Source organism: Vanellus vanellus (assembly GCF_965231255.1).
Source record: "Vanellus vanellus genome assembly, chromosome: 13".
Classification (NCBI taxonomy): domain Eukaryota; kingdom Metazoa; phylum Chordata; class Aves; order Charadriiformes; family Charadriidae; genus Vanellus; species Vanellus vanellus.
Genome location: NC_138918.1, coordinates 21,432,187 through 21,550,508, shown reverse-complemented (window position 1 = coordinate 21,550,508; position 118,322 = coordinate 21,432,187). Strand labels below are relative to the sequence as shown.

The window sequence follows — 118,322 nt, the reverse complement described above, 5'->3', positions numbered from 1 at the left end:
TGGGACTGGACGCTTGCCCCTCTGTCTTGGGCTTGTGGTGGCCGGTGCCTTGTGCACCCTTCCAAGTTGGCAACCCTGCCACCGAGTCGAGTAAGAAAAATGCCAAGAATATTTTTAATCAGGGTTGGAAATCAAGAATTTCCAAGAAGGCATCAGGTTTTGTTCCTTTACAGGCACTCGTAGGAAAGCCTAGTTTCCTATGGATTTCTCTGTTGTGTAACTAATATTTTTAGTGAATTATACTACAATTTTTTGTTACTGCCTGTCTTCTCCTCACCTAGTATTGCAACAGGGTCGTTCATTTCAATCCCACACTTCCTGTCCATCTCTTGGCAGAGAGGGAGGAAAGGCTTAAACAGGAGACTTTAGAGTTAAGTAAAATACTCAACTCCAAGCAGCAAGAAGCAGCTCTGGGCTTGGAGCTCCAAAACATCCCCTGGGGTCAGACTGTCCCTTTGCTAAAGCCCCTTTCTGCCAGCCAGTCCCCTTAGCTGGCAGAGCTACCCGCGGGACTAGTTTGCTTGCTGCTTTTGAATGGGCAAGGTATGGAAACCCCACACTACTTCTGATGTCGTGCTGGTGATGATGAACTCGTGCCTGCCTGCTCCTGCCTGCCTGGCTGCTGCTCGCTGTTGTCGAGGTGGAGGTGAGGATCTCCGGCAGCGCTCTCCCTGCACTCTCTGGAGCTGGGGGACTGCTGCCTCTCGGCTATACTTGTGGTCTCTTCTCTTGCTGACTTTTGCTGCCAGCATTTCTGCAACAATTCGAGATATGTTTTTTGGTGGCTTTAGCATAGGGTGTGTTTTGAATGCATTTCTTTTTCCTCCACATTTCATGTGGAGAAAATAAATCACAGATCCATAAAAATGTTTTTTTCTGGTAGGTTTGTTGGGTTTTTTTCCAACTACTTTGGTTCAATTTGTGGCTTCTTGCTCTTTCCCCTCTTTGCCTTTTGGGTTGCTGGACACCCCTTGATTGTAGAAAAGCAGATGACAACTCTGCCCCAGCTCATTGCTCTGCGACCCCCAGCCCAAGGAGGCCTGCTGTCCTTCTTTGCCAGACCGGTCTCCACCAGCACAGGGAGCTGGAAATTCTCAAATGCTAATCCCAAGTAGTCCTGGCCCTTAAGGCTCCCCCCAGTCCTGGGGCAGAGGCAAAACTGCTTTTCTTCTAATGTTTTCCGCTTTCCTATTTTACTGCCCAGCCAACGTCTGATCCCGGCCAGAAGGCCTGGTCTTCCTTACTAGAAGTGACATCGCAAATTCCTCTTTATGAGGAGATGCTGCCTCGGTCCCCCAGAGCGGTACAGCCACAATAGCTTTGCTGCTTATTCAGATTTGGCCCATCTCTCGGCAGGGCAAACATCATGCCTGGAACTGCAGTCCTGCTGGTGACTGCTGGGGACACAAAGGGCTCCCTTCTCCTCTGGCATCTCTCCGGAAGCACCGTTCTCCTGTTTCCGGGGCAGTTTTCAAAATACCTTCAAGTCACAGCCTTTGAGGGCTTCACTTCTCAGATGTCTGCACATCAGCCAAGGTTAAAGTCATCTTTTTTTCCAGTATTCTCAGGAAAAGTGTTGGATTTTGTCCCCAAACTGGAAAATTACTTTTGGCTTACAGTAGCAACAGAAACAGTCTGGCTTGCTACTTTTTCCCTCGTCGAGCTTTGAAAAGTCCTCTCTGAGTAATAAAGCATCGGAAAACTGAATTCAGAGAATAAACAATTTTGAAAATAAAAAGAGATGGGAAAATAGTTTTGTTGGGGTTTTAGGACCAGGGATAACTACAATTTGCTCTTTCTTACCAGGTGGACGTGGACTTCTCTAAGAGATCAGAAACGGAAGTAGAAAAGTCATTGTCATTGTCACTGTTCACAGGGTCGGTCCCCTGGGATTTGCTGAAAGTTGCAGCTTCTGAGATTTGGCCTGGAGATGTCAACTTGCTGCAGGGAACTGAGGACAGGGCCATGTCTTATCCAGAAGGTGTCTTCCTCAACATTCGGGGGTAGATCTTTGTCTGATGTGGCAAGAGATTAAATGCTTTCCACTGGAGCTTGCACATCTCTAAAAATGCCGTGAGATGCAAGAAAGATCCCGCACAACTAAACATTAACCTAAGATCACAGCAAGCAGAGCCAAGGAATACCTGACCCTGTTGAGGTCAAGGTCAGGATTTCCCCTCCTGGCTTTTCGCCCCACTGCACTATGATCTTTGTGTCTTTTGCATTCTCTTCTCCTTTCCTTTCTCCCTTTGCTGAGGTTTCATCTCCCTGATGTCTCTTGATTTCTACTTTCTTTTGTTAGGACTTCTGTATCCCACCTGCTGCCTTTCTCCCTTGCTGTTCTTCCACCTCACCTGCCACTTTTTTTGCAGGTGTCCTCCTGCAGGTTTCAGTCTCTTCCCACTCCTGCCCGAACATGAAGACAGTGGGATTGACCCATATACACTTTTCTGTATCCCACAAGAGATCATATCCTGGTCCTCTTCTCCAGGAGGATGAGTTCCACTCACCAGCACCAAAGAAGATGCTTTGCGCTGCATCTGCTGTGGAAATTCACAGCTGGTCCCCATCCGTAGCAGCCCCTGCTGCAGAGAAAACGTTCCTTGTTAGGCAGATGCTGTCTCCCCACGCAAGTTGCTGCTGGACCCTCATGCAGCACCCCACCATGGCATTTTAGGAAGTGTTCCACCTGCAGCGGTCTGCCATCTCTCTCCCAGGGGGAGAGCTGGTCCTGCAGACGCAGGGCACTGCAGGGTACTGTGGTCTCTCGTCCTGGGGACGTCGCTGTGCTCTTAGCTTCTGTTCCAAAGAGAAGCGCTGAGTGATCTGCTGCCAACATCACCCCATGCCTACATCATCCCATGCGAAACAGCAGAGCATCACTGGAGGAGGTAGCTGAGCCCTGCCTTGTCCTCAGATGACTCCTGCCTCCGTGTGCCTTTCCTTCACCATCTTCCTCTGATCAGCTCTGCTGAACAGGCTCAGGCTGCAGTGCTGTATTAGGGGGAAAAAAATGACACATCCTTCAGCAAAGGCACAAAAATCTAAAGGAGTACAAACTTCCCAGCCAAGCTGGCTAAATCTGATCTTTGTAGGCTTCAGTAACCAGTGAGGCCTTTCTTAGAAGGTGAAAAAAAGATAACTCTAAAGGAGGTGTCCTGGTTTTGGCTGGGATAGAGTTAATTTTCTTCCTAGCAGCTGGTATAGTGCTGTTTTGTATCTAGGATGAGAATAATGTTGATAACACACTGATGTTTTAGTTGTTGCTGAGCAGTGTTTACACTAAGTCAAGGACTTTTCAGCTTCTTATGCTAGTGAGAAGGCTGGAGGTGCCCAAGAAGCTGAGAGGGGGCAGAGCCAGCACAGCTGACCCAAACTGGCCAAAGGGATATTCCATACCATACGATGTCATGCAACAATAAAACTGGAGGGGAGTTGGCCGGGGGGGTGGTGGCCCCTGCTTGGAGACTGGCTGGGCATCGGCCAGTGGGTGGTGAGCAATTCCATTGTGCATCACTTATTTTGATGATGATGATGATGATGATTAGTAGTAGTAGTAGTAGTAGTAGTAGTGAGATTATTATTATTACTAAGATGATTATTATTATTATTACTAAGATGATGATGATGATAATAATAATAATAATTATTATTATTATTATTATTGTTTTCCCTTCCTTTTCTCTCTCATTAAACTGTCTTTACCTCAACCCACAAGTTTTTACCTTTTTTTTTTCGATTCTTTCCCCCATCCCACTGAGGGGCAAGCGAGCGTACGGCTGTGTGGTGTTTAGCTGGCTGCAGGTTAAACCACAACAGAAGGTATGACACAACTGGAAAATAAAAAAAAATCCATCCTTTACCAATGTTGGGCAGACACTAGTGGGCAAGCTCCAAAGAAAAAAAACTTCCAGAAAAATGGACCTGAAGGAGTGGAGAAAGTGGAGTGAAGGGTTGAGGAGAAGGCAGCTCTGCCTCTGCCCCTTGGCAAACAGCAAAGAACCTTTCTGCAGCTGTGAACTAAGGAGAATTACTTGTCTCCGTAGCTGCTAAACCCCTCGTATCTTTGAAAAACAGATCCTGAGGCCACTTTTTCCCCTTGCTGGTCAGCGTTTCCCCCAGGAGCAGCTGAAGCCCTGTCTGCTGACCTGCAGGCAGAAGAGCTGGTGTAGTGAAGGCTCTTCTCAGTGCAGCTCCTGTCCCAAAGGCCCTCTGTCCAGCACTACCACCCTGATGTACAATTTCATACAAAATTCCTCCCTCTGTTACACCCTGCCTAGTCATTTACCAACAGGAGAGTGAGCCGACATCCAGTCTGGTTCATCCACAGAAGCAGGAACAATTCCTGTGCAGAGGCTTGCAGATCCTGGGGAGAGTTGGCCAGGCTCGCAGCTAAAAGCCTTTCAGGCTCCAAGGGGATCCGGTGGCACCTCAGTTCAAAGCATTTCTAAAAAAAAAAAAAAACAAAAAAAACAAAACCAAAAACTCCTGGACTGAACTTACATATATAAGTCTCCAGACATACATGACAATGTATGGTGGAGACTGCCACCACATAAAACATACTTTTTCCCTTCCTTCCTTGCTTCCTTCCTTGCTTCCTTCCTTCCTTCCTTCCTTCCTTCCTTCCTTCCTTCCTTCCTTCCTTCCTTCCTCTCTCCTTTCCTTCCTTCCTTCCTTCCTTCCTTCCTTCCTTCCTTCCTTCCTTCCTTCCTTCCTTCCTTCCTTCCTTCCTTCCTTCCTTCCTTCCTTCCTTCCTTCCTTCCTTCCTTCCTTCCTTCCTTCCTTCCCTCCCTCCCTCCAAAACAATTTGGAGGGTCTTTAACAAACCCTGTGGTGTCACATGCCCCTGCTCCAAAGTGATTTTCCATTTCCATTTCTAGAGTCCTTTGCCATGTGCTGAATGAATCAAATCCATGACTGTCACAATTTTAAAACCTAACAGAAGTAGCTTTTAGGGTGACTTGTTCTTGTTCTCATAAATGTGTTCAAAACTAAGTTAGTCCAGAAACTGTGAATTTTTTTTTTTCTTTAAATAAAGCAGGGATTGGGAGGGTGGCTTTTTGTTTTTAAACTTAATGGATATTTCTACAAGAAAAAAAGCGCAAAAAGGTCCAAACCTGAAAAAGTATTGCTTGGTTTTAAAGATTCAAAAGGCTCATATTGCTGTTTTGCTGACGTGGCTTTTGTTTTTGATATTTATCACCCTGTGTTCTCCCAAACTCCAATTTTACTTTATGTTTTTGCAGGCTTTTGCTGGTTTTGGCGCAAACATGGATGTAGCTCAGGGCACAGCCCCACAAAACTGTGAGCATGGGGAGGGGGGCACAGTGGGCACCTCAGCTTGCCACTGCCACCATATGGGATGCAGGAGACAACCGAGACTTCGCTTGAGATGGTCAAAAGCTTCCCCATCACTCAAGACCAGACTCATCCTCTCCCACTCCCCTCCTCCAGGCACACGTTTCTGGAGAAAACGATGGAAGAGTCCAGCCCCACTTTGAGCTCGCAGCCGTGCCAGTCTCAGCAGGAGGCTGGGGGATTGGCACCAGAGGCAGAAAATAAAAGAAGAGAGGTAGACCTAGAGCTTCTCCCTCAGTCCCAGGCTCAGCCAGCGTTGCAGAGATCTCCATGGCATATCGAGGACAACGACATGGAATGGTTAAATGTAGTCAAAAAGAAACAACGGGAGCTTTTGGGGCAGAAATCCAGGCAGCACTGACAGCTATAGGCAGGCCCTGTATTGTTTATTCCTCTGTTCTCAGCTTGCTAAAAACTTCCTGGGCAGTTTGGGCTTGCATGAGTATCTGCGTGAGCGTTCCAGCCAGGCTGGGCAGCCTGGTTTGTACCTCCAGCGTTTGCCACCGCAAATCAGAGACTTCCATGTTGCGTCCTGGGTTTACCTGCCTGTGCTGCGGGGACAGGCTCCTATAAATCTCTCCTCTCTGGCCATGAAAGCACCAATAAATCTCCCTTGGATGCGTGTCCTGACCAAGAAGGCAACGGTAAATTTCCTGTAAGTCGTTGACAAAGGAGGAACAAGGAAAGAAATAGGATATTTACACATGTCATTGCACCGTCATGCATGGAAAAAGAAAGCTTGGCTGGCAGGTTCTGGCTTCATCTTCCACCCAGCCATTGCCCCATGGGCTGCCCCGCTCAGCCCCACTGCCCTCCCAGCGCTGCCCAGACCCACTGCTGGGCTAGAGGTCCCCACTCACAGATGCTACCTACCTCCTCTACTCCAGGTAGCATCTCCTCACCGGGGCTGCCTCCTTCCACTTGGCAGCTCCCAGAGGGGATCTCCAGGAGCTGCAAGCATACTTCCCGTGCTGCTCCCTGACACTTTCAATTCCCAGAAGTACTTTTTTTCAGAGGGACAACCTCCCTCCATACCATGTGCTCACCTCCTCCTCTCTTCATCCCCAAGCTGTCTTATCCCCCTTTCATCCTCCTTTGGCTGTATGAATGGCAGTCTTCCAGGGTCCACTGCCAGTTCTTCTTCTGTGCCTTTATAGCACTGCCACAGTGGTATCTGGCGTCGCTTGGCATTTCTGTGCTGTCCTGTTGCACAGGACAACTCCAGCCAAGCTGCGAGCCTGCCGCTGCAGGGGGAAGGGGGAACAGCGGCACTGAAAAGTGTGTTCAGACAAGGACCACTGTTTCACTCAAGGTCTCACACCCAGTTCAGAAGATGCTCTATTGGCTCCTGTGGCTCCCCAGTCAGGGGGATCCTGTCTGCAAAGACTGTCCCCTCCTTTGCCACAGAAGTGGGATGAGGATGCATTGGGGCGAGAGCAGCTTGCCAGGGGTCCCTGGGAATGCCATCAGCCAGCAAGCTTTTGGTGGCTCCATCCCCAAAGGCAGCTTTGCTTGTCCCGCAGGCTGGAAGACACCTGTAAATGAAAAAAAAAATCACAGTGACCAAAAGGCGTGCATGTACACAGTCATTTATTTCATTGTAGTTTCACTTGTTCTAAGCTCAGCCCAGTCGGGTCCCCAGGGGACACGTGGTGGGAGGCCAGAGGAGACAGAGCCAGCCACTTCCCTTTCCGCAGTCTCAGTGCCAGGGGGACTGGTGACAAAGGGCAGGAAAGTACGTGACTGTTGGAGGACAGAGAGCAAGAGTACACGTATATGTGAGTGGAGGGGTCCCAGCAGGAGCCCCCCCAGGGATCTGTGCTGAGACCTGGGCAGCTTAACACATGCGACCTGGCAGAGTCAGACCGGGAAGAGACCTGAAGGAGCTATTCAAAACACTTTGACCAGCACAATCAAGTAGAAAACAGCTTCTTTTTGAAGAATAACTTGAGTATCTGAGATGCTCCAGCCTTGGGAGAGAGATGGCTGAGGTCTGATGCCATCAGAGATCTGGGGAGGAGGAAAGAGCGGGTTGACCATGTCTCTCCCAGCACAAGAGCGGTTGCACCCCAAAGAGCGCTAGCCTGTGACAGCTTCAAAACAAGCAAAAATTACTTCTCCATCCAATGTGTAATAGGGGCCTCAGTGCCACAGGATACCATGGTTGCTGACAGTTTCCAGGGGATCAAAAGAAGACTGCATAAATTACAGGCTGATCCACTGATGTTTACTAAATGGATAAAAACTCTCTCTTAGGCAGGAAGTTCTGGTGCCACAAAAGGAAGGAAGAACCTTAATGGAGAATGGAGAAGGGGCATGCAGTGCTCAGAGCAGCCCCACGACCCGGGAATGGAGGGATGGTCCGTGCTGCTGTCAGGATTTTAAACTCATCATTGCTGAGGGGTCACAGCTTGGTGTCGCAGTGAGGCAAAGGCTCTTCCAAGCTGGGCACATTGCTGGAAAGGTGTCTGATTTTTTGTAAGCAAAGATCAGGACCCGGCATAATCTGAAGACAGAGGGGGCAATTACCAAATCCTTTGGCCAGGATGGCCTCCCTGGCTCCCTGGACTGTCACCTCTTTTGCCCCGCAACGAAACTGCTTTGATGAATGAGTGAGAGACCACTTGTGCTTGGGAGCTGGAGGAAGCACCTCACCTGCTTCTGCAAGATTTTCCCCAGCACATGGATGGCTCCTCACCGCATCAGAGAGAGGGATCCAGCTCACACAGCCCAGAGCAACACAGAATCACAGACTGGTCAGGGTTGGAAGGGACCTCTGGAGCTCAACTGGTCCAACCCCCCAGCCAGAGCAGGGTCACCTACAGCAGTTGCACAGTACGGCATCCAGGCAGGTTTGGAATGTCTCCAGAGTCGGAGACTACACCACCTCTCTGGGCAGCTTGTGCCAGTGCTCTGCCACCCTCACAGGAAAGAAGTCCCTCATATTTAGATGGAACTTCCTATGCTCAAGTTTGTGCCCGTTACCTCTTGTCCTGTAACTGGGCACCACTAAAAAAAGACTGTTCCCATCCCTCTGGCACCCTCCCTTTAAGTATTGATAAGATCCCCCCATCAGTCTTCTCAGAATATTGCAGAGCATTTGATTTTCGCTAAGGTGGGCAATAAAGCAAGCCCTGTCAGTGTGCAGGACCTCTGAGGGTACACGGGTGGTGCAACTGCAGCACTGAAAACACCAACTGCAGCACTTCTTTAGCCAAAGGACTGAAGCCACTTTTAACACCAGGCTGGCATCCGAACCCCGTCCCCACAGGCGTCTCCGGTGTAAAGCTGTCACTGGGCAGCTCGCCTTTTGGCTGAAGCCAGCAGCTCTGCCGGCTTTTGCAGGGCAACAGCACGTGATGCGAAAAAAAAACAAGGAGCAAGCACTGCTGCAGTGCCCATCTTGCAGCAGAAGCAGGCTCTGTTACACCTGCTGCCTGCCTGATGGCCAGGAGCCGTCCTTTACCCAGGAGATACCAGGGAAAGCACCATGTTCCTGGCCTGGCTCTTCGCTGGGGACATGCCACATGCCTCCAGTACCTGCTTCTAAGTGCCTTCAGCTCCTGGGTTAATCCACTTTATACAGAAGGCACCTCATACAGGGCAGCCAGTAGGTCTCCAGTGGGGGAGACTTCAAGAAAATTCACAGCATCTGCCTACCTGCCAGGGATCTCACCTCCTACCACTGCATGATCTTTATGTTCTTTTCCCAGTTTATTACAAATTCTTGGGCATTTCACCAAAACCCATCCCTGTCTAGACCAAGTCCTGGCTACAGCTGTCCACTCCGCCCATGGCCATTGGCCTGATTGCTTCCCCAGTCCCAAGCAGTACCCCAAGGCCCTTCTAGAAACCAGCCTATGTTGTGTTACAGGCCAGCTCAGCTCTTCTGGATGCTCCCAAGGGATGGAAATTGTCACGCTGTATGTTAAGGAGAACCTTGAATGTATAGAAGTCAACTACAGTGACCGTGGAAGCACTATTGAATGCCTCTGAGTCAAGATCAGAGGGATCAGAGGGGTCATCTCCGAGGGGAATCTTACAGTAGGCATCTCCTACCAACCCCCAAACCAATACCATAAGGCCAACGAAGCAATACTGGGGTAACTTAAGCTTTGGGTCAACAGAACCTGTTTCTTATGGGTGACTTCAACTACCCAGACATTTGTTAGAAGAACAAATTCCAGCTCTGGAGTTCCCAACATAAGAAGGACATGGACCTGCTGGAGCGTGTCCAGATGAGGGCCATGAGGATGATCCGAGGGCTGGAGCACCTCTCCTATGAGGAGAGGCTGAAAGAGTTGGGGCTGTTCAGCCTAGAGAAGAGAAGGTTCTGGGGAGATCTTATTGCAGCCTTCCAGCACCTAAAGGGGGCCTACAGGAGAGCTGGGGAAGGAGTTTTTACTAGGGCATGTAGTGATAGGACTAGGGGGAATGGCTTTAAACTGGAAGAGGGCAGGTTTAGATTAAACATTAGGAAGAAATTTTTCACTTTGAGAGTGGTGAGGCACTGGAACAGGTTGCCCAGAGAGGTTGTTGAGGCCCCATCCCTGGAGGTGTTCAAGGCCAGGCTGGACGTGGCCTTGGGCAACCTGGTCTAGTAGGAGGTGTCCCTGCCTATGGCAGGGGGGTTGGAACTCTATGACCCTCAAGGTCCTTTCCAACCTAAACCATTCTATGATTCTATGAACAATACAGTTACTGAAATGCATGGAGGGCTGCGTCCTCATACAAATGTTAGATGTGCCAACCAGGAATGAGGCACCACTGGACTTGCTACTCACAAACCAAGAAAACCTGCTTTGTCATATCTCGGTTAGTGATCGCCTTGGCTGCAGTGATCACAATATTGTGGAGTTTGGGATCCTGCTGAGCACGCTGAAGGTTAGTACTAAGACAAAGGTTTTAGATTTTAGAAGACAAAACTTCAGCTCACTCAGAGCCCAGTTGAGAGAGATTCCATGGGAAGCTTCCATGGACGATAAAGGAGCTAGTGAGTGCTGGGAGATTTTCAAGAACACTCTCCTGGAAGCACAAAAACAGTTCACTCCCTTTAAAGGTAAGGGAGGTAGGCAGAGCAAAAGATCCTTTTGGCTTAACTGCAAGCTTCTCAGTCTGCTCAAAACCAAAAAAGAAGCGTACCAGAGATGGAAAAGCGGACGAATACCCATTGAGAACTACAAGGGCATTGCCAGGGCGTGCAGAGATGCAGTTAGAAAAGCAAAAGCTCAGCTCAAATTGAAATTGGCCAGAGATATCAAAAACTACAAGAAAGGGTTCTTCAGGTACATAAACAACCAGAAACAACAGGAAAATATTGGCCCGCTGTTAAACAGGAGAGGTAAATTAGTCACCAACAAATGCTGAGAAGGCAGAGGTTCTCAACACTTTCTCCACCTCTGTCTTTACCAGTACTGTTGGGCCCCAGGCCTTGGGAACAACAATCTAGGTCGATGCAAGGCACAGACAGGAGCTTAGCAAGTTACAGGAGCTTGACCCCTACAAATCGATAGGCCCTGACAATATCCACCCAAGGGTGTTAAGACAGCTGGCTGATATAATTGTGAGGCCGCTTTCCATAGTCTTTGAGAAATTGTGGAGATCAGGTGATGTCCCAGAAGACTGGAAGAAAGCTAATGTCACCCCCATCTACAAGAAGGGCTTAAAGGAGGATCCAGGAAATTATAGGCCCATCAATCTTACTCCAGTCCCTGGGAAAGTTATGGAATGAATCCTCCTGGGGGCTATCACAAGTCAAATGAAGCACTTGATTAGGAAAAGCCAGCACAGATTCACCAAGGGCAAATCATGCTTGACAAACGTGATCTCCTTCTACAACAAAGTAACGTGCTTGGTTGATGTGGGGCAAGCAGTGGACGTTGTCTACCTGGATTTCTCCAAAACTTTCACAGAATCTGTCCTGGTTCCGGCAAGGATGGGGTTAATTTCCCCAAGGAGCCGGCAGGGGAGGCAAGTATTCCATACCACGTGACCCATGCCCAGCTATAAAAGGAGCTAGCCGGGGAGAGGGAGTCAGTTGCCACTCGGGGGTGGGCTGTGGTGGTGAGAGTCCGGTTGGTGTGCTTTGTGGTGGTACTGTAATCGCGTTCTTATATTCTTTTACCGGTGTTATTGTTTTTCTTTCTCCTTCCCTTTGTCTGTTCTGTTAAATTATAATATTTCAACCCATGAGTTTTGCCCTTTTCTGCTGATTTTTCCCACGGCTGTGGGAGTCGAGCGAGCGGCTGCGTGGTTCTTTGTTGCTGGCAGAATCATAGAGGTTTGAAGGGACCTTCAGAGATCATCTAGTCCAACTGCCCTGCCAGAGCAGGATCACCTACAGCCAGTTGCACAGGAATGCATCCAGGTGGGCTTAGAATATCTTCAGAGAAGGAGACTCCACAACCTCTCTGGGCAGCTTGTTCCAGTGCTCTGCCACCCTCAAAGTAAAGAAGTTTTTCCTCATGTTCAGATGGGATTTCCCATGTTCCAGTTTGTGCGTGTTGCCCCTTGTCCTGTTGCTGGGCAACACTGAAAAGAGTTTGGCCCTGTCCTCTTGCCACTTGCCCTTTAGATATTGATAAGCATTGATGAGATCCCCTCTCAGTCTTCTCCAGGCTGAACAGCCCCAGGGCTCTCAGCCCTTCCTCATCACAGAGGTGTTCCAGTCCCTTGATCATCTTTGTAGCCTCTGCTGGACCCTCTCCAGTAGTTCCCTGTCTTTCTTGAACTGGGGAGCCCAGAACTGGACACAGTACTCCAGATGTAGCCTCACTAGGGCAGAGTAGAAGGGGAAGATAACCTCCCTTGACCTGCTGGCCACGCTCTTCTTAATGCACCCCAGGATACCATTGGCTTTCTTGGCCACAAGGGCACGTTGCTGGCTCACGGTCAACTTTTTGTCCACCAGGACTCCCAGGTCCCTCTCTGCAGAGCTGCTTTCCAGCAGGCCAACCCCTAACCTGTAATGGTGCATGGGGTTATTCCTCCCCAGGTGCAGGACCCTACACTTCCCCTTCTTGAACTTCATTAGTTTCCTCACTGCCCAACTCTCCAACAGGTCTTGCTGAATGGCAGCACAGCCTTCTGGTGTGTCAGCCACTCTTCCCAGTTTTGTGTCATCAGCAAACTTGTCAAGGGTACACTCTGTCCCCTCATCCAGGTTGTTGATTAATATAGGACTGGACCCAGTACTGACTCCTGGGAACACCGCTAGTTACAGGCTTCGAACTAGACTCAGCACCACTGATCACAACCCTCTGAGCTCTGCCAGTCATCCGGTTCTCTATCCACCTCACTGTCCACTCATCTAACCCATACTTCCTAAGCTTGCCTAAGAGGATGTTATGGGAGACAGTGTCAAAAGCCTTGCTAAAGTCAAGGTAGACAACATCGACTGCTCTTCCCTCATCCACCCAGCCAGTCATGCCATCATAGAAAGCTATCAGATTGGTCAAGTGTGATTTCCCCTTGGTGAATCCATGTTGACCACTCCCAGTAACCTTCTTTTCCTCTACATGCTTAGACGTGACATCCAGGATGAGCTGTTCCATCATATTTCCAGGGATAGACATGAGGCTGATCAGCCTGTAGTTTCCCAGGCCCTCCTTCTTGCCGTTTTTGAAGACTGGAGTGACATTGTCTTTCCTCCAGTCCTCAGGCACCTCTCCTGTACTCCATGACCTTTCAAAGATGATGGAGAGTGGCTTAGCAATAACATCTGCCAGCTCCCTCAGCACTTGTGGGTATAGCCCTTTGGGGCCCATGGATTTGTGTATGTCGAGTTTGCCTAAATGATCTCTAACCCAATCCTCCTTGACCAAGGGAATGTCTTCCTTTCTCCAGACTTTTTCTCTTACCTCCAGGGTCTGGGGTTCCTGAGGGCCAGCCTTAGCAGTAAAGACTGAAGCAGAGAAGGCATTCAGTAACTCCACCTTTTCTGTATTCTCCGTCACCAGGACACCCACCTCATTCGGCAACGGGCCCACATTTTCCCTAGTCTTCCTTTTGCTACTGATGTACTTGAAGATGCCTTTCTTATTGTCCTTGACAGCCCTTGCCAGGTTTAATTCCAAGTGGGCCTTAGCCTTCCTCATTGCATCCCTGCATACTCCTTTCCACTCCATTCCTATATTCCTCCCAAGTGGCCAGTCCCTTTTTCCACATTCTGTAAACTTCCTTCTACCATCTGAGTTTTTCCAGAAGCTCTTTGCTCATCCCTGCAGGTCTCCTGACTCCTTTGCCTGATTTCTTACTCATAGTGATGCACTGATCTTGAGCTTGGAGGAAGTGATGCTTGAGTATTAAACAGCTCTCTTGCACCCCCCTTCCTTCTAAAGCTTTAACCCACAGGATTCCTCCAAGTAGGTCTTTGAAGAGGCCAAAGTTAGCTCTCCTTCAGAAGTTGTAATCCTACTTACTGTCTTGCTTCTTCCAAGCCAGATCCTGAACTTCACCATCTCATGGTCACCACAGCCAAGGCTGCCCACAGCCTTCACATCCCCAACCAGTACTTGTTTGTTTGTCAGCACAAGGTCCAGCAGCACACCTCTCCTTGTTGGCTCCTCCACCACCTGTGTCAAAAAGTTATCATCAGTGCTCTGCAGAAACCCCCGGGACTGTGTGCCTGGCTGCGTTGCCTTTCCAGCAAATATCAGGGTGGTTAAAGCCCCCTATGAGAACCAGGGCCTGGGATTGTGAGGCTATTTCCAGCTGTCTGTAGAAGGCCTCATCAACTTCCTCTTCCTAATCTGGTGGTCTGTAGTAAACACCTCCAACAGTGTCTCCCATATTACCCTGCCCCTTCTTACCCATAAGCTCTCGACTCATTCTTCATCCACCCCTGGGCAGAGCTTAATACATTCCAGTTGCTCTCTCACATAAAGAGCAGCTCCACCACCTTGCCCCGCTGGCCTGTCTTTCCTAAAAAGCCATCCATGACAGCATTCCGGTCACACAAGCTATCCCACCATTGCAATGAGATCATGGCCTTGACCGCACACAGATCTCTACTTCTTCCTACACGTTCCCCACTCTGCATGCATTGGTGTATGGGCATTTCAGAGAGGTAATTGAGCATGCCGGTGTCCGTGGAGCAGTGCACCCAGCCTGTATCTACCCAGTCTGGCGACAGAGAGGCCATGGGAGACCATGCCGAAAGCTTTGCTAAAGCGAAAGTTCTCCCCTCATCCACACAGCCAGTTATGTCACCTCATAAGGCACTCAGGTGGGTCAGGAGTGATGTGCCCTTTGTAAATCCCTGCTGGCTGTTCCCTTCTCATCCTTCAGGTGCTTGGCAGTGATTGCCGGGAGGATTTGCTTCATCACCTTCCCAGGGACAGAGGTGACGTTGGGCAGGCTGTAGTTCACCAAGCTCTTCTTTCTCGCCCTGCTCAAAGTCGTGTGTCATGTTTGCCTTCTCCCACTCATCAGGAACCTCCCGATTGCTATGATCTTCCAAAGAGATCAGAGAAGAGCCTCGCCATGGCATCAGCCAACTCCCTCAGCATCCTCGAGTGCTTCCCACCTGGTCCTATGGGCTTGTGTATGTGTGCCATAAGTCAATCTTCCCCTAGGATAGGTAATGCCTCACTGCTGCAGACTCTGCCGCTAGGACTTGGTGGACTTGAGGGCAAACCTCAGCAATAACAACCGAGTCAAAGGCGGCCTTGAGAACCTCAGCTGCTCTGGGTCTGTTGTCACTAGGACCTGAGAGGCTTGAGGGCAAAAGCCCGGCTGCAGGAAGCCCCTGCTGTGTCACCAGTTCCGGTGTGCACTGCCTCCTGAGCCAGCATCTCCTGGAGCTGTGTGGGGTGGGGGAATCCAGGGCGCTGTGAGTCACCCTCTCTGCTAGAATGAATTTGCTTCTGGTTAGCCCCTGTAAACCTGCTGCACTTCATACATTCAATCTCAATAAATTCTGGTTTCCTTCCTCATTCCAGCTCGCCTCAGCCCCACTGACCCGACAGATACGGTGCGGCTTTCCAGAGGTCTGAGCTCACGGATATCGAAACCTGCCACATCCACCCAGCGCTGCCCAGTGCCTGGATTTCCTGTGGTCTGCAAGACCTCACAGGTACCCTGCGTGGGAGGGCTCTGGTACTTTCTGCAAGCTGCCTGCGGCCACGATAGCTGCTTTCATTTTCATTTTTCTCAGTGCTGGGAACTGTGCAGCTCCACTTGTGGCACCAGAAGCCTGTACGGTGCAGAGGCTCCGAGTCTCCATCTGTGGTGGCAGCCTCCAAACAGAGCCACAGCTGCCCAGGCTGGAGCGCAGAGCAAATTAACAGCAGCGCAGGAAACCCAGGTACTGTCCGCTTTCTCAGCTGGTAACTGCTCCGGTGAGTGCGGCAAGAGGAGTGATGGCCCCGTGGCTGTGGAGCAGGGAGGGCTGGTGTAGGGTTGGCATCCATTTGGGAGCGGGGTGGCCAGCCAGGCTCTGTCTTCCCATCTCATTTGGGCACAGGGGGCAGCCACGAGGTGGCCTGGGCAGCATACAAGGGAACCTCTCCCCAGAAGCAGCTGCATTTCAGCAGCTTGCAAAGGAAGTGATGGCTCTGCTGCATGCTTTGGGGTGCTCAGTGAGCGCTGGATGTGCATGTGCATCCCCCTTCTCCACTCCCTGGGCACCAGGGACAACAGCGGCTGCTGACCCCCCCCCCCTTCTGCCCCAGATGTCTCAGGAATTGTGGCAGCCAAGCCACCCCACCGCTTTGCTCATCCCCAAGGCCCGGGGAGGGCGAGCGCAGCGTGCCACGTACCTGCTCCTGGCTCTGTGCGCCGCAGTGCTGTACCTCGCCGGGGAGCCCCTCATGCCCACCGCCCGCAGCCTCACCTTCCACTTTGTGGTCCTGGAGATCAGGGCGCTGCTCAAGGGCATCTGCTACCTGGCCGAGGAGATCTTCCACCTCCAATCCAGGTGAGCCAGCATGGGGGTGGCTGTCTCCCGGGCTCCTGGGACCACCCTGGGGACCAGGGCACAGCAGCCTCCGGATGTTGTGGGGGGATCTGCTCATTGTCTCTACCCCTACTCTGTGGCAATGGTCTGCTGCGCCCCGGCAGCACACGCTGCTCTCCATCAGCCTCCCATCTCTCTCATCTCCTCCTCCCTCTCCTCCTCTCCCCCTCTCCTGCCTGTCCACCTCCCCTGTATGTCCATGGACCTCACCATCTCCTCTCCATGGTAGCTCCCTTGTGTTCCCTTTCCCTGGGGAACAGATCTCGGCCCCCAGCCATTCCCCACCAGTGCCAGAAGGTGTGGGGCTGTTGGAGACAGCCCCCCCTTTCTGTTCAGGGTGACATTTTATCTGCTCCCCTCAGACCCACGGGTGCTGCAAGAGATCCAAGCCCCCTCCCAGCTGGGGGTGCACCCGGAGTGCGCTGGGCAGGGTCCTGTGGGGCTCCCTGGCTCTGTCCTGCTCTAGAAGGTCAGTGGCACTGGCAAGGAGGTGGGAGCATCCCCTGGCCAGTGCCCCGTGGGCTGCAGATGGGGATGGTGGGCAGGTGGCCACCAGCCTGACTCCTGTCTCCCTCTCCCACCCAGGCACCACGGCAGCTTCTGGAGGGCCCTGAGCGCCTGCTTCTCCCTACACTGGCACGGGCCCATGCTGCTCATCTGTGGCTCAGCCTACATGGCACTTCTCGATGGAGATGGGCAGCCGCTCGGCCTCCACCTCGGCCTGGCCAGCTTGTGCGAGCTCCTCATCCTCGCGCTGGGGCTCCACGTAAGGCACCAACACCTCTAGCCTGGGCAGCTTCCCTGGCAGCACTGAAGCCCTGAGCACTGGTGGGGGCACGTGGCCCAGCTCTGCGTGGCCCCTGCACATACAGCCCACCCGCAGGCAGCCCCACAGCAGGAGAAACACTCTCGTTAGCTCAGCCCTGAAGAGCTGATCTCCTCGGCCCCACACTGCCAGGCGTGCTGGCAGGAGGGCCAGGCTGCCTTTTAATGAGCACAGCCGCCCCAGGGCACGGGCAGCAGCCCTGCTGCAGCCAGAGCCCCGCTGACACAAAAAACAGGGGTATTTTTAAATCTGTCAGTCAAGCTAGCGCTTGAGGGGGAAGGGTAGCCTGTGTGGTCTCCAACGGGTTAATTATCAAGCATGCTGTGGGCGGCAGAGCCTAGCTCCAGGTACCTCTGCAGCATTGGGAGGGCTCTGCTTTACCCCAGCAAAGCTGGAAGGGTAGAGGGGTCACGAAGGCTATGGAAAGGTGCTTTGGGGAGGGCAGCTGTGAGGTGCCTGCAGGGACTGAACACCTATTTCCACCTAAATGAACACACAGAGCTGGCAGGGCTCACTGGTGGCCCTGGAAATCCCACCATCAGGCATTGGGATGTCTCCTCCCACATGCTGGAAGCACTGGGCAGATGCATGAGTTGCACTGGGACACATGACCCCAGTGGAGGGTGCAGCCAAAAACAGTGCCCAGCTTGCCCCAGCATCAGCTTCCTCATCTGCAGGGGCTGTGCGGGCTATCAAGGGCTCTTGTCCCTGTGGCCCGATGTGGTGGTGGAAGGGGGCAGCAGGGTTGCTTACTCTCCAGATCTCTTTGGAGAGGGCGGCTGCTCTCCAATCCCTGTAGAGAACCCACTGTTGAAGAAGAGCCCAGGTGGCTGCTTTCATCACCATTGCTCTGTCTTTCCTTCCCTCCACAGAAGCCCTCAGCAGTGGAAATGTCTGAGATGTCTGAGAGGTCCAAGCAGAATGTCGCTCATGGGCTTGCCTGGTCTTATTACGTTGGGTACCTAAAAATAGTCCTGCCACGTACGTAGCTGTTTCCCTGCATTATCATGCCTACAGATAGAAATAGCTCCTAATAACAATCCTCCCACTTCCACAGTGTTAGCAAGGAAATGGGGAGCAAAGCAGAAAGCAGCTGTCCTCATGCCAGGCACCTCTGCCCGATGCTCTCTTCCACCAGGGGTGAAAAAGTCGATGGAAGAATTCAGCAGAGCAAACCCCAATGTGCTGGCATGCAGGGAGACCTGGAAGCTCCATATCTTGGTCCCTCTGAGCTGTGACATCTATGATGACCTGGAGAAAGCTGACAGCAATATCCAGTACCTGACAGACCTCACTGAAACCACCCTGACTCGAGCTGGCACCAAAAAAAGGGTCTACAAGCACAGCCTCTATGCAATCAAGGATGAAAACAACAAGGTAAACTGAGTGCAGTGTCGGGAGAGCAGTCGGCATGCATCAGCCCAAAGGTCTTCCTCGCCTCAGATCCCAGCCCAGAAGTGGCCATAAGGGCAGGACAGTGTCCCCTCTCCTATTAGATACTCCTAGCTTTCAGCAGGCTTCCATGAGATGGAGGGGTCCTGTCTGTGCTGGCCACCTGCACCCCTTCCTCCTGGCTGCCTCCTCCCAGGCTCAGCCCTTGCAGGGATGTTGGGCTCACTTAACCCCTCCCGGAACTGATTTAAGTCCAGAAAACAGCAGAAAATTGAGAAAAAAAAAAAAAAAAGCAGCAGATGTGGGGTCCAGAGCATCACTTCCCATGGGATGAATGAATATTTCCTTTTGTTGTGAAGAGGTGCTTGAAAATGTCTGTGTGAGTCATCATATAATTTGACTCTCTCCCCTTCCCCCAGTCACCTCTCTTCCAGGCTGACGAGCCCTAAACCCCTCCGTCTGACATCGCATTCATCTCTATCCACATCTCCAGGCAGATGGGCCTCTGCCCCTGCACCCTTGGAGGAGGGAACACATTGGTCCTGCTGACATGGCTGTGGATGGAGGCGTCAGCAGAGCGATGCTTCTCACCTGGGTCTCCCTACCTTGCCCTTTGATGGTGGCTGAGCACTGTGCTGCTGCTTTTAAAGCCCTGCCTGCACGGACTCCAGAGCTTCTTTCCTGGCCTTGCTCCTGGGGAAGTACAGTCAGCGTTGGGTGTTTCCTGCTACGATGCATGCACTGATGCTGTGTTTCATCTGCCAGTCTCCTGCTGAGTCACTCGGCACCAAGAGAGCTCCAGCAGCTCTGCAGCCTGGACCTCTCCTGACCCCGCTGCCTGTTGTCAGTGAAATCTGTGCCTCAGCTTGTTGCCCAGTCGCTGGTGAATGCGTGCACAGCAGCGATGCTAGCTCCCATCCTTGGCACCTGCCCTCCGAGCCTGGCAGCTCTTCCTGCTACGCTGCATTCACCCAGGGATCCCGTCCCTCTTCTTTTTAATACACTTCACTATACTTTCCAGTTTGCCCAGTATAAGACTTACTGGTAACCTCCTTGAAATTTTTATGGCTTTAACATCTCTCCTTGTTTGTTTGCTCAGCCTCTTTCTAGCTGTGTGTTATGGTTTGAGAAACTCTTAACAATTTATTGTCATTTAAACAGTCATTCTATCACCCGATGACCCCTCCCCACCCAGGAAGGGGAATTGGGAAAAAACAAGGAAACCTGAGGGCTGAAATATAAACAGATTTAAGAGAATAGACTACATAATTAACCTTAATAATACTAAAGAACCAATATGGATCCTGATACCAATACAGAATATGCAAAGATCATACTCAGCCCATTCTATCAGTAGGAAGCTGTGCACTCCCAGCAGTGGACAGTAAATATCAGACACTGCGAGCACTGCGGCTTCGGGAGGAAGGGAAGGGCTCAGGGCTCTGGCACCAGGGCAGGAGGCTCTCAGGATGGCAGCCATCAAGGCAGAGAAAACTCCTCAGCAAACTTTCTAATTTATACGGAATGTGACGTTCATGGTATGAACTAACCCTGTTGGCCAGCTTGGGTCAAGTGCCCGGGTCTCGCTCCTCCTCATCCCCACACCCGGCGAGCTCGGAAACACCGAGACCTTGAAACCCACACACCATCGCTGGCTATGAAGTAAATATTTTCACAAATTCGGACACTGGAGTCTTCTAAAAGTGCAGTTTTCCCAGGGATTAGAAGAGAAATTAGTGCTGTGCTGCTCAAACCAGGACACTGTGCATTCACCTTGCCATCCTCTTCTCAGTTCTCCTACCCTCCATTGGGATGCTCAGACTTTCCCTTCTCTAGTGCAAAAGCCACCAAGTTGGTGTTATCGCACACAGGCAAGGGGCGTCTCTGTGATGGACCAAACTCCATGGGGAAAATCACTCCCCAGGCCGCAGCTTGCGAGTGCTGCCAAAGCCAGTGGCTGCACGCTGGTCAGAACCAGTGTCCCTGTCCCAGGGGTCCAGCACACAGCACCAGTGCAGGGCAGGCTATGGAGCTGCAGAGGAGGTCCTAAGGGCTCTGCCCAGCACCAGGGTCCTGTGGCAGCCCTCTGCCAGGCATTTGGGCCTCCTGCCCCCATTCCTTTTTCTCCCATCACTGCAGCTCTGGCACTGCGCAGTGGAGTACGCCACCCCGCTGCAGTCCCTCTACGCCATGTCCCAGGATGAGTGTGCTGCCTTCAGCCGGGAGGACCGCCTGGAGCAGGCCAAGCTTTTCTACAGGACATTGGAGGAGATTCTGAAAGGCTCCAAGGAGTGCGCGGGTACCTACCGGCTCATTGTGTACCAGGGTGAGTGAGGAGGGGCAGGGGCCCCTGGAGTGACTCTGATCAGGGCAAACAAGGGGAAGTAGGCAGGATCCACATAGCGCTTGGCCGATATCCCCACTCACATGGGCATGGTGGGAGGAAGGGGCTGCTTCCCAACACAGAAAGACTTCTTGCCTTGGGTCTCAGAGGAGTGGGGAGGATGCTGGCAGAGCTGGTCCCTGTTGAAGTCCCCAGAGGCACCTGAGACAAGCAGTCTTCTGCTGTGGCAGCAAGAACACTCCCTCCAGGATTAAATATAACAGCAGGCTTCCAGGGGAAGGAGCAGCTCCCTTCACTGCTGATGTTCCTGGGAAAAAGAGCTGGGGCTGTCAAACCCTCCCCAGAGTTGGGATGGGTGTTGGTGTGTGTGCCGGCTCAGTGGCATTACTCCTGACAGCGGACAAGGAGTGAAGCTATGCCTTCTTCCTCTCAGTTTCCCTCCTCCTCACCTCTGCCAGAGCAGCAGGGCTTGAAAACAGCTTGCTGCTTCTTGCTGAAATGACTCGCATTGTTTTTCAGAGGAAATTCAGTGTTCTCCCTGATGGGGAGAAGCATTTCTATCCGGCGAGGTAGTTCCCATCACAACAAGCACTGCTGGGAAACCTGCCACACAGTGCCTATATTTTACTCTCCTTCCTGCACTTCATCTTTTATTTTCTTTCTCCTGGCATGCTGAAAGGGGGAAGTAAGGACCATATTTTGACTTCTCAGGAAATTCTGCATATTTTGGGGCATCTCCCAGAGACTGGTCTGCCCAGACCCCTGCCTCAGGCCAGACCAGCGAAGGTGGGTTTTGTCTTTCTTCTGTTCCAGAGTCAGGTGAAGCAGAGACCCACTTCTTGTCCAGAGAGATCCTCTGGCACCTCCAGCAGCAGCGTCATGAGGAGTATACCATGCACGAGGGGACCCAGCTGAACAACCCATCCACGACCCTCAGCTCAACAGAGCTCAACCTCCAGATAAGCGAGTCAGACCTGCCACAGCCCCTGCGAAGCGACTGCTTCTGAAGCACCGGCGCTGCCCAGCCCCGCGCCACTGCCTCGGGGCTCCAGTCCACCTTCCCCAAGCCCCTTCCTCTTGCAGCAATTGCTGCCCATGGCAGCGATCCCCAGCCTCCTGCAGGAACTGCTCACCAAAACCTCCTGTGCATCATGTTTATTGGAAACAGCTGACTCAAACCACAGTCCTGTGACATACTTCCCATTTTCTTTGTTATATGTATCTCATATATGAATCCATGGGTGGGGTTTTTTTTCATCTGCTTTAGTTCATATCATTTAAAGCATTTTCCTCAGGAGTGAGTTGCATTATCCTGAATCTTGGGCATGATGTCTGCCCTTGGACATCCTGTGGTGTTGGATGGGGCTTTGGAAATCCCAGCCACGAGTGTGTATGTGTGTGCTGGGTCCAAGACACCCAGCTAGCGTGGCCTGGCTAGTCTGATGGCTTCTGCAGGCACAAGGAGTATGCCCAGGACTTCCAGGGTACCCTCCAGCCTGATGGACCTGCTGTGCAGTCACACATGAACATCCTCACTTTGCACCCACCTGGGATGTGGAGGTGGAATAAGAAGAGGTCAGGCCTGGGGAACGCTGACATTCAGTGGTCCCCACAGTGCGGGAAAGTCCCTGCCTTTTCTCCATCCAGTAATTTCACTCAGAGAGCCATCTGCGGTGCCTGCTGATGCCCTTCATGCCCACATTCCTCCCAAGCACTCTGCAGAAGTGTTTCTCCAGCCCCAACGGATCTGCCAGACCCTCTGGAGCTCTGAGAAAAGGGCAGAGCGCAGTCCTGGGACAACTTGCATGGGGTTTTTGGTGCAAGACATCACACATTGGGCTGCTCAGCCCTCCATGCCTGGGACTGAGGTACCCCTGTCAAGCCCAGGAGGCTGGGCCCTCCCTGCCTACTTGGGCCCCACATGGTCAGGTAGAAGCAGGGTGAAGGACATGCAGCAGGTCTGCTCAGCGTGGCTCTGAGACAGACGATTTCTTGGCTCTGCCCGTCTAGATGCTCCTCCAGGATCTGCCTGGAGATGCCTAGGCTAAAAAAGGGGCTGTACCCGTGCCAGCCCCAGTGCCTGGGCACCTCACAGAAGGTCACACTTGCTGGAGTCACCCAGCTTGTGAGGGACAGTGCCTACTCCCTAGGGACTGCCAGGGCCAAGCAAGCAGCTGACAAATACAGTCCCCATGGTGGGCAGCTGGGAAGACAGCAAAATCCCAAAGGTGCCCCACATGACCTGGGCTGGCCATGGGGCAGGGGAGCCAGCCAGTCCCTCAGGCAACCAAGCATGAGTGATGCAGCATGGCCAGAGCTGTGCGCCATTTGGCAGAATGGTTGCCCAGGGCTTGTTGCTTGCCAGAGATCATGGCAGAGCTTTGCTGTGGTGCAGCTTGGCAAGGCCACAGAGCAGGGGCCAGAGCTGTGCGTCCACTGTGCTGTGCCTCAGTTTCCCCTTTTGCCAAGAGCTGAAGGAAGATCTACCCAGCCAGCTGTGCCCAGGGAGGGAAGGGGAGGCAGGAGGCAGCTCAGTTGGCTTGTTATCCTCTGACATTGCAGCACCCCTATGCGGATGTGATCCCTTTGGTCCTTCCTAACTCTCAGGATTTTGGGTAAGGTCCCTTGAGAGCTCCCATTTGCCCTCAGGCTGAACTTCCAGCACTTGGGCCCAGCCACAGCAGCTGTGGCCAACCTCTGGGCTTGACATGGAGACCCCAAGGGGACTGTGGAGTCCAGAGGCCCAGAGGAGGTGACCTGGTCACGTGCCTGAGGATGGCAACAGGACTGCTGTGTCTGGTTCCCTCCTGGCTCCACTCACAGCTGCCTGGGTGACCATGCCTGAATCCAGATAGACAAAAGTCCAGGGATGCTACCGCCTCTGTGGACACTGGTGAGTCTCCAGCTAAGCCAGCCTCCTCGCCACTTTTTTTTCCCCAAGTCCCTCAAGTCCTGTCTGGACCTGGTGACCAATGGCCCAGTGCCAGGTATGCAACCTCTCTAACAGCAGGCTCAGGCTTCTCACTGGAGCCATGGCTGCCTGGCTTCTCCATGTTCTTGTCACACGGCTCCTGCCAGCAGCACCCAGCAAGCTGCTCCTTCCAGGAGCCCGGCTTCCACGGGTCTGAGTGTGCACAGCCTGTGCAAGAGCCATGATGCACCGCAAGGACAACAAACCCAGCCAAGAGGACAGAGCCAACCACAGCTGTCAGGATCATAGCAGGGCACTGGGTTTCTTTGTCACTCCCAGGCCAAGGTGAAAGTATTTGTGGCTCAGCAGGCTCTCCCAGGACAGAGAGGCACTGATGGAAAGGGCTAGGTGGGCGCAGGCTGGGGCTAAGCCCATGCCCCCACTCCTGCCCGTGGCTGCCCAGCTCCTTTTACCCTGATACCTAACTGTGCTTGCAGCACCCATCCCAAAAATGCTGAATGCAATTTCCTCTGCCCACAGCTCCCAAGGGAATTGTCTGGGTTTGAGCGACACTGGACTAATTTTTCTACTAATCCCTGGGAAAACTGGACTTAAAAAAAAAAATACTGTAGTGTCTGAATTTGTGAAAATATTTACTTCATAGCCAGCAATGGTGTGTGGGTTTCAAGGTCTCGGTGTTACTGAGCTCACCAGATGTGGGGACGAGGAAGAGAGAGACGCAGGCACTTGACCCAAGCTGGCCAACAGGATTATTTCATACCATGAACAGCACATTCAATATAAATTAGAAAGTTTGCTGAGGAGTTTCTCCTCTTCCGTGATGGCTGGCATCCTGAGAACTTCTTGCCCCGGTGCCAGAGCCCTGAGCCCTTCCCTTCCTCCTGAAGCCGCAGCACTCGCAGTGTCCCACATTTGCCGTCCCTTGCTGGGAGTGCATGGCTTCTACTGATAGAATGGGCTGAGTATAATTTTTTTCATATTCTGTATTGGTATCAGGATCCATATTGGTTCTTTAGTATTATTAAAGTTAATTATGTAGTCTATTCTCTTAAATCTGTTTATATTTCAACCCTCAGGTTTCCTTGTTTTTTCCCAATTCCCCTTCCCGGGTGGGGAGGGGTCATCGGGTGACAGAATAATTGTCTAAAAGGCAATAAATTGTTGTGGGTTCCTCAAACCATAACAGGAATGGTCATGCTTGGATAGTCTTAGACAACTTGCACCTCCCTGAGGTGGGAATAGCCACAGGCCAGTGCTTCACCCTTCAGCAGGAAGATGGGTGCCCCAGCCAGAGTCCCAGCCTGGGAGGCAGAGGTGCCTGGGGGGCAATCCTGAGACAAACTAAATAGCTGGACATTTATATTACCACTTCTTTGCATACCTGGTACAACAGATTTGGTGCTGGTGGGGGTTGTGTGCATGGGGCTCCCAGCAGATGAAAAGGCAGCTCCAGTGGGAAACATGGCACAGCAGCAGATGCTGCTGGGAGCCTGGTTTAAGAGCAGCCTGCCAGTGCTGCCTCCAAGGGCAGCTCAAAGGGATCTGACGTGACAGTGCTGCTTCCGCGCTGTTTGCTCCATAAAGAGCTCATTGGTCTCATCTCAGAAGTGTAGCCACACCACCCAGGGTTACCCTCTGAGTGGAAGGAGAAAAACCTGGGCATACTATTTTGAACAGATGGATGAAAGCCTGGATGATTGCAATTTCTGTTGGGAAGAAGGCAGCCTAGAAAACCCTTATGCTGCAGTTAGCCACCACCGGCCACCAGCAGCTCAGCCACATGAAGCCTGCAGAGCTGAGCGCTTCACAGCCACCCAAAGAGACGCAGAAGCAATGTTAAACCCAGCTGGCAAACCAAGGCACAGAGAGCCTGTAACGCAGCTCCTTAACCACCTTTTGAAGCCTCCCAATTCAAAAGGCCCCTGGGACCTGCTCAGGCTCCCAGGCAATAAGCCCAGGGCCAGTGAGCGCCTGGATGTCCTTCCCCTCATGCAGCGCCAGTGTGGCAAGGCTCCAGGGATGCCTGCGAGCCCTCTGAGCCCTGTAGGACAGCATTTACTGGCCCTTGCAGGCTGGTACCACTCTCCTGACATGGAAGTGTGCTCAGTGCTGATATCTGCCCCCAGTGTGAACCCGAGTAAAGAGGGATCGGCTACAGCTTATTCCTCTTTCATCTGAACAGCTCCAGTTCCTTCTGTCTCTCCCTAGCTTTCCTTCCCAGGAAAAAACTGCTCTTACCTGGCAGCTGCCTCTCAGCAAAGCACCCCGGGTGAATATCAGGGCTCCGTCTTTCACGCACATTGGAGAACGTGGTGGGAGATGCCTCTGCCCAGCTTCAGACCAGCAAGCTTACAGAGATTCGTCTGCACGTTGGTCCTGCTGGGACTGGGAATTGAAACCCATTTCAGGATTCAGTAAAACCTTAATCTGCAGCCTAATCTCTGGGTACTGCATCTGTGCAAAAGACAAAAACAACAGATGAAAGGGCTGTTAAGGGAGGGCTTGTGACAGCAAAGGCCACTGCAAAGAGCCAGTTTCTCTTGGCCTGCTGGTTTGCAGAGGTCGGGGATCTTTGTCAAGGCCTCCAGGATGTGCCAAGTGCCTTGTGTTGCACTGGCCAGAGAGCTGAGAGCTGTGCTGCTGCAGCCAAGGGACCTCCTGCTCGTGGTAGATGAGTACCCCCGGGTGCATTGAGCAGAGGGGTCTGGCCCTGGGGTGTGGGCAGTTGGATGTGGGTCCTGATCACTCACCTCCTGTTTTGGAGCAGCATTCCCCAGGGTGGAGAGCAAATGCTGTGAGCACCCACTGAGATTCAAGGTAAATGCATGGCATCAGGGCTGAGCTCAGCAACGTGGGAACAGCCAAAAGCAGCGGCGAGAGCAGCGAAGCCAGCGCCACTGCAGTCCCTGAGAGTTTACACCTTCAAACCCCCGGCGACCCTTGTGGGGCATAAACACTGTCTCCTTCCCGACTCCCTGCTCCCTTCCCATATGAGCGCTTCTTATCTTGCCCATCATCGCCTTCAGTCAGGTTGGAAGGTGGCTGACTAGTTCAGCCCATATTAGCAGGGGACAGGTAGAAAGACAGGCATAAGTCCAGAGGAAACCTGACAGTGCAACCTTGCTCCGGCAGAAACCGTGCTGCCAGCCAAAGGCTCAGCTCCTGCCACTGCTCAAGGGCAAAGCCAGGGCCAAGCAAACAGCAAGGTGAAAGCCTTTACTAGCAGAGTGAATCTCAGGCAGGAAAATCAAACCTCAGAAGAAGGGGAAGCTTGCTGCCCAAGCTGGCAAACAGAGGATAACCAGTTTCCCCTCGAGCTCCCTAACAGCAAAGATCAGCTCAGATTTTGCACTAATTGCAGCATTCCACAACAGACCTGACTCAGGACTCCTCAGCTTCTGCAGCGGATGAAGGTGCCGCAGGCCATCAGCAGCACAGACGCATCCTGGCCCGCTGCTGGCATGCACCAGCAGGGCAGTGACATCCCACCACAGCCCCATGCCCTCATGGCCACTGTGCCCACCGCCATGAGGGGGCCAAAAGTCCCAGATGTCCCCGGTCATCAAACAATGCTCAGGCATGACCTTGCTTCAACGATGCCCCATGCTCCAGTGCCATGGCTGCCAGCAGCCATGAGGGGTGATGAGCAGATTTAGGGGCCATCTTCAACCTGAGCCCCCCGAGCTCAAGCTGTGGGGGACAGGAACATGGCCCCAGGCCATGTCACAGAGAGGTGCCTGACACAGGGCTATAAGCCTCAGCTATTGCTTATCCCTGGAGCAAGCACAGAGCCACGGGTATGACTCATGGATGGGCTGGGTGCAGCAGTGAGAGGTGGCTGGCCCTCCTCTTGCCCTACTTTTTCCTCTCACCGCTGCTTCTCCACTTGGTGAGGATGTGTGGGACGAGGAGCTGAGCCTTCCAGCCAGCTCTGCAGGGGGACTGCTGGGTACCATGGATCCAGGCCTCAAAGAGCTAAAGACCAAGCCGGTCATAGACCACCAGCCCCACCAGCAGCAGGGTGGTCTTGCTGAACATTTTTGCCCAACACATGGACTGCTCCATAGCCTGAGAAGACCTTCTCTGCCTTCAGGATGAAGGAGAGGCGTTAGGGAGCAGCAGACCCATACCTGAGCCACAGGGAGCAGCAATGCCACCATATACCTCAGCAAGGTGAGCTGAGCAGGCCCCAGGTCCACCACCATCCAGTAACAACAAGGCAGGTCCAAAGTCGAGCAGGGTGGTGGGTTCACAGTCAGGGTTCGGGTGAGCAAGGCACAGAGCCAGGTACAGCACGACTGCACCCTCCCTCTAGCCAGGGCTGGGGCCAGGGCTGAGCTGGGATGCAGCAAGGACAAGGCTTCTCACAGTTCTTCCTCACATCTTAACTGTTTTCCCATCAGGTTTCGCTTGTGCCGTTTGGATGTAAATAAGCCCAGCTCCTGTCCATTTGCAACCATGGAGTTAGTCAGGTCGGCAGTCCTTTCTGAGGCATACTTCGGTCTTTTCTCTTTGTGGGTGACCAGAAATCACTATTAGCTGCCTGTAATGATCCACCCACATCCATCCTGCTCCCTACAGCAAGGAGAATTATTTTTTAACCTCAGGGTGGCTGATATGTGACTCGTCTCAAAGACCCATTGCAGAGCAGGTGCTCAGGCTTTTACCATGAACTTAGAAAAACCAATCCTCATTTTTTCTGCAAGAGATGCGTGTGCCTATTACAAGAATGTCTTTACTCCTGCTCTTGTACACCCTCTCATTTACCTCAGATGAAAAGCCATCAGTGCAGACTGGCCTGCCATTTGCATGAACACAGCCCTCAAACATGTCTAGGTATCAATTCCTTTGCATCCAGCAACACTTACAGGTTGGGGGTACATCACTGTTTGCCATGGGGAAATGACCCTTTTTGTCTCCAGATTTAAGCCTTTGCACAGTTCCTCTAGACCCAAGACTGTGCAGAAGTCACATTTCTGAAGTTTGCTCAAAATCAGAAAAAAATCCTGAGTCATTTAAATTCATTCAGTTTGTGGTGGGAACTAGAGTTGATCAAGCACTGTACAAAATGCTTATGTACTCACTTATCATTATCAGCAGCTTAAGGAAAGACATGAGGCTTAAAAGAACAACACAGAGAAAAGATGCAGCATTCCTTGCTCATAGCTATACTCTCACGTACGTATGTGTGAATCTGAGCAGCTGATCCGGATGCTGGTTTTCTCCCTCTTGCTCTTGCTGGCTGTGCTTGTGGGACTTTGTCCCCACACAGGCTGGTAAAGAGAGTATTCTCATAATGCTGCTGGTAAGTGACCAGATCGTGGAAAACGTGTTGAGACTTCTCATTTTCATTTACATTCCTGGTAACTACTGTCTGCTGAAGTTTTATGCCAAGTATACACCTCAGCTGTAATGTTTCTTTGTAATGGAAAAGCCAGAGTCAATTTTGACTCTTTAAAAATTTTATGCAGGGGCTTGAATATAAATGTTGGCATTAACAAAACAGACCTTCCAGAAGACCCCCAGACGTGATTCACTGTAAGGCCCTCTCTGGTGCCGAGAGACAGGAATTGTTCTCAGCTTTGTTTGTGCTCCTACCCCTCCACTCCTGGGAGCTACAAACTCATCCTGAAACTTGGGCCCTGAAGCCTTTGGGCAGAAACTTTCTTCTTGTTTGATAAGGTCAAATTATGGAGCCTTGCAAACACAGGATGCTTCTGTATCTGGGGCAGGATGGGAGAAGAAACCAAAGGTAACTATTTCTGAAGTTTGACAATAGCTAAAAAGATTGCCCAGGACCTACTTTTATTTGTATCCTTAAATCTTATATCCATATAATTTCTAAAGAGCAGGTAAGTTGGGTTGATAACTGCGCAGCTCTAGAGCAAATAACACTTTGTGCATGATGATGCTTTACAACCAGCTTGTGCAGCGGCAGTCACCTCATGAGGCTGAAATACAAAAAGTTATTGGCAGAGAGGTGTGCACGCCAGCCAGGGAGGCTCCTGTGCTTCGATGGAGAAAAACACACCCGTCGCCTTCTGCAGAAAAGCGCTTGTGAGGTTGGCGATAGGTACACCTTTCATGAAGAAAAAGCTGCAACAGGTGAGCAGCAATGGCTGTTCAGAAGTCCTGTGCTGCCCTCAAGTGTTGCTTTTTAGCAATAGCCAAATTTTCAAAGCCTGCACAAAGGCACTTTTCAAGTTTTGTGGTTGTGCATCAAAAAAGGCCCTTGCAATCACACTGATATTTTTTTTTTTTTACCTTTCACGTAGCAAAATACTGCTTGAAAAGTGGGCTCATTTGAAGTGGCTGAGGAAAAGGCAGGTTCAATACGTTCATGCCTGTCTGCGCTTAACGCCAGGCGTCCTGCAAAGCAAAGAAAACAGCAGCTCAGCACTTCAGCTGTGGGCCATGGTTGGACTCTCTCATCTCTCGGACTTAAACTGGCTATTAATTAACCACCTCTGCTTCATGCTAATGACTCCACAGTCCCTTTCATTTCCTCTTCCTAGTGGCTCAGTGGAAGCAGTATAATATATATAGCGGGTGCATATAAATAGAGAGCCAGCAACCTGACAATCCAGAAGCCTTCACAGGCCTGTCCTGATGCTCTTGCGTGCTGCCTGTTTTAGCACACAGCTGTGCCTGCAAATTCACACCTTTAAATCCCTAAGCCTTTAAATCCTAGCGTAGCATCCCTGGGGGTAACATAGACGTAAAACCCAACATCCCAATTTTTAATTGAAATTGTAAGCCAAGCACCGGAAACGTGCATTTTTCACAATTCCTCAGTCTTGCCTGTAGTTCTGTAGTGCCTGTTACCCAAGCTGAAAGTGCTGCAATTTGTATTTCGCTGGCACCTTCAATCGATATGTTAGACGGAGTATGGTCCCCAGCACAACTGCTTAGGTCTCACAGAAAGGCAAACAGACAGAGAAACAGAAAAACAACTTAAAGCCCCAAGCAGGGAAGAAGGGTTATTTCTGGGGGCCAGTCTGGGGTCACTGGTGGCTCGGGGAGCCCACACAGGGTCCCTTTTTGTGGCAGCTCTTTACTAAGCCAAGCTTTTTACAGCAAAAGAGAGAAGCGCCAGCTCTAGCCTTTATGCTGTAATTTCAAGGTGTTAGTTTTAGGGAGTCATTTTTGTTCTCGCCTCATCAATTTTGTGCTGGTCTCTGGTGCTGGCGTTCACAGTAAGCGCAGGAGCCAGCCAGTGCAGCCAGCCTGCTGCTCCCATTGCAGCTGAGCATCCCCCCGGACCTGGCTGTTTCGGCACAAAGCTGTTCAGGGCAGGAGTGACCTGGCAGCTAACCATGACAGACATGGATACAGAGAGGACGCCCTGAGTCACCCTTAGCAAAACAGCACTGATATCTGAGCTGCTTCAACCATTGAGGAAAGAGCCCATAGTCCGGTCTGCACAAACACATCCTGCTCATGAAAGGGAGAGGAAGAGGGGTTAATTAGGCTGGGACATGTTTTGTCTCTTTTTCCTGCATCTGGTACTGCCCCTGGGCTGGACACAGCCTCCTGAGGCCAGAGACCGTTATCTCTGTCCTGAAATCAGCAGGAGAGAGAGCCGAGGGGGATCGCCTCCACCCCTCGCTATTGGGAAAAGGATGGCTGTCTTGGTAGTATGGCCTAGGGCCAGGAAGAGGACGGGAGGGATCTGGAGCCACAGGATGAGGCACCACACTTAGCACCAAACACGTCCTGCCACTTATGGCTGACACCAGCCACAGCACTGCTCACTGGAGCCTCCAGTATAGCTCCCCAGGCCCACACCATCACCCTAAGGCGAGCACTTGCCCCCAGAGCAGGAGAAGAGATGGGATGAGACACAGACCTAAGCACTTAATATTTTGGTCGGGATCCCTATGCAGGAAGCTGCTTTCTACCTTTCTGTGCTCTACACCTCTCCACGCTGGAGCTGCACTAGCACACATTCACACACACACAGAGCTTTTCACTAACAAACATGTTGCAGATAGTGATCCCCAGGGCTCAGCTCCCTTCCACGTGCCAGGGACAGCACACCCTCACTCAAGGGCTGCCGCATCTCCTGCGTGGGCTGAGGGGACAGCATGCCCTTCGTGACAAGCCCTGTGAGGTGAATCCCTCCCTCACCTGCCTCCGGTGGTATGAGGATTGCACACACATCAACTACTGTCTGCTAACCTTTGGGAGGTCACCTTTGGCGGCCCTTGGCTTTTCTCTGCTGGCCTAGAGTGCCTGGAGGCACTGCAGCACACACAGATGGCAAGGGGTCCCCAGATCTGTAGCTTCCTGGTGCTCTGCCTCTGAGGAGGACATGGAAGGGGTGCTCCAGTGGTGTAAACCCCCTTTTACCTGAGAGGGGATCAAGTCAGAGCTGGTATTGATTAGAATATCCTTAAGAAGGTCCATTAGAAGACCATTAAGAATTTGCTATTAACAGACTCAAGCTGGTAGCAAGTGCAGACAACCAGCTGCCCAGTACAATCACTGACTCCCAAGGGTCACTCACACCCGCTCGGGCAGCAACAGCTGGAAGCTGACCCCAGCTGCTCCCTGGAGTGTTGCACTGACACACCAGAGCCCACAAGGAAGGTGCTCTTGATGCCCCTCAGAGGGGCTCTTCTCCCATCAGACGCTTGTATAAAATCCTGCTGTGTGCAATGGACCCGGCCCAAGCTACATGACCCCAGCTGACGCTCGCCTGTGCCGGGAGCCTCGTGGTGGATTCAAAACAGCTCCTGTGGATTCAAAACCATTGCCAGCCTCCAGTCTCTCATCAGTTCTTGAGGGACTTTCACAGGCTGCCTCTCAGCATGTACTTCTCCTCTCTGGCCTGCTGTTCTGTGGTAGCTATTTCTCCACCCACACCCACAACATCTGGTCACACAAACGTACACAGCAGGGCCCTTTGGGACACAAGAGCTGGCCCATGTCAGCCTGAAGGCACAGTACCCTGTGACAGACACCACGTGCTGTCCAGGTGCCACCCAGGTGACATTTTCTCCGTCTTGGGCTGGCAAGGGAGAAATGGTCATCCGTTCCTAAAATATGGAAACCAAGCTCTGTGTCACTGCTCATGAGCAAGGCAAGGCACCAGTGTGCTCAGGGCAAACCAAAGTGCCAGCTGGGACAGAGACAAGGGAGCTCCTGAACACTGAGCTCCAACAAATGCTCTGCCAACCCCTGGGATTTCTCCCAGGTGGGCCAGGGAGGGGAATGCCCGTGTTGCCCACGGTGGATGCTGAGCTGATCCTCAGACATTCACAACTGCAACTGCCATGCAAAAGGATCCCTCTGAGAATGTAGAATCATAGAATCATCTAGGTTGGAAGAGACCTTTAAGATCACCGAGTCCAACCATCAACCTAACACTGCCAAAAACACCACTAAACCCTGTCCCATATCTGATTTGTCCTGTGCCTGTACCTGCGACAGCCATTTCAAGGAAGCACACTTTGCTGTTGGGACACACACGTGTGCACCCATCCCTTGCTGAAGGACCCTGTGCCCCAGCCGTGCCAGAGCACTGATCACACACACACACCCAGCAGTTCCCACCCGTTCAGGGCACAGCAGGGCCACGGGCATTGCTGTCACAGCCCTCAGCTCCCAAGCCCTGCTCCAGGCCCGCTGAGGCCCTTCCACACGCACAGCCTCCTCTCAGGGTCCCCTTCCCCAGCACCAGCCACTTCTTCCCCAGGCCCCGGGGCCCCGCCAGCAGCTGCCAGAGCTCCACTACAGCAGCCTCCACCCCCACAGACGGGGCAAGGCAGGGCCAGCCCTCAGGAGGGAGGCGACGTCCTCGCCATCATGGCGGCGCCCAGCCAGCCCGCCCCCGCGCCCGCCTCAAGATGGCGCCGGCCGCGCCGGCCGCGGAGAAGCGGAGGGGGGGAGGGCACTTGAGGCGTCACGTGCACCGCCGCGGCCCAATCAGCGGCGAGCGGCGCATGCGCGGTGGGCGGTGCCTGCGCTAAGATGGCGGACGATAAGGTGAGTGAGGCGGAGCGGCAGGCAGGGTTGGGCCGGGTCTGGCGGGGTGGTTCTGACGCTGAGGGAGCTTCGGGAGGGTTCCCTGTCCCTTGGCGCCGGACATGAGCCTACGCCTCTCTCCCAGGACTCGCTGCCCAAGCTGAAGGACCTCGCCTTCCTGAAGGACCAGCTGGAGAGCCTGCAGCGCCGGGTGGAGGACGAGGTGCACGCCGGCGTGGGGCAGGTAACGCGCTTCCCCGACCTGTGCCGTGGCCTGCGGGCCTCAGCGTGGGCCGGGCACCCGTCCTGAGGGGGTTTTGTTAAAAAATTCCCTGGGGAATGTGCCCGCGCTGCGTTCCCCACACAAGCCCACCCTGCCTGGTGGCCTCACTCTTGGTTCTTCTCCACAGGATGGCTCTCTGCTGGCCTCGCCCTTTCTCAAAGGCTTCCTGGCGGGCTACCTGGTAGCCAAACTTCGCTTCTCAGCAGTCCTGGGATTCGTGGCTGGCACCTGCACAGGGATATATGCTGCTCAGAACTATGCTGTCCCCAATGTCGAAAAGACAATCCGGGACTATTTGAGTTCGCTGAAAAAAGGTCGGGACTAGCAAGGAGTCCTTTGGCAGCGGTGACTGTAGGAACGGTACTCCTTAGTTAGCAGGCACAGAAGATTCCTAGGGCTTTCAGAGGCACGTCACCATCACCATTATTTTCCACTGGAAAAGGGCTTTACGCTGCATCATTGCAAGGCATCAGTGGGTCTGGTTATGGGGTATTTATTAGAGCTCTGTGACAGCAGCAATCACTCCACTAACCCACAGTAGCTTGGAAGCATTGGCGGCCAACGGTTTGCCAGCTGCTTTTTCCCCTCACCTCTCTCCCCATGCCCCTGCGGACTGAAAGGCTGCCTGTGACATGTCATCACGCTCACCACCTGTACACCCTTCCACTGAGCACACGCTTTGCCCTAGGAAAATGCATTGTGTGGCTTCCTGGGGAGGCTTGTAGTTCTTTTCCTAACAAAAGACAAAACCCTTCTCTTCCACCGCATCAGAAATGTAGCAGGTAACATCCTGTTTTAATCAGGCTCATTAAATTAATGGTATTTGGTCTCTTCTTGAATGTTCTAGGGTGCGAGTCTGTCTGGCCTGTCTGCACTGATAGCAGCTCGCCCTTGCTGGCTACAGCCTGAAAATGGTGATATTTGGTAATGCTGCTGGCTCTGCAAACCGGGTGCTCCGGAGGGGGCTGTGGGGACTGATGCTGGTCTTGTCTGTAGCCATATATGGCTCTCACGCTCCCCTCCTGACACTGTGCAAGGTGGACGGGACGATTCCCTTCAGCTCCTCATCCGTCGTGGTTCTTGTTGAGCTGACAAAACTGGTGTTCTCCCTCCTGTTCCTGCTGACCTGGGACCGGGAGCTGCTGGGAGTCGCCGTGTCGTGGCGCCACGTTGTCCCCTTCGCCCTCTCTGCCCTGCTCTATGCTGCCAACAACAACCTGGTGGTTCACATGCAGCTCTTCATGGATCCCAGCACCTACCAGGTCTTGAGTAACTTAAAGATCGTCAGCACTGCGCTCCTCTACAGCCTCTTCCTGCGCCAAAGACTCAGCGCACGCAAATGGCTGGCTCTTTTCCTGCTGGTGGCTGCTGGGGTGAGCTACAGCTGCGGCGGCCTGCAGGACCCTGGCAGCCCCTCCGTGATGCAGCTGCACATCACGCTGGTGGGCTTGTTGCTGATCTCGGTGTACTGCCTGATATCGGGCTTGTCTGCTGTCTACACAGAAGCCATCCTGAAAACCCAGGCGTTGCCTCTCAGCCTTCAGAACCTCTTCCTTTACTTCTTTGGGGTCCTGCTCAACTTGATCGCCTACTTCTGGAGCAGCGCAGAGGGTGGTTTCTTGGAGGGCTTCTCCTCCTGGGTGCTAGTGATTGTGGTCAGCCAGGCCATGAACGGCTTGATCATGTCAGTGGTCATGAAGCACAGCACTAACATCACCAGGCTCTTCGTGATCTCCTGCTCTATCCTGGTCAACGCCCTCCTATCCGTCACCCTCTTCAACCTGCAGCTCACCCTCCTCTTCTTCGTTGCCGTCTCGTGCATTGGCCTCGCTGTTCACTTGTACTACGGGGTCACGTAGCTGCTGCCTTCCTGCCCTGCGTGCACCAGGGCAGTTTTTAGTCGTTCCTCAGGGGTGTTTAGCGCTTGTGTTGGGGCTGGTGGTAGAAGCACAGCGGTGCTCTACTCCCTGCCCTTCTGGTTGCAGGGAGTTGTTACTGGTGGGTGCATGCAAGACTAGTGAGGAGGAAGAGTGCTGAAGGGGAAAGTGCTCTGTCCTTGTTTCCAGGGGGGAAGCCGTGCCCTGCTCCAGCCCGGCCAGGCTGCGTGCCATGGGGTTCCTGTGCGATCAGGTGCCCCCAGCCTTGAGGGTGGGTCCTGAGTGCCTCATTCATGTGGTGATCACCTTGTCAAGCTGCTTCCCCCATCTTCCCCGCACCAAAGAGCACCCACATTTCTTGTGCCTGTAAATGCTCCTGCAGTGGTAGCTCCACTGTGCTGCAGGCTCTGTGCGCAGGCAGCCCTGCTGCATGATGGCTGCCAGGGCAGCATTATTCTGAAGCTTTTTCAGCTCCTGTGGATGGTGTTTCCCGTGGCAGCGGGTCACATCCATCTGATGTGCCCAGCTGATCCCCAGCCTTTGGCTTCAGGGGAGCCTCAGCACTGCGGAGGTGACTCCGGCTGGCCTGTGACCCCTCTGAGCCCCTGGTGAGGTGTGGGGAAGAGGGTTTCTCCTGTGGGGTCTGTAGAGGTACCAGCCCTCTGCATGGGGCTGGGTGTTGCTGCCTGGAGCCTGGAGGCGTTTCTCGCACCTCTCTCTGTGGCTTTTCAGCCCACCACTTGCCCCAGCCCCTGGCTGTAGGGCTGCTGTCCTTAGGCCCCATTTCCCCCTCTCAGGCGTGGTGTTGCTGCTCTGTGCGGAGTAGGTGGGGAACAGAGGGATGTGGGAACAGTTTCATCTGGTCCCCAAAAGGGAGCCAGCCCCCAAATCTGTATCAATGCTGTGGCTAGTGAGTTCCTGGCAGGCAGAAGTCACTGCTGGCTCTGGCTGGGGTTATTAAAGTTGCGGTTGAACAACAGGTGTGTGTCTGTCCTCCCTGCAGGAAGGCATCTGTTTTGCTTGGCAGAGGTTTGGGGGCCAGGGGCACGTCCGAGCCTGACCACACTCATCAGTGGAGGGGCACCTGCTTTATTCCACATGGCAGCAGTCTGGGGACCACCAGCCCTCCCACCGTGCCCACTGTGTGCGGAGCCCGTGCACCCACAGTCCAGCAGCAGAGCAGAGTTTTGCAGGGGGGGCAGAGGGGTGAAGCGCTCCCCTCCTGCCAGCAAGCACCTGCTATGGGGCCAGGTTTCTGCGGGGAGCAGCTCCCAGGCAGGGCAGGAGGCCCTGCCCTCCGTAGCTGTCATAGTTGGGGCTGGCTGGTCACCTGGCATTAGGGCTGGTGGCTCGCTTCAGGGAGAGGGGGGTGTTTGAGGTGGCAGGGGTCCCCAGGCACCCCATCCTGCCTGCCAGGGCAGCAGTGCCTGCCACCCCAGCGTGTTGGCTCAGGGCGTCTGCGTGGTGGCATCGGCTGAGCTCAGCTGTCTGGCTTCCCGCAGCCGCTGGTTGTGTGCGGCGAGCTCCACGGCATCCCGCAGCACCTCCTGCAGCAGCACCCGGTACCGGCGATCCAGTGCCTCCCTCTGCTCCTCTGCCTGGTGCTGTTGGTCCCGGAGTACCTGTGGGGACACTGGGGGCTGCCTGGCATGGCTCTGGCAGCCCGGAGGTGTGTCCCAAGGCCTCCCTGCCCACCTGCAGCAGGTGCTGCCTGCATGCCTGCTTTTCCTGCCGGTGGCTCTGCAGCAAGGCCTCCAGGTCCCACTCGGCTGCCTCCCGCTCCCTCCGTGCTGCCTCCAGGCTCAGGCCGAGTGTGGCCACCTCCTGTTGCCAGCGAGCTGTGTCCCACTGCAGGCGACAGGGATGAGGATGAGGCAGCTTTGGGGCTGCCCTGCCCTGGGAGAGCAGAGCCAGGGAAGGAGGAGAGCCTGGAGCCCACGGGGATGGACTCTCTCCCCATACCCACCTCCCTGGTCACCTCCTGGCCTGGCGCTGCCCCATTCCTGAGCTCTCGCTGGAGGAGCAGGCAGTGCTGAGCCCGCAGCCGCTGCCTCTGAGCCTTGGCCAGGGCGTACTGGGCCTCCAGCGATGGGTACAGCTGGCAGAGAGCAGAGCCGTCTCGGACAGCCTGGGGACCCAGTGCTGCCGGTGCAGGGGAACTGCAGGCCCTGGGTGCTGCCCATAGCCAGGAGCAGCGGCCAGGGACCCGGTGGGCTCCCACTCACCGTGTCATCCCCAGTCAGTGGCCACGGCTGTGGCGCTTCGCTCGGTGAGGGCTCCTCCAGCGAGCCCTGCACTGCGCTCTCCGGGGTTCGGCTGTCCCCTCCCTGGCTGCTCTCACTGGCACCCGCTCCTGTGTGGGGAGAGGGAAGGAGAATGAGGGTGGCGTGGTGGGGCTGAAGAAAGCAGTTTAAACGACACACCAAGGCCTCTTCCAGCCCCACCAAAGTCGTTCCCCACCATGTAACGCGATGCTCCGTGCCCACATATCGGCCACCCAGCCATGGGACGCGTGCCTGTCCCCACGCTCTGGACCTGCTGGTTCCAAGCTGGCACCGGTCATGGGCATTTGGGTTCTGGGCTGCTGGCCCAGCAATGTGTTCCCTGTGGAGACCTGGTCCTGTGGGAGCAGGAGGAGATGTTATGGGGACATACCGGGAACAGGATTCAGGGTTTCTCCTGCCACTGGGTTGTCCCCGGATGAGGGCACTGTGGCTTGACCTGTGCCCACCTTGGCACTGAGCTGATGCATCTGGCTTGTCCCGAGCTCCTCGGCTGCTGCCTGCTTCTTCTCCCACCTTTGGCTCTTCAGCACCTGCAAAAAGAGGCTGGGGGTCCTTGCTGGGGTGCTAAAGATCTCCAGGCATGGCATAGCTCCAGAGACACATCCCACCCTGCCACTGTCTCAGTCCCCAAGCAGACAGCACCCAGCACCTGCCCTCAGTGCTGCACGAGGGTCTTGACACCGGGATGGAGCCCGGACCTCATCCAGCCAGGGGAATCGGTGCCATCCTGGTCCCATCCGGTGGCCAGGGACATTTCCCCACCTGCAGCTCCCGCAGGGCTCTCCGCAGCCGGGCGATGGCCACCTTCTGCTCGGGGAGGCCAGCCCTGGCCAGCAGCTCCATCCGCAGCCCACGGATCTCCCTCCGACGTGCTGCGACCTCTTGCGTGGGGTCCCAGAGGGTGGCTGAGATCGTCTTGGCCAGCCCCTTCACCCGCTTGGCCAGCCCCAGGGCCGCCAGGGTCTCTTCTCTGGAGGTGTCTGGGAGAGCAGCAAGCCCTGGGCAGGGGCCGTGGGGGTCCACCAGCACAGGGACATAAGCGGAGCCGGTGTCCGGCTTCCAACAGCTGCAGGTGTCCCCGGGCAGTGGCTGGGGTCCGAGTGCCAGGCGTGGGGCAGGGGAAGGGGGAAACCTCAGGGAGGGGGCACCCCCAAAGCAGTGTCCCAGTCCCAGGGGCTACCTGGCAGCGTCACGCAGAGCAGCAGGAACATCAGGCTGTTCCCCTCCAGCAGCCGCTCCACAATCCAGGGCAGGCAGCTGGTGTCAGGCGGGGGGTGGCCAGTGGCCAGTGCCCTGCGCATGGGATGAGAGACATGCCAGGAGAGGGATGGGGATGGGACCCACACGGCTGAGCAGGCTGAGCCCCGACCCACAAGAGCTTGAGGATGGGGTTAGCCAAGTTAGGAGCTGGGAGCCACCTGAGGGGTGGTAGCAACCCCATGGCTCCCAACCATGGGCTCCTGTTGGGGTGTCCGGGTCCCTCCTGATTCACCTCCAGGTACCAAATTCCCCCCCGGCCACAGGGGTGCCGGAGAGGGGACCTGGCTCAGCCCCAGTGCAGAGCCACAGCTCTGGTACGTACGGCTCGGGGCAGGGCCCGACAGTGCCAGGGGATGCCAGGATCCTGAGAGCCGAGCGCTGGCGCCTGCTGCCTTCCAGCTCCCGCTCCACGGTGAGAGTGAAGAGGCTGCCTGCGCTGGGGAGAGGCCGGAGCGTGAGCGGGGCTGCAGCAGTGCCTGGAGCCAGCCCCGCACCCCGTCCTTCCCGACCCTGTGGGATATAGGCTGAGTCCCTCACCCCTGCATGGCTGAGCACCCATCTGCGGGGGGCTGCAGCGCCGGCACGGCACCCAGCCCCCAGGCGTAGATGCTGATGGCAGTTTGGGCATCGGGCACAGCGATTTCCATTGCCTCCTCCACCACCCTGGAAGCAGAGGGAGACAAAAGCCAGCGAGGAGGGTCAATCCACCCACCTCCTGCATGCCCGGGCACCCTGAGGGACACCCCTGGCTGTCTTCTGGCTGGGCGCCGTGCTCCCTGCCCAGCCACATGCTTGGTGTTGGAGTACCAGCCCCCCGAGGGGTAGCTGCCCGACCACGGGGCATCAGGTACCTACAGGCCCAGGGGCGCCACATCCATCACTTGCAGGGCTCGGCCGTCAGGACGGAGCAGGTCCCAGGCTTTGTCATGGGCGCTGACCTGAAATGGGGCTCTGTTAGGTCGGGGGCGCAGAAAGAGGGTGGCTGCTGGCATCCCACACCCCCCCAGGTTGCTTGTGGCCATGCAGAGGCAGGGGCTGGGAAAGGGGAGATCTCGGGGTCACTTCCAGCTTTTCCAGCCCCGGGACCAGCAAAAGGCCGAGCCCTGGGAACGTCCGAGCCTTGCATGGAGCATGGCAGGTCCCTGGCAGCATCCCAGAGCCAAAGAGCAGGGCTCAGCCTGGTGGAAGGAGCTGGTATCCCTCCTGTGCCAACCAGGCACATGCTGGAGGGAACCCCAGGCGACAGGGAGTGGTGGCCAGCAGGAAAAGCCCAGCCACAGTGTGGGCAGGAAGGTGTTAGAGAGCTCCACCTTCCCACCATGCTGCTGGAGCCTGGAAGATGCCCCATGGACAGCCCAGGCTTCCGACACCCAAGAATTCCTGTGAAGAGGTGAGAAAACCTGGGATCTGAAGGTATCCGGCTCCCAGTCAACCTCCAGCGTAGGGGACTGGATGCCAGTACTGGGGCAACATGCGCCCCTTGGAGCAGCAGGGTCGGGTCAGTGGCAGAGGGGGAACAAGACCCCCCACCCCAGCTTTTCCTGCCCTACCTGGACCAGGCTGACAGTTTGCAGGCTCTGTGCATCACCCCCCGCAGCCTCCAGTTCTTGGAAGACGGTGTCAATCACCTGCAGACAAGCCAGTCAAGCTGGGAGTGGTTGGTTTTTGGCACCCGTGGCTGGGTCTCGCACCAGTACCAGCAGGACTGGGGTCAGTCGGATGACCCAGGAGCCCAGCACTGTGCAGTTGCAATGTCCCTTCTCCCTGTCACCTCTCTCCTGCCATGCCCTCTGCCCTCACCTGCCAGACGATGCTCTGGAATGGCAGTTGGGTCCCAGGGCCATGGGGGGCCCACAGCAGCAAGGACACGCTGTAGCCAAGGGGAATCAGGGCCAGCTGGGGTCTTGCCAACTCCAGGACCTTCTCCTGGTAGGAGAGACGTAGCCAGCAGAGCAGGGATGGCATGGCACAGCCAGCATGGCATGGATGGACAGCACGATGCATGTGGCCCAGCACAGAGGGCATTGGCATGGATCGGCCGCAGATGGTACGGCACAGGTAGCACAGCATGGATGGCATGGTGTAGGTGCACAGCATGCATGGCATGGGTGGCATGGATGGCATGCCATGGCATGGATGGCATGGCATGGATGGCATGGGACAGCACACCGGAGAGAGCACGGCGTGGGCAGTGAGGCACAGGCAGCATGGCAGCCATGTCCCAGCACCCAAGAAGAAACGGGGAAGGGGTGAGAAACACCAGCAGAGCCACACACAGAACCAAGCCCTGGGTCTCCGGCACGGCCTGTGACACCTGAGGAGCTGCCAGTGGTGCCCAGTGCCTCTGGGACCACAGCAGCGTGCCCCAGCCCACAGCTTGGGCCAGCATGTCCCTGGGTCCTCTGGCTGGGGACAGGAGTGCAGAAGAAGAACTCAGGGCCCACAATACCTGTCCTGCGTCCAAACGGAAGATGCCATCAACAGTCAAGCGGCTGTCCTGGCACGAGGGAGGGAGCATGATAACATTCAGGTTTCCCCCATCCCGGTACAACCATTTCAGGCTAAAGGAGGGACTGGGCACACTGGGACGGAGATGGCAGGGGTGGCATGGAGGGCCTTGGTGCAGGCGGGGGTGGAAGGAGACCCCCACCCTTCCCCTGCTATCTGGTAACCCTCAAGAGAGCGGCCCATGGGGGTGTAGGGCAGGATCAGCCCAAGACCTCAGCACCCATCTGGGTCCCGAGCGTGGCCAGTGGCTGGAACTGGGACCCCTGCTCCTGTCTGGTTCGCTGGGGACACCCTCGTCCCCTCCGTGCCCACGTCCCCACCACTCTCACCTGGACCTCCTTCCCAGCGAAGAGAAGCTGCAGAGGGTCTTCGCTGCTGATCACCCAGCTTTCCCCTGGCCCTGAAAACACTGAGCGTGGGGTGGTGCGGGGGGAGGTCATCCCCACCTGCCCCAGCTCTGTCCCCCTCTGCAGCCCAGGGCCAGGTCCCAGGGCTTCCCACCATCCCTGAGCCCTCTCACTATGACCACGCTGCTCAGAGCCACCAGGGTGGGGAGGACATCCCTTCCCCATCACCACCACCCAGGCCAGCCCCACCAGCGTGGCCAGTGGTCCCAGTGCCACCACGGCTGTGGCTGCCACCATTAGCCCAGTTCCCTGGCATGGGGGTTCAGGCTGAAGGTGGGTGTCCCCAGCCCCAGCTCTACCTGCTGCCTGGTGGAGTCCCACAGCTGCTCGTACGGAGACATCCCGCTCAGCCTGCCGGGACATGGGGCAGACGGGCAATGAGATAGGTCCTGCCCCACGTAGGCAGCGCCTGCCAGGAGCTGGGTCAGCCCCTGGGGAGGTGGGCAGCGTCTGGCCGTGCTGCCCCCAAGGCAAGGGACAGATCCCTCCAAACCACCATGTGACGCCCCCTACAACAGCACTCACCTCCATAGCGTCCATGCCCAGCTCCGTACCGGCAGCCCTTGAGCTGCTGTTTCGGATGGGGCAGGGGATGGGGTTACACGGGGGGATCGTGTTCCCCTGCATTATTAATGGGTGTCGGGCGCAGTCACGTGGGCAGAGCCAGGCAGGGACCGAGTCCAACCTGGGGACACCATGTTCCGGAGGCTGAGCCCCGTTGGCCGAGGAGTCAGTGGGGCTGTGGGAGACAGGCGGGAGCTGGGACCCACTCACATCGTTGGCGTGCTCCTGGCTCCAAGCAAGAGGGACATCTTTGCAAGCAGAAGACAGGAGATGATGGACCTTATGAAGATTTTTCTAGAGACCAGAAGCAACCACAAACCACAGAATCGCATTTATTGGAGATCAATCATACCAAGAAAGCACAAAAGGAAATGGTGAAGCTGAGTCTCTGTATTTCTGTGGAAATACAGGCTGTGGGAGAGAGGTCCCAGGACAGCCCCTGCCCCTTGCGTTTGGGAAGGACCAGGTACAATGAGGAGACACACGTGTCCCTCCACCTGCCACCGCTCCCCCTACAGAATGAGACTACAACAAGACCTGCCTCCCCACACCCCTGCCTGCCCAAATGTCCTCAGGCGTGAGGGTGATGCCAGGCTGAACGCAATCCACCATTGTGCCTGGGGCTCCATCAGGAGCAGGGTGGGGTTGTGCCTCACGTGGGTGCTGCTAAGGGAAAGGAAATCTTCGGACGCTGAGACACAGGGATTCCTCCTTCCCCATCCATTAGACAGCGGCTGCCGCTCCGTGTCGGTCCAGGAGCAAGGCTGAGCACCAGTCCTCAAGGTGAAAATGCAGCCACCTGGTGTACACGCGTCCCCGTGGGTCAACACAAGCAGAGCACCCATCTAACCACCAACGATGCTCCCACGGACACAAGCACATGGGCGGCGCGGCCCCATCCCTCCCCTCCAGCCGCTCAGGGTGGACGTGGGATGGTGGGACAATCCCACACCCCCACCCTCGACCCACGGGCAGGCGCACACCCGTGTGCCCTCCAACGCGCAGCAGACCCCAAGCCCACCACGGACCCACGGCTGGACCCTGGGCCCTGTTTAGCCCCTCTGCAGCTCCAGCCTCGGGTCTTTCCACGCTCCGGTTTCCCACCCACCAGCTAGTCCCACCTGTGTTTGCTCACAGGACACAGAATAGAGTGAGGTGACACAGACAACAAATACGCAGGAAGAGATTTTAATGCGAAGGCAGGACAGACCATGGGGACAAAGCACTGGCCAGGCGAGCACTGCCTACCTACGACCAGCCCCCTTCTTCCTCATCTCCATCTTCCCATGCTTGTTCCTTCCCCACCCACCATGATCCTCCCTTTGGTCCTTCCCATAAGCGCTCCCTTGCTGTCCCTCAGCATCCCATAACCAATTTTCTCTTTACTATGAAACATTTTCTGAATGACCCAGAATAAACCCCGTTTCTTCTTATCAATTAAAAAGTTTCCGGTTGAACCTCTTCAACATCCCACTTGAGGGGTTCGTCCACCAGTGCTATGAGAGCTCACGTCTCGGTTGCTGTCTCTGTTACCTCCCGCTCATTAGCGTTTGTGTATAGGTTGTTTAATTTACTCATTTTCCTACCTTTTGTGGGTTTTCTCTTACGCTGAATAGCAGTTAAGCAGACAGACATCCTCACAGCCACAGCCCAGCCATGGCCTCAGGTGAGGAGAGGTGGAGGATCAGCAGAGGGGCTGCAAGGAGGGCTGGGCTGGGGGGCACAGGGCCACCGGGTGGTGGAGGGGCTCTGGGTGGGGACCACCGGACCGCAGTGAGGTTTGGGGCATCTGAGCACCACTGGCAGCCGTGCAAAGATGCTGGAGCTGAACCCCTCTTCTTCGGGGCGGGTGATATCACAGGGGCGATGGGTGCAGTGTCAGGGCTTGGGGCAGCCGGAGTTGGCCATAAGGAAAACCCCTCTGGGAGGGCGCAGCCCTGGGGCAGAGCGCGGCCAGGGGCTTTGCTGGGGGGTTCCCCCGAAATTTGGATAGGCAAAGCCACAGCCACTGTGGGATAAATGCTGGGGACGGTCCCGCTCCACTGGGGACCCTGGACTGGGAACACCCAGAGAGCCCCTCACCAGCATTTTGGGGGTCCTGTGAGTCTTCCCACGGAGCTCCTGGCCTTGCAGCCCCTGGGGCTGAGCCCCTGCAGGGAAGCACTGGTGGGAACAGTCACACGTCCCCTTCACGCTCTGCGGCAGGGCCGGAGGAGCCCAGGCCTGGACCTGACCAGGCAGACAGCCCCGGCCACCCCGAGCAGGGCGAGGGCAACGCAGATGGGGGCAATCACCGCAGCACTGTTACACTGCAGCACCGAGACTGGCACGTCCTTCACCAGCCTGCCCTGGTAGCCAGGTGGGGAGCGACACGTGTAGTCCTGGGGCCACCCCTGCCCAAGGTGCCCCGTGCCCGCCAGTGCCTGCAGCGCCCCGGCCCCAGGGCAGGAGCAGTTGTAGGGGTTGCCAGCTGCAGTCACATCCCGCAGGTGCCCCAGGAGCTTCACCTCATCCCATGGCAACTCCGTAATCGAGTTGTTGTCTAGGTGGAGGGTGTCCAACATGGGGTAATTCCTGATGGAGGGGGCAGCCTGCAGCATGTTTTGGCTCAGGAAGAGCTTCTTCAGGGAGCTGAGGGAGATGTCTATAGCACGCAGGTGGTTGCAGCTCATGTCCAGCACTTCTAGACCGGGAGGCAGGGGTGTGAGGACTTCACCCAAGCCAGTGTCGGACAAGTTAAATATTCGGAGGGACACTGGCCACTGGCAGGATGAGGATGGGTCTGCCATGAGCTGGTTCTGGCTGAGATCTAGATGCTGAAGCTCGTGCAGCAGCTGCACGCCTTCGCACACGCTGTGGTAGGACGTCAGGTTGTTGCGTTGCAGACTCAGTACCTGGAGCTGAGGGAAAGCCCCGTCGCAGAAGGCGGGCATCAAGCTCTCATCCCCAAGGCTGTTTTGGGCCACGTCCAGGGAGCGCAGAGCTCGGAACACCCTTCCAATGTCACAGGGCAGGCTGGTGACATGGGACCCAGTGACAGCCAGCTCCTGCAGGGTCTCCAGCCAGCTGCTCAGACTAGAGAAGTCCTGCTCGCGGCCCGTCAGCGGGGCAGACGTCACGTTGTGGAAGCGCAGGGACAATATGGGCAAGTGCTGGTCGGCCATTTCATCCCAGTTGCCTCTCCCTTCGAAAACGCAGCTCTCAAACGCCAGCTCCTGCACCTGAGTGTAGGAGAAGAACCTCAGGACTCGGGCAAGGAGTATCTCAGGCACCAGGAGATCACCAAAAATTATTTTTCTGATGACGAGGGAGCCCAGCATCTCAATGGTGGAGGGGTCCAGGTCGCTGATGGGGAAGGCTACGTATCTTTCCAGCTCTCCCCCCCGGAACTCCACAACAGAGGCTGCAAGGCACTGGATGGCGCTGCTTACGCTTTCCTGGGACAGGTTGTAGCACACACAGTACTCCTCAATGCGATTGAAGAAGCACCTGCCTTCTGCCTCCGACAGCCCCAGCCCCAGGAGGAGGAGGAGGACGGCCACATTCATGGCGCACAACCTAGAAACCAGGAGAGCAACAGTGAGAGGCGGCAGCACTCTTGTGGCAGCTGAAGGGACTGTTCAGCTCCAGCTGGCTTTGGGCAGGGAAAGCCCCAGAGAGCCACCCCGCATGGACACAGCAGTGTCCTCATCCCTCCTGCCCAACTGGGCCCATCGCACCCCCTCAGCAGCCGCCTGGCCGCTCAGCCGTGGCTCTGGGCAAAGCTCAAGTGACCAGCCAAACACCCAAGAGCTCCCAGGCAGGGTGTTGGTGGCACTGGTCTCACCCCACCCCAAAAGCAAGGCAGGGTGGCTCCTCCTGAGCTGAGCTCCGCGCTTTCCCGCCTAGGCTGCCTCGCCGCAGACTCCCCCTGCCTAAGTGACCAGGAAACCCTACAGATCACGAGAAACTAGAAAAGTAGTGTTTACGGACAGGGAAGCCAGACAGATCCGTCTGACCGCAGAATGGGAGAGCCACAGCTCTGTTTGCTCTTCTGCATGGCACGCGCGGCAATCTGGGGCAGGAAATTGCAACAGAGGGCTTCATATTTTCCTTTCTCAGCAACCTGTTTCATTACCAGCCTCCACGGGGAGAGCAGAAAATAATTCCTGGGGGTCTGTACGCATCCCTGTCAGCATCAAGCATTGCTTTGCTGCCCAGCTGGCGGGCGAGTCTTATCAAGATTGCACAAAAAAAAGAGCAACAAGCAAAGATTAAAGGCTCCTAAGAATGTGCTGACTCAGCTCCGTCCGAACACCCCAGGCGGGGCGGTGGCGAGGAGTCTCTGGTGGTCTCCAGTCCAGCCTCCTGCTTCGAGCAGGTCTGTTGCCGGCACTAGCCCCCATCAGCCAGAACTTTTTCTGGCCACGTCTCAAAAACCTCCGAGGATGGAGCTCTCCGTACCTTTCCATGTCCACCCTCCCGGGGAGCAGGTCTCCTCCAGCACTTGCACGAAGTCCTCCTCTCTGCGAGGGTAGCACGAAGCCGGGGTAAGTTTGTCCAGTGACTCACCCGCCAGCTCACACCGAAACGTTACCCTACCCCGCCGCCGCTTCCTCCACCCGCTGCCAAATCCAGGGCTTCGCTGTCAAAGGCGCTGTGAGCTCTCTCCTGCACTTGATCCTGCCCTGCCTCCAGCCGGATGAGACCTCGGTGCCTGCAGGTGTCTTCTCGCTGCCGTTGGGGCTTCCGCCACCGGTCCTGCCTGCCTTTAGACCCCCGGGGCTGGAGGGCACCTGGTGGCAGTGCTCCCGGGCGCTGCCCTTGCTCCGGCTGCGTGACTTCCTGAGCGGGATGGGGACGGCTGCGCCACTGGAAGCCACGTGCCACGCAGCAACCGCCCCGGTCACTTCTGCTTCACCTCCCTGCAGCAAAGGGATCTTGCAACCGCCCGCTGGGACCTGGGGAGGTCTGAGCGCCACTGCTGCTCGCTCTCCCAGGAAGGATGAGGGAAGAGCGTGCAGTCCAGATGCCCTAAATGCACTCTGGGGACCAGCCCAAACACACCTTTGCTTCCAGATGCTCTGGGCTTGCTGTGGCCACCGGGTGCTGAGTACCCTGCGGGAGGCAATGCAGAAGGTCACAGGGCTGTCATACCCTGTATCCAAACCATCCCCACATGCCTGTGTCCCATGTCGGATGGGGACGGGACAAATCCCCATCTGCTGTGTGCGCAGCCCAGTGCTGTGAAGGGCACTTCTTCACCTCAAGGTGGGCTTCCTTGGCAAGCTGGCTACTTGGCTTGGCCCGAGGAACTCACATCACTTGCCCCGTGCTGCTCTGGCAGCTGGTGGCTGTGCCTACACCAAGATGTTAACGTTCTCTATCAGTGAGCAGAGACCACCAGGCATTTGGAAAGATATGCCAGGGATTTTTAATTCGCCAGGCATTTCTCTACTTATGTCGGGTTTCAGAAAGTGCTTCAGAAAGGTAACAAAACCGCACAGCTAGAAGATACAATTCTCAGTCTGTTGTTAATGTGGCATTAGAAAGAGACGCTATCACTGCGACAACAGCCGGGGCAGGAGCCACCTGTCCCACACACTCTTGGCGCTCTGCCGGTGGGATGTGTGAAAGGAAATTTGCCTTTTGGTCATTACATCTACCGCAGCTCCTTTTCTTGGTCCTGGTGTCCCAGGCAGAGCGCTGCACTGCTTTGCTGCCTTTCCTTGAGCAATTTCCTGTGCAGAGGGGTTCAGCAATTCCATCATTCTCCTTCCCCATCCTCAGCTTACGCAAAACTGCTGCTTGTGTGCATCGTGGAAAAATCGTAGTGGCCCTTCTAAGTTCTCCTCGCTACTCCTTTGGGTGAGGTCAGCAGCTCTGTCTGGGCCTGGTAACTTTTAATTGCTCATTCCTGGCCACCAGCGGCAACTTCTCTCAAATGTTTTTTTGGGGAAGAGTGAGCCCTTCTGTCGCCTCAGTGGCCAGCCACACCCTGCTTCAAAAACATGGGCTTTTGGAGCCACCTTTTGGGTGATTACTTCCTTCTTCTCGTCACCACCAGGGAAGATGCCAAGATGCCAAGACCTTGTTGTCTTACGTTTCTGGTGAGTCTCTGGGCTTTTTTGGCTTCAACAAACATGCAATCCAGCCCCGTGCGTGTGGGCAGAAACCTCACCTGAGCCTGGAGGCTGCCTGGTTTCAGCCCTGCAGAGCCGTTATGGTTTGAGGAACCCACGATTTATTGTTGTTTAGACAATTATTCCATCACCAGATCACCCCTCCCCACCCGGGAAGGGGAATCGGGAAAACCAAGGAAACCTGAGGGTTGAAATATAAACAGATTTAAGAGAATAGACTACATAATTAACCTTAATAATACTAAAGAACCAATATGGATCCTGATACCAATACAGAATATGCAAAGATCATACTCAGCCCATTCTATCAGTAGGAAGCTGTGCACTCCCAGCAGTGGACAGTAAATATCAGACACTGCGAGCACTGCGGCTTTGGGAGGAAGGGAAGGGCTCAGGGCTCTGGCACCAGGGCAGGAGGCTCTCAGGATGGCAGCCATCAAGGCAGAGAAAACTCCTCAGCAAACTTTCTAATTTATACGGAATGTGACGTTCATGGTATGAACTAACCCTGTTGGCCAGCTTGGGTCAAGTGCCCGGGTCTCGCTCCTCCTCATCCCCACACCCGGCGAGCTCGGAAACACCGAGACCTTGAAACCCACACACCATCGCTGGCTATGAAGTAAATATTTTCACAAATTCGGACACTGGAGTCTTCTAAAAGTGCAGTTTTCCCAGGGATTAGAAGAGAAATCAGCCCTGTGTCGCCCCAACCGGGACACAGGCCGGAGGAGGGCTGGTTTCCCCCCGTGCCCGTGTCGATGTCCCCCTCTGCGGTCCCCGAGCCCCCTCCCGCCGCCGGGACGAGCGGGCGCGGTGGAGAGGACCGCCCTCCCCGGGGCTGCGGCAGCGCTGGACCCGCCCTCCTCTGCCACCGCCTCCTCCTCCTCCTCCTCCTCCTCCTCCTCCTCCTCCTCCTCCTCCTCCTCCTCCTCCTCCTCCTCCTCCTCCTCCCGCCGCCATGTGGGGCCGGCGGCGGCGCGGGGTCGGGCCCGGCGGCGGCAGCGGCGGCGGTGCGGAGGAGCTGCGGAGCCGGCGGCGGGAGCGGGAGGCAGGTCCGCCATGGGGCAGTACGGGGCCGGGCGGGTTTGGGGGGCCGGGGCCGGGTCCCCTCCCCATCACCCGTGGGGGTCGGTGCCGCCGGTGGGACCCTCCGCGGCGGGACCCCGACACAGCCCCTGCCCCATCCGGCCGCGCGTCCCGGGGGTGGGTGGCACCTGCGGGCTCCCTGCCCCCTCAGGGGAGCGTTTTACAGCCGTATTTTGGGTTTTTTTTGTTTGTTTGTTTGTTTGTTTTTAAATCCACGTGGTTTTTTCTGCCCTGGGTGCCCCAATTGTCCACGGTTTGGGTTTTCCAAGGTCTTTGCCTACGTGCACCGAGCCGTGGGTGCCTCCCAGCACAGCCACTGTGGTCCTCACGCCTCCGTCGTGCCTTTCCGCCCGTTTGCCCACCCATGCCTTCGCACACCCACGCATGCCCGGCCCCACAGCCCCGCAGCATGCGAGGTCTCGATGCAGTCACTGTCCTCCTGTGTCCTCACAAGGAGGTACAGGAGGTTTCTCCCCATTAAAAGGCTCTTTGGTGGGATGGAAAAGCATCTTGACCCAGGTAGGTGGTGACGGGGACCGATTCGATCGCAGCTCTCAGGAAAGCCCGGCGGCAGGAGCAGCTGGTGAGCAAGCGGCTTCTGCGGGAGGACACCGGGGCAGAGGAGGGTGGACAGGATGGAGCAGAGAGCGTGCCGGACCCTCTCTCGGAGGATGAGGTGAAGAGCATGATGTTCTCCATGGTGATGGGGGTCCCAGGGGTCTTCCCAGCATGTGGAGAAGCCTGGGGGGAGGTGGGTTTGGGAGTGTTTTGAGCTGCTGCCACACATGGTAAGAAACAATAAGGTTCTTCGCGACCATCTGAACTTGTGCCCTGGGGTTTCTTTGCCTCCAGGATTAACAGACTGAAATTCTAACCCTGGTGCTGCTTGAAATTCACCCATCTTTTAATTTTGGGATAGGTCCTTCAGCTGCTCAGGGGAGTGCAGAGGGGTTCGGAGGACAGGAAACAATCACTCAGCCACCTCCGCTGGGCTCTGCAGAACAAGGAGACTCAGCAGAAGTTTGTCAGGTCAGCCCAGGTTTGGCACTGCACAGCTGCCATCAAGGGCATGTCCAGAGTGGCCCTTTCTCCCAGTCATTGTGTGGGTGAGCTGGTGTGTGGCCGAGGGTGGGAAGGCAGGAGGTGACAGCACCCTTTGGGTTCCACCAGGCTGGACGGCAGCATCCGGACGCTCATCGGGCTCTTCACCAGCAACCTGGCCGACATGCAGATGGAGGCAGCCCGCTGTCTCCACGAGCTCTCCCACTCCAGTGACCCTGCTGTGGCTGAGGCGTGTCTGCCAGTGACCTCCTATCTCCTCACCTACCTCTCAGGACACAGCGTAGAGTTCACAGTAAGATCCGTGTTTATGTTTGCCAGGGCTCTGGCGCCTGATAATCCTTCGGTAGCAGTTGGGTGTTGGCCTCTTTTGGCGAGCCTTAGCCTACCTAACATGGGCCGCACAGGAGTGCTGGTGGCAAGGGGCCCACTGGAAGTCTCTAGTCCAGCCTTCTCCTTGGAGCAGGACGGTGCTAGCCCAGTGCAGCAAGGCTTTGTCTGGCCAAGTCTTGGAAATCTGGAGACCCCCTTCACTGTGCCCCATCCCAACAGCAGGAGGAGTTTGGTTCCATGGTGTTTGCACCTCCTTCCGGGTAGCTGCAGGCTGCTCTGAAATGCTCCCAAGCCTCATCTTGGACAGGCAAATCCTCCTGCCGCAGCCCAGGACGTGGGGCTTTTCCCCATTTGCAGTGGGTTCCTCCTCTTCAGCTCCAAGCTCCGTTTGGGGAAGCAGGGACTGCAGGCTGTGGCAGTTGGGCTCCATCATCAGACATGCGGTGGGGCCTCTTGACACAGGCAGGGCCTGGACGGGAGGTACCTTGGTGCCTGTGTGGGTGGGTAGAGCAGAAATAAAACATGCAGCTCAATCTAGATGTTTTAAAAGATCTCGGAAAAGCGAAAGAAATGAGCAGCTGCAGGCTGGTGGGATGCGGGGACAGCTACTTTGTCAGCTTACCTTCACGCAAGACGCAGGGAGGCTTTTGTCAAGGTAGAGCAGAGCAGCTGCGGCTCCAAGCCATGCAAGTTGATGTGGGCGAAGGAGTGAACAGTCGGAGTAGCTCCGGGACACCCGTGTGTTTTGCCAGCTGCCGAGCAGCGCCCCTTGCGCGGCGCGCTGTGCTCCTTTGAGAAGCAGGTGGGATCGGAGCGAAGGCATGAGACGGGGAGCCAACCCCAAGGTGACCGGTCACGTTTTGGCGCAGCACGTGGGCAGCCACCAGGAGAATACTGTGGAATTGGAGGGGTCTCAGGGAAATGTCGTAGCAATAATTAGAAGCTGAAGTAGCAGCAATTTGATCCCAACCTGAGCCAGATAGAAAAAGGATAAATTGAAGCTGATACAACTGGGAACGGGGTAGCTGGAGAGTATATCTATGTTTACCCCTCTGAAAACACCTCCTGCCCCGCTTGGGGGAAGCGTGTGCCTCAGTCACGGGGTGCAGGGACCTGGGGGCCTTGCCAGAGGAGGTGACCTGCTCTCTTGGGCGTGTTTCAGGAGCTGTGTTTGTACACGCTGGGGAACCTGGTGGTGGAAAGCGAAGCTGTGAGGAAACAGCTTCTGCCTCAGGGCATCATCCCAGTGCTGGCATCCTGCATCCAGGTGGGTGAAACAGCTCAGCCGCACTCTTCCCCTGCCCTGCCCTGGAACGACGCCTTTTCTTGTGCCTGCTAGACACCGGCTGGCAGTACAGAGTTCCCAGCCCTCCTTCCAGCTATGGCCATGGGCAGAGACCCCCTTGTGGGTGAGGGTCTCTCCTGGGCTTTCCTGCACTCTGTTTTTGGAGCTCAGCTCACCACCTTGTGGCCTCCTCCAGCTGAATCTCTCACATCCATAACTGCGGCTTGCCAATAAACAGTCTCTAACACAGGGAGCTGCAGGCTCCTCCCCGCTGCCCGCGTTGGGTCCAGCAGGCATACGAGGCCAGCACGGCGAGCAGGTCTACCCTGTGCAGCTCTGCGTGCCGTGTTTGGGCTCCTGGATCCCGATAGCTGCAGCCCATGTGAGTCTGGGGAGTAGGGGGGGGGGATGCAGATCAGCTTTGGTGTGGCCACAGCTTGCCCTTATCCCTCCCGGTCCCCTGCTGTGCCCCCCCCCCCCCCCCCCTCTTCCCCTGGCGCGGAGAGACTGCGCTACTCCGCTGCTTGGTTTGGCGTTCCAAAGAGGTACAGCCCTCTCGGCACCCCAGCATCCCCCCGGCGCTGTCATACACGATAAGCTCCATTCTGTTTTGATTGCAGTCCCCCCACGAGGCTGTGCTGGAAGGTCTGGGCTACGTCCTCTCGCAGCTCCTCCAAGCCAAGGAAGCCCCCACAGAGATCATACCGTGAGTCCGACCCTCTTAACCCTGCATCAGGATGGGCCCTGGGGACCGGCGTGGTATTTACGTGCCAGGCACAACGACACCTTCCCCGTCCCAGTGATATTAATAGTTCAGAGCAGAATTCCTACCAGAACTGTGGAGGTTTTGTTGCAGATTGGGGCACGGGACCTGACTCTTCTCCCTCAGCCTCATCGGAGCAGACAGCTCTGGTATTTTGGTAAAGGGCAGTGTTGGGCAGGGTAGGCTCGCAGGGAAATTCTGGTTTTATTCCTCTCATGAAGGAAAAAGATCAGCTTGACAGCTTCTCCCCAGTGCCAAAAATGTTCTGTCAGGCTCGGCCACAGCCAGTGGGAGCTTGTGCTGGGCCTGAGGGATGCCTGAGGCTGCAGCCATTAGGTAAAAGTCTCTTCCAGGTGTGTTTTCGGAGCATGTGGCCCCCAGTACAGGGGAGAGCAGCCCCCTGCTCGGTGGCCTGGGCTAGTGTCTCCCTGTCTGTCCTGCTTGTGCTCTGGCCTGTGCCTCCGTTAACTCTGCTGTTCTGACCCCAGCTTGGTTCTGGACTCTGTTCTCCCCCAGCACATGCTTCGACTGGTTTGCTCCGGCCTCAAGGCTGGGACAGGAGCAGCCGTGGAGTTCGCATGGTGTCTCCACTACATCATCTGTAGGTAAACACGCTTTTCTCCTAATTTTGAGTTCCCAGGGGACAACCAACCAGAGGGGCATGAAAGCTCAGTGTCCTGCAAGGGGACCAGCATTGCCTCCCCATGGAAAAGCAATTTCCCTGCCATCCTGGGCATTCCCGCTCTCGTATGTGAGCACCCACATGCTGATCGCAGCATCCCTGATTTCCTTCACAGGGTGGTAACAGGTGGTAAACCTGAGGAGAGTGCTCCTCATCCTCTGAACGCCCCCCAATAGCCTCTCCATGTCTGGAGTTGTCCCCTGCGCTCCAGCTGGCCAGGCTGGCCACTGCCAACAATTTTTGCCTGCCTTGGCAGGGCTGCTCCGGTGCCACCCCCTTCAGCAGCCCCAACAGAAAGGAATATGTGGGTACTCAAAGAAGGATTGAGGCTGTTGTTTCCTGACCCACACAGATAATTCCAGTGGATCCGCGTTCCATGGGCTTTTCAGCTTTCTCATAAGCTCAGGAACAAGCTGCTATTCAAACACAAAATGGGCACTTATAGCGGTTCGGGAGAGCGCTCCACGTTTCCAGACTCCATTGTTTGGCTGTAGCAGTTTTCCCCTGCCTGAGCGCCGAGAGCAACCACGCTGTCCCTTCAATTTGCAGCCATACAGCCAATGGGGCACTGCTGTCGCTGGGGGCCTTGCCTGCCCTCACCTCACTCTTGCTCGACCTGGCTTCTGAAATCCCCCAAGATGCTCCCGAGGGCCTGGAGCTGGTGAGACTCGGGCAGGGTGCTGGCTGTTCTCGGCATTGCTGGTGGGGATGCAGACCAGCTAATGGGCTTTGTGTTTCCCACGGTCGCAGCTCGTCTGCCCGGTGCTGCGGTGTCTTGGCAACTTGCTGGCGGAGGAGACGGGCTGCGAAGTCCAGATCCAGGATGAGCGCCTGCTCATCGCTCTCTTCCTCATCCTGCAGTGCTTCCTCCAGCAGCACCCGTTCATCGTCCAGGAATGTCTCTGGCTGCTGAACAACCTCACGGGTGAGTGTCCCAGGGGGTTGTCACCAGAGCCAGAGCTGCTGCCAGGACCTGCCTCCATTGCTGGCAGACTCGTGGTGTCTTGTCTACAGAGACCTCTCTCAGAAACCATGATCTTATTGACACATTCCTTCCCCAGCGGACAAGCCCTTCTTCTGCTCTGCTCTGCTCTCCCTGGACTTGCTCCCGGCCCTGCTGCAGCTCCTGCCGTGTTCCCAGATGGCCTGTGTGTTGGTAAGACCTCACCTCGTGCCCCAGGTCTGGGGGGGAGGGGAAACAATGGACTTCCAGGAATGTAGATGACCACACACGTGGTGCTCAGGTTGGAGGATGGCTCGGGGCAGTAGCTTGACAAAAGTCTCATGTGGTGGTAGCATCACCATCCTCCTCCCCTGAAGTCACTAAGTCTGTATTTACCCTTGATGGAGTCTGCTTGGCATGGGGATGAACAATGCCTTGGGGTGGGGATGGAGAAGGCTTTTAAAGAGCACTCAAAATCCAGGTGGTTGGTGGACACATGGCTTTGGGGAAGCACCTGGCAGAACCTCCAGGACCTCCCAGGTCCTTCCCAGAACATAGGAAGTTCTCTGGAGCTCTCCTAAGCCTGTCAGGAATCCTCTGCCCACTAACAAAACCTTCATTGCTCGCTCCCTCTCACGGCTTCTCCGCTCAGGTCCTGACAGTCCTGTGCAATATAGCTGAGAAGGGACCAGCCTACTGCCAGCAGCTGCACCAGCAGTCTGCCCTGCCCCTGCTGCTGCCCACCCTTGCACTGCCCGACCATGAGGTGGTGGGACAGTGCCTGGAGCTGCTGCACCTCCTCTTCCTGCACTGGCCGGAGGTAAGAGCTGTGGGGGGGTGCCTGCCCCAGAATCAAGCACAAGATCGTAAAGCCAGGGATGGGGATTATTATCACAATTTAAGTAATACTACCTTCAGTCCTTGCCACGCTAGCCCCCTACTCCTCCGCACCCAGAGACATGCCCGAAGGGGGGGGGACACTTGTGTGATGCAGTGGGTGGAAGCCCTTCTTGTGTCTCTGAGGAGTTCCTTTTCATTGACAAAGATCATTTTTGGGGCAGGTTGTTTGTACCCTTTGAGGTTCAAGCTCTGCACACATCCAGCCAGCAACCAGCATTGCTGGATATACCTGGCTTGGGGCTTTAGTGTTTGGTAGGGCTCTGGGGAATTCCTTTAACCCCAGGCCATACATTAGTGGCTCTGGGCAGACAGGATGAGCTGAAGCAGCTACTCGGGTGGCAGCTAGCCAGCTCTCACCCCCCTCCTCTCACACAGGCTGCTGCTGATTTCGTCAGGCAAGGCGGGCACCGGGCCCTTGAGCAGCACCAGAGCACCCCAGAACTGCAGGAGCGGGTGCAAGCACTGTTAGACATGGTCGGGCAGCCCCTGGGAGCTGCCGCCTTCGGTCCCTGCCACACCACGTTGTCTGCCTTCTCCTAGGCCACTCCACCTCCCTTCCCTCCCTCTGCACTCCGGGGAGGAGTAAACTGTTTGTTCACCCTGTGCCCTGCTTCCCCGAGGGTGGTCAGGGGTCAAACCGCCAGCTGTAAGCACTGGGTGCTGGCTGCATGGGGACGCTGGTCCTTGGCAAGATACGTCCATTCCCGTCCTCATCACCACCTCGTTGCCACCCATGCCTCCCCAGAGCTTGGTCCAGGGGCAGAGCCTGGCTGCAAGCCAGACAGACGGGCTCTTGATGCCAGGGAGGTGGTGAATAAACCCTGCTGGATCAGCTCTTCCCTCCAGCATCTCTTTTTGGCTTTAAACCCAACATGTGAAGCTCAGGGTAAGCACGTTGCATTTATGAGATTTGATAAGTTAAAGATACACATGTTTTACATTAAAGATCATCAGTCAAGTCTTCAGCACATGCATGTTTACTGTCTGTCTGTCTTCACACCTTGCTTTTCACAATGTTCTCCAAGGCCTTGGCCACTTCATCCACGGTAAGGTTGTTCAGCGGCACGCTTTTCTCCTTCCCAAATTCTGCAGGAAAGACAGGGTGAGAGGGGAGGCAGGTGTCTTTGTCCTTTTCTAGTTCAAGGGCAACCCAAAGCCCCGCTTTAGGTTTCCCAAGCGCCACTGGCATCACAGCCCAGGCTCCCATCACCACCCTTTTGCACCCACCACTCCCCCGTGTGCCTCCCTGTACCCAAGTTATCGCTTCCACCTTCTCTTTGTTCTCACCCTTTCCCTTGCAGAGAAGCCAATGCAGCCTAACACACTTCTTTGCCTCTTTTTGTTAACTTTTGCTAGGCAGCAGCTGGGCAGAGGCCACCACCACCACATCCCAAAGCAGCCTGGTGGCTTTTGGCCTGCTCACATCAAGATGCTCACCAACACTTCAGTAAAACAGCGCTGAAAAACTTGCTGTTCCTACACCAGCCCTACCCGGGAGTGTATTTCCCTGAAAGTCACATACAGAGGAGAGACAGGCACTATACAGGCTCTGCTGGCCCCTGTGTTCACACTGGGAAACTTGCGCTTAAAGAATCTGAAAGGAAGTTTCTGAATTATTTTTGTCCAGCCCAGATGGCTGTAGGAATCATAGAATGGTTTAGGTTGGAAGGGACCTTAAAGATCATCTAGTCCTAACTCCCTGCCACGGGGAGGGACACCTTCCACTAAACCAGGTTGCTTAAAGGCCCCTCCAACCTGACCTTGAACACCTCCAGGGATAGGGCAGCCACAACTTCCCTAAGCAATTTGCTCCAGTGCCTCACCACCTTTATAATGAAGAATTTCTTCCTAATATATAATCTAAATCTCTCCACTTCCAGTTTGAAGCCATCACCCCTCATCCTATCACTACAGGCCTGTGTAAAAGGTCTCTCTCCAGCTTCCTTGTAGATGCCCTTCAGATACTGGAACGCTGCTATAAGGTCTCCCTGGAGCCTTCTCTCCTCCACGCTGAACACCCCCAACTCTCTCAGCCTGTCCTCCCAGCGGAGGGGCTCCAGCCCTTTGGAGCATCTCTGTGGCCTCCTCTGGCCCCGCTCCACCAGGTCCGTATTTTTCAAAAAGAAAATAAAGCCTTTACAGAGTATCTTTTCTGCTCCCTCCTTGGCATTTCACTGAGAATGCAGTTAAAACAAAGAAAAAACAGAAACATTTTTCTCCCACACCCTACAGGAGTGGGAGTTCACAGCCACAAGCTGGCAAACCACCTTCTGAGCCACAGGTTCCTTTTTTTGTCCTTTACCTTAACTCTAGCCCCTAACCCTACTGTAAGGGACAAAACGTCCCTCGCTATTATCACTGAACCACGCCCTTGCTGCAGACCGCGGGGCTCGGGCGCTGCCTTCCACCTGTCCCCAGGCAGTGGCTCCCGGCGGACACCCCCGCACTTACCGTACCGAGCCCAGAGCTTGGGCTGCACGCCGGAGCACTCGCGGATCAGGATGGGGAAGTCGGGATTTGCCTTCTTCAGGGTCACGTAGTGCTGCTCGATGAAGTCTCTGGGGAGGGAAGGAGGAACGGTGGATCCCCGCGGCTGAGCTCGCTGGGGCTGGAGAGGCCAGTGCCTCACTGCCTCCCGGCCGAGCCCACCCACTGTCAGGGCCCGCGGGGCAGTCCCCGAGCCCCCGCCCTGCTCCGCGGCTCCCGGCTCCGGCTCACCTGACGCCGCGGCTGCCCGCGGAGCGCTGGCACAGGTGGATGCGGAGCTCCCGCAGGCTGTGGCCCAACCCGCCCCCAATGCCCCTCACAGCAGCCGCCGCCGCCATCTTCTCGCTGCTCCAGACAACAACACGGGGGCGAGGCTTCGGCGCCCGCCAATCGCAGCGCCAGCCGGTCTCGACGCCCGCCAATAGCGGCGCCCGTCGGCCAGCAGCCGGCCAATGCGAGCGGGGGGCGGGCCGACCGGCCGCGGGGGCTGCTGGGAAGGGGAGCGGCAGTGCCAAGGGGCTGCGGAGCGGAGCGCGATGCCGGAACGCGACAGTGAGTGGGGCGGCGGCGGCGGGGGGGGGGGGGACGTGAGGCATGGTGGGCGGCTCCGGGGGCAGCCCTCGGGATGGGGTATCCGACCTTCGGGCGGGGTTGGCACGGCTCTCAGGGGAGCTGGGGAGCGGCCTGGTGGTGGGGGGTGGGTGTAGGCCCACCCCGTGTTCGGGGCAGCGGGCTGCGGCGGGGCGAGCGGGGGGACCCCCGCGGCCCTTGCTGGGGAAGGTGGCAGCCTCTAGGAGTTCGGGGGGCTTCCTGGGATGGGGCCCTGGGGCAGCCCAGGGGGGCGAGTAGGTGGGGGGGGCGTACGTGGGGACAAAGTGGGAGGGGGACGACCCCAGAGCGGGGGCGGTACCCGCGGGTGCGCTCTGGGGATGGGGCCGTCGGGCTTTTCTGGGGGTGAGGGGAGGTACGGGCAGTCCTGGGAGGTGGCAGGGGACCCGGGCTGTGGGGACACCCTTGGGATGGCACAGGGGCACTCGGGTTGTGGGGGCTGCAAGGTCTCATAGTGGGTGGTGATTCCGGGATCTCTCCGTCCCCCGCACCCCGTTGATGCCATCCCCGGGTGTCAGCAGCAGAGGAGCGGGGTGGTGGGTGAGCGCTGCCCCTTTCCCTGCTCCGGAGCGGGGACAGGGCTGGGTGGCTCATGGTGGCCGGAGCGGGGCCGGAGCTGTGCAGGCAGACTTTGAGCGATCTCTGTCCTCCTCTCCCCCAGATGAACCGTTCTCCAACCCTCTGGCCCCTGATGGCCACGATGTGGACGATTCGCACTCCTTCCACCAGTGAGTACAGTACTGGGGCACTGGGGCGGGACTGGGCCAGGACTATGGGACCCAAAGCTGATTCCCACACCTAGAGCGTGGGAGTGATGAGTTTAGCTGATGGGAAGCTCAACACAACCCAGCAATGTGCGCTGGCAGCCCAGAAAGCCACCGACATCCTGAGCTTCATCCCCAGCAGCGTGGCCTGCAGGGCGAGGGAGGGGATTCTGCCCCTCTGCTCCGCTCTGCGGAGACCCCCCTGCAGTGCTGCCTCTAGCTCGGGGGGGTTCTAACAGCAGAAGGACATGGACCTGTTGGAGCGGGGCCAGAGGAGGCCATGGAGATGCTGCGAGGGCTGGAGCCCCTCCGCTGGGAGGACAGGCTGAGAGAGTTGGGGCTGTTCAGCCTGGAGAACAGAAGGCTTCAGGAAGACCTTAGAGCCTCTTTGAGTATCTGAAGGGGCTATAGGAAGGCTGGGGAGGGGCTTTTTACAAGGGCATGTAGTGATAAGATGAGGGGTGATGGCTTCACACTCGGCAAGGGGAGATTTAGATTAGATATTAGGAGGAAATTCTTGACTCTGAGGGTGGTGAGCCCCTGGCCCAGATTGCCCAGAGAAGCTGTGGCTGTGCCATCCCTGGAGGTGTTCAAGGCCAGGTTGGACGGGGCTTGGAGCAACCTGGGCTGGTGGGAGGTGTCCCTACCCAGAGCAGGGGGGTGGAACTGGATGATCTTTAAGGTCCCGTCCAACCTAAACCATTCTGTGATTCCATGTCTGGTGCAGCACAGCCTTTGGGCTTCCTCAGCAGGGACTCCATCGCACAGGACATGTTGACCAACCCTCTGTCTCCTTGGAAGCCATCAGGCTGCCAAAGTTCCTTGGCACGATTTCAGTTTCCCCTCTTCCTTGCAGGTCCAAGCTGACCAATGAAGACTTCAGAAAGCTTCTCATGACCCCGCGGGCTGCGCCAACATCTGCGCCACCCTCCAAATCTCGCCACCATGAGTGAGTAGGACTCTGGTTCAGAGGGCTGTGGGACAAAGCGTGGCTACCTCCCCTTTGGGGCCCCGTTCCTGCCTGACTTTTTCCCCCCGTGCTCTGCAGAGGAGTATTCAAAGGGGCTTTTGCTAATGAGGGGGCAGATAGGGTATGAGGAGCAGACCTCGGCCGTGCTTTGTCCTGGGGTCTGTGCACGCTGTACATGTGTGTGTGTGTTAAGTGGAGAAACAGGCGGGTCAGGCCTGTTTTAAATAACAGAGCGAGTCTTGTACGGCTGTTAAGATGCTTCATGCAAGAGGGAGGTTTAGGTTTTGTTCTGTGAAAATTGGTGCTTTCCCCTCCTCTTGCTTCTGACAGAGTGGAGTTAGGGAGAAACGGGACTGTGCTGTTCCCATCTTCGAGCATCTCTGTGCCAGGCTGTGTCTGAGGGGCTGTTCTGCTCAGCTGCCCCTGTTTGTGTGGCTCTGCAGACTCTACATGTGGTTTCTCGCCCTTTTCCAGGATGCCCCGGGAGTACAATGAAGATGAAGATCCAGCTGCCCGCAGAAGGAAGAAGAAAAGGTAAATTGGGAAAGCAATGTGTCAGGACTTGTCTTCGTACACATCATGTCACTCCAGTGGAAGCAGCTTCTGAGCTCTTGGGCTACCAAAGAGGATGCTGAGTGGCCTGGGTTATTCTGGGGCTTTGGTGGAGCGAGAAGAGCTCAGACTGAGTGACTGTCACTGCTTGTGGGAACAGACGTGAGAGGGCAGCAGCAGGATGAGGGTGAAGCTTCACCTCTGGAAGAAGCAGGGGAGGCTCTGGCAGAGCAGGGCAGTGGTGGGACATCTACGCTAGTGACTGTCTGTTGGGGCACGTCGAGGCATCAGGACTGCACTTGACCTTTTCCCTTTGGAAGGAAAGATTGAGCTCTTCTTCGGAGAGCATTTGTACAGCAGTTTCATCTTGTCTGGTGTCCTCCAGGCATGTTATGTCCCATGGTGCTTTAGTATGTTTTTTGGGGAAGGGGTCAGGAGCAGAATGGGCATGCATGGGGCCTTGGGGACTCTTACCTGACTGGTACCTCAAAAGTGTGAACATGTCACTCTAACACCGAGCTGTTTTTCCAACCCCAGCTACTACGCAAAGCTGCGCCAGCAGGAGATAGAGCGCGAGAGGGAGTTGGCTGAGAAGTACAGGGATCGAGCCAAGGAGAGGAGAGATGGCGTGAACAAGGACTATGAGGAAACGGAGCTGATCAGCACAACTGCCAACTACAGAGCTGTGGGGCCGACAGCAGAGGCGTACGTGAGCCTGTGGCATGGCCGTGTCTTGCCGGTCTGCTCCAGAGGGGCTGTGTTGTAACTGGCCCCATTTTTTTTGCACAGGGATAAATCTGCTGCGGAGAAGAGGAGACAGTTGATCCAGGAGTCCAAGTTCTTGGGTGGTGACATGGAGCACACTCACTTGGTGAAGGGTCTGGACTTTGCGCTGTTGCAGAAGGTGAGCAGAGATATCACTATGCTGCTCTGTCTGCTCCCACAGGCAGAGAGGGTGGGCAGAGGGTAGTAGTTGCCATCTACAGGTGCTTCAGTCTTGTCAGTGTGGGTTCGTCTTTCTGGGTGAGATTTATGAAGGGTTGGGGAGCTGGTGGAAGTGGGCTTGCTGGTTTTGATGGACAGCAGTGGCACGGATTGTTCTGTATTGCATGGATTTACTCTGTGGCCAGGTACGAGCTGAGATTGCCAGCAAGGAGAAGGAAGAGGAGGAAATGATGGAGAAGCCCCAGAAAGAAACTAAGTGAGTGGTTGAGGATTTTGCATTCCTGAGTGCAGCTACCTCCCGGAGAGGAGGATGCAGAGGAGGCATACGCTTAGCATAATGCTTCTGTTTCTTTTCTGTTTCTGTTCAGGAAAGATGAAGATCCTGAGAACAAAATTGAATTTAAAACCCGGCTGGGTAAGGCTGTGTGGATGTGGCTGCAGCTGTTCCCCCCAACATTGCGTTGTGCCGTGAATGTGGGAGAAATTCTGGAGAGTGAATGGAGGAAGGAAAACCTTTAGTCATTGGAGGGGGGAGAGTCTGAGGTGTAGGCATCCTGACTTTGAGGGCTGGAGGAAGCATGTCTCTTGGGAATCAATTCTGATGTTTCTGATAAACCAAATATGCTTCGCTATGGGCTTGTCCATTGCCCTTGTAAGAGCAGCTCTCCCATGTGTTTCCTTCCCCTCCAGGTCGCAACATCTACCGCATTCTGTTCAAGAATAAGGCTTATGAGCGAAATGAGCTGTTCCTGCCAGGGAGGATGGCCTACGTGGTAGATCTGGATGATGAGTATGCCGACACCGATATCCCAACCACGCTGATCCGGAGCAAGGCTGACTGCCCTACCATGGAGGTATCCAGCAAGCATCCAGGTTGCCTGACCACGTTGGTCTGAGTTGGCCAGAGCAGGTCTTACCAGGAGGGGTTCTCTGACAAGGGAGTCATCTGCATCCTTGGGGATTTCTCTTTCAGGCACAGACCACGCTGACCACCAATGACATTGTCATCAGCAAACTGACACAGATCCTCTCCTATCTCAGGCAAGGGACCCGCAACAAGAAGCTCAAGAAGAAAGACAAAGGTAGGACCTGAAGGGAATCAAGTGGAAGGACTTAGTGCTGGAAGCATATCCCAAGAGAAGGAGACGTAGCTTGGTTTGCTGCGTTCTCCTGTGCTGTGAGGCAGTGGACTTGGAGGACCATGATTCCTTTAACTCCGTGAGCCCTCCATCCTGAAGGCAGGCTGTCTGTGGTGGGACCGCAAGGGTCTGGCTGCTGAGAAATTACAGCTGTGAGGGTGGCTCATGCTGCTCTACTCTTCCTGCTTAAGGCTCAGTCCCTTGGGGAAATGTCCCCTGTTGGGGAGGGACATAGCGTCTTCCTGAGGGGGCCAGATATGATCTGGTAACTGTAGAGAAAGTCAGGAGGACACCCTCCGGTTCTTAGAATCCATACTGGGGACAGGGAAACAGTGCAGGTGACAGTGGGTGATGTGCCTCTCACTGCTCTTGTGTCCTTGCAGGGAAGCTGGATGAGAAGAAGCCCCCTGAAGCTGATATGAAGTAAGTGCCTCCCTGCCCACAGACTGCGGGGTCAAAGCTCTCTGCCTTAAGGAATGTCTTTTTTTTGTCCCGCTGGGTTTGGAGAGGGCTGGGTTTAGCGCTTCTGGAGTGAGCTGTGGTTTGTAGGACAAGGCTGGAGGCAAGCTCTGGGGCTTTTTTGTTTTGTTTTGTTTTTTGTTTGTTTGTTTCAAGCTTGAGGCAGGCAAAGGCTCTCGGTTGTCCTGGTCTACCAGAAGCAGGTCCAGGCAGCAGAGGGGAGCAGAAATGCAGTGATACCTCTGACATAGAAGCCAGTTCTAGTTCCTTAGCTCTTGGTGTTGGTGCTGTGTGTTCCTTTATTAGATTGTAGTTCCAAGGGGGGTGGTTGTTGCTTCTTCTCTTGCACCACCCGTAACCGCAGGCTCTTTTCCACTTCTAGCATCTTTGAAGACATTGGGGATTATGTGCCCTCCACTGCGAAGATGCCACGGGAGAAGGAGCGGGAGAGGTACCGTGAGAGAGAGCGTGACCGGGAGCGTGACAGGGACCGAGAACGTGACAGGGACCGGGAGCGTGAGCGGGACAGGGACCGTGACCGGGAGCGGGAGGAGGAAAAGAAGAGGCACAGCTACTTTGAGAAGCCCAAGGCTGATGATGAGGTGAGCCTCTGCTCATGAAGATTGGACTGTTCCTCCTGATCTCTGCCTTTGGGCAGTGCAGCTGTGGGGGTGGTGTGGTCACCCTGGTGAATTCGGGTGTTTCTGGCCATGCTCCCACATGTGCCAGTGTCCAGCTCTTGCTGAGCTGTGTCTCTCCAGCCAGGGGCTGAGTGCTTTGTCCTCTCCTTCAGCAAGTAAGGCAGGGCTAGCACAAGCCAGTAGATCTTATGGTTCAGCTCTGTGCTTGCCACAAACAGTCTTAAAGTGGAGCTGCAAGTCATGCAGCATTGTAGTTTGCCTGCTTTCAGTCATCCTGGGTGACACAGTATCTCTCTTTCTTCTTTGCAGCCCACAGACATCGACAAAGGTGAGTCAAGTGGTGTGGACATTTGAATGCGACTGGATGTTTGAGTGAGGCTGTACGGGGTTGCAGACTGCAGACCTGCTTGGCTTGCTGGCCTGCGGGAGCGCCCTGCTCTTCTGGAGACTGCTGTGATGGGGCGAATTGCTTGCCATGAGGGTTTTGAGGTGGAGAGTCTTGTGCCTACAGGCCAGTGCATGCCAGCCCGGGTTGAGTGTCTGTGCAGATCCTTCCCTGGCAGCAGACCAGCTCAACCAACCTTATGTTGGCTGTAAGCTGAGGAGGGTTCAGGGTCTCCTGAGATCAGCCTGCCCCTGTCTGTGGGTTGCTGCTCCTCAGAGTTCTCTTGGCTTCTCCTTTTCTACCTCATGTGCACCTGGTCCTTCTGCCTGTTACCCTATTCCAATGAATTGGTTGTGCAGATGGGGGCTCTGCCCAGCCCCACATGTATTGCAGTGAGCAGTTCCTCCCCCAAAAGTCAGCCTGCTGCTCTCTCTCTGCCCCAGGACCCGGATCAGCCAAGGAGCTCATCAAATCCATCAACGAGAAGTTTGCTGGAGCCGCTGGCTGGGAAGGAGCAGAATCATATCCTTTACTGTCTGGGCTAGCCTGGCCGACTGCGGGGCCAGGTTTCCCTTGCAGGAGAGCCTTGCCTGAGTTTGGCTGTGTGACTGTCCTTCCTCACTTGGGAATGCTCTTCCTCCTGTAGTGGAGAAATTCTGCCCAAACTTTGCTGCTCGTATGCCAAATATAAGCTCTGCAGCCTCTGATTCGGTTGTGTTAGGACAGGAGATGGCTCTTTGGCTGGCTGTGCTCAGCCATTAATTGTAAGGCTTTCCTTGTTGCTTTCCTTGACTGTTGTCACATTGAAGAAGCCAGAAGACAAGAAGCAGCTGGGGGACTTCTTCGGCATGTCAAACAGCTACGCCGAGTGCTACCCTGCTACGTAAGGAAGCAGCAAGAAGCTGCGGGTTGGGAGCAGGGTGTGCTGAGGGCTGCTGTTCTCCAGCAGCAAGAGCTTGAACATCAGCCCCACTGCTTGTTGGGTGGAGCAGGCTTGGCTTTGTCTGGGATTGCAACCTACTGTTAAAACGCTCCCCAAGTCCTTGGTTCTGGCAGACCTGGCCTTTTGTTACCTGGTCTCTGCTATAAATGGCTGCCTGGAGTCTGCTGCCCCTGGGCAGAAGAGGAACAGCTTTCAGTGTGCAGAATCATCTTGGGAGCATTAGCAATCTTGGATGCCTTTGTGGTACAGCTCACCTGTGGGGCCTGCAGGTGGAGGAACTTCTCCCTGGTCCAGGAACCAAGTGTATTCAGTCTGAGGCCACAAGAGATGGCTCCCACCAGCTTGCTGCCTCGTGAGCTTTGGAGCCTGGCTCCAAGGTCCTGATCCATGTCCCAGGGACCCACGCTGAGCTCTTTCCTTGCTTTTCTATTACAGAATGGATGATATGGCTGTGGATAGTGATGAAGAGGTGGACTATAGCAAAATGGATCAGGTACGCCACCACCAGCTTTTAGGACCAGTGAATTAGGCATCAGTGCAGGCTGAGAGGATCCCTCTGGAGAGAAGCAGCCTTGTGCTGAAGGCTTGAATGTCCTGGAGCTGGGTGCTGAACATGTTTTGGGGTTTGCTGAACTGCTGTGTGCCTGGATCTGGGTGGGATCTATCATTACAGGGAGCAAATGTGCAACTCAAGGTGATGGGGAGGTCTGCTAGTCCATCTTGACTTCCTCTTCCACAGAACCTCCTGTTTGGGGCTTCACAGGGAGGGGATCTCAGAGCCAAGGCCAGACTGGGTGCACAAGCCCATTGAACTGGGGCTGATGGGAGACTGAGATCTTGCCTGGGCGCGTGGGGCTGCGTGAGAAGCCCTGGCCAGCACCAACTCCTTAGTTGCTCTGAGTTGTTCTTTTGCTGCAGGGTAACAAGAAAGGGCCTCTGGGCCGCTGGGACTTCGACACCCAGGAGGAGTACAGCGAATACATGAACAACAAAGAGGCTCTGCCCAAGTGAGTGCAGCCCTTGTGAAGGGCTGAGCAAGGATTCTGGGTGGGGGTGGCAGTGCTGGCCAAACCCAGGTCCTGGGGGAGCTTAAATTGAGAAGGGGGTTCCCCCGGTGAGGATCTGAGGAGGAGCTGTGGGTTCTGGGTCTGGTGGCTTGTCTTTGCTCTTGGTGTTGCTCTTGAGGACTCCTGCCCAGCTGCTGCTTCCAGGGGCTCAAGCCGGCTCTGGAGTATGGCTCACGGCTGGGGCAGACGTCCCCAGTGAGTGTTGAGCTCTGTCTCACTCCTTCCTCAGGGCAGCTTTCCAGTACGGGATCAAGATGTCTGAGGGACGCAAAACCCGTCGCTTCAAGGAGACGAATGACAAGGCAGAGCTGGACCGGCAGTGGAAGAAGATCAGTGCGGTGAGTGCCCAGTGCTGGGGTATCATCTGTGTAAGCCACAAGCTGCCAGTGTAGCCCAGGAGAGCTTCCACCTCCTCCCGCCCTCCCTGTCCTAGGCATGGCTTTTTGGTCCAGCCCATGTCCTGGCGGCCAGGCACTGCTGGTGTGCACATGCTACAGGCCTGACTCTCTTTAGAAGCTGAGTTTACTCCTTGCAAGAGAGTCAGCCAAATATGTGGGGCTTCAGAACTGCAGAAGCATTTGGAGCTGTGTCCCTAGGAGCAGTCCTGATTGGGGGGCTTTTTGCTCCACGCTCTGCAGCAGATGAACGTGTCCAAAACCAGCAGTTCTGAGCTATCCAAAGAGGCTTGGAGGGGACAAGGTATGCTTAGCAGCTCCCTGTTTTCTAACTGGCAGAGCTGGGGGTTGTCCTGGCCATGAGCACCCCAACAGTACAGGGTTGCTAGGGGAAGGTGAGAACAAGTGGCTCTTTGGCCAAAATGGAGCAAAGGGGGAACAGGCCAAGCTTCTCCAGACTTTGGGCAGCTTGTAAACAACTTTAGCCCACCTCTGCTTGCTCTGGCTTGGCTCCAGCTCTCCCCAGGTGTACCTTGCACCCATTCTGCTGCAGCTGTGAGCAGTCAGCTATTGTGAGGGTGACGTGATTTTGTGCTTTCTCTGCAGATCATCGAGAAGAGGAAGAAGTTGGAGGCTGATGGGTTAGTAAAGTTGTCTCTGCTCTGGGCTTGGCCATGGGGCAGTGCTGGAGCCTGGCTGTCTCCTGTCACCTCTCCTAGGGGCTGCAGCAGGCAGAGACCTCCCTTGCCAGCTCTCAGTGGTGGGGCTGGAAGGAGAGTGGAGAATGCTTACCCCCCGTCAGGGTGCTTCTTCCCCACTCAGCTCAGCAGAGCCTGCAGGGCACCTCTCCTCCCCTGGGCCATGGGTGGGTGTTGAGCAGACCCTGGGGCTGTGTTGGGACTCCTCCTTGACCAGACATTTCTGGCCCATCCAGCTGGTGCCCTGAGGAGCTGTTGGGCCCCCACACTGTTCTGTGGGGTGAAACTGTGGACCTCGGTGCTGAACTCTGGATGGGAGGGGGATGGAGCTGTCTGCCCTGCATCCTCACCTCCATCCTGCCCCTCTGTCTCTTCCAGGGTTGAGGTGAAACGGCCCAAGTACTGAGGCCTCCAGTATCTTCTCCTCCAGCTCCTGGAACCCTGGCCTGCTGGACGCTGCCTTCCTGGAGCTTGCTGGTGTGCTCTCCTTGCCCCCTGAGCCATCCACTTTCTGCTCTGGGCTGGGCAGCTCATGTACCCCTGCAGCCTTGTGCTGTGGGCCTGTGCTGAGACTCTCTCCCCTTCAGTGTTTGATGTATAGCCTGTGATGTGTAAATGTTGTAGCTTTGATAAAACTGCATTAAATTTGCAAGAATGTCTCTTTGTGTGGGCAGAAAGAAGGTGTCTGGGCTGGGCTGCTTCTCCCACCCACCAGGCCCGCGTGGGTCTCCCTGGATGAGTCCTAGCTAAGGATGTGGGAGCCTTTTGGGGTCAGGGGCAGCAGCCCCTGTCAAACCCCAAGTAAAATTAGCAAATAAGCCTATTTGGGGGAAATAATCCCTGTTCAGTAACCTGTGCCTCAGGAGCCAGGGAAGAAATGGGACCCTTGTGTGGGGTACCTGATGTTCCAGAGCATAGGAATGGCACTGCTTCCCTGCATGAGCTCTGCCCAAGCTGCTGTGATGGCTCGCGTGGCACAGGTGGGGCTATTACCCTGGGCCTGCACTAGGCAAAGCTCGTCACTGTGATGCAGGGGCAGCAGGGAGCTGGAATAGCCCCTCTGGGCAAGGACAGGGACTTTGTGGGTGGCCCCTGGGTGGGCTGGGACCCTGGGCAGGACCTTGGAGTGCTCTGTCAGCCCCAACCCTTGAAATGGGCCAACATGATGCGTGGTCACTGGCCACCACCTCCCCTGGGAGGTGGGGAAAGAGGCCATGGTACTCCCCGTGGTGCAAATCAGGGAGCCCGTGGGACATCCTACTGCCGAACAGTTGAAAAGCAGGAAAAAAATGAAGCGGCCGGAGAAGGCATTACCGGCAAAATGGACCAGGGGTGCCCGCGGTATCGAACCCCTTGCGGGGCGAGACACAAGCAATTGCGACAGACCGAAGTAACCGCTGGGCTATAGCCGGTCCACGGAAGTTAGCTTCGCCGTGTGCTACTGGAGGAACATGCCTCACCGGGGGGGCGGTGCCATGCAAATCAGGGGTGGTGCCATGTAAATGAGCACCGCGCCTGCGCCCAGCGCTCACCCGCCATGGCGGCACCGGAGGAGGTGAGCACGCGTGGGGGCAGCGCGGCCCCGGCTCCCCCCGGCCCCTGCCCCACTGCTCCGCTCTCCCCCAGGGCTGCGCGGAGCCGGCGGGGAGGGAGCCGCGGCTGCGGGACACCCCCGAGGACATCTGCTTCGAGGCGACGGCCAACGCCATCGCCCTGCACCCGTCCCGGCCCTTGCTGGCGGCAGGGGACGTGGACGGCGACGTCTACCTGTGAGTGGGGGGGCTCCGCCGGGGCGTGGGGCGGGGGATCCCCGGGTATAGGAACTCTGGCGAGCCCGTCCCGGTGCTGGCAGGTACTCATATTCCTGCACCGAGGGGGAGAACCGACAGCTCTGGTCGTCGGGACATCACCTCAAGTCGTGCCGGGACGTGGCCTTCTCCCAGGATGGGCAGAGTGAGTGTGGGGGGCATTGGGGTGGCACTGGGGGATGTTGGGGCTGGGGGTACTGAGGCGGCTCTCCAGAGCTCTTCACTGTGTCCAAGGACAAGTCCATCCACATCTTGACGGTGGAGGAGGGACGGCTGGAAACGCGATTCCCCAAGGCCCATGGGTAGGTTTGTGCAGGTGACTCGTCCCAAGCAGTTATGCAGCTGGAGCACTGTCCCCGACGTAAGCCGTGACCATGCCGGCATGGGGCGGGGGTCTCTGCAGCTCAGCCCTCAACTGCGTGCTGCCCATCGATAACCACATCTTTGCCACGGGCGACGACGATGGGGGACTGAAGGTATGGGACCTGCGCAAGGGGGATGCCATCTTGGAGGCCCGTCAGCAGGAGGAGTACATCAGCGCAATGTCTGTGGACGGTAATGGGAAGATCCTGCTGACTGCCAGGTATGGGGACCTCCATGACGCCGGGGTCGGGCTCCCCCATGCCCAGGGAGGGAGCTGGGGGTAGAGCCCTGTGCTGTGTCCCATGCTCACTGCACGCCCCTTCCATCTCCTGCAGTGGCGATGGCACCTTGGGCGTCTTCAATGTGAAGAGGCGGCGCTTTGACCTGGTCTCGGAGCCACAGAATGGGGACCTGACATCTGTCGTGCTGCTGAAGGTTGGCCCTGCCTTGAAGCAGAATCCTGGATCCCTTTCCATGTTTCTTGTTCTGCATCTGACTTACTGCCCTCCGTCTTGCCCAGAGGGGGAAGAAAGTGGCGTGCGGCTCCAGCGAAGGCACCATCTACCTCTTCAACTGGGACGGCTTTGGGGCCGCCAGCGACCGCTTCGCTCTGAGGGCCGAGTCCGTTGACTGCATGGTCCCCATCACGGACAGCATCGTGTGCGTGGGGTCCCTGGATGGAGTCATCAGGTCAGGGGCACGGCATGGCACGGGACGGGATGGGATGGGACGGGGAGGGTGTGGGACATGATCCGCCTCGGCTGCGAGGGAGGGGAGGCCAAGCTTGTGGTGGGGCAGGGCTCTGCCTCCCTGCGAGCATCCTGACTGGGGCCACCCACATCCCCAGGGTGGTGAACATCCTGCCCAACCGGGTGCTGGGCTGCGTTGGGCAGCACCTGGGGGAGCCCATCGAGCAGCTGGCGGTGGCCCCGGGTGGGCAGCTCCTGGCCAGCTGCGCCCATGACCAGAAGGTGAAGTTTTGGGACATCTCCGCTCTGGGAGGGCTGGTGGTGGACGACTACCGGAAGAAGAAGAAGAAGGGGGTGCCGCTGCGGGCCCTCAGCGGCAAGGCGGCGGGCAGCGGGGAGGACTTCTTCGCCGATCTCCGGGACGAGGCAGAGCCGGAGCCGGCGGCGGCTGCGGAGAGCGACAGCGACGGCAGCGACTGAGGCGCCGGGGCGGGGCGGGGCCTCACCTCAGCGCGGGGGTGGGGCCGGGGCCGGCTGCGCCCCGTGGTTGGGTACAGTGAGAGGGGGTGTGGCTGCTCTGAGCAGCCGCACGGCGGGGGAGCGGTCAACCTCCGCATTGGCGGGCGCCAGCGCGCTGATTGGCTGCTGGGGCTGCCGCTCAGGCTGAGCTGCGAGCAAGTTCTTAAAGGGACAGAGGGTGTCGGTAGGTGGGGGTGGCTCGCGGTGTCCCCCTCGTAGGGGGTGGGCAGGGCTACGGGGCGTGGAGAGGGGGGAGCCGGGGGGTGGCCGTGGGATGGGACGGTGTGGCTGAGGGTCCCTGATGGAAGGGTTTTGGGGGGGGGATGATGGAGGACCCCTGATGGATGGGTGGGCAGAGATGTGGGGGGACGCGGCTGGAGGGCCCTGGTGGGGGGGGGGTGTCAAGGGATGGGGGGACACGGCTGGGGGGTGCTGGTGGGGATGCAGCCCTGGGGGAGTGTGGATGGGGTTCGCTGGTGTATTTGGGGGTCCTGGGACTGGGGGGGGGGGGGGCTGTGGAGGGGGTGTCATGGCATCCTGTGTGGCCCTGAGGTGCCTGGCCTGGACCGAGGGGTCCGACCCTTTCCTGACACCTTGCCTGTGCCTGCAACGCAGGTGTATTAATTAACTTAAGACATGGACTCTATTAAAAATAAACCCAGTGCCTTTCAGTCCCCAGTGCCTTGTGCCGATGGTTTGGCTCACCCCCCTGGCACCCCGGCACCGGGCCACCCCGACACGGAGGGGTGGTTCTGGGGATAGCACAGGGGAGATGCCAGCTGGTCCCTGTGGGGCAGGGTGGCAGGTGGCAGCGTGGACACCCGCGGGCTGGGTGACATCTGCACGCCTGGAGTGACCCTGGCCAGATGGGGAGCCAGATGTGCCCAGCTGTTGGGCATCTCCAGGTAATAAAGGCTCCGGGTGCAGCAGGGAGGGCCACCACCAGCACCCAGATCTGCCCAGGGCCCAGACCCTGCCCTCTCCCCTTCCCTTGCCATCCGGCTCAGGAGGCATTGACCATCTTCTTGACCCAGCAAGGGCCACACAGTTGAACGACCTGGAGAGTTCTCTTGGGTGTCAACTTGGCTTGTTGCCCTCCTCTGTTCCTCACCCTTTGGCTCTGATCTGTCTCATGGAGTCTCTACCTCATAATTACCTCCACCCCTGGCTGCCACCGGGATTTCCCCTCAGCAGAGCCCCCTGGCCCCTTTGGTCCAGGGCTGTTCTCAGAGCTGGTTCCCACCCCTGACAGCTCCCCTCAGGTGTTTTTCCAGGAGGTGGACTATGAGCCAATCTGTTGGGCCATGTTGGTGCCTCCAGGCTCTGGATGGCTTGTGGAAACCATCAGCAAGAGTATCAGGCAGCACCGTCCCTCCACCGCCATCATCCAGCTGTATGTCCAGGCTATTCCTGTGAAGAGGGTGAAACTATGATGTTTCTGTAGATACACATTAAGAAAGCTGTGGTGATGTGGCATATCTGTATGCAGTGGGTGCTGCTGACAGCGAATGCTGATGGGTGGGCTTCCCAAGGAGAGGGGGGGAGTCTCTCTCTCCAGGGCACTCGCTGAGGCCAGACTAGTGTCTCATTCCAGACTGTCTGTCCTGGTTTGACACTGTCCTAATAAAAAGACTCAGCTGCTTTGCAAGCTGGGGTGCCCTGTTCCTGGGCAACCACAATCTCCCACGTGGTCCTCAGCCACACCAAAGCTGGGACACATCCCCAGGGTCAGCATAGCCCTTGAGGCCTTTGGGGTGCCTCAAAAGGCACTGGTAGACCTCTGAGGGGCCCATGGAAGTCCCAGAAGAGGGTCTCACACGAAAAAGCACGTTGGAGCCCCTGCAGTGCGGTGAGAGGCACTTTGGAGATATCAAAATTCACTCACTCTTGCAGATGCACAGACAGAGACAGTGAGGGTCCTGGTGAATAGCAGGAGGGATGTGCAGGCCTCCGTGGAGTACAAAATGGAACCTGAAGGCACCTGAGGGTACACCAAAAGGCTCTTGGAGGATCCCCCCTGGGCATGTCCAACAGAAACAAAGATGTCACTTGAGTGCTGCCAAAGGGAGCTGGAGGGCCCAGATTCGTGTCAGAAGGTGCTGGTAGAGCTCTGGGAAGCAGAGATAGGCACATGGGGCCATTCGAGGTGCACCAAATGGACTCAGCTCTGTGGGCCACATCCTAATGCTCCAGGAGGCCTGTGGGGCACTTCAAAAGCCACGAGTCCACCAGTGTTGAGCACACAATGGCCCTTGGAGGACACGTGAAGACACTTTGGAGTCCCCTGGTGTTGGCACTGCAAGGCACCTGGAAGCACCTTGGCAGCACAGAAAGACACATGGAGTCCCCTTAGGCACACCAAAATGCACTGGGGACCCTGGTGAGCACGATAAGGCCCTTGGAGGCCACCAGGGGCTAACAGCAAGACACCTGGGTCCTTTGCACAGAAGAGACTGTACTCAAGAGGCCCTCAGGTGTGACTCAAAAAGCACTTGGAAATGACCCGTAGATCACTGGGGACACTGAAAGGCCCTTGGAGGCCCCAGAGAAGAGCAGAAAGGAGCTACAATGGCTCAGGGATGCACCTAAAGGCCCTCAAAGACCTCTTGAGGGTTCATCAAGAGGTGCTTGGAGGAGCCTGGGGCACACCAAAAGGCACTCAAAAGACCCTGGTGAGAAGCTGGGGACACAAATCTCTGGGGGCCAGGGACTGCTGCTTTCAGGGTACAGGCAGGCTGTGGCTCTAGAGCCTGGAGGCTACAGGATGGATCAAAGTCCCTTCTGCCGCTGGAGAACACAGGCTTCCTGGTGTGGGTGGAGAGCGCCAAGATGGTGCTGGACAGGCAGGGAGCCAGGATGTGGGAGTAAAACACGACATGAGACAGCTGGTGCTTTCCAGGCTACTTTAATACCAAGTGAATAGCATGCAGCTGGACCTCCTGGTCCCAAGAAATCATTCATAGATAGCCGGTAACCCCCGGCTGCTACCCCACAGTGCAAACAGCCCCGCTCCTCCCAGAGCCTGGAGACACTCCCCTCATTACAAAGCAGCTCCACCAACCCACGGGACATCCGCTGCTCACCAGGACTGTCCCCATGTGTGACCCTGTCCTCACTGCAGGCCGTTCCTGAGGAGCCAGGCATGCCAGCTGAGGCCATGCCCGGTCCCCTGCTGAGCGGACAGCCCCAAGGTCCCCTCCGTCTCCCCAGCCAACGCCAGTGCTCTCTCCAAGCAGCTGCTTCTCCTCCCCAAGACCTGCACCGGGGCCCCTCCACCAAGGAGGAACACAAACCAACTTAAAAGAAGCCAAACTGGGTGGGTAAACCTACACCCCAAAAAAAAAACAGAACCATCCCCAAAGGCCAGCAGGGAACAGGGCAGTGGTCACTGACCAGGCCAGCAGCCCCATCCTCCAGAGCTGGCTCTCCAAACAAACCCAAACAAACTCAAAGCAAAGCTGGAACAGGACCAGGACCCCAGCGGGGCTCGCACGCCGCTCCTGCGGCTCAGGTTCAACGGGTGGCTGGGGCAGAAGGGCTGGCTACGTCAGCGGGCATCCTGCAGGGGAGAGGAAAGCACCGGGCTCTGTGCGGGGAGCAGCACCCCAAAACCCCCCTTCCCCTTGCGTCCTCTGCTTCCAACCAGGAACCCCACACAGAGCTCAGAGCCACTGGGGTCACATCCAGCAAGGAGGGGGGGGGGTGACAGTGTTTCAGCCCTGCCTACCAGGCTGGGTCCCGTCCGTCCTCCCCCCCCCCCCCACTAGACACGACACCTCCACGCTCCCAGGGGATGCTCCAGGACTTCGGGAAAGGCAGGGGGTTGGCAGCGATGCCCTGGAGGACTCACCTAGCATGCGGAGAACCTGAAGAGCCACCACCACCTTCGCCTCTTCGTGCCTGCTCCTGCCTGGCCCATCCTGCCGGACCCATGCGAACCCACTGAACGGCACCGGGCACCCTGGGATTACCACCCGGCACCAGAACCGCAGCCACCCATTGCGGTTTGCCTGGACGCACTTGGTGAGGAAGAGGGGGGTCCCCAGGCACTGCCTCTGGCACAGGGTGTTCAGGCGGTCCAGCACGTTGTGCAGTGCCAGAGACAGGGGCACCTGCTTGGGGACCCCCAGGGACTTGCCCCCTTGCACCCGGCTAGATGATGGCTTCTCCTCGCACAACTGCAGTTTCTGCTTCAGACTGGGGTTCAGCCAGTCCACCCTTATCTCCAGCCCACCGAGTCTCATGTTCCCTAGGAGAGACCGACAGCAGCTGGCAGGAGATCCTCACGCACCAGCCCTCCAGAATCGCTCCATCCCGACCCATCCTGAACCCCAGCATCTGGTGATCCCCACGGCTGGTTTGGGACTGACTCAGCATATGAACCGCACAGGGTCCGTTCCCCTGCCTCCATGAGCCCTCACACAGCCGCAGGCAGTTGCTTCTCCATCTCTTTTTGCTACCAAGGTGGGCTCAGGGCTACGAAGCTCAAGGGTTTTTTTGGGGCAGCCTGCCTTTAGGGAACAGGTGCAAAGACGTCAAAGCCAAATGCTTTTCAGCTGGGGCAGAAACCGGTAGAAAACAGCACTTTGGAGGTTCCAGCTGGATGTCTGGGAAACGTGTCCCATCAGAGGGTAGTGCAATCACCAACAGGGCACTGAGGGGTACAGCATCTCCATTGGGAGTGTTTAATAACTCAGCCAAAGCTCTGGATGACCTGGACTGGTACTGGTGATGCTCCTGCTCTGAGCAGGCAGCTGCCTGAAGACCTCCAGCAGCCCATTTACCCCCACCCACCACTAGGTCTTGCAAAGGACTGCTAGGGATCAGCCCCACTGATGGCAGCTGGCCTCCCAGGGGACACAGAGAGAGAACAAGGAAGACCTCAAAGCTGAAGTCACCCTGCAGTTGAGTGTGGAGCTGGGATCAGTCCTTCCTTAGAGACACTGGGAAGACCAGCCCGAGCAGCACCCCGCAGCACCCAGGCCTCCCACTTACCCTCCATTAGGGTCTTCTTGGCCATGGCAGCAGCCTGGTGTGAGCTGTATTTCAGCACAGCGAGCTGGGCCCGCTTTTGGCAGGGGCTGGCGTACAGGGTGATGCTGAGGACCCCCTCCGTGACCCGCTGCAGCATGGCCTCCAGCTCCTGCTGACTCACCGAGGTGGCCAGGCCGTCCATGCTCAGCTCGCACTTCTCCGTGCTCTTGCACACCACGATGGCACAGCCCTCCCGCACCTTGAAGTTGTTGAAGGTAGCAATGGCTTCCTTGGCGCTGCGCCGGTTGCTGTACTTGGCGTAGGCGAAGCCCCGGTTGAGCCCACTGAAGGTCATCATGAGGCGAAACTCGTAGAGCTTCCCCACACTCTGGAAGAGCGGGATCAACACGTTCTCGTACATGTCCTGCGGCAGCTTCCCGATGAAGACCTCTGTGCCGGATGGCGGGGGGTTGCCCACCCATCCTGCAGGCACACAGAGACATGGTGCACATAGGTGAGACCCACCCCGCCTCCGTGCCCCCTACGTGCCATGCTCCCAGGGGACCACGGCACCAAGATGCTCTTCTCACATACCTGGGGGGGGGCCACCATATCGCCTCTGCCCGTTGATCTGCACCAGGTCAATGCTGGTTTCTTTTGCCCAGGCAAGCAGGGCCTTCTTATTGGCCTCGTTGATACTGTTGGTCCACATCTGAGGAAGGAGAGGACGTTGGTGCTTGTCCAGGCAATGAGTTTCCAGCCTCCCAAATGGGGCCATCCCAACCTCATGAAGCAACTGCATGGCCTACAACTAGCCAGCAGTTGGAGGGACAAATGCTGAACCCCTCTGCCCTCAGGAAACCTGAGGAACCTCTCAACACTGCACATCCGAAAGACTACCCTGTGCACTGTCCAAAACTGCTAAGTCCAGCAACTTTGGTAGAGCACAAGGACACCAACAGTTCCCCCATGGATGCCTGCAAGGGATTTGAAAGCCAAGATGCACGCAGCAGCTGGTGGCCACTGCAAGAGGGAGCTGGAACACAGAGCCAAGGCAACTCATCACATCATAAGATCCCAGGCAGGCTGGGACCTCAAGACAGCCAACTGCCTTCTACCAGCATGTCCTCAGGCTTCTGAGGACCTGGAGACACCATCCACATGGCAACATCATCCAGTTTTAACTCATTAAGTACACTGAAGTCTCATTACGGCCTCTGAAACTGCATGGTAGGTGGGATTAACTCCACCTCAGGCCAAAAGGCCGTTTGGCTGCACCTTCCCCTGGTGCACCTCCAGGTGCATCACCACCAGGTGGTGGCACTTTTCTATCTCCGAGGGGTTTCACCTTTCCTGAAGACCAGAAAACACCTTTGGATGAAGGTGGGGACCCACAGAAATCTTGCTGCCAGGGTGCAGAAACACCCGCCACAGCACCCCACAAAGCCTCCTGCCATGGCTCTGCAGCTCCCGGGGCCGGGTTCCAGCGCTGGGCTCCTCCTCGCCCCCCGGGCTCCCGGGAGAGGCAGGACCCGGTTCTTCCCCCACCCATGAGGCTCTAACGAGGTTCACCCCCACGGGGCACCGGGGCCACCAGCCCCGTCTCACCGCGGGAGGGGGTGTCCCGGGATGGGGATGCCACCGGGGGCTCTCCGTCAGACACCCCCGCACACCGCCCTCTGGGAATGGCCACCCCGAGGTGAGCCGTGCCCCGCACGGGGGCTCCCCCCCCCCACTCCCCCGCGCCGGTCGCCCACCTCCGCCTCCATCGCCACCGCTCTTCCTCGCCGCCCCGGCCGCGTTCTGGAAGGTTCCAGCACCGCCCACGGACCCGCCCCGGGCGGAGCCGAAGCACCGACCACCCACCCCACCGCCCACCGCCGCTCCCACGGCCTTTCCACGCGAGGAAACCGTGGATTTAAAACCAAACCAAAACCAAACCAAACCCCACGTGGTTTGGGGCAGGAAGCGGGGCGAGTGGGTCAGTAGCTCAAAGCCACCCGCGCAAGGCCAGGGGACATGTTTCACCGGTGAGTGGGGCACGGGGAACCCACGGGGAACCCACGGGGGGAGCTCCGGCTGGGCCGGGGGGAGCTTTGCAGGGGTTGGGAGCAGCGGGGGGACGCGGAGGGAAGGGGGGAGCGGCACAGCTGAAGAAACGTCCACAGTGACATTTAAAAACACCAGTAAATCCCTGCCCTGAGCGGAGAGCAGGGACACGAGTCACAGAGTGGGAGAGAGAGATTTATTATGTTTCTGGGAGCAGCGCCTTTACATTTCGCTGGGGATAAGGTCACCTCCCTGCAGCCAGAGCAGAGAGATAGGGCAGGATGTTTATTCAAAGTGACAGGAACAAGAAGCCACAGCCAAGACCCCGGGGTCTGCTGAGAGCATGGGGCTCCACGTGCCACCCCCAGCGACGGCGTTTGCCAGAGCCACTCACAAAACATCTTTCCAATGACATACTCAAGGGCCGGAGCATGTAGTAGGAGTCGGTGCAGCCTCTCTACTCCCACTGGGAAAGGGAGGGCACGAGACAAGAATAAATACAGCTTTCAAAGGTGTCCCATCCCCCCTGTGACCCTGCACCCACTGCCATGTGGCCTGGTGAAGGCATTTACAGGAGGAAATCTGTCAGCCAGGATCCAACAAACCAGGAGATGTGTCCTGAAGGGGTTTAAGGCCGGCTCGTTCGCATCCTGATCTCCTCAACCAGGCTCTCCCTGCGAACATTGACCTACACAGAGAGGAGCACAAAGTTGCTTCAAATACAACACAAGTGGCTTGGCCTATTGTGACCTGCTCTGGTCCCAGAGGGATGTCCCCCCAACTGCTTTTGTGGCCCTGTCTTGGGAGATCACACTGTGGTGCTGTCACCGGTCCCAACCTGTGAGAGCAAGCACCTGCCTGCAACCCTGCCGAGTGCTCTTCTGCCCAACGACTGTGAGAGCAACACTCTTCCCAGTCTTTCCTACTCATTCCAAAGCCAAGACCAGTGCACAGATCAGCCCTGGTCCCGCTTGTTGCGACAGAGCGCCTCCAGGACCTTACACGATGGTCCCACGCTCTGGAGAGAAAGCAGGAGCCCATTGAATTGCCCACCACATGCTCCAGGCTCCTGAACTGAGGAGTAGCTAGGAGTTCAAGGAGGCCACGGGATGGGAGATGCTCCAAAGCTGGAGACAACAGTGCTCCACAGCTCCAGGAAACTGCATGGGGCGAGGAACCAGACCATGGGCTGTTAGGGAAGTCCCTGGAGAGACCACTGCTTGAAAAGATCTAATGAGGAAGCCAATGTATAAAATCCTGAGAACCTGTTACAGGGTGCTCCGTGGCAAAATGACACCAGGGCACGTGCTCCACAGCAAGTCAAGAGGGGTGAGGAAATTTGCCTCACACAGTCTCCAAAAGTGCACCCACCATCCACCCACAGGCCTCACCTCCAGTCTGCCAGCCCTCGCTCACGCCTCTTTGCCTACTGCGTGTGGACAGCCCTTCCCTCGCCGCACCTTCTGCGCAACCAGCTTTGTTAAACCTGGGAGGCTTTTCACATCGGGTGGAAGTGAGTTACTCCCCTGATCTCCCCTTTGGGCACTACGGTCAGGCTGGCAAAGCCACCTCTGTGTACAACCTGAGGGCAGCGCCGCAGAGCCGGGTACAGATGGGTCTGGAGGGCTGGCCTGAGCTGGGGCGAAGGGGCAAGTAGTCATTGCCCTCACGCCAAGCCACCACAGGACTCACCTCCTCCCTGGTTGCCACGACCCGCAGCTTGACAACTCCATCTTTGAGCTCCTGCTCACCCACGATGGCAACAAGGGGAATGCCCGTGTCCTCGCAGTACTGCAGCTGATTCAGCAGCTTGGGGTTCTTCTTGTACAGTATTTCTGCCTGAAAGAGAACCAGAGCATAGTGTCACGATCAGCACCAGCCTGTTTCTCTGCACCCTCTCAACCAGGCACTGCTGGGCCAGTCTGCTAATCACCGTCTGGTGAGCAGACTGGTGAGAGAGAAGGCCAGGCATTACAGCTAACGAGGAATGCAGCACAGCTCAAATGTACTCACGACACTGCTTATCCTGGGAAAACACCAGGTCACTAGCTCTGGTCTGTGTCAAGCTGACACCTGTGGTGTCCCCACAGGGTCTGGTGCCCAGCGGAGCACCCAGGCATTCTCCTCTGCTCAGCCATCCAGGGACTCTGCCCGCAGCAGGCAGAGAGCAGGGCCCTGCCAAAACCAGCCTGGGCTCCTCCCTGTCCCCACTCCCCGCTTCTGGCAAGGCCCCGTAGGTTTTTGTGCTTTTATGTCAGAAGCAGTGTAGTATCCCCCACTGCCGCGCAGCAGGGGCTAGAGTGTTGCCCGCTTTGGGAATCTCCCCTGAGGTAACACAGAGCAGCCCCTGCAGCGTTACAGCACTAACCAAGTCACACTGCCCAGCCCCTCCTGGAGAATGTCCAATTCGGGACACCGAGAAGAGGCGGGCTCCATTCAGGAAGGCAGTCTGCTGCCCACCTTCTCCCCAAGATCCTTCCTTCCAAAGCACAGCCAGATCTGGACCATTCCTGGCAGAGAGTGGACCAGGCAGCTCCCAGCTGGGCCTTCACCTGGTCATACCTTGATTCCAGCATCCCACAGCTCGGAGATGAGCTTCAGCCTCTCTTCAAGGAGCTTCTTTTGGGCAGAAGCCACCAGCACCTGTGTCTCTGTTGTCCTGATCTTTTCCTCAGAGGCCTAGAGAGGGGACAAGGCTCAAAAGATGCCACAGACATACAGAAATATGAGCGACCCTATGAGCAGTACAGGTCCCCAGGCCCAGGAATTTAGCGGTGAAGAGGATCAGGCTCAGTGAGATAAACAGCATAAACTCAGGACAGTCAGGGGAGGCCCCACACACCCCATCCTGGAGCAGAATCGCATCTTCTGCTGTTTTTTCACGATGGGGGCTTAACGCAGGTGTGCTGGCTGGAGGACGTGCTGAGAATGAGCAATTTTCTCTGCCAGCTTCTGCCTAGAGACTGCTCCTCCCCACCCAAGGGCTTCCCAGGGATCTGCTCCAAGCAGCTCAGGAGCAGCAGACCCAGCAGAAGCTGAAGAGAGGCAACTGCCTGCTCTACAGGGTTGACCTAACTATGGGTTAGATTAACAGCAGTGAGCTGAGATGCTCCAGTGCCGTCAGGAGCCACCTGCTCCTGTGGCAGATGCTGGATACTCAAAGTGGCATTTTCCTGCCACTGCTTTCACTGAAGGGAGAAGCTTTTAAAAGGTCACCTGCAGAGGAACAAACTGGGCCAGGACTGTAGGTGGTGGGGAAAGAATTCAGTTTCCACTCAGAAATCCCAGCTGTGTCTGGCTGCCAAGAGAGAACTCCCCATAACAAGCCTCTGGGAGAGGGAAACGTGTGGCAGAGTTTTGGGAGCGTACAAAGACCTATTTAACACCCACTGATTGGGACGTTGGACAACACATTGGTACAGCAACTCTGAGGAGGGGGGAATAGAAAAAAGGTAACTGGGAAAGCCCCAGAAGTGCTGCACTCCCTGCCCTGGGACACTCGATCCCTGTCTGGTCGCTATAGTACCTCGGGCAGGACGAGCAGACATGCAAGGCTGCTGTCTCCCTGCAGCCTTGCAGAGCAGCGTCACCTTGCTAAGGAGGATGTGGGGTCACACAGATGTCTAATGCAGTGGGGAACACTAAGTCACCTGACCTGTGTACCCGGTACTGCTGAGGATTAAAGGGCCCCCTCCAGCTGCAGCTGAACAAGCCACCTCCAAGGGCCGATGGAAAAGGGATCTTGGACGCAGTGAAAGCCCCAGAGATCATCTCCCAAGCCAGAGAAAACAGGAGATCATGTCCTAGTTCTAACTCCTGCTGCAGAGCACAGAAGAGGCCTGGCTGGCTTTTCCATCAAAGACTGCAGCAAGGACTGTGGGACTTGAGGTACATAGGGAGGATGTAAATCTTTGCTCTTTCTCCATGCTTAGCTGAGCACCAAAGGCACCTACCTCCACTCTCTGCTCTAGGATGGAGAAGATCCGCTCAATCCCAATGCTGACCCCCACGCAGGGCACCTTCCGTCCCTTGGGATCAAACATCCCCACCAGCCCATCGTAGCGACCACCTCCAGCCACGCTCCCAACGCTGACTGGCTCCTCCACATGGTCGTTCTCTGGCTGCAGCAGGACAGCCTCAAAGATCACTCCCGTGTAATAGTCCAGACCCCGCGCCAGGCTCAGGTCGAAAGAGATCTGTAGGACACCAGGGAAGCCCCGTCACTGGGTGCACTTGGGGCGCCCAGGCTGCCTGGCCAAGGGGGCAGCACCCCCTCCTGCCTCTGCCCCTCCTCACCTTTCCTGTGATGCCAAACAGGGTCAGGTACTCAAACAGCAGCTTCATGTCCCCCAGCCCCTCCTTGGCCAGCTTGTTCTGGGACAGCTTGGGGTCCTGCAGAAGCTGCTCGATCAGCTCCAGGCCACCTGTGGGAGCGAGCCATGCCACAGGTCTGCCAGTGCAGCAGCACCCGCGACAAAGGGCCCGGCCAGCCGCATATGCGCCTTGCACCCCTGTGTCGCTGGCCCTGGAGGAACGAGGCCAAGGGCTCGACCCCACAGTGCTCACCGTGAAGCTGGACATACTCCCCGATGCGATCCGCAGCCTCGGGAGAGAGCCCCTTCTCTCCTACCATCTCGCTCCTCACTTCTTCCCATGGCATCTGCGAGGGGAAGAAAAGAACATTACTTGCTGTAGGTGACCTTGCTCTGGTGGGGCAGTTGGACTAGATGATCTCCAGAGGTCCCTTCCAACCCTGACCATTCTGTGATTCTGTGAACATCAGCCACTGCTCCAGGGATGTGTTCTCTCCTTGGGGAGGTCTCTGGTGGTCCTGCCCAGTACAGATGAACATACATATCTGCCCTCAACAGATCTTTATGCAGCAGAATCCCATCAGCATCAGTGTGGTTGAGGTACATGAGAGAAGCTGCAGATCAAATGCTCTCAGAGCATGGTCATAACTCCATTTCTTGTGCCTCTGCACAGTCTGTTTGTATCCCAACCCTGCAGTCAGCAAGCTGCCCAGAAACTTGAAGCCTCAGAACAAATAGTTTGGTTTTGATTTCTGGCCAGAAATCAAACATCTGTACTGTAACAGTACTGAGTTCAGGAGATGTCTTGCTACTGTGCTTTCCCTAGTTAGGTACTTAAGTCATAAACACCAGTCAAGAAAGTGTTGCTCGTCATGCCTACCACCTGGAAAGGTGTGAAGAGATGGCTGGGTAATGCAAAAACCCAATGTAAAGCAGAACATGCTGCAGTTTTCCCACTGACCAAGGGGTCAAAGAGAACCAGTCTTAATCACATGCAGCTGCACTGAGATAAATCACAGCATTTCAGTACGAAAACAAGGAGATGATCCCATTCTAAAGATGACCAATCCTCCCTCCCTATTGTTTTTCCACGCATACACAGCCCCAAAACTTACACTTTGGTCATGCCTTTGCAATATATTTTACTGCTAGCAGGGCTTTAAGTGAGCCTTCCTCTAGTTGACTTGATTTGACCATCAGACAAGGCCTCCAAAGGAAAACACAGTTCATCCTTGAACAAAGCAACGTGAACACAGGAGATGAGATACCAGGCCGCTTTGTTTAACAGGGTTTCACGGGAAGGTTAGGAGCACTCCTTTAAGCAGTCAGCCCACAGTTTCCGCAACATGACTCTGAACACACACAGAAATTTGCCTCCAAATTCTGCTTTGGATGCCGAGCCAAGAAAACTGAGGTTTTAGATTGCATTTCTTTTTAAGGTTCCTCTTCCTTATCTATTAGCAGAGGACTGTATACACATTTATAGACTGATCTCCAGCATCTTTCTAGCTGACTAGGGCCTACAGTCAAGACAATCACGTGCAAATAAAAAGCTGTACCTACACTGGCACCTTTCCCTCCTCCCAAAGGGCCACATAAGGGCCTGAATCCCTTAGCGACCATCACAACAGCCAGTGCTCTTGAGGCAGCTTGCTGAGCACAAACTTGCAGGTACCTCCTGCCTTGTGTCTTACAGGAGCAGCTGCATATAGAGAGGGCTATTCTGCGTCACACCAAACCCAAGTAAGCCACAGAAACAGCAATGCCTACACACAGCATACTTTACAAAAGCACCTGTGCTACGTGCCCAGACCAGCCAGAGGTGTGAATGAGGTGACCAGGAGACACAGGATGGGCTACCACCACTCATAGCACCAGGAAGAGAGATTACAGGACCGAGCAGCATGTTGTTCCTGTGACCATGTCTGCCCCACTAGAATGCTGCACACTCTAGGCCAGCCCCAAGGAGCCGTGTTCCTAGCAAAACGTGCTTGCACTGATGGCAGCCACAGATGAGAGTTAAGACATGCTGTGGGGGCACACAGGGCAGCACAACATCAAATAAACCAGCCTCTCCCTGCCCAGGTGGCAGGAATGTGCTGCTGGTGTTACTTTTCAGGTCTGTGTTTCTGATCTCTTACTCCTCCTCACTCCAAATCCTTTTCTCTACTTGCAGGTAAAATATATCTCATCCATACACCTCCACCACACTTCTCTTTGCTGCCTCCCCACTGCTCCTCACCAACTCCTGAGGGTCCCACAAGCAGCCAGAGGCACATGCTGTCCAGTGGTGTCCCGATCATACTGAAACAACTGGGCCAGCAACATGTGCATGCTGCCGACTCCATGTCCTCAGCAGAGATGTTAGATATCACATCACCAATCAAGAATAGGACCAGCGTGCGGGACAGTATTTATGAATAGTCCTGGACAATACAACAACTCTGGCAGCCTACTCGCCTGTGGATTTCCATTTAACTCGGCCCTGTCACCTGCAAGCTAACTGTCTTACAGACTGCGATTAGAGACTGTCACTTACGATTGCACTTCTCTACTCCTGTGTTACCACAGAGATTTACCATTTATGTCATGCTCGCCTTGCAACTGAAGTCTGAAATTTTAGTTAAAGGTTGGACCGGATCATCTTTTGAGATCCATTCCAATCTGGACTGTTCTATCTAGGACATAGCTGTGATTCCTCACACCACCCAACTGAACCTAATGCATTTGAAAAGGCTTTTCAATGCCCCGGCCCAGTCTGGGGGCAGGTTTTCATGACCCTGGTTCATAAGCAGCAGTACCTTAAGAATGCTAAGGTTTGGGATGTGGAACCTCCCATGTGAAGAGCAATTTCCCTCCCTCCTTTCTGTTTGTCAGGACCTCATGGGATACTGGAGAAGAAAGCATAGGATGCAGTTTTCCTATGTGACTGCTGTGCTTTCTGTGCCTCCCCTCCAGAGAAAAGGGGAACAAGAACAACTCGATGTTTATCAGCATTTTCCAGCCAGTTCTCATGGACCATCGTAAGAGCAGCCCAGAAGGACAGAGACTCACTGAAACTCCAGCAGCGGCAGTTGCAGCCCAGGGCTCCAGCCCATACCTTATCCAGTTTGTCAACGCTGGAGCAGATCGTTCGGAACTTGCTGTCTGGGACACCACAAACTGCAAACATCCCATCAAGGATGCGCCGATCGTTGACCTGGGGGAGAGGAAGCGAGTCATTAGCTATGAACTGAAACAGATGCTTCAGCTGTGTCCAGTTTTTCTCCTCTCCAGTTTTAAGTCTCTTTCCCATTTCTGGGGAGTTAAGCTGCCTCTCTGCCCGCAGCAGGCCAGATAACACAACTGACTCCTACCAAGCCTGGGTAGAGCTATCATATTCTCCTTCTAGAGCCACAGGCACCTCCACTCAACAGAGAAGAAAAACCAACGGGGCCTAGTGAGTCCTTTCATGTGGACATGTAAAACCAGCCACAGACTAAGGAGATTAATTCAGTGCATTACCCTGCTCTCTCAGTGTAAGAACAAAGGGACCTCTGATTATGTTAAAAGCTTGCTAAGGAATTTTTTTTTTTTTATAGTATAGTTTAATTATAGTCTGTAATAGTAAGTAATTGAGACCAAAGGCTCAACTGGACTCAACATTTCCATGGGTAGTGAGAACATTTGCAATTAAATTAGACAGAAACAAAGACTGCTAGGGAGTTTGCAACCCTCCAGCATCAACACGAACCTGACAGTGGCTCATGGAAGACCAGAATATCCGCAGACAGGTTATTCTGCCGTTTCCCATTGCAGAGCTGCCTTCTCATCCTCAAAGGCATTCACTTTCACCACTGCGCAAACACACAGTAGCTGGAGCGGCAGTTCCTGTGCCAAGCTCTTCAGCTCATCCCAGATGGGTTTGAGGGCAGGTAACTGCCCCCCTAACCCAGTGGGGGCTGCACATAGAAGCACAACACCCAGCCCGTACTGCTCACCTCCCCTGCAGAGCCCAGCAAAGACCCAGCTCTGGGTCCCTCTCAGAGTTCCCACCACCCTCCTGTACATCAGGCACTCCTACCCATCGGTCTCCATACTGCTGCAAACCCTTCCCCTTCCTGCCTGACCTGCACCATTTGCTGCCACACCAAGATAACAGAGGTGTTTTGAAGCAAATAGCAAGCTCAACCTACAGGAGGGTATGGCTCATCTTCTGGAAGAGGCTTCAGCCCCAGAAAGGACTTGGTGGGAAGGCAGGAGTCTGCAGACAACACAGCGCACGCACTGAGCAGATGTCCCTACCTAAGTGGCATCGGGAGCTGGAACAAGGCTGGAATCCTGGGCCAGAGCCTGCGTTTTACTGCAGGCAGTGAATATGACAGTCACCTGGTAAGTTGGCTGCTGGACGTTTTGCAGGGGACTGTGGTTAGTGCTAGAGAGAACTCTTAACTGCAGCCCCAGGAAACCTCCCTGCATTGCCAGCTAAAGGCAGGTCTGAGCTGAGGTCCAGCCTTTTAGCATGAGGATGCAGAGAGGTGGGATGAACTATGGCTTCTGGATAGGGCCTTGATGGGTGTTAGAGTGGGAACAGGTACCACTGTGTAAAACTACAGGAACGATGAGCACTGCTTCCCACCGTGGCACAGAGAAACCCACCCAGTCTCACCTTAACGAGAAAGTCCCCAAGCTGCAGGTCACTCAGGATCTCGTGCACAATCTTCAGGCACTCGGCATCGGGAATCATCGGGTCGAACTGGCCAGCAATGTCAAAATCCTGGGGCACAGGAAAAGGCAGTGAGAAATTCAGGACCGCTGGTGTGGCTGCAGCAACATAGCTTCAACTCTGCTCTTAACAGCAGTTTGTTTACAAAAAGCAACAGAAATGGGATGTAAGGGAGCACTTGCCCTCCCCAGTAGGATCCAGAGGGGACAGGAAGGTTATGACCTTCTTTCATTGAAGGTGGCAGTGGTCTTGTGCCCACTGCACTAGAAGGAATTTGTATACTGTGTTGTGGCCAGTGCAGCCAGTTTGCAAGAAGCCATTCTGCTTCTGGAGGTGTGTGACCTGCTCCCTGCCTCTGACACGGCCGCTTACTGCGTGATATGCTTTGAACAGAGATCCTTGAAAAACAACAACAAGGAGACAGCAGAGAGATCATCAGCGGTAAATAAATAGAACAAAGGAATCAGGAAGGGGAGGAGAAAACTACTTATTATTTGGTATGACCTAAATGCCAAATGTTTCACCTTGATTTTTAGGATATTCTTTTTTTAATACACACGCCAATCAAGCTAATGATCAGGGAAGAAAACAACATAAGCAATCTCCACTGAGGCAAAACCAGTTTCAATTGCCAAGACCGAGAAAGAAATCAGAACACTTGAGTGCTCTCCAACAGATATCAACAGATGAACTAGCACATAGACCTAAAGCACAACAGCAAGATGTTTTAATAGGCTGGTACCCCGTGATTGGAAAATAGCAAAGACAACATCAATGTTCAGAGAGAAATAAAACATAGAAGCAACAAGAGACCTCTCATTGATGAATCCTCAAATGCAAAGCCTTCGGTGAGATTCTGAGGACAAGAATAATTTTAATTACGTGGGTAGATTTCAACCTGGCTTCACTAAGCTTCCAAAATAAATTAGGGCAATGGAGGAGGAAAGAGATAAGATCACATCAATTAATCCCCAATCAGCAGAGTGCAAGAAAGGCTGATGCAATCCTCATGGAAGTTGGGTGAGGTCTGCTACAGTCAGGAACGTGCTGCTACCACTGTATGTGGCACAGGTGAAATCTCACAAAAAAAAAAAAACCAAAAAAAAACAACCAAAGGCTGGTGAATTATTTTTAAGAAAAGATGCAGAAAAAGCTGCTAGACTGAGCAAAGAAGCAGAGCATCTCCAGGGAGAGAAGATGAGAGCTTGATTTACATGGCCTAAGGAGGGGAAGATTTCTCTAAATGTTTTCCGAATGTTTATCTGGGAACAGGGAAGAATCCACATCAAGGGAGGACAGCTACCATTTAAAGACCTGCGCTGACACAAGGAGAAGTAAGCTACCAGACACAAGTTTAGTCTGGATATTAGAAAACTATTTCTAGCTATCCTAGGAGTGAGATCTTGGTACAGTCTTTCAGATGAGAAAGCAGGCAAAGACCTCAAGTTGTCTGGAAACGGGAATTCACCAAGCTGGAGCTGGAAAGTATCCACAGGGGTTGTGTGATGGAACAGGAATATTCTCAAACAGGAATGTGTTTGCAGTACGAAGCCCTGGGGACTGTGTTAGTACAGCGGAACAAAGCCATTCCTCGGGGCTACCACACTCCGTCTGAGAAAGCCACAAAGGAAATTGCTTTCTTACCTGTTCTGTAATTTGGCCTCGGGGTTTTTCCCTTCCTTTGAAATAAAGATTGACTAAGCACAGGACAGAAGTAGCATATGCTATGGCTCAGTCACTCACTTGCCTGGTTCATGCATCCTGCTAACACAGCCAGGAATTCAACTGTTGCCAGATTTAGGATCAGAAGGAAATTCTTTCCCTCCACCATGCTGGCAAGCACTGGGGGGTGGAGAAAGGAGCTGCCCTCCTCCACAGTGCAAAGCAGGCCACGTACCGGGGGCACCTGGGGGCTGTATTACAAAGTTCCTTGATGCACCAGCACCCTGTGTGCCAGCCATCCTCCTCACTCTCCCACTCTCAAGCTGTTTTTCACACCCATAAGGACACACTAAGGAGATCAGTGGATCCTCCTGAGCTTTCCAAAGCCACAAGAAAGGCCACTACAGGGTAACACAACCTTTGGCCCTATGTTTTTATAGTGCTACGTCCCCACAAGCCCTGCCCAGCCTACAGCCCCACTCAGAAGCGTCCCTGGCAATGGCCAAACTCACACACTGGTAGAACTCCCTGTAGCGGCCCCTGGTCATGGCTGGGTTGTCCCGCCTGTAGACCTTAGCGATGTGGTACCGCTTAATGTTGGTGATCTTGTTCATCGCCAAATAGCGAGCGAAGGGCACCTGAGACAGTAGGGTTAAGGATGGGAACAATGAGGGATCACCCCACCCAGTTATCAGTCACAGGCAGTGCTGGGTCCTCACTATCTCCCTACACCCAGCACACTGTGGCACACACCCGTGGGGCAAAGAAACTGCGAAGAGATGGCTGGGCTTGCCACAGCTCCCCAAGGTCTCCACAACTGTCCAAGACATGGCCCACACATGCTGGCATTAAGCGTCCCAACAGGCATCTTCCAGCACCACCTCAGGCTGGATCTGTCTCACATGGGCTTTGTACCACAGCAGCCTCGTTTGGCACCCTCCTGTAGGAGAAACCCCACTCAACACAGATCTTTCCTTCCACATACAAGCGTTACTTTGCCGAACAGATGCAATGTGAGTAAATAACTGAGCAAGGGTTCTGCACCCACTGAACCACAGTCCCCCTTGGTATACGGTCAGGGCCAAAGGACTGTCCACCCACCTCCTCCCTCGCCCTCTGGGCAGCTGTCCTGATTTGAGCTACACAGGACTAATTTCTCTTCTAATACTTGGGAAGGCTGCACTTTTAGAAGACTGTAGTGTCTGAATTTGTGAAAATATTTATAGCCAGCTATGGTGCATGGGTTTCGAGGTCTCGTGTTTTCAAGCTTGCCAGGTACAGGGATGAGAATTGAGACCCAGGCACTTGACCCAAGCTGGTTTCATACCATGAATGTCATATTCAATATAAATTAGAAAGTTTGCTGCGAAGTTCACTCTCTCCCGTGATGGCTGCCATCCTAAGAACTTCTGGCCCCAGTGCTGGAGCCCTGAGCCCTTCCCTTCCTTTTGAAGCCGTAGTGCTCGCAGTGTCTGACATTTACTGTCCACTGCTGAGAGTGCATGGCTTCCTACTGATAGAATTGGCTGAGTATAATTTTTGCATATTCTGTATTGGTATGGGGATCCATATTGGTTCTTTAGTGCTATTAATGTTAATTATCTAATCTTATTCTATTAAATCCGTTTATATTTCAACCCCCGGGATTCCTTGTTTTTTCCCTGATTCCTCTTCCCTGGTGGGGAGGGGTCATCGGGTGATAGAATAATTGTTTAAACGACACTAAATTGTTATGGGTTTCTCAAACTATAACAACAGTGGTGCCCCAAAAGGAGGGCAGCAAAGATGAGAAGAGCCCTCAACACTGGCTGTGGCAGGATACTGTCAGGTCATAGCGCAGGGACAGCAACTCTCCTCCTTGATCTTTCAGATCATAGATGAGCTTAGAGTCTTCACCGTATTTCCCCGTCAGTGTCTCCTACAACAAAAGGACACAAGAACAAACAGCATCTTCAGTGAAAAGGGATCAGCCCTAGAGGACACAGAAAACAAGGAGAGAAAGGGAGGACCCCTAGGAGATGGAAGAAAACTCAGCCCTTGACACAACACAAGCTTTCAACTGCTGGATCCTCACCAGCTGAGCCAATTTGCTGTGTCCTCACTTACCTTCAGCTCAAACACTGGCGTATCAATGACTTCTGCTCCATGGCGCTTGAAGCAGGTGATGATCGCATTGAAGACTCTCTCACGAATGGCCATTTGCTTGGGGCTGTAGTCCCGCGTGCCCTGGGGTGAGGTAAGGAAAAGAAGAGCGAAGGACACACTGAGTTAGAGGCATGAAGTGGAGACAGATGTGAGAGGTGATGTGAAAAAGCTATCATACTGCTAACAAAGCCAGAGAGATCACATCCAGACACCAGATATTGGGAGAGGTGGTAAAAAGCAGCACTGAAGAATACTGGAAAACATCAGGATACAGCTCAGACATGCCATGGTCTTCAGGGCTAAATGTGATTCAGGAGTTTCACCATGCAAGAAACAAAGGAGCTAACACAGATCCAACACTCAGAGAGCTGAGAATGTCTGAGGATGACAGCACAGCTAGGATCTGTCCACAGCTCCAATTCAAATGTATTAGCCAGACCCTTGCACAACAAGCCACCCTGAGAGGAGGAATGAGAGGACAGGCATGCTTTGAAGCCATGAAACAACCAGCAGCTCTACAATTTCCAAACATACATAGAGAGAAATCATCTTTTCAAAGCACGATACTTGCGAAGTGCCTGTCTACTGTTCATTGGGATGTGCTACCTTTTAATTTCTTCGCTGTTAAGAGTCACTGAATTATTTCATTGACCACCTTTAGGCTCTCAGCAACACATAAATCATTATTAATTAACTAGACCTCCCACTTTCTTTTTTCTAGGGACCAGCAGTAAGGCAAAGGGAATGCAGAGAGAGCAGGCACTTTGTAACACCCCACCTGCAGGTCGCACAGCGAAAAGCAGCTCTCAGCGATACACTGACGTGGCTGAGACAGGCTGGAAACCCAAGCTGTGTTTCCCTGGTACTCACAGAGCTGCAAAATCCTCTCTCCACATCTTTAAACAGTGAAATAGCCTTCCACTTTCCAGGTCTCACAGCACAGTTACGTTTTACCAAAACATACGATAAAGGAAATGGACAAGGGAGACAGTTTTGAGGCATTTCCTAAGTCAGTGGCATTCACGTAACCTATTTTATTTGTGAGCAACATTCACAACTGTCTCCACACCGCTGCATGGAAATGCAGTTGGTCTCTGGTCAGCTGACAGCGATGAAACATTCAGCGTACAAAAACTTTCAGCATAAATTGCATTCTGGACACTATTTTCAGGGACCTGGGGACTGAAAAGCTATGCCAGAAGGAAGGGTCCTTCTGCAAGAAGACACAAAAAAAGTCAGCAGCTGGCCAGACCTGCTCAGTAAACAGGATTACCCACTTCCACAGATTAAGGCAAGACCAAAACCCACAAAAGCTCTCTGGCTCCTCACGTTTCACCACGTGCTGAACATTTCTGGCAAACACTACCAGGCATCTGAGTTTCTTTGGCTGGCTTACACTTTGCAGTTCCCTTGCAATGAGCCTTGCACCAGCGGAGTTGCACTCTGTATTCACCCAACCTACCTCCATCCGCTCCCTCCAGGTTAACAGGGAACAGGCCTTGCCTGCGGATCGTCGATCCACACAAGCTAATGTCTGCAGGCACTAGTGGGGGTGGTGCTACAAGAGCTGAAGAGTCCCGGCCCTAAACTCATCGGGGAGATGCAAGTCATGACCTTACTTCAAATACTGCAATCCAAGCAGATATGAGACCTCTCACACTGGGCAGCTAAGACAAAACTTGATGAAAAGGGAACTTAACTTCCTGACCACACCAGCTAGTGGGGTTGGCTTGTCACAGAAGCACCATGAAGTCTTTAAATTAGTAGGGTATCTGGGCCAGATGCTGTCAGGGATGTCTTCACCCCTCTCTCCCCTGCTGCTAAAAGCAAAAAGGGAAACAGAAATGAGAGCAAAGACAGGAAAATCTGTCCTAAGATTCTGCACACACAGGTGCATCAGGAGTGCTGTATGTGTACATGGGAGCAGGCTGTGCATACAGACGCGTGAGAGTGCGTGCGCTAGGGGACGTTACCTTTGGGGTCTTGAGCACAAATTTGTGTTTCCCCTCATCTCCACCCAGCTGCGCCTTCATCTCCAGCAGTTTTGCCACCTCCTTGGCAATCTAGGGAGGGAACAAGGAGAGAGCTCGTGTAAGCCTACCTGCAAGGCCCAGCCCACAGGCCTTCCCCAGTACCTTCAGCCTCAGCATTCCCAGTACACCTAGATTCCTCAACCTCAACACATCCACTATTCCCAGCCTCCCACAGCAGCCAGAGGGGCACTCCCTGCTCCTCTCCAGTACTCCCCACTTCTGCTACAAGCACCCCAATCTCAGCACCCCCACGACCTCCATTACCCTCAACATCTGCCTCCCCAGTCCCCACACCTCCCATCCAACCAGCCTACACACCACCAGCTCCTGCTACATGTGCCCCAGCATCATCAGTCTCCAGCATCCTCCTCCCAATCCTAACACCCTCAAGCATCATTCTCTCCAATCTAACACCAGTACCACTAGTTCCCACTGCCAGTCTCCCCAGGCACCCCGCTTCTGCAGTCCAAACCACCCTCCCCAGCACCTGTCTTCCCAATGTCACCCCCCCTAGTCCAGGAACACCAACACCAGTACTCCCAGTTCCCCACAGCACACTCCCCCTAAACCCAGCAACCCCAACCACACCCCAATCACCTCAGCAGCCCTCTCTCCAGCCCAGTACCAGCACCCCTAGTTCCCCCTAGGCCACTCTTCTCCATCCCAACAGCCCCAGTGCCACAGTCCCCTCTCCCCAGACCAGCTCCCACACTCCCAGTCACACCAGTCCCCCAGCACCCCACTCCCAGTCATACTGGGCCTCTTCCAGGACCCCCTTCCCCAATCCCACCCCCGAAGCCCCACCAACACCTTCCCAGCCCCTCAGTGGCCGGCCGCACCTCGTCGGGATCGGCTTTATCCTGCTTGAGCCGCCGCACCGCCTCCGCCTGCGCCCGCACCGCCGCCTCCTCCGCCATTGCCGGCCCGCGCCTGCGCACTTCCGCCTCACCGCCGCCGCGCCTGCGCACCGCCGTCGGGCGGGGGCTGCGCCTGCGCACTGCCGCCGCGCCGCACTGCGCCTGCGCACTACCGCTCCCGCCCGTTGCCAAGGCAACGGACCCTCCCCTCAGCGACCTGGCGACAGGGGGGAGAAGCGCCGACGTTGCGAAGCTCCAATAAACACCCGAGAGTGGGTTTTTGGTTTTGTTTTGTTTTTAATATATAAAAATACAGAGTTCCTCCATGCTCGCGCCAGCCAGAGCCTGCCCGCGCAGCTGCACCAGCCCCCTGTTGTGTCCCCACCTCAGGGGAGGCCCATGCTCTTCCCAGGCTGGTGCTGTACCACAGCCAGGCTCCCCCCAGAGCACATCTGGCCCTGTACCCAACGGCAGAGCCCTTCCACTGCCACCCTCTCCCTACATCCTGACCCTGCAGGTGCCCAATACATCACAGGTTTCCCCACACACACTTCAGAGCCACCACCATGACAGCCTACAGCAGATGGAAATGGCTGCAGAGTCACAGGTACTGCAATATTAGGAACCCACAAACTTGACCCATCCTTCAGAGCAGTTAACCAGAAGGTTAACCTGGTGACTGCACTGTCTGTAGCTTTTAAAGCCCACTTGCTCCTTTCCAAAGAGATACCCTGTGTTGACACTGCCTTAGCCCAGGCAGATGAGCCTTAGGTGACCAGATTTCAGCAGGAAGTGAATGGCTAAGGGCACTGGAGGGTTCCAGTTGTACAGCAGTTCAGTCAAGCAGCTCTGGCCAGAAAAGTCCTAGGGCTCCAGCCGCCTTCTGATCTCTTCAAGCAGCTTTTCTCTTGGGATATCAACCTACAAAGTAAACAGAGAGGAGGAGGTAGCAACACTGGAACCTTGAACAGAGCACCATTTGATCACCCCAAGGACTTGCTGTGGATACCAATGAAATTTGTGACTGGTTTTCTGGAGCAGTCAGCCAATAGATCCATGACACAGCTCCCCAAAGCAACAGTGTCACTGAGGGAAAACCCAGAGCCTTTCAATAACCTCTAGATTTTTGGAAGCACTTTTGAAACCCAGTGTAAAAAGGCATTCTCACCTCCTCTCTTGTTGCAACATCTCGCAGCTTGACAACTCCATCTGTCAGCTCTTGCTCTCCTACAATAGCAGCAAGGGGGATCCCCATGTCCTCGCAATACTGCAGCTGCTTCAGCAGTTTTGGATCCTTCTTGTATAGCATCTCTGCCTAGGAGGGAGTGGAAAAGGTGAATCCTTAACACAAAATTTGCTCTAATGGATCTTGGAGCAAAACAGCCAGCACAGAAACCCCACAGAAAACTCTGCCTCTTTATTTCTGCAGCAAGCAGTTGCTTTTAGTACTCTTGGCTGTTCTCCTCTGCCTGCTAGATCTCAGACAGGCGCAGATCTTGAAGAGACACACAACTAATGGAATTGGTCTTGCTGTGCTACAGCTCCCTTCAGGCTCTCCCTCCCTCACCTGTACCAGTGCAAAGGCCCAAGTCCTTACTTTACCTTGATCCCTGCGTCCCACAGCTCAGAAATGAGCTTCAGTCTCGCAGCAACTAAGTGTTTCTGAGGTGTAGCCACCAGGACTTGTGTCTCAGTCGTCCGAATTTTCTCCCCAGAAGCCTGCAGGGACAGACACGCTTGTGGGAGTGACGGGTTCCAAGGGAATCTGCAGAAGTTCATCTCACCTTATCTTCAGATCTTAACATGCTCCCCAAAACAAGCATACTTAAAAGCTAACCATCACCGTTCAGTGAACACTACTGAGCAAGGCTAACCTTCCAGAAGCAAAAAGAGTGCACAGATAAGACAACCTGGGCACATTTAATGAGTCCCCCAGAGAATCTGCATTGTGACACACTACTTAATCCTGTGCTGCTGTTCCTGTGGGACCTTGGCCTTCCTTCCCCACCCCCTGATGGGACCTGGACAGCTTTCTGATGTCTCCTTTGATTCTTCAGGTACACACAGATGCCCTCAGCCTCACTTACTGTGAATTACAAGCTCATAACTAAATGCAAAGTGATGAATTTCCTTACAGGCTTTCTTAGGGTGTTCATTGCAGAGTGCCACAGCTGCTACCAATTCATCACTTCACAATCCCCAGGGTCAGAAAACTTCACAGCCAAGGGACAACAGAAAAGTGACCTGAGCACAAAGTTCAGAGATAAGACCAGAGCTCAGGGCCTGTCTCTAATGCTTCCTAGGCGTCTGCTATGAAATGCTGCCCTCAGCTGCCCATGCCTGCATCCTGATGGGCTGCAGAAAAGGGCTCTGTCTTCTGTGCACGGACATTCAGGCATGAGCGGACCCATCTTCTCCCCACAGATCCTCTCCTTTTGAACACAGTTGAGCTGTAGAGCTCTGTAACAAACAACAGATGGCTTCCTAGACCCCTTCCCCATGCCATGCACCACCTACCTTCACTCTCTGTTCTAAGATGGAGAAGATCCGCTCGATGCCAATGCTGACCCCCACACAGGGCACCTTCCGTCCTTTGGGATCAAACATCCCCACCAGCCCATCGTAGCGACCACCTCCAGCCACGCTCCCAACGCTGACTGGCTCCTCCACATGGTCGTTCTCTGGCTGCAGCAGGACAGCCTCAAAGATCACTCCCGTGTAATAGTCCAGACCCCGCGCCAGGCTCAGGTCGAAAGAGATCTGTAGGACACCAGGGAAGCCCCGTCACTGGGTGCACTCGGGGCGCCCAGGCTGCCTGGCCAAGGGGGCAGCACCCCCTCCTGCCTCTGCCCCTCCTCACCTTTCCTGTGATGCCAAACAGGGTCAGGTACTCAAACAGCAGCTTCATGTCCCCCAGCCCCTCCTTGGCCAGCTTGTTCTGGGACAGCTTGGGGTCCTGCAGAAGCTGCTCGATCAGCTCCAGGCCACCTGTGGGAGCGAGCCATGCCTCAGGTCTGCCAGTGCAGCAGCACCCGCGACAAAGGGCCCGGCCAGCCACGTGCACGCCTTGCACCCCTGTGTCACTGGCCCTGGAGGAACGAGGCCAAGGGCTCGACCCCACAGTGCTCACCGTGAAGCTGGACATACTCCCCGATGCGATCCGCAGCCTCGGGAGAGAGCCCCTTCTCTCCTACCATCTCATTCTTCACTTCTTCCCATGGCAGCTGTGAGGGGAAACAAGAATCTCTGCTGCTGTGGGACACTGTCTTCACCCACTATCTCCACCAGGCCATGTACTCACAACATGCACAGGATGACAGCAATCAGCAGTCTCACTAATGATTCATGCCTCTCTCACGGGAATTGTTAACATAAACCACTGGTAATGTCAGGCTTTACTCTTAACCACACACAAGAGCGCCCCAAATCCTTTACAAACACCAACAGCTTAGCTGCTGTGAACCTCTTTACAATGAGAACAGCCATGACACCGCCCAGCCCAAGTCATCCACTCCCCCCCAAGACTGGAGCACGATACTTACCTTGTCCAGCTTGTCCACAGTAGAGCACGCAGTTATGAACTTGCTCTCTGGGATGCCACAGACAGCAAACACACCATTCAAAATCCGTCGGTCATTGACCTGGAGGTGGGAGAGGCTCGCTTAGCACAGGGTAGATGCCCCCATCACCATTTCTTCTTGCCCCAGGGGAAGAAGGAAGCTGCAGGAAGCTGCAGCTGTTGGCGTTTCCTTGTGCCTTCTCACCAGCACGGGAAGGGAAGGTGCCAAGGTGTGAAAACCTCTTGAGTCTGATCTCACCTTAATAAGAAAGTCCCCAAGCTGCAGGTCACTCAGGATCTCATGCACAATCTTCAGGCACTCGGCATCGGGAATCATTGGGTCAAACTGCCCAGCGATGTCAAAATCCTGAAGGCAGAAGAAGCAGCAGAGGCTCTTGGCACAGCTGAGGTGCTTCAGCTCTGCCATGCACCCCACACAGCCCTGCAGCAGTTAAAGGCATCCCAGCTGGTAAAACCCACACCAGTCCCCTACATGGTCTCATCCCCTCACACAGCAGCTGCCACAACACTCACGCACTGGTAGAACTCCCTGTAGCGGCCCCTGGTCGTGGCTGGGTTGTCTCGCCTGTAGACCTTAGCGATGTGATAGCGCTTCATGTTGGTGATCTTGTTCATCGCCAAATAGCGAGCGAAGGGCACCTGGGGGGGCGAGGAGTTAAGGACAGGAACGTGGAGATGCCCTGAGCTGCGGAAAGGTGAACCTCAAAGCACCCCATCCCCTTGCTCTGCCAGTTGCTCCCCTAGGAACAGCTCTAGGGAGATCATCAACCAAGGCTGATGAGTATGATAAACCATGCTGAGGTCTTCCAACACCAGGACAACTCCATCTCCTTCTTCTGAACCACATCAACAACTCTCAAACGCAGACCTTTGCTACGTCATTTCACGCTCTTAAGGTGTGAGCACAGAGAATTCCACAGTCATACAGATATCAAAGTGGAGAGCTTTTTGGTGAAATGTGAAGACCCAGGATGGACACCTGCTTTGTACCCACAGCCAATACTGCTGCTCTCTCAGAAGAGCTACCAAGGCCCTGGAAAGGTGGGATGAGCAGGACAGGAACGCACAGAGGTGGGGACTGTAACTGGGAGGAGGTAAAACCAGTACAGTGGATCATACTGGTGCACATCCACAAGATAAAGGGCTGCTTCACAGCAGATCCTGGACTGAGTGTAGGGTGGTTTTAAGTGGGATCATGCCAACGACAGTGGTGGCATTCACCGCTCAGCAGGAAGAGGGCTTCCATCACCCCAATGGGACCTGCAGGCAGGGCAGGGCAATACAGTTCAATATCTTCATCAATGATATAGGCAGTGGGATCGAGGGCACCCTCAGCAAGTTTGCAGATGACACCAATCTGAGTGGGGCGGCTGACACACCTGAGGGACAGGATGCCATCCAGAGGGACCTGGAGAAGGTCAAGGAATGGGCCTGTGTGAACCTCATGAGGTTCAAAGCCAAGTGCAGGGTCCTGCACTTGGGTTGGGTCAACCCCCAGCATCAATACAGGCTGGGGGATGAAGGGGTGGTGAGGACTTGGGGGTATTGGTGGATGAAAAGTTGGCCATGAGCTGACAATGTGCACTGGCAGCCCAGAAAGCCACCCACATTCCGGGCTGCACCCCCAGCAGCATGGCCAACAGGGCGAGGGAAGAGATTCTGCCCCTCTGTTCCGCTCTGGGGAACCCCCCCTGCAGTGCTGCCACCAGCCTGGGGGGTCCCAATAGCAGAAGGAGACATGGACCTGTTGGAGCAGGGCCAGAGGAGGTCACAGAGATGCTCTGAGGGCTGGAGCCCCTCCGCTGGGAGGACAGGCTGAGAGGGTTGGGGTGTTCAGCCTGGAGAAGAGAAGGCTCAGGGGAGACCTTACTGTGGCCTTTCAGTACTTAAAAGGGGCTTACACGAAAGATGGGGACAGACTTTTTGGCAAGGCCTGTAGCGATAGGACGAGGGGTGATGGCTTTAAACTAAAAGAGGGGAGATTTAGACTAGATATAAGGAAGATGTTTTTTATGCAGAGGCTGGTGAGACACTGGCCCAGGCTGCCCAGAGAGGTGATGGATGCCCCATTCCTGGAAACATTCCAGGACAGGTTGGATGGGGCTCTGAGAAATCTGGTCTGGTGGTAGGTGTCCCTGCCCATGGCAGGGGGTTAGACTTTAAAGCTCCCTTTCCAACCCAAACCACTCTGTGATTCTATGAAGGACAATCCACCAAAGTGAAGGTGGCGGCGACCTCGGTGTGCCACCATCCCCGGGACGAGAGCAGTAGCAGCAAGCGCAGGATACCGTCAGGTCGTAGCGCAGGGCTAGCAGCTCCCCTCCCTGGTCCTGCAGCTCGTAGATTAGCTTCGCCTCCTCCCCATACTTCCCCATCAGCGTCTCCTGTGGAGAAACAAGGGGGCTGGCGAAGGACCGGGGCAGATCCGGGGTGCAGGGACAGAGCATGGAGGCCCCTGCCACCCTGAGCCCCACAGCTCGACAGAGAGTAGGGAGGGACATGTCACACAACCCCCTCCTCCAACCCCCTTTGATGTGGGGCAGAAGGAGGGGTCCACAGCCCCCCATGCAACAGGGGCCCGTGAGGGTCCATGGCTGCCCCCCCCCCATGCCTCACTTGGGGGGATCCCCCAGCCCTGCCCCCAAGGAAATGGGGCACTCCCCAGCCCCGTAGGAGGTGGGGAGGACCCCATAGCCTCCCACAGCCCCATGGGGGAAGAGAGGAAGGGTCCACAGCCCCCCACGGGAGCAGAGGGTGGTCCCACAGCGTCCCTTCCCCCCCCCCCCCCCCAAGCCACGGGGGAAGAGAGCGGGGTCCCACAGCCCGCCCCAGCCCCACGGTGAGGGCAGAGGGGGGTCCCACAGCCCCGGTGGGGGCGACCCCCTCACACCAAGGAAGGGAAGGGGGGTCCCGCCGCCCCCCGAGGCTCCCCCGGCGCCGCCTCACCCGCAGCTCCAGCACGGGGGTGTCGATGGCGGCCGCCCCGTGCCGCTTGAAGCAGGCCACCACGGCGGCGAGGAGCCGGTCGCGGAGCGCCGTCTGAGCCGGGGGGTGGTCGCGGGTGCCCTGGCCCGGGACGGAGAGCGACCGTCAGCGGCCGGGACAGCGGGGGAACAACGCCCGGTAACCACCGGCGCGACCCCCGCTCCCCGCCATTACCTTGGGCGTCTTCAGAGCCGGGCCCCGACCGCCGCCGCCGGTGGCCGAGCCCGCCTCCGCCCGCACCTGCCGGGACAGGTTACTGACCGGCCCCAGCGGATGGGGCGGCCGGCCTCGGGAGAGGCTCACCCGGCCCCCGGCGGGGCGCGACGGCCTCAGGCAGAGACCCGCGGGCAACAAGCGCCCGACGACGGCGAGCGGTGCCAGCCGCAACATGGCCAGTTCCCGGGAACCCGGAAGCGACCGGGCTCCACGTGACCGCCCGGCGCCGCTGCCTCGCGACGCTCTAGGCCAGAGCGGCGAACACTCGTTGGTACCCGGGCGGACTGTCTCGCTTTACGGCCCGGGTGCCACCGCGCGACAGTTTCCGTTCCCTTGTCGCCCGCACCCTCAACATGGCGTCGGGTAGTGGGGTAGGTGCTGGCGGCGGTTGGGCCGCGCTCGTCGCTTTCTTTTTTGTTCGGTAGGCCCTGAGCCGTGCCGGGGGCAGGGCCGGGGCTGCTGGGGTAGGGGTAGGGGTAGGGGTAGGGGTAGGGGTAGGGGTAGGGGTAGGGCCAGGGCCAGGGCCAGGGCCAGGGCCAGGGCCAGGGCCAGGGCCGCCCTGTATCGGCTGGGCCTCGGTCGGGGCCTGCCGTCAAGCCGCGGGGTGAGGGACCCCTCGGCGGGGGGAGGGGACGTGGCGGGGCCAGGGCCCGTGGGGAGGCCCCATCCCTGCTTTTCACAGCTCTGTGCCCTCTGTGTGTGGGCGGTGGGAGATTCGGGGCCACCTGAGAGACCCCGATGCCTTCAGGGCTGGAAGGCGGGGGTTGGACCCTACCCCGATCGTCCCTTCCTGGGCCAGGCCTCCCCCGTGGAAGTCTCTGCCTCAGCTAGGCGGCGTGAGGAGATGCGAACCTGCCCCAGCACCTGGGGTGGGGGTGCCCACCCGCCTTCAGCCCCCCGGGGGGACCAGCCCATTCCAGGGGCCTCCTGGGGTTGGACTACAGGCGTCCAGGCAGCTCTCCCCTTCCCCTTCTTGTCCTGCCCCGTTGTTTCTCAGCTCTTCTGGGAAGGGGTTGCTTGTTTCCTGGCTGGCTTTGACACAGTCCCGCTGAAGTTGCTGCTTGCTGCCCTCTGCCCTGCACAGAGAAACCACCCTTCCTGTGACTGTAATCCTGGAGTTTCTGAAAGCTCCAAGTGACTCGATTATTTTATTGACATTGCTCAGTTTGTGTAACGTGGCAGTGAGGTTTTTCTGCCTTTATGGATCCTGCAGGATTTGGTATTGGGAATGCTGAGATCAGCTGAGTGAGGTGGGTGCTACTGGCATAATATAACCAGAGAGCAAGGCCGGTTTAAACACTGCCAATAATATCCCAAATGGCCGTCAGCAGTGCAGGCGCTGTGCTTTTCTGTGGTCTTAACCAATCTTTCCTTGACTTGAAGTAGCTTGCTGAGAAGCAAGCAGTGCTGAGAGAGGTCAGGGAGCAGGATCTCTTCCCGGGAGTGAGATGGGGCCTGTCTTTTATTCTCAGCTGCTGGCAGTTGTGTTCCTGTTCGATCAAGCCAGACTTGAGACTCCTGTATTATTTTATAGGCTTTGATGCTGATACTGGGTGAATTGTTCAGTGTCTATCTCCACAGGGAACAGGAAGCTGTGGGGCACTTCTGTTTTTTAATTGTTACTTATTTGGGAAATTCTGTCACCCAAAGCAGTTCTTAGATAAAGATTTTAGGGCTTGCAGCCACCCTTGCCTCCACCAGACCAGTTAAGAAAAGTTCCTTCAGATAAAGTCTAGCCAAGATCTTGTTACGCATTTGGGTTTAATTTCTTTCCCTGTGCCTGGACAAGGGAGATTGGTAAAAGAGCTGCGAAAGACTCTTTCCCTTTTATTACAACAGGAGAGTGAAGCAGCAAGTAAATCGCCTCCTCCCTGGGCTCCCACCAGCTATGATTTGTGATAATGTGCTGGTATGCAGGAGAGTTTAGATTCTGGAAAATACCCCCAAATGTTAATTTACACTCTGTGATATTTTCTTTTCTTTTGCTCAGGGTGGTTAATAAAACCTGTTATGACATGCTTAAAGTGCTTAAGAAGCTCTGGGAATAAATGAGAATTTTTCTACGCCTCCCTAAGGCATTTTCATTCCTATCAGTAGTTGTTCATTCCATTTGAAGGATTGCCAGAGGAGAAAACGTTAAATGAGTGTGCTGCTGCTATAGCTTCAAATGGGATTTATTTCCTTTGGATTGTGATTGGATTCTTGATTTGGCTGAACGGAGAAGGTGGTGGGGGGGGGGTTCTTCTTTCCTGAGGTGTTTTAAAATACATCTGTCCTTTTTTTAATATGAAACTGAAAGCCTCTTACTGCTATGCCAAGTAAAATGCAGCTTTCTAACCAAATGAGAGTTACTTGCTCAAGAAAGAAGTGTCTTGAGTTATAAGCCATGACCAGTACCATGTGCAGGGGCTTTAACTGTGTATGGGGCAGACACTGGGAAGAGGCTGTGCTGGTCTGGTGAGAGTAGACATGAACGGAAGAGGGATTCTTGTCCAGTCACTTCTGCCCTCAGCGCTGGTGAGTAGGTAAAAATCCCTTCTGAAAAGAATAGTCTTATACTCTGCAGTGCCAGCTTCACCTGAGTTCAGCTTCTCTTCGTGCAACTTATCCTGTCGCTGCCAGTGTAGAGTGCTCTGGGGAGGTGACAAAGGGCTGGTCTGCCTTGGAGGTGTTTCTTCCTTTCCCTACATGTCTGCAGCGTCAAGCTACAGGAGCAGGACAGTTTACCATGCATTTCGTGCAGGTGTTTCCCTGCTATCTCCATGCCCTGCCTTGCCAGATGGTGTTTCAGAGCTTTTTCGGGTTTGCTTGTATGCGTGTCTCACTTGAAAAACCCATACTGGTTCATATGATTTCATAGCAAACTCGGGACTTTGATTCCTGTAATGCGTAGACATACTGCTGAGAGTAGGCATACACAGCTTCCCGTACTCCTGCGTTTTAATCAAACTCTTTATAGCTCATGTTGTGTTTCATGGCTTCCTCATCTGATACTTGCAACTTGGGCTTAACTGACTTTTGGAAGAGGTATGTGTAATCTGCTAATGACTGTGCTGTGTTTGTCAGGTGCTGCTTCTGAGGTCTTAAATCAATCGGTTTAAATCCCATTTGTGTCTGGTTTTCAAAGCAAAACCCTGGGTGATCATCTCAGGAGCTATTAAGATAAACTTGTTACTTTTCTCAGTGCTTTGATATCCTTCTAGAAGAAGTAGATCTAGGCATGCTGAGGGTTGTTCTCTTAAGCTACATCCTTAATTTCTAGATATGAAAACAGAGGACATGAGGATATAACGTAGTGCCCCTAATTTACTGCTGTGGCCTCACAGGCCAAGTGATTCCACTTCTTTCCCCACTTTCCCCTAAGAGCTAGTCAAACTGTATAATGACTGTTAATACCTTTGTTTCCTTCTTAGACTAAGAACTTGGACTTCCGCAGAAAGTGGGACAAAGATGAATATGAGAAACTTGCAGAGAAGCGGCTCACGGAAGAGAGAGAAAAGAAAGATGGTGAGTGGTGTACTGACTCCAGGCAAGCTTTGCTCATTTGGCAGTGAGTCACCCAAACACTCTGGGCTTGAGCAGGAGAGAGCAGCTAGAAGTGAAATCCCAAAGGGAAATAGCAGCAGCTCAAGGCTGGCTTGCTCCATTCCTTTTTCCTGTGCTTGCCGTTGAATGTATTTTTTGACAAAAGTAATTACTGAAAACCTTTGCCTCTGCCTGTTCTTTGGGGAGGGAGAGAAACAATCAGCCTCTGGAAACAAGGAGATCTCAGAGTATGACCCATATCAGAGCTGGAGATACCTCACAGATCTACCTGGTTCTAATAGGAACCAGGAAATAGTGAGGAGGAAATGATATTTTTTACTGAATAAAAAAAAAAAGTGCAATTTCTGCATGAATCAGGTAGTTCCCAGGTTCGTGGCAGGCCCCTCTTCGTCAAGAGCAATGTGAAATCCAGCATGTCGTGCTTGACCCTTTCTGATAAATGGTTTGGTTTTTTTGCATATGTTTTAGGCAAACCAGCTCAGCCTGTCAAAAGGGAACTTCTGCGGCACCGAGACTACAAAGTGGACCTGGAATCAAAGCTGGGGAAAACCATCGTCATCACCAAAACTACCCCTCAGTCAGAGATGGGAGGGTAAGTCGTGGTCTTCTTTTCGTTGGGAGTCTCAGAGTTGTGCTGGTGAGACTGGAGGGGCTGTGATACAGCAGTGAGCCCTTACAGCGCACCAGGTGGGGATTTCCTCCTGTGTTTTGGGGCTGGTGTGATGGTGCTGCACTGTATTACACTGAAACAGGGTCTTCTGGGGTAAGGTATGGAAGTGATGCAGGAGGCTGAGCCCCTTCAGACATTATTTCTTGACATCAGTGTTGCTCTGCTCTCCTGTAGAAAGAACTGAGTCAGATCTGTGCTGCTCGCTTGGGTTTTGTTTGTCAGGAGGCCTGCTTGCAGTGAGACCCTCTCTGCTGTTGATTTGAGTTTCTGATTTGGATATCTGTGCACTGGGAATGGGAGAAAGATCCAGATACTGGTCCTTAGGAATGATATTTGGCCACTGTTTGTGTGGATCGTGTTTGGGCAAAGGCTGAAAGGATTCTTAGCGCATCCAAAGCCATTGAGAGGTTGAGAAGAATGCATTAAGTTTGTGCTGATGTAAGAGTTAGCCTGTTAGTGTCTCACTGGTGTAGCCTGATAGCCAGGAGTGCCAGGGAGACGCGCAGTCCAGAGCAGCATCCAGGGATGGAAGTGTGAGCCCTGGCTGGGTTTTTGCAACGGCTCTTAAGATGGACAGAATGCACTGCTGTATAAAGCAGGGAGTTGTTGCTGTGAGGCGATGGAGGTGGGAGTCCTTCCCTTGCAGCCAGGTGAGAGCCTTCAGCAGGCTGCAGTCTGGAAACCTGCACTGCCTGACCAGTCCTGCCTTGGAGGAGGGCAGCCAAGCCCTGCGGTGTCGCAGAGTCCATCCCATGCTCTGGTTGTGACTAGAAGGGGAACATGCTGTGGCTGACGTATTGCAGATCAGCTCATGTCTTGGTTTCTGTTGTCTGTCAGATTGGCCTCAGTGTAGGGGTTGGTACTTCCAGTGTTAACTGGGGCAGCTCTGTTGATCTGGGGTGTGCCCTGGCACATTTCTTTTCACTGGGACTCTCTGTGATGGAAATAGCTTCTCTCTTGCCTTGGAGAAAGGAGCTGTATCCCGAGTGATATGCAGATTTCACTTTTTAGATTATCTCAAGTAGTTGTTCTGTGAGATAAGGTTTGTCTCATGCTTTGGCATTAATGTTTTCTCTCCTGCCAGGTATTACTGTAATGTATGTGACTGCGTGGTGAAAGACTCCATTAACTTTCTGGATCACATCAATGGCAAAAAACGTAAGGATATTTTTTCTGCTTTGTTGAAGGGTTGGTTGAGTTGGAGGGCTGCTGCAGCGCTCTGGGCTGTTCCCTTCACACATCACCAGTGTCTGAATGCTGAACACTTACACATGGATCAAAGTGTGCTTTGGAGGTCAGGATGGAGGCAGTGTTTGCTCATGAGAGCTATGGAGATGCTGCCTTCATCTCCTGGCACTTCTCCGGGGCGGTGGACCATTTGTATGGAATAAGCCCAGAAGAAATAGTGATTGGTTTGTTTTGGTTCGGGGAACGTGTTTTGCCCACTTAGAGTGTCTGCGCTGCGAGAAGCCTGAGGTCAGCAAATCCTGACATCTCCTCTGAAAATCTGGAGATAGCCTTTTTTACAGCACCAAAACTTTAAAGAAATTCTTAGATAAGTAAAACATACAGGAGTAGCCCATTTTGGGATCGGAAGCTTCTCTTTCTAGAAGTTGAGTATGAAGCTCAAAACTGGCTGGTCCCTGAGCTCCAGAGTATGGATTGGAGTTTACAAGGATGGAGGCTAAGGATGAGTGCGGGCAGAAGTGGGGCAGTTTGACCCCGAAGTTGCCGTGTGGTGCTGCTCTTGTCCTGCCCAGCTCTCCTGGCAGCCCTCTTATGCACCTCCTGGTGTGTAGGTTGAGCTTCCAGGTGATACTGCATCCCTGGGACAAACCTGCATATGGCTGCTGGAATCAACAGGCTGCTTGGATCCACTAGGCAGTGTGGGCTGGAGACATCACCAGGGATGGCTCCTTCACACTAGGCTTACTCATGAGCTGAAACCTGGGAATCGGGTCTATAAGGACAGGCTGAGAGAGGTGGGGCTGTTCAGCCTGGAGAAGAGAAGGCTCTGGGGAGACCTTAGAGCTCTTTCCAGTACCTAAAGGGGCTACAGGAAAGCTGGGGAGGGACTCTTCATCAGGGAGTGTAGCAATAGGATGGGAGGTAATGGTTTTAAACTGAAAGAGGGAAGATTTAGATGAGATATCAGGAAGAAATTCTCTACTGTGAGGGTGGTGAGCCCCTGGCCCAGATTGCCCAGAGAAGCTGTGGCTGCTCCATCCCTGGAGGTGTTCAAGGCCAGGTTGGACGGCACTTTGAGCAACCTGGGCTGGTGGGAGGTGGCCCTGCCCAGGGCAGGGGGATGGAACTAGATGATTTTTAAGGTCCCTTCCAACTCTAAGTGTTCTATGATTCTATTAATCTGCTCTAAACAGCCACTGAATCAGAGGCCTGGCTTAATATGCCGTGTCTCTGCTTTAGCTAGAAATGTCCTGTGTAATCAGGATCTCTTACTGAGAGCCGCTGATGTCTTCTGTAGCTTCTCCCGCAGCTGAGAGATGCCAGCTCGCCAGTTTTATTCTAACCCCTTTTTCAAGACTCCAACCCTTTTTTTTCCACTGGTCCAAGATTAAATTTGCTGAAGCGTCAGAACACAAACGTGATGGGGAGCATCCTAATAGGGAACCTTAAAAGAATAGGCTGTGTCCTCCTTCCTTCTTGGTACCAGTAATGTACAGATCATTGTAGTCACTGCTTGGTTTAGGTTATGGTGTCCCCCTAAAGCCCATCCCCTCTGACATAAGAAATCTCAGTCTGTGTAGGAATATGGAACCAGATGAGGCCAGAAAGTGTGTGCCTCTCTTGGGGAGGAGAACATGCTGAACGTAGCTGATTCCACTTCTGTTTTCTAGACCAGAGAAATCTGGGCATGTCCATGCGGGTGGAGCGCTCCACGCTGGACCAGGTGAAAAAACGCTTTGAGGTGAACAAAAAGAAAATGGAGGAGAAGCAGAAGGACTATGACTTTGAGGAGAGGATGAAGGAACTCCGCGAGGAGGTGAGTCTGGGCAATGGCTGACAAAGTAAAACCCCCCAGAAACATGTTTCCTGAGGAAATCAACCCTGGTTCCCAATCTTGTTCCACAAAAGCCTTGTTCTTGGTAGCATGGGCTGCATGTCTGCTGCTATGAATGGGTTTTGTTTCTTTATCGTTTGGTTTTTAAAAAGTTTTTTGCTGCTGTCCCTGGAAACCCCTTTCTTCTCTTTCTGTTTAAGGATGACTTCAAGTTTCCACTGAGAGCTGCGCAGCCCTGACAATGCACCCGTTTGTCATCTCCCATTAGTTGTGTTTGAACTTGTGTGCTCTGATAAGCAGATCTGTGTCTTTGTCCCTTATCAACCATTGGAATAATCTCCCCAGGGAAGTGGTGGATCCCCAACATTGGACATTTCTAAGATTCAGCTGGACAGGGTGCTGGGCCATCTTGTCTAGACCATGCTTTTGCCAAGAAAGGTTGGACGGGATGATCCTTGAGGTCCCTTCCAACCTGGTATTCTGTGATTCACAACTGGAATACTGTGTCCAGTTCTGGGCTCCCCAGTTCAAGAGAGACAGGGAACTGCTGGAGAGAGTCCAACGTAGGGCAACTAAGATGATTGAGGGATTGGAGCATCTCCCTTATGAGGAAAGGCTGAGAGAGCTGGGACTCTTTAGCCTGGAGAAGAGAAGGCTGAGGGGAGGCATTATTAATGCTTACAAGTATCTAAAGGGTGGGTTGAAGGAGGATGGAGCCAGACTCTTTTCAGTGGTTCCCCGTGACAGGACGAGGAGCAATGGGCACAAATTGGAACATAGGAAGTTCTGTTCAAATACATGGAAAAACCTCTTTACAGTGAGGGTGACAGAGCACTGGCACAGGCTGCCCAGGGAGGTTGTGGAGTCCCCTTCTCTGGAGATTTTCAAGACCCGCCTGGATGCAGTCCTGAGTAATGTGCTTTAGCAGGGGAGTTGGACTAGATGATCTCTAGAGGTCCCTTCCAACTCTGAAAATTCCGTGATCCCATGATTTCCAACAAAGGAAGTTGGATGCGATGCTTCGGAAAACATACTCATTCTCAGTTCTTCTTTTCAGTTATCGTGAACATCTATTTGCATTTGCAAATATGAAGTGAAGATGGTACTTAGGGACATGATTTAGTGGTAGTTTTGGCAGTGTTAGGTTGATGGTTGGACTTGATGATCTTAAAGGTCCCCTCCAACTTAGACAATTCTATGATTCTTATCTACCACGGTTCTTAGGATTGCTGGGGTTCCTTTTCCATGGGGCACGTCTGTGTGGCCTCCTTGAGTGTGGAAAGGCTTTGTGAGCAGTGTACTGTGCTGTGAGATGTGCATGGAGGCAGTGAAAGATAGGAGATTCTCAAACCTGGGCTTGGGTGTCAGCTCCCTGACATGAATATCAAGTTTATTTGAAAACCTGACAAAGTTCTGACAGTTGGGGAGCTTCTATGGATGCTTCTGCTCCATCAGCAGTCACATAACAACCAAATGTTAAAATTCCCTGCCTGTTTGAGTCTGCTTCCCCAAGCCCTGAGCTTTGCTTCACCGCAGGAGTGCTCTGTTGGGGTACGCAGCTCTCGAGCAGGCTTTGGTGCCGCTGAGCCTGATGTGTTTGGGGGAGGTGGGAGACAGGTGCCCCAGCAGTGCAGCAAGCGCTGTGGGTTGAAAAGCTACTGCCAGTCAATGGATGGCAACAAAGAAATCAGCAGCAACTTTTGGTGTAGCTTCCTCCAGGGCACGGCTGTCTTCAGTAGCTGCGGCACAGCGGATGGTGATGGGAATGGCAGGAGCAGTTGCTAAGTCGGGAGCCGAAGCCATGCTTCTGCGTCGCCTGGTACAAGCCTGGCGCTGTTCCAGGGCTTGTGATCCTTGCAGAGCTAAACACTTTGATTAGAGCAGCGCAAACTCTTTGATGCCAAACCCCCCTCCAAAGCAGCTCAGAGCTTCAGCTTCTGTTCCAGCGAGCAGCTGTCGCTCTGCCAGGCTGAAAGCCAACAGGCAGCAACATTTGGCACCGCAGTCACTGGAATGGGGCATCCATCGTACCAGGGAAAGGCCTCCTGCTTTAAAAACAGCTCCTTCTCACCTTCTGACATTTGTTCGGAAGAGAGAGTTTCATAATGCTTCTTTTTGGCTACATCCTCTGTGTGACTCGGCTCATGGGGTGGTGAGTGGCAGTGATCTGGAGACAGTGGGAAACCTCTTCCTGGGAGAACGCGGTCCAGGATTTCTGCTGGCTGCTTTATTCCCTCAGGCACAATTTGGGTGCTGTAGGTAGTACTTGGGTTAACTGTGCAGTGCCCACTATCTCAAAAGCTTACTCAGCTCAGAAAGTTCAAATTATTTTGCTGTTCTCTTCCTTGCTGCAGGAGGAAAAGGCCAAAGCCTACAAGAAGGAGAAGCAGAGAGAGAAGAAAAGGCGGGCGGAGGAAGATTTGACCTTTGAAGAGGATGATGAAATGGCAGCTGTGATGGGTTTCTCTGGTTTCGGCTCAACCAAAAAGAATCACTGAGCAGCTCTGGACTCTCCTCTTTCTCAAAACAGATTGTTTTTGCCCAGGGGACTCTGGATAACTCTTAAAAGACTTGATTGAGGACTTGTATGTAAATCTCCCAGTAGAAGTTGGTTGGAGGAGTCGAAAAGCGATTCCGTGCTCTACCTGTGCTGCAGAACAAGCTCCACCTGTCATTAGCTTCCCATCTCCTTCTGTGTCCTAGATCCAGCTGCTCATCACTGCTCGATGGCCTCGTGTGTGCAGGGAAGTGTTCTGCTGGGTACGCTTTTGTGTCAATAAAATGCAACAGTTCTGTACAGTTGGCCTGGTTCAGAATTAATCCAGTTGTCAACCAGGCATCATCGTTCCGGGCCCTAGTTGTTGTAATTGCCAACAAGGCTGTGTGTTTGAGATGCGGGGAGTGATTCAGTTTCGTTTTGGATCGTGTAACCGAAGGGAAATGCGCCACGGCGAGTGGCGCTGAGCGGTACAACCTGCGGCTTTATGGCTTGTGCTGAGCAGCGCTGGTGGCTGCGTGGAGTCTGGGTTGCTGAAACTTTTCCTGTGTATTTTATCTGCAAGGGATACTCCCCTGCTTTTCTTTGTGTTTCATCCCATAACTTTGATATCTTTAAGGCGGGGGAAGAAATTCCTCCCCACGACTGATCTAGGATAGAGTGAATGAAAGAAAAGTGTGTGCAATTTGCCAGAAATAAATGGATCGTTTTAATGGGTCCTGTGGTAGGAGTTTGATTCCTTCTTTGTTTTGAGAGCTGCTGCCTCCCACCGAGAAGAGCTGCTGCTGTCTCCCAAGCTGCGCAGAGCTGGTGGTGGCCTTCTGGGGACCTCAATGGAGGCAAAGGCAAAGCTTGTCACGCCCTTTCTCTCGGCTCAGCTACCAGCTCCCCCTATGCAGGCAGTTGCCGTCATTCTTGGGCGTTACTTTTTAAAGTAATTCTGGAGATGGGTATAAGAATATGGGAAGGGGAGGGAAGAGAGGGGAGGGGGGAAGGGGAAAGGGAAAGGGGAAAGGGAAGAGGGGGGAGGGGAAGGGAAAGGGAAAGGGGAAGGGGAAAGGAGGGGAGGACTGGCGACCTGCGTTTCCATTAGGCAATCCAAGAGCAGGCTGGGCTGTGTTCCAGAATTTACCAACCTTGGTATATTAAGGGCCATTTTTTTCCTGTCTAGTGGCTGTTGGTGTCTTTTCACCTCTGCCCTCTCCTAAATCCACTTCGTTTCTGCTTTTATTTACCTCAGTCAAACCTTGTGTGACTCATTTCTGTCTACGGTTAGGATTTATATTTTGCATGGCTGGGGTTTCGTAGCTCTGTCTCGCTCTCCTCTCTCTTTTTATGTATATTGATGAGATCCTTGCTCTTGCCCTTCTCTGTACTTGTGTGAAATTTCCGACCCACGGAAGGCTGCAGTGTGTTTAGCCTGCTCTTTCTAATACATCTAGAACAAATCCTGTAATGCTTTGCTGCTGTTTTAATTCCTTAATCTTAGACTGCTGACAGCTTCATTGCCTCGGGTCTTTCCGCTTCAATTCAGATTATAATCCCCGTTGAAGATGCTATTGAAATGATATATAGCCAGTCAGATACAACTGTCCTTGGAGGTTTGACCCTTTTAACTTGGCAATCCTTTGACTTCAGCAAACGCTCTCTGAGCACACGAGCTGGAGAGGCGACTTTCATTCCAGCCACGTACCTAGTGATGTTCAGACTGCGGCACGTGGCTCCAGCTGAATGGGAGAGAGGAGACGCTTGTGCCTTTGTGCCCTCCGGGGTACAAAAGGGATGTTGCCGTGGTTTCATACACATTAAAAGTTTAGGATGTTTCAGAGAAGATTTAACAGCAGCCATTTTATCCCAGCCACCAGCTCTGCAGCCAACCAGACCCTGGCTGCAGCCTGAATTCTGTTTGGGCTTCTGGGGAAGGGGATGGGGCGGCCCTGCGCCCTCCCGCTTTTCTGGGTCGGGACCTCGGAGCCAGTGGCTTCTGCCTTAGTTTCCCCATGGAGCATCCCACCCTTCTTGTCCATCCCGGCGCACCCAAAGGGCGAGGTGTGAAATGGGCAGCACCCAAAAAACCTCCCCGAGGAGACGGCTGGGATTGTGCCGCCTCTTGCCGTCGGGCTGGAGCCCGACCCACCCTGCTGTGCCTCTGCCTGCTGTTCTCCATCCCGGGAGATCCTGGGAATGCCTCCGCGGTACAGCGGGGCTGGGAGAGGGCTTCCATAAATGAAATATCTCTTTGGTAAAAAGCCTGTGATGCCCAAACTCCATCCTGAAGGCCATCTGCATCCTCTGGGCCAAAGCCCCAACATCTCTGTGCTGCTGCTGCCGCCCCGGTCCCAGTGCTGGGGCTGTTCTCGCCGGGGGGAGCACGGCTCTTTGTCTCGGCAGCTTGCTGGGAGCAGTGGTGTGTGCGGCAGCAGATACAAGCTCCTGCTGGATTCCCAGCAGCGGGAGCTGCCTCTAGCCAAGGATGAAAAGCTGGTTTCATGGGAGGAAATAATATTTAGAGAAGAGACAGATAACATTCTCTGCATCCACCACGTTAACCCTTTGCTCCCACCGCTGCTTAGCGCTGCTGTGGGGCGTTTACCCTTTGCTCACTGCTCCCAACGCTGTGGTTCTCCATGGCTCTTCATTACCTCTCTCCAACTCCACGCTGAATTGTAAAGGCTGCGGGAGCTGGATGTGCCCACGTGGGTCAGGGCTTGGGGTTTTAATTGGACTCTTTTAATTGGGGCTCTGCAGGTCCCCTTCCTGCTTCCCACCACCACCAGCAAACAGGGCTGGGGTGTGCTGTGCCTGCCGATACCCGCATGGCTCTTGCCAAAAGGGGATGCAGGTCTTCCGCAGGTTAAAACTGGGATCTGGTGGAGGAAGGACGGGTGTTTCTCATGGTTCCCGCATCCAGGCTGGGGTATCCTGCTTAGTCTCACCCTGAACGCGTTTTGAGGTGCCTGTTTGGAGAAACACTGGAGTGTCGCAGCAGACCCTAGAGAATGACTGGGATCGGGAACCTAGAGTGATGCTGGAGAAGGAGGGGTCCCAGCCTGGCCCCATGCGTTACTCCACCTTGGCCAGCTGAATCATGACCTGCTTCAGTGACTTTAGCAGCAACGTCGCCTGGAAAAGACAGAACATTTTAGCGATTTATGCCAGTTTTACATCCCGCCCTCCCAAAACAGAGGTTTAAGAACTTGGCTGGAGCTCCAGTCCTCCCACTGCTCAGGCCATAAGCTACTGCTGCCCCAGTTAGGCGGCCGTTCTCGCCATTTGCCATCATTAAGCTAAACAGGTTCCATGGGCAATATCCCTGGAACCGCCCCCTCTCCTGCTTTGCCCTGACCTGGTACCACGGTGTCAGAAGGATGGACCACCAAAGCCCTGCTCTCCTGGGGACGGGCTGTGAGGCTCCTCGGTCTCCCACACCTCATCAGCTGACTTTCTGCTGCAGCACCATCCCACACAAACCTGGAGCCACTATTTCTGCCCCCACCAGCTCTATGGACACCCTGTTTTCTAAGTGCCACCCCAGCCAGTCAACCCTTGGCCCAACCTTTAAGCTGTCCTGCTTTCCTCACCTGGGGGGACAAGATGCCCCGAGGGGGAGGGAACCTGATCTGTCCAGGGGCAAAGGTCCAACCCCACCAAGTCGGGCCACTCCACATGCTCAATACTCAGGGCTGAGCAAGGTCACGCCACAGATGGGACCAAGAGGGGGCAAGAAATGCTCTCGAGTGCTCCAAACTGGGAGGAAGGAGATGGCCCCAGTGGCTCCCCCCATTCCTGTTGGCTCTGTTGCCACAGCCAGGTTGGGTTGGAGGGCTCCTGGAAGGATGGCTGGTTTCTGCTGGGCTCGGTGGTGGGGCTCCTGAGCAAAGGAGAGGTATTTCTTTGTGGCAAGCAAAGTAAAAAACCATCATCAGGCAGAGAACAAACAGCTCCGGGCTGGAGAAGGATGAGGGAGGAGTGGAGGAGCGTGGGGACAGGCTGTCCGCGGGAGATTTTTCGGGGACTTGTGCTCTCTGAGCAAATTTCTGCTGTCGGCTGCGCACGAGTGGCACCATTTCCCCAACTCACACGTGCCCCTCCCTCCTCCCGGCACCGTCACCATCACCGCACGCTCAGCGCCTGGGGGGTAGTTGGTCAGGGCCGCTCAGTGAAGGCCTGCGGGAATACGGTCCCTGCTCGGAGGAGCCTGTGATCTGCCAGGCAGCCCCTGGGGCACTGCCATGCCTTTGTTCCTCCTTCTCTTTCTTTTCCACCTTCAGATATTTTTTTTTCCTTCCCTCTGCTTCCAGCCTGCTGCGTATGCAGCACTCCCCCCCCCCTCCTCCTTTCCACCCACAGTTCCTGTCTTGATTTTCCTTCCCCTCTACAAATATGTGTTCCTTAGGCTCCTTCTCCTCCCTGCCCATCTTCCCCCAACAGCATTGCCTTCCCAAACTTGTTCTTTTTTCCCCTCCCTTTGCCCCCTCTCCCTGTTTTCCCACAGGCCCTTCCCCTGCCCCGCTCCTCTCCCCTTCCCTCCAGCCGCTCGGGCCCCCGTTCGCTCACTCTCTGTCTCCCCTTCTCTGACAGTTTGGGGGAAATCTGTCTGTGTCAACGCGCAAATTCCATTATTTATTGGCTGAGCGGAGCGAGGTCCTACACTCGTCTGTAATTGTCTGTAGATCAAAGCGTCTGCTGATGGCAGCTTTGCCTTCTCGCAGCAGAACGCCACCCCCAGCTTCAACGCTCCCCATCCTCCCGGGGGAGTCGGGTGCGTGCTTGTCGACACCCTCAATGACTGATCTCCCAGACGGAGAGGAAAGAAGTAGGGCTGGGGGGGGAGAAAAGGGAGACCTGGAGGATCTGCAAAGCTCCCAAGAGCAGATGGAGATGTTGGGGTGGGGGTGTCTCAGGGGGCCACGAAGCTCCCGGCAGAGGCTGGGGAGGGCGGGATGGTAGAGGTGGTCCCTCGCCTGGGAATGGGGACAGAGACTGAAGTGAAGGGGGGATGGGGAAACAGGGAACATCCCGATAACTGTCCAGGTCTGGAAACTGGAATTTCTTCTCCAGAGATGCATCCCCAGAGATCCAGGATGGCTCCATAGAAGCAGATGGCTAAAAAATAAAAATGAGGACAGAAGAGAATGTGCCTTTTTCTACCTTTCCCTTCTGAAACCACCAACCTAGCTCAGGGACGTGGGACTTCAAAGTGAAATGCAGGCAGCCGTTTGTTGTTCGGGTGTTGATGCAAGGAGATGTGTGTGGGGAGAGGACAAGGAAACATCCACCCCAACTCCTGTCCCTTGGCAGGACCTTGGGGTGCCAACTCCAGCATGAGGAGAGGAGAGGAGAGGAGAGGAGAGGAGAGGAGAGGAGAGGAGAGGAGAGGAGAGGAGAGGAGAGGAGAGGAGAGGAGAGGAGAGGAGAGGAGAGGAGAGGAGAGGAGAGGAGAGGAGAGGAGAGGAGAGGAGAGGGAGAGGAGAGGAGAGGAGAGGGGAGGAGAGGGAGGGGAGGGGAGGGGAGGGGAGGGGAGGGGAGGGGAGGGGAGGGGAGGGGAGGGGAGGGGAGGGGAGGGGAGGGGAGGGAGGAGGGATTTCAGAATCCAAGCACAGGATCATGGAGTCCTGCCAAGGCAAGCAGCGAGCCCTTTGGGAGCTGACAAGATACAGGATCTTCATCTCATGGGAAAGAGCAGGTCAAATTTCTTGTAGGATCACCCACATGGAGGTAGAGCTGCAGTGGTTTCTCTGCTGGAGGAGGCGAGGTGAATCTGAACCCCTCTCCCTGGGGCCAGTCTTCCCATTTCATCAAGACACGCTGGGGAAACTGGGCTTGATGAACCCACATCTTCTGTTCCATATGGATCTGCAGACATCAAGAGACACAGACACCATCAGCAGTCCTGACAGCTCGATCTCCTCTCACTGGCCAGTGCATGAAGCTGTCTGGTGCAAGCCATGGGTCTGCATGCCTTTAACTGTCCTCTTGTCCCCAGTGTTTCCTCCTTGTGACACCTCCCTGGCCCTACCATCAAACCTCCTCCAGCTTCTTTTTGCCCAAGGAGTTCAGGCAGTTTCATTTACACTTCTCCCTGTAAGGTACTTTTCCGAGCCTTAAATCAGTTTTTTGATCTTCTTTCAAAACTTCAGACGCAGACACTGTGTGCAGTATTCCAAGATCAGTCACACTGGTGCCTGACAGAGGAGAGTTGTTGCCTTCTCTCTCCCAAAGCCTCTTCTCTTCCCCCATGCAAGCATCACACCATTGTCCACCCTTACTTTCCTGCTCACTGACACCTCCCCCCCCTTCCTTCTCAGTCCTTCCCAGAGGAGAGGAGACATTCCCATAGGACATTTTAGGGGAGAGCCTCTAAGAGGGTGCCCAGGGCAGTATGAGTACCAGCTCTCAGGATAATGGGGACACAGCCCTTCCGATTTGGGTCCAAGGTCTCTTACTTCAAGAGGAATGAGACACCGGCCGTGGAAGCAGCTCCTTTTGCAGGCTTGAGCTTGCAAGAAAATCCCTCCCTGAGCTGCCGGTGAAGTTTATGTCCCACTGGGAGCCAGAACTGTCTCACCCAGAAGCTGGGCGGGACTTGCCCCTCCCCCAGTCCTGAAAATGCTCAAAAGTAGGTAATGGCTACAGAGGGTCCACGTGGAGCTGGTTGTGTGTCTCAGTGTCCCTCTGTCCCAGGAAGAGGGGTTGGAGATGTGTTGCTATGTGTCACTGACCAAGAGAATCCAGCTTACTCTACCAGCAGTGGTCCTTGAGTTGGCCACCTCAGCTACATCTTCTCACCTACAAACCACCTGGAATTTCAGGAAAACTTTACTGACACACCTTGGCTCCAAACCTGCCTGGTGCAAAAGGTCTACCTGCGCTGCCTCCAGGGAAGATGAGGGTGCTGAGCAACTCAAGCACCTTGCAGGACAGAGCCCATGGGCTAGAACTTCCAGTGGGAATGGAGCCCCAGCATCCTTCATTGCCCCATACCCCACCTCTGGGCAAGGTGTCTGTGAAAAGAAATGGCTCCTTGACTAACTCGGGACCTTGGTCTTGAAACCAAGGCTCTCTGGGCAGTGGGACCTCTCACCTTGGTGACCACTTTACCTCTGCTCAGCGTGGGTTGCTACAGATTGGGGCTTTCTGAATCACACGGTGGTTTTGATCAGTCAGGACCTCTGGAGATCAGAGCAGGGCTGGTATATCACATATTTCAGGAGGATCTCCAAGGACGGGAATTCCTGCCCCAGTCTGGTCCCTGTGCCGGTGTTTTACCACCCTCATGGTGAAGATTTTTTCCCTAATACTTAGTAAAAATTTCCCTTCTCCAGCTCATGCCCGTAGCTTCTCATTCTCTGTGTGCCTCTGAAAGGAGACTGGGCAAGTTTCATGTTCTGCATCCCAGCACCGAAGGGCAAGCAGAGCACCCCACCAGCCCTGATAAATGCATGCAGACAGCCACCATCCCCTTCAGGGCACTGGTTTTTCCTCCCGAGGGAAGGC

General features: G+C 55.0%; 12 protein-coding genes and 1 long non-coding RNA gene across 14 annotated transcripts; 7 read left to right on the top strand and 6 right to left on the bottom strand.

The window, feature by feature from the left end:
- Positions 1 to 16,034: 16,034 nt before the first annotated feature.
- STING1 (stimulator of interferon response cGAMP interactor 1) lies at positions 16,035 to 21,887 on the top strand (the record flags this gene model as incomplete). The annotated part of the gene is made up of 6 exons (XM_082489782.1): positions 16,035 to 16,279; positions 16,904 to 17,084; positions 18,017 to 18,125; positions 18,283 to 18,521; positions 20,676 to 20,862; positions 21,694 to 21,887. 6 exons carry the CDS (start codon positions 16,035 to 16,037, stop codon positions 21,885 to 21,887), a joined length of 1,155 nt encoding a protein of 384 aa, XP_082345908.1.
- An 11,891-nt stretch (positions 21,888 to 33,778) lies between these two features.
- LOC309677021 (SLC35A4 upstream microprotein) lies at positions 33,779 to 34,895 on the top strand. Its single transcript, XM_082489691.1, has 3 exons — positions 33,779 to 33,802; positions 33,927 to 34,025; positions 34,192 to 34,895. Exons 1-3 carry the CDS (start codon positions 33,788 to 33,790, stop codon positions 34,387 to 34,389), a joined length of 312 nt encoding a protein of 103 aa, XP_082345817.1. The 5' UTR covers positions 33,779 to 33,787; the 3' UTR covers positions 34,390 to 34,895.
- Positions 34,896 to 34,897: 2 nt separating this feature from the next.
- SLC35A4 (solute carrier family 35 member A4) lies at positions 34,898 to 36,904 on the top strand. Its single transcript, XM_082489690.1, has one exon. It carries the CDS (start codon positions 34,976 to 34,978, stop codon positions 35,921 to 35,923), a length of 948 nt encoding a protein of 315 aa, XP_082345816.1. The 5' UTR covers positions 34,898 to 34,975; the 3' UTR covers positions 35,924 to 36,904.
- A 4,471-nt stretch (positions 36,905 to 41,375) lies between these two features.
- Positions 41,376 to 42,980, bottom strand: LOC309677319. Its single transcript, XR_014269679.1, has 5 exons — positions 42,927 to 42,980; positions 42,701 to 42,752; positions 42,324 to 42,394; positions 41,936 to 41,983; positions 41,376 to 41,412 (listed from the first exon to the last, which is right to left on the bottom strand). It is a non-coding gene; the product is annotated as an uncharacterized lncRNA (long non-coding RNA).
- A 2,174-nt stretch (positions 42,981 to 45,154) lies between these two features.
- CD14 (CD14 molecule) lies at positions 45,155 to 46,513 on the bottom strand (the record flags this gene model as incomplete). Its single annotated transcript, XM_082490251.1, has 1 exon — positions 45,155 to 46,513. The coding sequence occupies one exon, from the start codon at positions 46,511 to 46,513 to the stop codon at positions 45,155 to 45,157; it is 1,359 nt and encodes a 452-aa protein (XP_082346377.1).
- A 3,532-nt stretch (positions 46,514 to 50,045) lies between these two features.
- Positions 50,046 to 56,885, top strand: TMCO6 (transmembrane and coiled-coil domains 6; the record flags this gene model as incomplete). The annotated part of the gene is made up of 12 exons (XM_082489974.1): positions 50,046 to 50,139; positions 50,725 to 50,849; positions 51,093 to 51,202; positions 51,344 to 51,527; positions 52,728 to 52,832; positions 53,471 to 53,556; positions 54,102 to 54,218; positions 54,845 to 54,956; positions 55,046 to 55,220; positions 55,357 to 55,451; positions 55,891 to 56,058; positions 56,514 to 56,885. The coding sequence occupies 12 exons, from the start codon at positions 50,046 to 50,048 to the stop codon at positions 56,676 to 56,678; spliced, it is 1,536 nt and encodes a 511-aa protein (XP_082346100.1). The 3' UTR covers positions 56,679 to 56,885.
- A 134-nt stretch (positions 56,886 to 57,019) lies between these two features.
- On the bottom strand, positions 57,020 to 58,979 carry NDUFA2 (NADH:ubiquinone oxidoreductase subunit A2). Its single transcript, XM_082489973.1, has 3 exons — positions 58,857 to 58,979; positions 58,590 to 58,696; positions 57,020 to 57,224 (listed from the first exon to the last, which is right to left on the bottom strand). The coding sequence occupies exons 1-3, from the start codon at positions 58,961 to 58,963 to the stop codon at positions 57,133 to 57,135; spliced, it is 306 nt and encodes a 101-aa protein (XP_082346099.1). The 5' UTR covers positions 58,964 to 58,979; the 3' UTR covers positions 57,020 to 57,132.
- Positions 58,980 to 59,122: 143 nt separating this feature from the next.
- Positions 59,123 to 68,847, top strand: IK (IK cytokine). The gene is made up of 20 exons (XM_082489934.1): positions 59,123 to 59,177; positions 59,896 to 59,962; positions 60,855 to 60,947; positions 61,443 to 61,502; positions 62,058 to 62,225; positions 62,310 to 62,424; positions 62,651 to 62,721; positions 62,834 to 62,880; positions 63,156 to 63,319; positions 63,439 to 63,547; positions 63,988 to 64,027; positions 64,446 to 64,665; positions 65,014 to 65,032; positions 65,533 to 65,613; positions 65,894 to 65,972; positions 66,468 to 66,525; positions 66,951 to 67,039; positions 67,329 to 67,437; positions 68,101 to 68,135; positions 68,571 to 68,847. Exons 1-20 carry the CDS (start codon positions 59,162 to 59,164, stop codon positions 68,596 to 68,598), a joined length of 1,668 nt encoding a protein of 555 aa, XP_082346060.1. The 5' UTR covers positions 59,123 to 59,161; the 3' UTR covers positions 68,599 to 68,847.
- An 882-nt stretch (positions 68,848 to 69,729) lies between these two features.
- WDR55 (WD repeat domain 55) lies at positions 69,730 to 71,739 on the top strand (the record flags this gene model as incomplete). Its single annotated transcript, XM_082490250.1, has 8 exons — positions 69,730 to 69,747; positions 69,819 to 69,961; positions 70,045 to 70,145; positions 70,215 to 70,302; positions 70,404 to 70,583; positions 70,699 to 70,798; positions 70,884 to 71,053; positions 71,211 to 71,739. 8 exons carry the CDS (start codon positions 69,730 to 69,732, stop codon positions 71,530 to 71,532), a joined length of 1,122 nt encoding a protein of 373 aa, XP_082346376.1. The 3' UTR covers positions 71,533 to 71,739.
- DND1 (DND microRNA-mediated repression inhibitor 1) lies at positions 71,560 to 77,257 on the bottom strand (the record flags this gene model as incomplete). Its single annotated transcript, XM_082490249.1, has 6 exons — positions 71,560 to 71,803; positions 73,276 to 73,351; positions 73,457 to 73,552; positions 75,299 to 75,820; positions 76,567 to 77,028; positions 77,140 to 77,257. The coding sequence occupies 6 exons, from the start codon at positions 77,255 to 77,257 to the stop codon at positions 71,560 to 71,562; spliced, it is 1,518 nt and encodes a 505-aa protein (XP_082346375.1).
- A 1,520-nt stretch (positions 77,258 to 78,777) lies between these two features.
- On the bottom strand, positions 78,778 to 94,391 carry LOC309677061 (histidine--tRNA ligase, cytoplasmic). The gene is made up of 13 exons (XM_082489743.1): positions 94,292 to 94,391; positions 93,393 to 93,482; positions 91,381 to 91,500; positions 91,097 to 91,192; positions 89,787 to 89,912; positions 87,556 to 87,663; positions 86,008 to 86,106; positions 83,161 to 83,254; positions 82,891 to 83,018; positions 82,548 to 82,790; positions 81,157 to 81,273; positions 80,287 to 80,433; positions 78,778 to 79,282 (listed from the first exon to the last, which is right to left on the bottom strand). The coding sequence occupies exons 1-13, from the start codon at positions 94,367 to 94,369 to the stop codon at positions 79,223 to 79,225; spliced, it is 1,506 nt and encodes a 501-aa protein (XP_082345869.1). The 5' UTR covers positions 94,370 to 94,391; the 3' UTR covers positions 78,778 to 79,222.
- A 209-nt stretch (positions 94,392 to 94,600) lies between these two features.
- On the bottom strand, positions 94,601 to 101,269 carry LOC309677060 (histidine--tRNA ligase, cytoplasmic-like). 2 transcript variants are annotated; one of them, XM_082489742.1, is made up of 12 exons: positions 101,049 to 101,269; positions 100,836 to 100,955; positions 100,178 to 100,273; positions 98,403 to 98,528; positions 98,128 to 98,235; positions 97,852 to 97,950; positions 97,440 to 97,533; positions 97,170 to 97,297; positions 96,827 to 97,069; positions 95,912 to 96,028; positions 95,478 to 95,624; positions 94,601 to 95,230 (listed from the first exon to the last, which is right to left on the bottom strand). In XM_082489742.1, the coding sequence occupies exons 1-12, from the start codon at positions 101,262 to 101,264 to the stop codon at positions 95,174 to 95,176; spliced, it is 1,551 nt and encodes a 516-aa protein (XP_082345868.1). In that variant the 5' UTR covers positions 101,265 to 101,269; the 3' UTR covers positions 94,601 to 95,173. The 2 variants fall into 2 exon arrangements, 1 of the variants encoding a protein (XP_082345868.1); XR_014269651.1 differs by lacking the exon at positions 94,601 to 95,230 and having other exon boundaries at positions 95,487 to 95,624; positions 95,912 to 96,074.
- Positions 101,270 to 101,372: 103 nt separating this feature from the next.
- ZMAT2 (zinc finger matrin-type 2) lies at positions 101,373 to 111,542 on the top strand. The gene is made up of 6 exons (XM_082490045.1): positions 101,373 to 101,461; positions 104,504 to 104,597; positions 105,105 to 105,228; positions 106,391 to 106,464; positions 108,165 to 108,310; positions 110,683 to 111,542. Exons 1-6 carry the CDS (start codon positions 101,444 to 101,446, stop codon positions 110,824 to 110,826), a joined length of 600 nt encoding a protein of 199 aa, XP_082346171.1. The 5' UTR covers positions 101,373 to 101,443; the 3' UTR covers positions 110,827 to 111,542.
- Positions 111,543 to 118,322: the final 6,780 nt, after the last annotated feature.

What these genes read in the sequence shown, in the direction of transcription:
- NDUFA2 (XM_082489973.1), bottom strand. Translation starts at nt 58,963, where the DNA reads ATGGCGGCGGCGGCTGCTGTGAGGGGCATTGGGGGCGGGTTGGGCCAC. An exon ending in GCGGGCAGCCGCGGCGTCAG is followed by an intron (nt 58,697 to 58,856) that starts GTGAGCCGGAGC and finishes TTCCCTCCCCAG; the next exon opens with AGACTTCATCGAGCAGCACT. An exon ending in CAAGCTCTGGGCTCGGTACG is followed by an intron (nt 57,225 to 58,589) that starts GTAAGTGCGGGG and finishes TCTTTCCTGCAG; the next exon opens with AATTTGGGAAGGAGAAAAGC.
- IK (XM_082489934.1), top strand. An exon ending in CCCCCTGAAGCTGATATGAA is followed by an intron (nt 64,028 to 64,445) that starts GTAAGTGCCTCC and finishes TTCCACTTCTAG; the next exon opens with CATCTTTGAAGACATTGGGG. An exon ending in GCCGAGTGCTACCCTGCTAC is followed by an intron (nt 65,973 to 66,467) that starts GTAAGGAAGCAG and finishes TTTCTATTACAG; the next exon opens with AATGGATGATATGGCTGTGG.
- SLC35A4 (XM_082489690.1), top strand. Translation starts at nt 34,976, where the DNA reads ATGGTGATATTTGGTAATGCTGCTGGCTCTGCAAACCGGGTGCTCCGG.
- LOC309677060 (XM_082489742.1), bottom strand. Translation starts at nt 101,264, where the DNA reads ATGTTGCGGCTGGCACCGCTCGCCGTCGTCGGGCGCTTGTTGCCCGCG. An exon ending in CGGCTCTGAAGACGCCCAAG is followed by an intron (nt 100,956 to 101,048) that starts GTAATGGCGGGG and finishes GTCCCGGGCCAG; the next exon opens with GGCACCCGCGACCACCCCCC. An exon ending in GGAGTATGTCCAGCTTCACG is followed by an intron (nt 97,298 to 97,439) that starts GTGAGCACTGTG and finishes TCGCTCCCACAG; the next exon opens with GTGGCCTGGAGCTGATCGAG.
- ZMAT2 (XM_082490045.1), top strand. An exon ending in CCTCAGTCAGAGATGGGAGG is followed by an intron (nt 105,229 to 106,390) that starts GTAAGTCGTGGT and finishes CTCTCCTGCCAG; the next exon opens with GTATTACTGTAATGTATGTG. An exon ending in TGAAGGAACTCCGCGAGGAG is followed by an intron (nt 108,311 to 110,682) that starts GTGAGTCTGGGC and finishes TCCTTGCTGCAG; the next exon opens with GAGGAAAAGGCCAAAGCCTA.
- LOC309677021 (XM_082489691.1), top strand. An exon ending in TGCACGCCGGCGTGGGGCAG is followed by an intron (nt 34,026 to 34,191) that starts GTAACGCGCTTC and finishes TCTTCTCCACAG; the next exon opens with GATGGCTCTCTGCTGGCCTC.
- LOC309677061 (XM_082489743.1), bottom strand. Translation starts at nt 94,369, where the DNA reads ATGGCGGAGGAGGCGGCGGTGCGGGCGCAGGCGGAGGCGGTGCGGCGG. An exon ending in TTGGGGACTTTCTCGTTAAG is followed by an intron (nt 86,107 to 87,555) that starts GTGAGACTGGGT and finishes CCTCTCCCCCAG; the next exon opens with GTCAACGATCGGCGCATCCT. An exon ending in TCCTAGAGCAGAGAGTGGAG is followed by an intron (nt 81,274 to 82,547) that starts GTAGGTGCCTTT and finishes TCCCCTCTCTAG; the next exon opens with GCCTCTGAGGAAAAGATCAG.